The sequence below is a fragment of the Hydra vulgaris genome, chromosome 11 (assembly GCF_038396675.1).
Source record: "Hydra vulgaris chromosome 11, alternate assembly HydraT2T_AEP".
In the NCBI taxonomy this organism is placed as follows: domain Eukaryota; kingdom Metazoa; phylum Cnidaria; class Hydrozoa; order Anthoathecata; family Hydridae; genus Hydra; species Hydra vulgaris.
Window position 1 is genome coordinate 28,605,014 of NC_088930.1, and position 144,179 is coordinate 28,749,192.

A 144,179-nucleotide genomic window follows, 5' to 3' on the forward strand; every position below is an offset into this window, starting at 1 on the left:
TAAAGATCTCGGTCGCCTACAAAATTCCCTAGGCATTGCTTCTCTTAATGAACACAAATTTGCTGATATTATGCTAATAGTGTTAGATGATTGCTTACATTGAAATTCATCTTTAATCCATAAACATAATTCTGCGAACCACACCAAGGCAAACTAGGTGCATATAATCTAAAGGGAAATGAGAAACCATGCCAATATTAAGTTCAGTAAGCGGAGATACCATATTTGGAGTATGATGTTCTTCATCTTTTTGCGCAAGAATATCTTCATCAGTTCTTAAAGGTGCATTTAATTTTGGGAAAGTCATTTTATTTGAACAATACACACCTTCTTGTGTGCATTGCTCAAAGGCATTATAACCGCAATGCCCTTTAATGCATTTTATAAAGGCTCTTGCGGGTGCATCACAAACAACAGCATTTATAGTTACTGTATAGTGTTTATCTATGAAATGTATACCTTCAACACCCAGTTGTTTCATTTCTGTAACAAAATCATTTTAAATAATCAAACAGTGAAGATGGCTTTGTTATACCTGAATAGAGCCCAATAATAAAAACATCATTCAAAGATACTTCAATTATAGAACCTAAAATAGGCTATAGCTGCACATTTGAGCTACGAAAAATTGGTAGACTATCAATATTGATATTTAGTCTTAGATTAAATCAGCAGGCAACCTCTTTGTTTGTAGGAGCCTTCTAATAGCATTTTCAACTCCAACATGATGATACACACCGCCTGCAACTTTTTTTTTTACAACACTAGATGGTGTTTTTAATAAAGTTCTAGCATCTTTTGGAACATGAACGCCCACATGTTGAAATATTTTTAACAAAGCATTAACAGCCTTTGTGAAACATTGAATTCTGTTATCCATTGTTGAAGTTCTTCTTGTATATTGTAGTCATCACTGCTCAATGAACTTGAAATTGACTCATCAGAATCATTGCTAAATTCTGATAATTCATTGTAAACAAAATCATTATTTAAAGTTGAACAAGTTCCATATGATGGAATTTCTGTACATGCATTTTGTGGCAATTCGATTTCCATTCCAAACAATGACACATCACAAAGTAAATTTATCATTATGATAAACTTACTAAGATAATCTTAATAAAGCAACTTCTTAAATGATCGTTATTAATACTAAAACTGCATTGAGGCATTATACCTTAAAGAAATTGTTATGTTTTAAATAAAATACAACAAAATAAAAATAACCTAACATTATCAATAACATCATTTTATGATTCATAACCTCTAAATTCACAAGGCGATTAGCCATTTTTAATTTTTCTACTTAACCTTTTTTATATCTGCCTCTATATCAATTATTTTTAAACTGTTTAAACATAGATAAGCCCATGTTAAAACTAGATGGCTCCAGTAAAGTTGTATTATCTTGCTTTTTAACATATTTTTTGTTGTATTTGCCTACATTGGTCCCATAAATAAACCAACTATCAAACACACTTATGACCTATATGAGTCAGCCCGTAATAGGCCCTTTGTGGACTTGCCCACTTCTAAATTTATATATGGGAAGCCCATATCAAAACCAGACGGGTCCGTAAAGCTGTGCTCACTATTTGTTAATTGTGTTTGTCCATATTGGTCCCGCAAAAAAACCAAACATCAGACGCACTTAGGACCAAAGTAAGGTTGCCCAGAATCGGCTCTAAGTGGGCTTGCTTACAGGGCACCTTTAGAGTATTTCTATTAAAAATCTTGTGATATTTATGGCCAAATAGGAAGTGTTTGTCAATTAAATCCAAAAAGAGTTTACTAATTTTGGTAGAAACATTTTTAATATACAATGGGGTTAAATATACAATGGGGTTTAATATACAATGGGGTTTAATATACAATGGGGTTTAATATACAATAGAATTAAATATACAATGCGGTTTAATATACAATGGGGTTAAACATACAATGGGGTTAAATATACAATGGGGTTTAATATACAATGGGGTTAAACCAGATTATATTGCGCCTACGGTTTTTGATAGGGGTTGGCTAAATTTCAGAATGTAATTAAGTTTAAATTTGTAACCAGACTTATTTAAGGCACACAAATGGGCAGAGTTTCGAAAAATAGTTTCATTAGATGAACTAGTAGACAGCCTCGAGTCTATATAACAAGGTAGTTGCATTAAAATGCTAGGAAGGTGATTGGAATATGTATATAACTTGGTTCATTATTTGGTTTATGAAACGGTCTAAAAGATTGATTATTGAGGTTAAGTGTCACGTTAAGGAAGTTCACAATTTTCATGTTACATTGTAAAAGATAGAAAGATTGTTATTTTTAAAAATTTGATTAAAAATTTGATTTTTTTTTTTTTTTTTGTATCCATGATAAATTAGCTTGAGACAAAGTTGATATTATATTAATAACTGAAACAAAACTAGATGATTCTTTCCCATCAACCCAGTTTCAAATTGAAGGTTACTGCCAACCCTACAAATTAGATCGAACAAAAAATGGTGGAGGTTTAATGCTGTATATAAGAATGGATATTCCATCACAAAAGTTGGTTTAATAAAGTGATAACCATGAATGTTTCTTTGTTATAATAAATCTTAGAAAAAAAATGGTTAGTTGCATGTTGCTATAACCTAAAAACTCCTTAATAAATAAATTTCTAAATAATATTGGAAAAAATTTAGACTTCTTTTCAAGAAAATATGAACATTTTATTATAATGGGAGACAACGCCAAAATAAGCAACAAGTTTATGGAAGAGTTTTGTTGTATTTACAAGTTAAAATCACTCATAAAGGAACCCACTTGTTTTAAAAACCTAGTCAATCCAAGTTAAAATCACTCATAAAGGAACTTTTGCGTGAGCCTATTAAGAAAAAACCAAAAAGTTATTTTACGAAAGTCTTTCAACAAAAAGTCACTAGGGCTTACTGTTTTCGAAAATAATTAACTATCACTGATAATAGATTATTTTGGAAAACAGTAAAGCCCTGCCTTAAGGAAGTTTTTTCATCAAATGAAAAAATTATATTAGTTGAAAGTGACACCATCATATCGGACACGCTGGTAAATTTGAGTTAAAAATCTCCCACATCATAGTCCAAAAGAACGTATATATCGTACTTTTTTATATAAACAATAACAAGGCTTTTTTTTTTATTATTATTTTAAAATATAATTTTTAGAATAATAAAAATATAAAAAATGTGCTTATGTTTAGCAATATATCTTTTAAGCATATTTTTATTTATTTATACTTATTTAATGAGGCAGATGAGGGATGGAGGGCGTGAGTGTCTTTAAAGATTTAAATATTTTAGTCTTTCTTAAAATTGAAATGATCCCCCCAAGAATTGGCAAAAATCTTATTATAATGTTAATTGAAACATAATTATATTATAATTATGTTACAATTAACATTATAATAAAAATTATAACTGCATATGTCTTTTCTAAAAATCTTTCACGTATTTTTCTTATAGTGATAGTTAAACCCTAAAACCTTTTAAACTTATCCCTCAAATCTCTTTAAGTTCAACTATCCAAAGAAGAAAAGAACAGATTTTAATACTTAAAACTATAAATTATATATCTTTCTTATATTATTGGGTTTGTCATTAAATATATAAACTTTTTTTTTCAGAGTAGTTTTATAAATCAATGTTAACAAAGTTTCAACTTTTCTTAATTTAAACTAGATTATTTAATAACTAAAAGTTTAGTATTTTTAAAATCAATTTTGGAGAATAGCTCAAGCATCAAATCAACAAACGACTAGTGCAAAGTATTATGTTCGATAATGATTTTTTTTTAATAGGTTGTGTATAAAGAAAAAGAACTGCTCTAAATTAAACATGCATTCTGGGTCATGTGATAAACATCGACCTCATTCATGTTTTTGGAAAACCTCCTCTGCTCAAAGCTTTCATCAGGAAAAAGTGTTGATGTTGAAAAAATCTCTAAATAAACACGGTATTTATGAAAGTAAGGCAATAAACTTTTATTTGTAATATATTATGGCATATATAGATTATTTTATTTATATAGATTGTTTTATAATGAATATATATATATATACATATATATATAGATATATATATATATATATATATATATATATATATATATATATATATATATATATATATATAATATATATATATATATATATATATATATATATATATATATATATTATATAGATTATTTTATTTATATAGATTGTTTTATAATGAATATATATATATATATACATATATATATATAGATATATATATATATATATATATATATATATATATATATATATATATATATATATATATATATATATATATATATATATATATATATATATATATATATATATATATATATATATATATATATATATATATATATATATATATATGTATATATATATATATATATATATATATATATAAACGCACACTCTATAAACAATATATCTATTTTAAAAACTAACCTAGGAAAAGAATTAAAAGACAATCGGCATATGTAGATCATATAGTACAGACGGCAAACTTGGACTTGTTGTACTGTCGGCAAATGTGAAAAGCAAGGACCTTTTCTTTTTTTTTTTTGAAAAAAAAAATATTTATGGCATTTTTGCTACACTCTAAAAACAATCCGTTAGAAAAAGCAACGGATTGCTTTTTTCCGTTAAATTAACAAAATAATTCGTAACCAAAAATCTCAAAATTAACGTAGTAAAATTAACTATTAACGGGTTCTTCGAAATTTCGTTAATTCAACGGATTAAATATTCAAATCCGTTGAAAAACAACTGAAATTTTATTAAAAAGAGGGTTTCCATAAGAAATTATCAAGTGCTTCCTCTGCAGATTATATTTTTAAATTTTGTTTGTTTGATTTAGATTTGTCAATATATTATGGTTCTTTATTTATAAATGATAAAGTTTTAAAATGCGTTTTTCTTAAACCATATTTCAATCAATCAATATATTCTGAATTACATGATTTTACAATTCAAGGATGTTTACAAATAGTATAATTACTAATGATGCGTAAACACCTAATAATAATGAATAATAACATAAGAATAAAATAATAACAACTCTAAAAATCATAACGTTAACAATAATAATAACATTAATAATAACTATAATAATAAAAATGGTATTAATAACAATAAAAATAATGGTATTAATAAAAATAATGATATTAATAAAAATAAAGGTAATAATAATAATAACAATGGTTTATATAAATATATGTATACTTATCTACATACGCACATACATAAATATACATACACATTCACACACATATTAACACACAACACACATACATACACATATACACACATTTGCACACATACATATACGCACACACGCATACATATACCCACACAAGCATACGCACATACACATTCAATCATTGTACAAGGACGACAAAAAAGCTGTAAAGATTCTTAAAAAAAAAATAAGATAAAATAAATAAAATATACAAGAGAAAGTATTTTTAATAAGACTATTAACAGTGATATATTGCTTTTATTGATGTTGTTATTCTAGTAGCTATCCAAATAGTGTTTTTTTAACTTATTGAGAAAACTATATCGAGAAATAAAGTTTTCAGTTTTAAAAGAATGAGGGAGATTTGTTCCAAGCATTGGTGCACTGATGTTTAATTGATTCGCTGCCAAATTTTATTGTCTTAGTATGTTCTACAAAGATATTGTTGCATGAAAAGGATCTAAGAAAGTGAGAATGTTTGTTACATATTTGAAGGAAAAAGTTCTTGAAGGAAATTGGAAGTTTATCATGAAGATAATCCCATACAAATAAACAATTTAAATAAGTAATATTGTCGTTAAGCCAAAGAATTTTAGACAATTTATACCGTAGAGAAACATTGTCAAATAGGAAATTTTGAAAGTGAATAATTTTAAGGGCTTTGTTTTGAAGTGAAACTAGCTGGTTTAACGGACCTTTTTTTTTACCCCAAATCTGACACGCATATCTAAGGTGCGATCCAAATATGGCATGATAAATACTCATAAGTGTTTCAAAATTTACAAAATGTCTGATCTTGGCTAACATTCCAACTGATCGGCTTAGCTTAGTCTGTAAGTAAGTTTGATGGTACTTAAAAGAAAGACTCTCATCCAGCCAGACTCAGAGGTACTTCACAGTTTTTGACGAAGTTAATATTTTTCCATTAATGTTAAAAGTGCATTGTTCCTTGTTTTTTTGGTTTTTGGTTTTAAAGACAACTATTTTAGTTTTTGTAGCGTTTAGTGAAATTTTATTTGCTCTGAGCCACTTAATAACAGAAAAAATGGCCTCATTAGTTTTTAACTGCATTTTTTCAAGCGAATCTTCAACAATTAACAGGTTAGTGTCATCGGCGAAATAGTATGTTAAAACATTATTAATGCAGGTGTTTAGTTCGTTGATGTATACAAGGAAAAGCAGAGGCCCCAATATTGACCCTCGTGGGACTCCCGAAATTATAGTTTTGGTTATTGAAGATGTTTCCTTAACTGTAACGCATTGAAGTCTGTTATTTAAGTAGGATTTAAACCATTTAAGTGGAATTCCACGTACACCATAGTATTGTAATTTGGCAAGAAGAACATCGTGATTTACTGTGTCGAATGCTTTTTGCAGGTCAAGGAAAACACCACAAACAAACTTATTTTTATCAAGGGCGTTTCTTAAAGTTTCTGTAAAATCAATTAGCGCATGTGTAGTAGAATGATTACGTCTAAATCCGTATTGTAATTTATGGAAGCAATTAAAGATATCAAAAAAGTTGGACAGTCTTTCGTGCATAGTTTTTTCAAATATTTTCCGATGTTGGATAACAAAGAAACAGGTCTGTAATTAGATGGTTCAAGCTTTGACCCATTTTTGGGAATTGGAATAATGTTAGCAACCTTAAAAACGTCAGGAAAAATTATAATTTTTCAAAAATATAATTTTTGAAGATAGATTAAGAATTGAAGTGGGAAGAATATTAGGCCGAAGCTTTTCCTATCATTTATCACGGAAATAATTGCTTCAATTTCTTCTTTTGTAACAGGTGAAAGGAAAAATGAGTTAAAATTTGGGATTTTAAGAAAATCGTTAAATTTATTAATTGAAGGTTCAATTTTTTCAGAAATATTCACTGATATATTTAAAAAATAATCATTAAATGAATTAGCAATAGTTTTATTATCGATAATTAAGTTGTTGTTGATCATAAGATTAATAGACTGTTTTTTTGTAAAACTGTTGTTAATATTAATTATTTCTCTAATTCCTTTCCATGTATTTTTCATATTGTGTAAATTGTTTTGAAAGAAATTTGAATAAAAGTTTTTTTTACTTATTTTTAATAAATTACTGATTTTATTTCTGAATGCTTTAAATAAATTAAATGTTCTTTCTTTTATTATAGTTGACGAATGATTGAGAAATTTTGTGTACAGTTTATCTTTTATTTTAATTGACTTCAAAATGCCTTGAGTTATCCACGGCTTAGATTTAATTTGTCTTTTTGTAAGAGGTTTTAATGGCGCATGTGTATTAAGAATATTTTCAAAATTTTGCATGAATAATTTAACAGATTGATTAGGGTTGTCTTCTTCTTTTATTAATTGGGACCAAGGAATACTCTTAACATCATCTAGAAAAGCATCATTATTGAACCTTCGAAAACACCTTCTGTATATCTTTTCTGTTGTATATTTGGAGTCAAAACTTAGGATTTGAACAAATTGTGCTAAATGATCTGAGATGGAAACTGTTAGGTTACCTGATATAATGTTGTTAGAGTGAAAACTAATGAAAATATTATCAATAAGAGTTTTTGAATTTACATTGACTCTCGTAGGCAATGAAATGTAAGGAAAAAAAGCATTAGAACACATATTATTACTGAAAAATGATATTCCAGGCGAGTTTTCATAATTAAGAAGAATAATGTTGAAGTCACCCATAAGCATAACATTTTTATTTTCTTTTGTAAGTTTTTCCAATAAATTAAGTATTCCAATAAGTATTAAAAAACTAAAGTTAATGTTATAATAAATGTTTATAATAATTTAATAAAGTTATATACTTAGCGATAATTTATTAATAATAAATAATAAAATACTAAGTATAATAACAAATAGGTAAATAACATATAACAACATTCAACTAACTAACATAGATTATATTTATATATATACATATAACAACGATTAAATAATGTAGTAGTTAATAATATAAAAGAAGATAATCTTTCAATGAATAAATAATAATTTATATTGTTTAATTAGAAAGACAGAATGATAAAATAATAATATTTAAACTAAAGTAATATAAATCAGAATTAAATAATATTTATAACGATATTATCCTAAAAAATCTATACAGTAACAAATTAAATTATATAATAATAATAAAAAATGTATAAAATAATAAATATGTAGTATTAATTATAAAAATATATAGTAATAAATATTTAATAATAATAACAAAAAATATATTATTAGTAATAAATTTTAAATAAAGTGAATACAATTAGCTATGAATAAATAAGATAATGAGAAAAATAAATAGTAATAAAATTAGTATGAATTAAAATATACAGACAATCAGGTGATTGCAATTTAAATCGTAAAAAAAAAAAAAAATTATAAAAACAACCGATCTAGCTGTTCTTTTACTTTTTCTTCTTTTATTTCTTCTTAACTTGCTATTTTTTTTTTTCCTTTCAAGTCTTTCTTATTTATTTACTTTATTATTTTGTTTACTCTTTCTTTTTCTTTTTCCCTTTTTTAAGTGTTCTTTTTTTTTTAAATTCGAATTTTTTTTTTGTTTTTTTTTTTAATTCTTTCTCGTTAACATTTTTCTTACACTTCTTTCTTTATTTCTCTCTTTTTTTTTTTTTTTTTTTTTGTTTGTTTTTTAAATTAGTTTATTTATGTATATAAAATAAATAATTGTTTACTTGTTATCATAATTTTATCTTTAATATTTTTTTTTTCTTTTTCTCTTTTACCGTTAAAAAACGCGACCGCCATTTGCATACTTAACACTGTTTATTTAAATCGTAGATAAAAGGTTTTTTGCAGTAAGTTTAATTTGCGATTTTTTAAATAGCTTCACATTTCGACTAAATGTGAAACTATTTAAAAAAAGCGTAATTTAAATTTTCTATGTAAACCATTGAATATATTTTTAATTTTTTTATATGGTAAACTAAAGGGTTAGTGGAACAATTATTTCTATTAGAGATGGGAAACGAACCGAACCCGAACCGAACGAACCGAACTAGAACCTTATCTACGACAGAACCGAACCGAACCCGAACTTTAGTTGTTACTAAACCGAACCGAACCCGAACTTTAAAACTGTTGTGAACGAACCGAATCAAACCAACTGTTCTTGCCCTAACCAAGCTAAAGAGAGGCTTGAAAAAGTGAAAATTTTGCAATTCGCACATCACTACAATACATAACATGCTACATTACCTAATGTGTAACATACATAACATAATTCATTACCTAATGTATAACATACCACGAGTTTAGAATTATTTTGTTCTATCTCTCATATTAAGTGTTGGAAGAAAATGAGTTAGTAATTTTAGTAATTAATAATTTCTTTTAAAATATATTTTAATTTTTAAATTTCTTCTAAATAATTTGTTTAAATCAAAATTATTTAAAGCATAAGTTATTATTTCTTTAAAAACTAGCTAAAATTTTAAGTAATTTTTACTTTTAGAAAAAAAAGAAAAATTTTCTCCCAACGTTTAAAATGGGAAATAGAACAAAATAATTCTAACCTCGCGATAAGTCTACAATTCATAACATTACCAACCAAAATGGAAATGTTGTTTCTAAACATTTGCAATATTGAGGTGTTGTTAATGTTCTGAGTTTTTATTCATATCTTAGTAATTAATGATTGCAATAATTACATAATATTGTAGTAATAATGAGTAACAGCAAATTACCTCGTAAATGGACTAAAAAAGTGTTGGAGAAATTGATAACAGACGGAGCGGCTCGCTTAGTACCTGCATCATGGACAAAGAGTGAATGCTGGACACGCTTCCGTTGCGTTGAAGTTGGGGATGAGGTTTGTAGCTATACTTACTGCATATAAAATTATTTAGTTTTATAAATATTTCATTAAATCAATAATCACCTGCATCTCTCAGGCATTGCATATTGCACACAATGCCAAACTGAGCAGCATTCAGGTTTGATAATTAATTGAATATCAAATGCTAAACAGAGTCAATTGACCTTAGTTATAATACACTTTATTTGATTTTTGTATAACTGTGAGTAATCATGTTATGATCAACAGGTTGTCAAGGAGTTTGCCGTTTGTAAGCAGTGTGGATTATGGTTGTCAGTGCCAATTGGTCATACTACAACTTTACAAAGACATAATACATCACACATCAATTAGATCAGTTTAGAACCTGGACAATTAAAAATGACAAGCTTTTTACCTAAAAAGACAGAGGTTAATTAATATAGTTTGCGGATCTTGCTTTTTCCTATTTACTGTTTTAACTTTTCACTTGCTACCATTGATAGCAAAATATATTTGTTACAAGTTATGAGCAATATTTTAGAAATACAATGTTTTTTGTAGTACAAAAAAAAAAAGGCCATTATGTATTGCTATGTGTTTAATGTCTATTGTTTATTGCTTTATACTTTACAGGTTCCTAAACACATTTGTGAATATGCTCAACGTGCAGCTCTTTACATGATTGCAAAAGACATTCAGCCATTCTCGTGTGTTCAGGATGATGGGTTCCGTCACTTTGCTCAAACAATGATTGATATTGGATCAAAGTATGGATCAGTGAAACTTGAGGATATTATGTGTGATCAAACAACGCTGTCTAAGACACTACTACCAAAGTTCTACAACGAATGTGTTCGAAAGCTGAAAGACGAACTTGCTGGGGTTACTCATATCGCAATAACAACTGATCACTGGACCGATGACATTCTAAAATACTCTTATCAAACTTTTACAGCACATTACATTAACAGCAGTTATTGCCTTATAAGTAAGTGTGTTGGATTGTTTGAGTTTAGTGAGTCTAAGACTGGCATTGCCTTAAAAGCAAAGACAACTGAAATACTTAAAAAACTTTTCCCTCAGACTATAAAAAGTGACAATTTGGTATTTGTGACTGATAATGGGAGTAATATGAAGTCGGCTTATCGCAACGATGTTAGACTTAGTTGTGCAGGTCATAATCTTAATTTAGCTGTTGAAAAAGCTTTAAAATCCCCTGGTGCTAATTTAGTTCATGAAATGATCAAGACTTCAAAGGAAATGGTGGGCTACTTTAAACATAGTGGGAAAAACCAGGAACTAAATCACACTCTCAAACAGGATGTTGCGACTCGTTGGAACAGTCAATTTTTTCTTTTGCAATCACTGTCATGCCAGTTAGATCATGTCAAGTCAATTCTTGCTGATTCAAAGCAGTTTGACAAACTTGAGCAACTGAACAACGTTAATGAAAAATTGTTGCATGACGTCGTAGAATTTTTGCATCTCTTTCACAAGGCTACCGTACAATTGTCACATGACAATGTGCCGACGTCCCCTGATGTATGGCCAATGCTTTTTGATCTTACAGATCTTACAGATCTTAAGATCAATGCTCATTGATCTTACAGACTGATCTTCGATCAGTCTGTAAGATCAATGGTTCAGACAGCGACAGTATGCGTGATTTGAAGGCAGTTTTTCTGTCCAGTTTGAATGAAAAGTATGTTATTCATCCTTTGCACAAGCTATCAACACTTATTGTTCCTTCTTACAAATACTTGTCTTTTGTCAACACAGACGATCGCAATTTTGTTTATTCAGAAATGCGTAGTACGATGGACAAAATTATTTCTTCTTCACCAAATCAGGTGATACGAAAGGACTCAGGCAAGACAGCTTTAGTGAATGCAGTCATTCAGATCAGCTGCCTCCTGCAAAGAAGAATAAAGCTGATCTTGAATCGTATGATTTGCTGGCAGACTTAAAAACAGTTGCCACTCCATTGTCTAACGCCGACAGTAATGACACAAGACATGAACTTGAAAAATACTTGGCACTGCCCGTGACAGCGTGTGATGCATTGCAATTCTGGAAAGACAATGACCGTGAACATAAGCTTCCGACGATGGCATTGATTGGTAGAAAGTTGTTGGCTATTCCTGCTACAAGTACTGCCAGTGAAAGAGTGTTTTCAGTGTGTGGGGTGACGATGAGTGAGCGCAGGGCTCGCCTAAACCCAGAAACATTGGAAATGCTGATATTTCTCAAATACAACATGCAGCCCTGATTACTAGACTGACAGTAGGCTACTTAAGCTACCGTTATCTGTGTTCAGAAAGTTACTGCTTTAATGTTTTGTGCACTTTAACTGCAGCTATTAGCAACTGCATTGTTTTTTGAACTTTTGAAGTTGCAGTATAAAAGCATTGCAAATTATTATTATTCAAGTTATTTGCAATGCTTTAACTACTTAATATTACTTTAATTTATTTGTGTTTTATCATTGTGGATGTAACTAATAAAAAAACAGTTGTGTTGATACCGAACCGAACCCGAACTGTGCTTAAGACCGAACTGAACCGAACTCGAACATTAGATATAACCGAACCGAACCGGACCCGAACTTTAAAAAAAGGGTTCGATTCCCATCTCTAATTTCTATAATATAGACTATATGACTTGTATATATTCTTGTATATTTTGTATTTTAGACGTGACATGTACTAACTTATGATATAAATTTAAATCAGTTGTAAAATTTAAAATGTTAACATTTCTTTTGAAGGGTATCATTGTTTAGGTTAGTTGCAGTTATGTTTACATTGAACTAGTTTATATGCTTTTTATAATTTGCAATTTTAGACACGTGGCATGCATTATTACACTGTAAGTTTCATCAGTTGTAAAATAAATCTGTTGTAAAATGTTTATTTGCATTTTTTTTCATGGGTATTTACTGAGGCTAGTTACAGCAAAGTTTTTATATGGATTGTTTTAATTTTAATATTTAAGTTTGTATATTTTTTTATGATTTGCTATTTTAGGCACGTGTCATTCAATATCACACTGTAAGTTTAAATTAGTTGTAAAGCTATTTTTTTATTTTTTACTTGCAATTTTTTAATGTTAGTTGCAACTAAGTTTAAATATATTGCTAAGCAATATATATTGCTTGTTTATATTTGTATAGAACTTGCTACTTTAGACATGTGGCATTCAGGCATGAGGTATCAAATTTAAATTCTAGTATTAATACTTTTAACATGTTTATTTTTATTAGATAAAAAGGTGAGAGACTTTTTTTTCTTTTATTCTTGATGTATGTAAAAATTTTACAACTAATGATGTGTGTAAAAATTTTAGAACTTTTCACTTAGCAGGTAAGGTTATCTTTTGTAGCGCATTTAATTTTTGTTTAATACATTGAAATGTAGAACTATTAAATTAACATAATATTTATTTGCAATTTAGAAATAAAGAGTTAGCAACAAATGTTTCTTACATGATTATTAGTAAAAAGGTTTTTCCAAATTTATTTGTATTATGGTATATCATTTATATTAAATATTTTCTTTATTGTGTTTTAAGGTTTTTTTATCTTTAAATAATCGACAACAGGTTGCTGGAATTGAAATGTGCACACACATGAGTTTACAACAGTATTAAAAATTGAAACCTAGTATAGTAACAATTTGTAATTTTTATTCTAATTGAAAGTTTCTATATTGAATTAAATTTTTATAAATATTTAATTAGTTTTCAATTTAAAAGTTAAAGCGTTTTTAAAGCTTGCTAAAAAATCTCTCCCGATCAAGTTAGTTTGTATAAGTAGTACTGCTTGTATCAGATGTTGAATATCATAATAAAATAATCTATATATCAAAAATAAGGACTATTTCGTAATGAAATCTCAGTTCTATCTGGCTTAATTCCTTTCTAATTTTAATAAAGAGAATAATAAATTATTCAATACGATGGCGTAGTAAACTCTTTATTTTACCAAAACAGCAAAAGCCGCCTAGTGTAATAATTCCTTTATTTTAACGAATTGTTTGTTGCACGAACGGAATAAATCCGTAATTTCAACGGACTAATATCGACGAACTTCAATCCGTTAAAATTTTAATCCGTTAACATAACGGAAAACCCGTTGGAGCAATAGCGACAGATGCAGTTCGTTGTATATAACGGATTTTTTCTTAAAGTGTACAGTCAACTAACCGCGATAGTGAACGGACGTATTTTTTTATTCCAAATGTCGAACTAACAGATAACATAAAGTTTAATGACAAAAACAATGATGTGAAAGACAAGCTTGCCGAACTTGAAGATCGAAGTCGTAGGAATAATCTTAGGTTTAATGGAGTCGAAGAACGCGAGAACGAATCATGGGAAGCCAGCGAGAGAAAAATTCAAGAAGTCTTAAAATTAAAGTTTGGTTTTACTAATGATTTAGAAATTGAAAGGGCGCATCGAATAGGAAGAAATGAAAAAGGAGTTAAAAAAAAACAGAACTATAATAGTCAAATTTCTTAATTACAAAGAAAGAAACGCAGTTTTTGAAAAATTTATCAAACTAAAACTTTGGAATGAAAAACTATATGTTAATGAAAATTTTAGCGAAAGAACAACGGAAATTAGGAAAAAGTTGTTTAAAGAAGCAAAGGAATTAAGAGCCAAAGGTAAAATTGCTAAAGTTATTTACAACAAACTTATTACGCGCGATTTTTAAATGAATTCTTTTATTTCTAGTTATTTAAATTTTAAAAATGGATTCTAATTATCAAAACAATTTTGAATCGCTATCATTTAACTTTTTTCAATTTAACGACTTGGTGCTTGACTCTAATTCAGATCCGGATCTAAACTATTTTAGTGATGTAGGAGCTTTGCGAAACAATTGTTCCTACTTCTATAACAATGAAATAAAAGAATTTCTTTCTCGGGATCATTTAAATGTTATTCATTTTAACATTAGAAGTCTTAAAAAAAACTTTGAAAATTTGTGTAGTTTAATTGAGGAAACTTCAAATACATTTAGTATAATTTGCTTAACTGAAACGTGGTGTGAATTTGATGATGCTAAATCTAATTTAAATCTCCATATTCGAGGTTTTAATATGATCCCACTAGCGCGTAAAGCAAATAAACGCGGAGGTGGTGTACTTTTTTATATAACGGAAAATTTGAGGTTTTTTATTAGGCCTGAGATGAGTATTTCTGATGACACTAAAGAAATTTTAACAATTGAACTTTTAACCAATAGTTCTAAAAACATACTTATAAGCCCACCATCTGGCCATATTGAAAGTTTTAATGCATTTTTGTGTAATGATATTTAAAAAAATAGTTTTAAGAAAAAGAAACTAAATTATATAATTGGTGACGTAAATTTAAATTGTTTTGAATATCACGTTAATAACAACATTAAAAAATTTTACTATGACTTATTCGAACATGGAGCAATTCCACTAATTAACAAACCTGCTAGAGTAACCTCAACTTCAGCTGCCTTAATTGACAACACTATAACAACCGATATCTTTAATGAAACTCTTAAAAAAGGTATAATAAAAAGTGACGTTTCTGACCACTTCCCTATTTTTTTCTCTATTAATATTGACAACAAATTAATACAACAACATAAAAAAGTCATTATCAAACGTTTTTTCACCGATGCAAATCTAGCATCGTTTAATGATCAATTATCTTTAATAAATTGGAACCATATTAACAGTTCATTTGAAGCTAATGAAGTATACGATACATTCTTTCAAACTTTCTATGAAATATATGATGCAAATTTTCCAAAACGTGAATTTATTATAACCAATAAAAGTTTAAAGTCACCATGGGTCAATAAAGATCTTAGGAAATCTTCAAAAATAAAGTAAAAACTGTATATAAAGTACTTAAAAAAACCAACGCCAGAAAATAATGTTATTTATAAAAATTACGCTAAAATGTTTGAAAGTCAAAGAAAAAAATTTAAAAAAAGATATTACTATGATTTACTAGAAAAATATAAACATAATTCAAAATGCACATGGCAAATTATAAGTCAAATTACTGGAAATAGTAAATTAAAATTATGCTCTGTGCCTAACACTATAAAAGTTGATGGCATATTTTTATATGAACCCAAACAAATAGCAAGAGAATTAAATAAATATTTCGTGTCTGTTGGCCCTAATTTAGCCAAAAATATTCCAAATATGATTAATCCAATAAATGATTACGTTTTTCCATTAATCTCTAGTTTAGATAAATTTGAAGTATCTTCAGAATTTGAAAGTGCTTTTAAAATGCTTAAAACTAATAAAGCAGTTGGTCCTGATGATATTAATTGTAATATAGTCATAGATTCACGCGATACCATAAAACGTATTCTTTTTAAAGTTTTTAAATGTTCTATAAATCAAGGAACTTTTCCCGATCAATTGAAAATAGCCAAAAAAATAAAGCCTATATATTTAAAGGAGGTGAACCATCAAATGTCAGTAATTACCGACCAATATCTATCCTCTCTGTTTTTTCAAAAATTTTAGAAAGAATTCTGTTCAACCAAATATCTAATCATCTTGCTGTTAATAATATACTTTACAAAAATCAATACGGTTTTAAAAGAAGTAACTCTACTGAACATGTAATAATTCATCTTACTCGTAGTATAACTGATTCATTCGAAAAGTCAGAGTTTACTTTAGGCGTCTTTATAGACCTATCTAAGGCTTTCGACACAATTGACCATGAAATACTGTTTAAAAAACTTGAACATTATGGTATCACCGGTAATGCTTTAAAACTACTAAAAAGCTATTTAAAATATCGCAAACAATTTGTCTATGTCGACGGATCTTCTTCACAAGATCATCTTAATATAATCTGTGGTGTTCCACAGGGATCTATATTAGGGCCCTTATTATTTCTGATTTATGTTAACGATCATCAAGTCTCAAAATTAACAACTATAATGTTTGCTGATGATACAAACCTATTCCTATCTAATAATAACATCAATAAACTTTTTTATGATATGAACATTGAACTATCAAAAATATCAGAGTGGTTCAAGTCAAATAAACTTTCACTCAACATTGATAAAACTAAATGGATTTTCTTTCATCCATAATTTAAAAAACATTTACTTCCAAGTAATATGCCTCTTCTTCATATTGATAATATTCAAATAAAAAGAGTAATTTTCACAAATTTCTTAGGTATCATTGTAGATGAAAATCTATCATGGAAGAATCACATCGGACATTTATGCAACAAAATTGCAAAAAGCATTGGAGTTTTATATAAAGCAAGAAGTGTTTTAAACAAACATTCATTAACTCTTTTATACACTGTCATATTAATTGTGCTAATATTGCATGGGGTAGTACCCATAAAAGTAAATTAAAGCCACTTTATTGTCAGCAGAAGCATATTGCACGTCTTATAAATTTCAAAAATCGTTTTACTCACTCAAGGCCACTCTTATTTAACATGAATGTTTTTAATATATATCAAGTAAATGTTTATAATGTTCTTTGTTTTATGTTTAAATGTAAAACCAACTCATCTCCAGCTTCCTTTTTTGATTTATATTCTTTAAAAGAAAAAAATAAATATTCTTTAAGAAATGGTAATTTTATTAAACAACCAAAATTTCAAACAAACTTTGGTAAACTTTGCATTTCTTTTCGTGGAGCTTTTTTATGGAACCAAATAATTTTAAAAAATTTTGATTTTTCTCATGAATGGAATTATTATATGTTCAAAAGAAAACTAAAAAAAGTAATTTTCTCAAATGAAAATATTTTTATATACTTTTAATTGTACCCAGTTTTGTCATCACTCATTTATATTTTACTTTTATAGAATATTGATATAAAGTTTATGTGAGAAACTATATTTAAACACCATTATTTGAACTTTGTTGAAAGTTGCACTGACATTATTTGTATAGTAGTCATTTATTATTTACTTGTTTACTTTAATTTTTATTTTAATTCGTAATATTTGTAAATAATTTTTATCACGAACGGAAAAGTTTAAAATTGGTATTTATTTATTTTATTTATATTTACTAAGTTCAAAGTTCTTCAACAGCGGTTCTCGGTGACAAGACCTGTATGGTCTTCTTTGAGTATCCGCGTTCTTTATCTTTATTCTTTATTTTTATTTATTTTTAACGATTTCTTTGCATGTAATTTTTTTTATTGATATGTTTGTAAATATTGTGTTAAATATTGTAATAAAGAACAAAAAAAAAAAAAAAAAAAGTCAATAAAAATCCTGGATCCGCCCCTGATCATAATAAAACTATTATCCAAAACATTATGTATAATCTCAATAAATTAATGTTAAAATTGCGTTTGGCGACTCTATTTTTAAAATCTTTTCAATATAAAAAGAAAGATTTCACACTTCATTCGGATACTACATACAGTAGAAAAACAATAACACTAAACGAAAATCGTTTCACGTAGCGGTCTGCAGACTTTTAATGTAGCCCTGAAAAAAGACACTCATATATTAATCGAAATATAGAAATCAACCAGTTACGAGATACTAAAATAAACATAATAAACTAACCTTTTCAGTCTTTAAAGACATTTTGAAGGGCTTATATCAAATAGCGAGTTGATAGCAAGTAACTCCACGACATGAGTGTATCTACATTCAACAAAATGTAAATAAAACCAATATAATTTTAACGTTAATACCTAGTTTTAAAAAAAAAAGAAGCATAGTAATGCAAAAGTAAAGTAATACACATATTACTTGACATTTTTTAAAGTAAAACACCAGATCGTCATCTCTAACTAACTGTAATATCAAACATGTTATTTTTTCAAAAATGAAACTGTTATTCCCCATAATAAGACCCTCAAAATGACGGTTTAATTTACCTTAAAAAAACAGTTAAATTAGGATGGCTTAAATTACCTTAAAAAAAGACTTCCTGGCATACTGGTTCTCTTTTTTCCAATATGGTCGAGGATTTAAAATAAGATCAAGTTTTTTTTTTAATGTAAAACTACTAGACCTATTTTCAAAATAAAATCTGCTATCATATAATGAAAAGATAAATAGTATTTGAAAAAGTTACTTTAGTACCTGGTTGTGATCCAAGCAGTTTTTTAACCATGGTGAACATAACCCTTGAGGTGGCATAAGCATTTTTTTTTTTTTTTTTTTTAATTTTTATTTTAGGTGCCCCAAGAAGTCCTAACAGTCTTGTCACAGAGCACCACGGATGTGCATTTAACCAGGAAGTTCACGCCTCCTTCCTTACCGTGACGCGAAAATTTGTTCAGAGCACGTTTCGAACCTGGATCTCCTGCTTATAAAGCAAGCGCTCTAACCACTACGCCACGGCAGCTTAAATAATAAGTGCACATCAGAATTAGAAAAAATGCAAACCTGAAAAAAGATAATAGTAATCAGAAGCATAATATTAAATCACAAACATACTTCCACATACTGAGTTTTTATGAGAAGGTTTACGAAAATAGTCTATAAAAGAAAAAAAGACCAACTTGTAGCTGAATTTCCTTAGATTTCCTTTCATCTGCTTTAGAAGTTGAGCACCAAACCATACCTTTCTATTTCAAAAATTTAAGCAAATTTTAAATGGCTGATTTGATCAAACAGTAGACTAACTTTCCAGAACTTGAATTATGCTGTATTTTTTAATCATTACTACTAATACAAAACTGATTCATACATACAAACATACATACATAAAATGCCTACAGACCTTGTAAAAAAGAAAAATGAATGAAAAAATAAATTATGGCTTCCTAAACTATCAATATCTATTACAAAGTCAATAACTATAACAAAACTTTAGAATAAAGTGCTTGAGACAACAACAACAACAAACTCAACAACAAAACTTCAAAACACTGAAACGTCTCATTCACCATATACTCAACATTCTGATCAATAACCTAATATTTATTAAACTAAATACTTTTATACAATAAGTTGCAGGAAAAAATAAGATTTTCTTTGAATAAATACTTTGTCTGTATTTTAAAACTAAAAAAAAATTATTATATTTTACTATAAAAATTAGATATTTCAATGTTTATTCTTTTTTTTTTTTTGTTTCTCTATTTATTTAACCATAAAATTGCAAAAATTACAGACTTACTTATAATTTTACAAAATTAGGCTCGGTGTCACTCGTATAGTTAAAAACTAGTCATGGGAGTGACACTTTAATAAAATAAACAAATAAAGGAAAAAAAACAAACAAACAACAAAAACTATTAATATATATAGTACCAAAAAAATAATGAAAATAAAAAGAAGAACAATAACAATTAAAAAAGTCAGAAAAATAACACAAAAAAAGGAAAAAATGAATAAGGTGACATCAGAGATAATGAATGATTGAGATAACACAACGTTAAACAATCTGAAAAATGATAGAAAAAAAAAAGAAAAAGAAAAAGAAAGATATATTTAAATATTATGAGACAATGAATATGAAATCACTCGTATAGTAGCAACAAATGCAAAACGCAATAAAAATAATTAGCAATAATACCACAAAGAAAAATGCATGACAATATAAAAAATACACATGTGAACAGGTAAATATATACGATACACAAAATTACAAGATAGGATAAACAAAACATAGAAATACATGACAACATAAAAAATATTTTAAAAATACACAACAATATACAGAATGCAAACAACATAAATTAATAAAACTTAAAAGCTTTTTGATTTCTTTTAATAACGTATTTAAGTTTTTCATTTTCGAATATATACCGAACATTTTTACTTTTAACTTTGTTTTTAGTTGTTCTGTTTATTTAATATTTTCCTTCAATTTTTTTTTCCAATATATTCATTGTTTTCACATAATTAGCTTTTTTTTTAATACTTTGCTTCTAAATAATTATATTTGTTTTTCTTTTCCTCTTTAATCTATTTTTCAGCTTTTCGCCGTTAAAAAGTACTTCCTCCATTTGCAATATCACTGCAAAGTGATAATTACAACGTCATTGTAAAGAAGATCTTTTGAACTAAATAAAATTTCTTGATTTAATATACACTTAATGTAGACAGCAGTTTCCTATTTTTCTTTTTGCTGTTGTTGTACTTTTCTTTACCAATTAGTACTGCAGGATATTTTTAAAAAGCTACTAAGAATCAAAGCTAAATACAAACATCAGATTATATGAATCGGATGAACCAAAATAACAACTCAAACAAATATCAAGCTCGTAAAGAAAAAAATGAATCAACAAAACAGTTGCAAAGAATAGTTGTTAACTACTCAGCTCGAAAAAAATGTATCTTCTAAGTAAAAAGATCATATATTTGTTAAAAATTATAAATCCTACCAATATGCCAAATTAAAGAATTACGGCCTGAGTAAGATATTGTTTGAAACTTTTCATAATTTAGTTTAAAACCATTACTTTTTACATAGGGGCAAGATATACACGCTCTCAGTATATTAATTCTGTGATGAAAACATTGCCTAATTTATTTGTAAGATCCGCATGAGCTATTTTCTTGAGTTGTTTTGACTTTATTAAACAAAACAACTACAATAAATTACTTGCTATTATTTTATTGTAGTTGTTTTAGTACTACTATACTATTTAAATATATTTGGATATAATAATATTATAATATCAAAATATATTTAAAAATAGTTACACCCTGCCTTTTTTTATTGAAATCAACTATATATGTAAAAGAAACATTCTTTTAAAAAAGTAAAAAATCTCTAAGATGTTTATGTAAATTCTATTTATTTTGTACATTTATATAGAGACATTTTATATACTGTATTAGCCCCTATAACATTTTAAAGTTACGTTACGTCTTAATCGGTTACAATTGGTAACAAGGTTACATTCTCTAACTTTTAATTAAGTATTAAGTAAATAAACTTGATAATGCAGTAAATGTTTGTTTAACGTTACCGTATTCCTAAATACTATCTTAGATTTTCAATACGCAACGTTACGTCTCAAATGTTTTTTTTTTAACTTCATAACATGTAATAAATTGAGACTTAACATAACGTAACTAAATCTAGATTTGAGACATAACTAAAATATGTCTCAAAAATAGATTTTTGCAACGTTATGTTACGTCATAGTTTGTTACACTTTAAAAAAAAAATGACGTTATGTAACGTAAAAAAATTTGGCCGTTGCTACTTAAAGCGCAATGCGCTCTATGCAGCCATATGCTGCTCGGAGCGCAATACTTTTTACGCATGCGCTAAATCTTGTTGATGTTTTGTTCAATTTTGACGTGATTTGCTTTTATTTTGCGATAATTTTTTCGTATTCTTTTCGTTCAAAATAATGTCGCTAAAGGTTAATGATACTTTCTTATCCTGGGATGAATTTTTTCGAGCAGTTGAAATACACTGTAATGAAACATTCCAACCCATGGTTAAACATGGTTGCAAGCTATCGGTAACAGCTAATGCTAAGATTAAACTCGACCAAAAACCTTATCCTGAAATGTTTAAATACGTGTACTATAATTTAATTTGCACACATGGAGGATTCAATTCAAGCAAAGGAATAGGGAAAAGAAATTCAGGGTACATTTCATTTACATGCTTGCAGTCTTAACTATAACATACGTATATTGTAAATATATTTCATCAATGAACTTTACAATGTTCTTGTAAAAACAACTGGTCATAGAAATCTTGGAAATATCATTGAATTTTATTTGGTCATGGAACTCCTAAATTTCCATTGAAAGTCATGGAACTTTTTATAAATTATCTTTATTTTTTTCTACTTGTGATATTTTTAGGATATTTGCAAGGAAAAGTACTAGTATGTCTAGTCTAAGTCTATTTTGAAAAAGATAATTTTGCAATTTAAGTTATAGATTATTATTGTATTACAATCAGTCAGGTCACCCTTTTTAGAAGAAAATTAGTTTAAATTTTAGTATTTATCAAAATATCATTTTAATAAATAAAAACACACTTTTAAATTTTGTTTGATTTTGTATCAATGAATCATTTATTGTCAGGTGTCCTGCTACTGGTAACATGTAATCCAGTACAACTTGTTTCATAGGATCAACGCATAGTCTAGTATAGTTTCAGTTTAAGCAACATGGGAATTGGAGCAGTAATAAGTCATGAGTTGGGCAAGAAACATCTGAGAAAGGCAGAAGAAACTCAAACTATTCACTTAGATCATGTACTGGTTTAAGTGAGTTATTTAAAGTTATGTTTATGGATAGCGAAATCGACCAAGTGGCAAATGCTAAGTGCATGGCAAGTCCTGAATATTATACTCTAGTTTTTTTTTAAAAAAGTCCATGAAGAGTCATGGAAAAGTAATAAAAAAGTCATGGAAAAATCATGGAATTTCATTTTCAAATTTAAAGTGATCAAAGTGGCCACCCTGTAAAGCCTCAATATATTCTTTATGTACTTTTGTGTGTATGAAAGTAACTAATATAAACAATTTTTTTGCATTTTAAAAACAAATACTAATGTATATTTATAAGTGTGCACAAACTCTTAAATGTTTCATATATATATATATATATATATATATATATATATATATATATATATATATATATATATATATATATATATATATATATATATATATATATATATAAATATATATATATATATATATATGAAACATTTAAGAGTTTGTGCACACTTATAAATATACATTAATATTTGTTTTTAAAATGCAAAAAAATTGTTTATATTAGTTACTTTCATAAATATTTAACTGTTCTTATAGATCAAAAACGTATAAAACTAGAAGATTCAAGAGCATTTCAGCATTTTTGAATAAACTTTTTTTTTGTTGTCATTTTAGATCAGCCAAAAATAACTGTCCAGCCAAAATTTATGCTGCTTTAACAAAAGATAGAACAAAGATAATTGTTAAACAAATGATAGAAACACACAATCATGTTATTGGTGAAAATATTTATCTTTAAAATTTGTTTTATTATACATGAATGATATTTTATCATTTTTTGTATATTTAATTTTGTAAATCTGTCTTTAAAGTTCTGCTTTTCACTGTGTATAGTTTAATATACAAAAAACTTTAATTTAACGTTTTTTAAAATTTAAATTGTTTAAATAAGATGAATAAATAAAATGCTACAATAATGTTGTGCAATGAAAAACAAAAAAGTACAGAGTGAATAGCTTTTTTTTAAAACCCTAAAGTTACATATTTAAATTAATTATGAAAAAAGTAATTTTTAGCATCATACAACCTGATTAAATAAACTATTTTACTTTTCAGATCAAGATCTTTACAAGCACTATGTCCAAAATAGAAAGCTATCAAATGAAGAGAAGGCTAAAGTTAAAGAACTGAGTCGTCTTGGTGTTACTACTAAAGTAATTGCTGATGAAATGAGAAAAAGTACAGGGAAATCCATTATAAATAAGGACATTTGGAACATCAAGGATAAAATTCGTCAAGAAGTAAAAGGATAATTATTTTATTACATAATTTGTTATTTTTATAATTACATATATGTATACATATATATATATATATATATATATATATATATATATATATATATATATATATATATATATATATATATATATATATATATATATATATATATATATATAAAATTTATATAAAATTCTTTTCCAATAAAGTAAATGTCTTTCATTGTAGGAAAAAATATGCCCATCTTCAAAAAATGTTTTAAATGCTGCAGAACTGCTAGTGAAAGTAGTAGATAAAAGAAGAGAGAGTGATCCTGGACTGGTATCACAATATGGTATGTCAGATGATAATACTCTTCAGTTTTTATTTGTTCAAACTAGTGTAATGAGATCCACATTTAGTAAGTTTCCTGAGCACATTTGTATTGACGCCACCTACTGTCTCAACAACAGTGATATGCCACTGGTATCATTTTTATGCGTGGATGGGAATGGATTTTCCCATATAATTGCTTTTGCTTTAATTGCCAATGAGTCAGAAGTGATGCTTGGTCAAATTTTTAAAACCTTTAAAGCTTATAATACTTCTTGGAATTCCATTAAAACATTTATGATAGACAAAGATATGAGTGAATTAACAACACTGGAGCAAAATTTTCCTAATAGTTTTTGTGAAATTTGTTTGTTTCATGTTAAAAAAGCTTTCAAGAAAAAGATTGCAGACTTATCATGTACCACTGATGTTAAAAGAAAAATTTCTGTATACCTGGATACACTTTGTCATTCAAGAGATCAGTCAATATTTGAAAAACAGAAACAGTTGCTTTTGTCTCTTGATGAGTGCTTTGCAGAATACTTTTTAAATAATTGGGATCATATGCGTGATCGTTGGGTTTTTTATAAACGAGCAACACATTTAAACTTTGGCGACACCACTAATAATAGAATAGAATCTTATCATCAGAAATTGAAAAGTGTAATAACTCACCCAATAGATTTACATCAGTGTCTTGATAAAATATTTTTTTTAAATGACATGTTTTTAGAGGAGTGGAAATTTAAGCAATTTAAAAGTTTAACCAAAAAATACTTTTCTGAGTTGTCCTACCTTCACAACATAATTACACCATATGCTATAAAACATGTATCGCTTGAGCTTGTAAAAAGTACACAATATGATTTAATTTTGCAATCTAACAATACTCACAACGTGATTATTGGTGAAAACACTTATATAGTGAGTGAAAAGTCGTGTAATTGTAAATTTTTTATGAATATGTGTTTGCCCTGTCGTCATCTTATTGCTGTTTCCCAATATTTGGGTAATGAAAAGTTGAGTTTAGATTGGTTTATTCCAAGATGGCATGTTGCGAATAATAATTTTGAAGGCTCACCTATTCCATATGAAAATACTAAAGTAGAGAATTCTAATTCGAGAACTCCAGCACTAGACAAAATTCAGAAATATAAACTTATCAAGGTTTGCTCTGATAAGCTAGTAAACAAAATGGTGGAATTTGGTACAGAAACGTTTCAGTATTATCTAAAGCAGTTAGATAAATTTGAAGAGATGATTAGTTATGGCAAAAGATTTGAAATTTTCATTGAAGATCAACAAGTATCAGATAATAAGACAACTTCTATCTCATCCGAAAGTTTTGTAGTGGCTCCTGGAAGTTCCAGTAGTTCAGTAAACAATGATCCTATGGAATCTTCTAATAAAAATAAAATTATGAATGAATATCAAGATATTGAATTCTTTGTCAAAAATAATGAAGATCCATTCATTGATGACCATGTAAAAGATGAAGTCACTGGATTAGAGGATAATCATATTGATTTTACGACTGAAAGTATATATCAACAAGAACAGATAAATGAGTCTTTAGATGTCCAAAGGTTAAAACTTATTAAACCACCACTTAAAGTTGCTAAGAGAGGCAGGCCTAGGGGTTCTGGCCAAACAGCGTTAGGGTTAATTAAAAAAACAGTAAAAAGGAAATGCTGCTTTTGCAAAAAGTGTCATCCAGATAAGAATTTACGGAAGGGATTAAAAACAAAATGGATGAAATGCACCAAATGTGTCAGATATTTTCATGATGTGTGCTTAGGAGATAAGCCTCTACATGATTTACATCTATGTTTATTTTGCATTAGTTAAATAGAGAATAGTTAATAATAAAAATACTTTTTCTTTGTGTTTTTTATATAATAATTTCAATAAAGTTTTATTATAGTTTTGAAGGAAAATAAAGTTTCATTATAGTTTAGAAGGAAAACCCTCATATAAAATTCTCATTTTCAAGTGAAGAGTTTATTTTGAAGATTTGGTATGAGTAAAAAGTAACAACTAATAATAACAAGTAACTTTAAATACAAACAACTTAAAAAAAAAAATCAATTATTATAAATTTGCTTAAAAACAAATAAATTACATAAAAATTATTTTTTAAAGTAAACAATATTTAAAGTGGTACATTAAAACAAAGTTGTTCATATCACATTTTGAAAATAAACTCTTTATATAATCAAGGATAGTTTGAACTCCAAAAACTTTCGATTGTAAATGTTTAGCTTAAATTTTCCATTATTTAAGAAATTATTCAATGTAGTACCATCTAAGCTACACAATTGTGGAGCTGTAAACATTAAATTAAAAAATTTCACTTATTTTATTTTAGATATTGATAACAACATTTGGTTACGATATAATTTGATTATAATATTTAAGATTAGTACTGACAAACCATTATGGTATGCCAGCATTGATTTAAAATATTTATGAACAGGACTTTGGCATTTCAAACAGATTTTGCAATCTACATAAATGTAAGCAAATATCTTTCATTAATTTACTTAAAAATTTTTTATTTTATGTATATTCCCTTATTTTTGTTAGTAAAATATAGAAATATATGTGTGTGTCAATTTTATTTTGAGGCTGTCAATTTGATCCAAATATAACATTATCTTTGATCTAAATATAATAAATATTATGCATTTTAAAGTCAAGCATGTACAATTAAAAAATACTGTAATATACAAATTTAGTTAATAATACAAATTTAGTTGGTAAAAAAAGAGTTAATTGTTAAACACAAGCGACTTTTATTAAAATTTTATTTAAAATTTTTCATAGCATACATAAATGACTTGCCAGAAAAAATCAAAAATATGGTGAAAATATATGCAGACGACACTAAAATCTTATCAGCTGTATATTCAATTGAGGACGCCAAATTAGTTCAAAGAGATTTAAATATTATAGAAGATTGGTCAGAAAAATGGTTAATCAAACTGAATGAAAGTAAATGTGTAGTTATGCAATATGGAAAAAACAACATAAATTTTAATTACACAGTAAATGGGTCAAAAATTAATAATTCTACGCATGAACGTGATCTTGGTGTAAATTTTGATACATCACTGAAATGGAAGAAACACATAGTAGCGTGTTCATCAAAAGCTAATGCAATAATGGGAATGATAAAAAACACTTTTGTCCATTTGGATCAGCATTTCTCAAGCAACTATATACTACTTTTGTTAGACCTCTGATTGAATTTGCAGCGCCAGTTTGGTCACCAAACTGCAAAGGTGACATTGAAATATTAGAAAGGGTGCAACACAGAGTGACAAGGATGATAAAGAACTTAAGAAGCTTGCTGTATGAAGACCGTTTACAGATACTTGGTTTAACAACATTGTCAGAAAGAAGGAAGAGAGGAGATCTTATTCAAATATTTAAGATTTTTAATGAGATTGAAGCAGTAGACCTTTTAAACAAACCAGTATTTTCAAAATCATGCAGAGGTCACAGCAGAAAATACAGCAGAGAGCAAACCAAGTTTGTGCCAAGATATGAATTTATCATAAATAGAACTGTGAATTTGTGGAACAAATTGCCATTGGAAGTGGTCATGTCGGGAAATGTAAACATTTTCAAAAACAGTTTGGACAAATTTTTGGCATTAAAAAAATAACTTAGAACTAACTATATATATATATTTTTTTTAATTTGTTCATTATTATCTTTAGTAAATTTTTGTATATTTTTAGATTGCCAAAAGCTGTCAAAGTGAGTTTTTAACTCACTCGCTGTTAACACAGCTACAGTTTTAAATACTACTACTACTACTACTACTACTACTACTACTACTACTACTACTACTACTACTACTACTACTACTACATACATATCTATTAAGTTTTTTTTTTTTAGGAATTTTCCTACTTAGATTTTGTTAGTTTTTACAGATGTGCCCAAGTTTCTAGAGTATGGAGTTAAAATACAAAGTTTTGTGTGATATTGTTTTTCTATTATCGATATTTATAGTTTAATGTAAATGAATATATCAAGTTTCTGTGAAAAAGGTTGTAACAATTCAAAAGCTGGAGTTAATATTGTTTTTATCAGTAATGTCATTTCAATCAAATTTTAATAATTAAGATTTTAATGATTCTTTACTATAATTTTTAAAGTTCCTGCGGTATAAATTATGACTGTGTGGTCATAATTTATACTGCAAATAATTTGTCTAACTCGCAAAGTCAGAGTTAGACTGTATCAGATCCATGGTAAAATCACCAAGTAAAAAGGATCCACCACCAGAAGATTCAGTTGGTGTGTGCTCAAAATTATAATTTTGAATAACTATTTGATGTGTGGAAGGAGATTTTTTTTTTTAACCTTGATACTGTAATTTCAATAATGCTATATTCAAAACTAAATAATGATATGTTCAGATCAAGTGCCTTCATAAAGAGGATATGTTTAAATGGAAAAAGGACAGAGTTTATGATGTCAAAGTTACAAGAACAAAATTTATTGATGTTGTTATATTAGCAATCTACATCAAAATATTCAATTATTAGTATTGTTGCAATTTATACCAATAAAATTTTTATTAAAGTTAATAATATACTTTTTATTTACATTATTATAAGAAACTTAAAAAATATATATTAAATATGTATTATTGCTATTATTATTACTAATAACTGTATTAAATGTAATATTTTCTGAAATTGTGTCATTGACAATCAAATTTGCTATGTCAGTCACTACATGGCTCATTATCTTGTGTTTTCTTGGGAAAATCATATTGTTATTATTATTTAAAAAAATAGTGAATTTATGTTTATTTCAAAACAAAAATTAAATATACAACAATATATTTTTAATACACAAGTTTCTCTCCTATATATTAAATACAGATATTTTATAGTAATAAATAGTAAATACCCTAGATTAACTACTTTACCTTAATAAAAACCAGAACACATATAAAATTACATGTAGACATCCACGATGTCTATATATAAAATTACGTGTAGATATCTATGTCTACATGTAAATATCTATGATATCTACATGTATATGATGTCTACATGTAGATATTTATGTCTACATGTAGATATCTATGATGTCTACATGTAGATATCTATGATGTCTACATGTAGATATCTATGATGTCTACATGTAGATATCTATGATATTTACATGTAGATATCTATGATGTCTACATGTAGATATCTATGATGTCTACATGTAGATATCTATGATGTCTACATGTAGATATTTATGTCTACATGTAATTTAGAGACAACTATAAACTAAAAAAGTTACCTTAGTTTACTTATGCACATGAAGTAGAATGTTTTTTTCAATAAATTGCTGAAAAAAGTAATGAATTCATGATTATTTTAGATAGATGCTGGCAAGCCATAATGGATTGCTTAGAACTTATCTAAAACAATTCAATCAAATAAACACTGCATTGAACTGATGAAATTATTGACTCTCCAAATAAATGTTGCTGTTGTATTTTGATGGCAATAGAATGTTCTAATCTAAAATATTTACTTTATAAATTGCACTAAATGTTTCATAAGCAAATAATTATCGACTTTGATTTAACTGCATATCCGACCAGCTTTATCGTGAAATAAATTACGCAGATGGTATAATAAATTAATTGCGCCTGCGTGTAAAATATTGCGCTCTGAGTAGCTAATTGCTGTGTCGAGCGCATTGCGCTCTAGGAAGACACTTCGAAAAAAATTTTATTTGTGACGTATTCTAATTTTGTTAATGTAATTAAAATACGGCAATTAGATACATTTAACAATTAAAACGTTTTAATTCTTAAATGCTTTACGTTATGCTACTTCCGATAAGTTATACTTTTAAGGGTAATAAGTACCTTCCCCTATAACATTTTCAGGTTACATTACGTATTGTAACGTAAACAAGATTCGTTACGTTACGTGCAAAATGTCCGTTATTTTTACGTAACCGAGACGAAAGATTTTACGTAACGATACGTAAAATTGTAACGTAACAATACGTGCAAAATGTCCGTTATTTTTACGTAACCGAGACGTAAGATTTTACATAATGATACGTAACATTGTAACGTAACGTTACGTGCAAAAATATAATTTTTACGTATCCGAGATGTAACGAATAGCGTATTAATACGTAACATTTTGACCTAATAAAACGGGATCATGATCACCAGCGGCGACTTTCATATAAGCGATATGTAATTGTTATCTTGTATGCGAATAAAACACTAATTATCGGCCTGCATTATTGCTGAAATTTACTCTTATAGCCTATATAATATAGGCTATTAAGAACGTACCATCGTCTAGAGAGTAAGGCGTAGACTAATACCAATCACACAATGTATATCACTTTAAAACATATAACATAAACTAAGTAACTAAATATATATCCTCGTATAAATTGATAGTAACATAAACCTTACCATAGTAAAATTTAAGTATCAGAATCTGAATTAAAAATTGTCAAAATCGACATTATATACACGTTTTTGCTTGTGGGGTAATAAAAAAAAAAGAAGTGTTACGCTGATTAAATAAAAAAAATTTAAAAACATTTTATTTATATTAAAAGTTTTAACGTAATTAGATTTACAATATTGTAATTAACATTAATAATAAGTCGTTTATGTGTTGTGTATATATATACATATATATATATATATATATATATATATATATATATATATATATATATATATATATATATATATATATATATATATATATATATATATATATATATATATATATATATATATATATATATATATATACGGACCCGTAACGTGAAAATTTTTAAAAAAAGGCAGATTATAATAGTAAATATAAATTTTTCTTAATTTTACATTTAAAAGTTGTTTGAAATAAAGAGAATATGCAAATAAAGGGGGATTGATCGCACCTGATTACCCTCCTCCCTCCTCTTCATATATATTTCAAATTTCATATAAAATTTATTGATGGCGATCAGAAAAAAGCATTTAATTCAGAAGTTTATTATAACGAAAAAAATTAATAACATAGTAATAATATAATCTGTGTACATTTTGCCTCTAACTACTGTCTTTGGTAAACGAACTATCATCGTTGCAAATATCATCAAAGGCGTTACTGTCAGAATTATCATTACCAATAGATTCAGGTGCAATACTAGCCTTCTTTGGTGCCCGACTAGGTATGCCTATTAGTCTGGCTTCTGCCTTGATTACTGCGCGTTTTGCATGCATTGGCATTCGTTTTAATTGATCCCCGAGCGCCTCTGCCACCTTATGAGCGTTAATGCGTTTTTCCGATCTTAGCGGCAGAGAATCTTTAAAATATAAAAATAAAATCTACATCTTTAAAGGATTAGAATCGGTAAAAAAAAAAAAAAAACATTTATCCAATTATATAATTATTGAAATCACATTAGCACAACAGTAAAACTTTTTTTGACAAAATAAATAAATTTAGCGGCAAAACACCTCGAAAAATGCCCCAAATTATTTGACTTTGAGCGCAAGGTAAATCTCAATATTTGTAAAAAAAAAATGCTAATGTGATTATAATGGTCCAATTTCTTTTATAGATTATTGTGTTTTCTGGTTTCTTCGTATTTGTTGTTTAAAATAAAATAAAGTTTCGCAAAATTTAGTCAAAAAAATAAAACTTTATTGCGTATTTGCCCATAGTTTTTTTTTTCCTAAATCTTTTTTTTTAACTTAAACAACATTTATGAAAAAACCGGAATACATAACAATCTAAAAAAAATTTGGGTCATTATCACATAAAAAATTTTGTTTTCAGAAAATATTTAGCGCATTTTCTGGGGTTTTTTGCTGCTTGAGCACAAGGTAAATGTCAATATTTTTAGAATTTTTTTTTTTGTAATCGTATTTTTTTCATATTTGCTCCATATAACGTGAAAATTTTCAGAAAAAAGGCAGATTATAATAGTAAATATAAATTTTTCTTAATTTTGCATTTAAAAGTTGTTTGAAATAAAGAGAATATGCAAATAAAGGGGGATCGATCGCACCTGATTACCCTCCTCCCTCCTCTTCATATATATTTCAAATTTCATATAAAAATTATTGATGACGATTAGAAAAAAGCATTTAATTCAGAAGTTTATTATAACGAAAAAAATAATTAACATAGTAATAATATAATCTGTGTACATTTTGCCTTTAACTACTTTCTTTGGTAATCGAACTATCATCGTTGCAAATATCATCAAAGGCGTTACTGTCAGAATTATCATTACCAATAGATTCAGGTGCAATACTAGCCTTTTTTTGGTGCCCGACTAGGTATGCCTATTATTGCGCGTTTTGCATGCATTGATTACAGCGCGTTTTGCATGCATTGGCATTCGTTTTAATTGATCCCCGAGCGCCTCTGCCACCTTATGGAGATTAATGCGTTTTTGCAATCTTAGCTGCAGAGAATCTTTAAAACATAAAAATAAAATCTACATCTTTAAAGGAATAGAATCGATAAAAAAACAAACAAAAAAAAAACATTTATCCAATTACATAATTATTGAAATCACATTAGCACAACAGTAAAACTTTTTTTTAAAAAATAAATAAATTTAGCGGCAAAACACCTCGAATAATGCCCCAAATTGTCCCCAAATTATTTGACTTTGAGCGCAAGGTAAATCTCAATATTTTGTAAAAAACAAAAATAATGCTAATGTGATTATAATGGTCCAATTTCTTTTTTAGATTATTGTGTATTCTGGTTTTTTCGTATTTGTTGTTTAAAATAAAATAAAGTTTCGCAAAATTTAGTCAAAAAAATAAAACTTTATTGCGTATTTGCCCATAATTATTTTTTTCCTAAATCTTTTTTTTTAACTTAAACAACATTTATGAAAAAACCGGAACACATAACAATCTAAAAAAAATTTGGGTCATTATCACATAAAAAATTTTGTTTTCAGAAAATATTTAGCGCATTTTCCGGGGTTTTTTGCTGCTTGAGCACAAGGAACTTTTTTTTTTGTAATCGTATTTTTTTCATATTTGCTCCATATTGGGTTTCTTGTGATTTTCGTTTTGTAATAAAAAATTTTTGAACACCCCTTATGTCTAGTTTAAAAGCCGAAAAATGCAAGCATAATTTTAACTATCATTGGTAATTGTTTATGTATAAATGTATTTCTAATTAGGAGTCGTTCATTAAGTACGTACGCTTTTATTTCAATCCTTCTTCCCCTTCCCCTTTTTAGTACCCTCCACCTCAATAAAAGAACCTGCGCTTTTAACGTACCTACCTTTTTTTTAGTTTAGTTTCTTCTTTTTTTTATAATTGACCCCTGATTCCCCCCTCCCCCAAATCGTGTTTACGCCATTTACAGATATAAATATAATGTACAGACGCAATAAAGTGTTCATACATCAACTGTGTATTGTTTCATGTACCTCAAAATAATACTTTTCTACCGCATTGAAATCTAAGTTTTAATCAAAAAAGTTGCAAAAAAAACTTGAGTATTAAAATTGTTTTAATATGCCGTCTTCGGATTTATTAACGATTTACGCCGTTTATAAGACTTTAAATAAGTTTTATTTTAAATCAAACCCACTAGCAATCTGATTTTGTTATTTTATAAGAAACAGAAATTATTTGAGATTTTTTTTATGCAAAAAAGAATTAATTATATATATAATAATTAACCACGCACACCCCCACACATATTAATGTTTTTGCTTTCTCTATGCTATCTTTTTAACACGATTACTTCCATCTTTTGCTCTAAGATAACTTCGTTCTTCCAAAACTCACTTTACTCTCGGCCGTGAAGCGGTAATGACGCTCCTTCTTGGGGGGCTGAACATGTCTTTGCGTGCCTTGGTATGATGGTCTCTGTATGGCAACTAGCCTGAGTAGAATAAACCACAATACCTATATATAATAATTACATTGGATTGCTTGTGGGTTTTATTTAACAAAGATTATTTTCTAAACTTATAAATTTAAAAGCTTTTGATCAAATAAAACGTGATGTAACTTTATATAATCTAAATGTGAGACGCATTTAAAATACCTATAAATTTTTTTGACGTTATGTTGCGTCTTAGTTTACACTTATTATATAAGTGTCATGGTTTTTTTTTAATTAATATTTATAAGTTAAAAAAAACCATACTGGTATTTTTTTAAACTTTTAACAATATACAAAAAATTAGTTCTAATTTTTTTTTTAACAAAATTGTCACGAAAACAACGTTTCGATTCGCGAAGTTGCAACTTTGCGATTTGAATTTTTTAACATAAAAATATTTTTCTAAAACTTTTTTTAGTTACTATTGTCTTAACAAATGTATCGTTGAATACCATAACTCATAAATGAATTACAGTATTTAACAAATTTGTTGAATTAACAATATTGTTAATGCCCTTAATGCATTTGTCCAGACCATTGTATTAAAAAAAGTATTTAAAAAAAAACTAACCCACAAGCAATCTAATTCCTTATATATATTTGTTTTAATGTAACCATGCAGCGATCTTACGTATTAATTAAAAATTCATTCGCGAATTTAACGCGTCACAAATTTAATTTATTTTACGTTACCTTACGTCTATCTTGATACTTGTTAGAGTGTAACCAATTAAGACATAATGTCATAATGACATAAAAATATGTCATAATGACATAAAGTAAAATAATATCAGAAAATAAGCATAAAATATCAACACATGTCACAAGGCATTTCACAAATTATACACACGAAGAAATAGTCTAGCTGACTAAAACGCTATTAAGAGAAACACTTTTGTTACAAATATGTTAGGAAAATTTGTAACAGAACTACTTGAAACAGAATTTAGACCTTTAAGAAAAGTATCTTTATACATTTCTTAAGTGTTCTTTGAAACCAAAGAAGTCTCTTGTTTACATTTAACATGTATTTTGAAATTATGACTTGCTTAGCGAATATGAAATTTTGACCAGTATAATGTTTTATTCTTAAAATTTGATCAATATCCAAAATCATTTGAAATAGGTGGATTAAAAAGTTCTTTTGACAATACTGTTCATTCAACTTGATTAAAGATAAAGTTTGTTTGACTTCCATATTCAAAACTTTTATGCTTTACTTTATTGAAATTGAGTGTTATCATCTCATTATACTTTCCTATATTATTTTATAAAAAACCACTGAAAACTTTCTACACCAAAATCAAACAAAGAACTACGTTGTTTTAAACAAAGAATGACCATATTAAGTTTGTCTTGTTAGGTTGACACTTATTTATTGATACTTTTGTTTTTATTATTTTGCTGAGATTTGTTTATTGTATCGTTTTTAATTGTAATATGCATTAAGTGTGCTGTTTTGGAATCAGACGGAAGAAGAAAGCAGTGGTACAGAATCTCGTGTATATACACTACAAGCCACTGTACATCCAAGGCTGGCGCGAATGGTGTGTGATATTTCATTATGTCTGCAAATTTAGCTCTTTTAGACCAGCAAATCAGCATATGTAGATCATATAGTACAGTGGGTAAACTGGGACCTTTAGTACTTTCAGCAAATATGAAAAGCGAGGACCTTTTTTTTTTTTTTTGACAAAAAAATATTTATGGCATTTTTGCTACAGTCAAGGAAAATCCTAGATCCACCCTTGGTCACATTAACAACATAATATCTAATTGATATTTTCAGAAAAAATATTACAAAAATTGGACACTCCAATTATAATTATACTCCTGAATAAAAATTAAAACTAAAAAACTATATATAAAATAATTTTTTAAACTTAAAATTTTGTAAAACCCCATCATTAAACATCTCCAAAAATAATTTAAAGAAATTATGAATATAAGCATCCAATTCGTAAATAAAATAAAAGGAAAATTCTTCTCAGAAAATGCTGCTATGAAAAATATTTCAAATTGGCTTGTAATTGAAGGTTCTTTTAATTTCGCTGCAGAAAGGTAAGTTGTCAAATACAACCAGTCAATACCTTAAAACAATATTATTAAATTACTAATGTCCTATCAATTTATCATACATGTTCTATTTTCATTCAATTTGTAAATTCTGTTTCATAAATCTATACACACTGTATTTGCATAGCTTGTTAAACAGCCTAGCTTTAGATATGTTATGGATTAAATAGTTAACCTTAACTTAATCTTAAACCAATAGAATAATTTAATCTTAAACCAATATCATAACTTAACCTTAAATCAAAAAGAAATACTATATACATCTACATGGTTAATTTATTCAAAAAAAAAAGCATAACATAATAGAATAGGTGTCATCTTATTGATATTTTATAACAGGTAATATTTATCAAAACTAACAGAAATAAATTATTTTCATATTTCAAATATGCTGTATTTTTTATGAAGGTTATATGAAAATATCTTGAAAAAAAAATTAATAAAATCTAATTCTAAAAAAGTATATTAATCAATTTAAATAACTATAATTTCTGAAATCGAGTTAAAATCAAAATGCAAAAGGATTTTCAGAAATAAAATGAAACCAAAAAATTTGTTGCTTGTACATTCTTGTTTCTTGTTGATATTTGCCAGCACAAATTTGTTAATACAAAGCCATAAAACTGAGCAGCCTTGCAAGTCAATACATCTGTGATACCTATTTTGAACTTCACAATACTTACTTGGGTCATAGCTTTACTAAGATAACTTTAACCCAAACATCAAGATTTATAACAATCTGATACTTTGTATCAGATTGTTATAACCTGAAACAAGGTATATCTGATACCGAGTATTAGATTTTTATCAACTTTGATTTATTCAAAAGTTTATCAACTTAATTTATTCAAAAAAAAAGTAAAAATATTAGTTAACATATAAATTAACTAAAATTTTCACTTTTATATTTTTGTTTTGGGTTTTTTTCAATGTTGTATTTTGTATTCATGCATTTAAAGTTATCTATTCATATATACATATATATATATATATATATATATATATATATATATATATATATATATATATATATATATATATATATATATATATATATATATATATATATATATATATATATATAAATTAACTAAAATTTTCACTTTTATATTTTTGTTTTGGGTTTTTTTCTATGTTGTATTTTGTATTCATGCATTTAAAGTTATCTATTCATATATATATATATATATATATATATATATATATATATATATATATATATATATATATATATATATATATATATATATGTGTGTGTGTGTGTGTGTGTGTGTGTGTGTGTGTGTGTGTGTGTGTGTGTGTGTGTGTGTGTGTGTGTGTGTGTGTGTGTGTGTGTGTATATGTATATATATATATGTGTATATATATATATATATATATATATATATATATATACATGTATATATATATATATGTGTGTGTATATATATATATATATTTATATATATATATATATATATATATATTTATATATATATCTATATATATATCTATATATATATATATATATATATATATATATATATATATATATATATATATATATATATATATATATATATATATATATATATATATATATATATGTATATATACACACATATATACATATGATGAAGATCTAATAATAAAAAGATTAACCTTCGAACTTCAAAAATTTTTAAGCAGCTTTTTTTCCTACATGGCCTGTTTATCTCAGCCAAATAAAATGAAAAGTAATATTTAGTGTGTTTAAATATCCTAATAACACGATAAAGAATAAACAAAAACTTACTTTATAAAATGATCTAATTGTATTTCTCAATTTCTCAATTAAACATGAACAGCACTGGTGTGTAGCCAGTTACACGTTGTAAGTTAAGATATGTGTAAATATTTTTTCTTACTATTATATATATATATATATATATATATATATATATATATATATATATATATATATATATATATATATATACATACATATATATATATATATATATATATATATATATATACTATTTATATCAACTAATAAATGTTATTTTTACATATTTTATCAACTATAAAATCTTTTTAAAAAATTTTAAAATGTCAAGTGACAAATAAATAAAAGTTAAAAAAAAATGTCTGCCAATTTTCTAAAAATTAGTCTAAAAGTCACATTGAACTATTAGAAATAAACTTATAAACTTACTTAAAAAATACTTATCTTTTATTGCATTTGTAAAAAAATTCTAGAAATGGGCCTTAGTGTGTTAGGTCCATATTTAGTTAGATATTTTAAAGGTAATTCAATATTCTAGGTTTAAAGTCTTTTTGAAAATCAAAAATGTCAATTTTTACAAGAAAAAATACGATATTTGAAATATATATATATTATCTTTCAAAATCTCAAGCTAAAAAGAAAGATAATAATGCAAGTATCAATTTTAAATGTAAAACTATGTGTATAGAAGAGATAACACAGTGGTTTATTGAGCATCTTTTTGTCGACTTATTTATCATGATTTAAATAATACGAAGTATGTGTAAAAATACATATATTCTTCCATGAACAAAAAATATAATTAATATTTCAACATATTAACTCATGACAACATTCAACTTTTGACCAATTAAGCCATGAACCTTGGTTACTTAACTGCATATTTTAGTGTAGACTTAACCAAACGTAAAAATATTCCAGTCTAAACAACATTTAGTTTTATTAGTCGCGCGAACAATTTGTGTTTAAAAATTTTGGGCCAAAAAATAACGCCTTCAAAGTCTCAATAAGGATTTGTATATCAAAAAAGCTGCCTTACAGACCTCAATCCCATAACATTTAATGGAAGCAGTATACCATAGACACCTTGTTGAAATAAATTTTAATAACTTTGCCAAAGCACTCAACTCAGTGTCACACAACAAGTTCATCATAAGATTTATGCCTATGGCATTTAAGGCCAGCAATTAAACTGGATCACTGGTTGGCTAGCTTATATACAACAATGAGTAATAATTGGAGCATAAACGTCCGAGTGGAAAAGGGTGATAAGTGGTGTCCCTCAAGGATCAGTTCTTGCATAGCATTTCTTTTTTTTTTTGCTTGTTTGTTCTTTATTACAATATTTAAGACCAAATACAAATATATAAAAAATAAATTATAGACAAAGATCTTGTTAAAAAAAAGAAGATGAAAACTAAATGAAGACTCAATGAAGACTATCAGGTAGAAGGTTGTTTAAAACCAAGTTATAAAACGATGGTGCGTTTACGCTTTCTTAGCAAACTCATGACCAGTTTAAAACCCCAACTAATCAAAGGTTATCCAGAATGTAACCCTTTTTTAAAAACCGTGTTGGAAATCATTGGAATAAATTAGAGCAGGATATAATTGATGCATCTATAGTAACCTCTTTTAAAAGTATTTTTATGATGCTTTTTTGGCTGCAGCAAAGTCAATCGTAAGCATATGAAAGTCTGGTATTGCTTTCCTTTTAATTTTTTTATTTAGCTTTCATGTTTTGCTGTATAATAATATAAATACAATTAATATTTCAATATAAATACAGATGCCCGTGGCAATAAGAACACATAATTTTTCTTATCGCTAAGTCCCTAAAAGATAAATAATTACGTAAGTCATATATAATTGTAACCAATATACATAAAATAAGACTTTTTTTTGGAAAGATAAAACAAAAATTACAAGGGAATTAAAGAAAAATAAAAATAAAAAAAAAATAAAAAAAAAGTTTAGACTAAAATATTAAAAATTTTAAACAGTTTTGTTTAATAATTAAATAAAAGTGCTTAATATTTTTGATTAAATTTGAAATGATCCATTCTTAAATATAGCAAACAATACTTATTAAATTTGATTTAAAATAATCAAATAATTTATAAAAAAAAGTGAAAAACAAATTTGAAGGAAAACTAGTAATAAATCCATAAATATATTTGTTTAACATAAATTTGCAATAAAATTTAAACGTAAAAAATTTTCTTTTGAAAAAGTTACAATATAGAAAAAAAAGTCGATACATTAAAAAAAAAAAAATACTATTCAAAATTATAAGTCAAAAGCTAAATCGATATTCAAAAGCTATATCGATAAGGGCCTGAATACCTCCATATAATATATATATATATATATATATATATATATATATATATATATATATATATATACATATATATATATATATATATATATATATATATATACATATATATAAATATATATATATATATATTTATATATATATATATATATTTATATATATATAATATGTATATATATATATATATATATAAATATATATATATATATATATATTTATATATATATATATATATTTATATATATATATATATAATATATATATATATATATATATATATATATATATATATATATATATATATATATATATATATAAATTAGTAAAAACACATCTAATTTTTTCTTCTTTCACCATCAGTAGACTCATCAAAAAGTATATATATATAAATTTATATATATATGTATATATGTATATATATATATATATATATATATATATATATATATATATATATATATTTATATATATAATATGTATATATATATATATATATATTATATATATATATATATATTTATATATATATATATATATATTTATATATATATATATATATATATATATATATATATATATAAATTAGTAAAAACACATCTAATTTTTTCTTCTTTCACCATCAGTAGACTCATCAAAAAGTATATATATATAAATTTATATATATATGTATATATGTATATATATATATATATATATATATATATATATATATATATATTTATATATATTTATATATATATATCATTATAAAATGAAAATTTAGGATGTAAAAACTATTTCCAAAACTATCTATTACCACTTCAAATATTCAAGATTTGAATAATTAAATTATTTGTTTTAAGTTAACTCTGCTATTTTACGAATTCATAATTCATAATCATGTTTTAAAGTCAAAAAATTGACAATTGGAATAAAAATTTTCAAGTCAAGTCAAGTTATATTATTCAAAAATATATAATGGAAGAAAATCTTTACCGTTACGACTCAAAGACTGATTTCTTTTTAAATATCTATTAAAAAAAAACTTTATATAAATTTTGACCAAGTTATTATAAAAAAAAAATTGTTTGTTTTTAGCTTCTAAGTATTTTCTCGAAATAGTTACGTTACAAAATGATTTAAATTGTAGGGTAATCATTTTGTGATAAGTGATAACTTTTCAATAATTTATCACTCGAATAAAAATACGAAAAACTTAATAGAAAAATTATACCTTAAAATCGCCTAAGTTCGGTCACCATGTAACTTTTTATATTTTTCTTAAATGACCGAAGTCATTTAAGAAAAAATATAAAAAAAGCATGCAAACTCAAATTTTACAAACTTTTTCTCGAATAATATTTGTTATTACTTCGTAAATATGCATAAAAATAAATAAAGTTTGTTTGCAACCTGCTGCAATAATTCTCTTGCAAAACAATTCAAAAAAAGGCATACTATAAAAATCTAAAACAAGCGATTATTAAAAAGCAAGTATTAAAATAAATGATCAAATTTAATCTTAGCAGTATTAAAAACCAAATTAATTTCAAAAATAAATTATGAATTTTTGTATATTACGTACTTTTTTTTGAAAATTAGTGGAATTTTGAAATACTCTAACTTCGGTCATCATGGGTAAACAACGAAGGAGACAAATAGCGAGAATGTTTTGAAACGTTGATATATTAAAAATGCGACTTTGTGAATATGAACTTGTGTTGCGATTGCGTAAATTTACAAGTAACTTTACCTGTAAATTTACCAGTAAATTTTGACATTTTGACAACGAATACTCACCACGGTATTTTATTTAAATAAAGAATTTGTTTATGATTTTAAAATTAACCTGTTTTAAAATAAAATTTACCGGTCCATTTGTACGTAAATTTTAATTACAAAATTTATTGGTAAATTTAAATCACTGAATATGAACTAATTACAAAACAATAATATATATTGAAACTCACTAAAATAGTTCTTTTTCAAGTTAACATATCTATGTCATCTATGGATTTACGTAAGAAAGCACGGATGGCTCGTGGTTTGAAAGTTGTGGAGAAAGGTATGAGTAAAAGGAAACCAGCTATAGTGTGATAAAAAAAAGATTGCGATTAATAATATCTGAACTTTTATATTTGCATCATTTTGGAAAACTTACCAATTACTTACTAAATATTTCGTTTAATCCTGATAAATACTTATTAAGTACTCGATGTGAGAATATTACTAAAGAGGGATGGTGATGAAAATCAAGAAAGTTTGCAACAACGTTGTTTGGATCTAGGAAACTTTTACAGTACGATGTCAGTGGAGCAGAATTATTTACTGAAATCGCAGACTGTCAGATGCTACTTAAATCTCGTGGGGGCCCAATAACAACAACTCCGCTGGATTTACTTTCATTTATTTTGTCATACGGAGATGACGTTTTTCCAAACTTACGCATTGCATTACAAATCGTGCTCACAAATGCAGTGTCAATAGTCAGTTGCGAACGTTCCTTCAGCAAGTTGAAGCTTAATCTTTCATACCTATGAGCTTCAATGGGGCAACAATGTCTTGTTAATTTGGAAATCCTTAGTGTCGAAAGAGAAACTCTAGAATCAACAGACTTTGACAACAAAATGGATAAATTTGCTGCAATTAAAGCTAGAAAGATCAATATATTTATAATTTATAAATAGTTATTGATTATTGGATCTGATTGACCATCTGCCACTTTCAATGACTAATTCACATGAACCGTAATGGATACGTAATTGGAAACATGAGTTAGGGTCATGGCAGCCCTTACCGTGAAGAAGCACCTACCGTGGCTTTTAAAAAAATCAGTAAATTTTTTATGTTTTTTTCAAACTAATTTTTTTTTTTTTTTAAACTAATTTTTTTAATATTGTTTTATACAAAACTAACTTCCCAGTCGGCATATCTAGTATTGTAAATACTCGGAGTATTGACACGTTTAACATATTGATCACTTTGATACCAGAAAAATACGAAGTTTTAAGTTTCGAATTCGAGTTCAATACCACTTATTTATCAAAAATATGTATGATATAATATTTGATCAAAATCGGATACGATATCGTACCCGATTTTGATCAAATATTAACATATAATGGAAAAACATTTAATGGAAAACATATAATGGAAAATCTTCGTTTGAAAGCGCATGCTAAAACTGAAATTGCGAAAGCAAAGTTTAAATTAAAAAGATTTCTCTTAAGAAATTTAGTAAAAAGTTTGTCTGGAATGAAAAGGAACCGTCAGGAATACATGAAAAGTTATATGAAGAGATATCGTTTTGCTAAAACAGTATCACATATCTCCAATACTTACAGTACTTTTTTGCACTAAAAGAGTTACTAAAACTTCATAATAAAAATGTTTATTACTACTTTTAAATTTATTTATTTAGTTTTATGAAGTCCTAAATTAATATAATTCAAATATACGTTAAATCCTATCATTTCATACCTTGCTTATTTTATTATGTTGATTATTATTTTATTGACATTTATGTTATGCTATTACCTTTTTTTTTGTTCTGTTTTAGAAAATTTAAAAAAATAAATTAAAATTTCGAGCCAACACTGACATTTTATTGTTGCTAAACGTTAAATTTTGTTATAAGGATTGCAGTTCTTCTATCTGTTTTTTGTTCTTTATTCAATAAGTATTTGATTTAAATTAAATATGACTATAATTTGATATTTTATTACGAGATATATGTCTTTATATACAGAGGCACACAGTGAGTCAAAATCCATAAAAAACAGCAAAAAACCCCCCATAAAAAAAGTATTGCTGGAAATTAATTAATTTAATTATAATGTTACTAAATACCACTAAAAGTCAATAATTAACTTTTTTGTGAACAATTTTCAAGATTTCACCAATTTATACGCCTTTTTCCGAGACTTATTTATTTTATTTTATTTATCGGAAAACTCGTTCAAAAAAATCTAGCTTTTGTGTCACTCTTTTAAGATTGACATGGGTAAAAACAGTTCAAAATTTAATTTGAAGTCATATTTTTAAGATGTTTGGCAATTACTAACAACATTTTTGACAATAAATTTTGTTTTTAGTTTTTCATTACTGAGATCTCAAAAATGTGTCATAAATTGATTTTTTTAAATTAGTTTATTTATGAGTTTAGTTTAAAAACTAAACGATTCCACTAGATTCCATGGTAGTTTTAATATTTTTCCATTAATAGGTATATATAAAAGCAGAAAAAATAAAAATTATTTGCCCAAACTTGCCCCAATTAAAATAAGACCTTTCAAATACTTCGGTTTTTTTGTGTGTTTTTTTTCGTTTTCAATTAAAACTTGCCGTATAAAGTAGCGAATATTAGTTCATTGCTTTCATTCATTACACAAATTATACATTTAGTTCCTATTAGTAAAAAAACTCATGCTCATGCAGATGGTGCTAATTATCAAACCTCAAAAACCAATATATGCAACGTTTGATGGCATAGTGGTGTTTTAAAATTAAAACTTGTGTATAAAATAACTTAAAATAGTTCATTGCTTACATTCAACATGAAAAGAATACATTTAGTTCCTATAATTCAAGAGTTAGGAATTAATCATGATAACTTACTCGAGGCTCTTCTACGTGAGTTTTGTAGACTGGAGGGTCTATGCTATAAAAGTATTGAAAAACCTGAAATCATAAATCTAAAGAAAACTCTAATAATATTTAAATGTAAATTCCGATCAAAGTTGCGGAAGTATGCAAGAACCTTCTCTAGACTTTTAGAACACGAGCGAACTTGGTTGAACAAAGGTATTACTGTTAACAAAAAAAATGTTGCATCAGGTTCAGGTAGAAAGTGCAAGAACTGGGAAGATTTAGGTGATAGAAGCAGAAGATCTAAGGTATTAATAAATAAATTAAATTCAACCCAGTTAAAAAAATAGTTTACAAGCTTAAATATTAAATATTATCTTGTTTAAGGTTGCCAAATTGGCTGAACATCCTGCTGAAGCATTGGCATTAGCTTTAATAAAAAAATCCACTAGAGATCCTAGCAAAAAAGACTTCGTTGATCTTGTGAAAAGTGCTACAAACTCTGAAAAAGATAAAATCAAAAAGATAAATTTTCCGATAAAAATGAAAACCGAAGATGCCTTGAGCTTAAAAACTCAGTGTGACCTTTCTGATGAACAGTATCAAATTATTAGAAATTCATCGATAATACATAATGCAGATATTTATCCTTCACTTCATGAAATTAAGAATGAGAGACACAAATGTTATCCTGAGAGTTTAATTGTGACAGAAACATCTGCTTCAACTTCTCTACAGGGTATTTTTAATCATACTCTGACAAGGATATTAACTTTTACGGAATGCCAAGACTCTATGAGAATGTTTACTGAAATTGGGGGGAGGTTTAAAGGTCTACTTCATTTTAAAGGTGGTTTTGATGGTGCCTCCAGTCAAAGTGTCTATAAACAAAAATACACTGATACAAATATTGGTGAAGCCCAATTTAATGAACAAAGTCTTTTCCAGACAGCTGTTGTTCCACTTAAATTAACCATCATGAACAAAAAATTAAAGGCCCTCCAGTACACATTACTGTAGACCCCTCCATCTCCAATATCAAAAAGAAACGGAAGAATTGATAATAAATGAATATGAACTTTTAAAAGCAGAAATAAATAGACTAGTCAAGTTTGAAGTAAAGTTAGAAGTAGAGGAAGGCAAACCGGATACGACTATCACATTTAAGTTCAAACTAGATTTAACCAAGTTTGATGGTAAAGTGATTAATGCCCTCACTAACACTCTGTCCTCGCAATCATGTAATGTTTGCGGAGCTAAGCCCAGTGAACTTAATAACCCAGCATTGATCAGATCTAAACCAATCAATGAAAAAGCTTTATCTTTGGGTCTTTCTACTCTGCATTGCTGGCTCAGATGTTTTGAATATATTTTACATTTAGGATATAAATTAGACATTAAAAAATACTTTGCCAAATCCCCTGCTGAAAAAGCATTAGTAAAAAGTAAAAAAACGAACATTCAACTGAGGTTTAGAGAAGAGCTAAGTCTTATAGTTGATATGCCCAAACAGAGTTTTGGCAACACTAACGATGGAAACACTGCCAGAAGAGCATTTGAAAATGCTGAAACTTTCGCTGATATAACGGGAGTGGCAGTAGATGTAATTATTAGATTGAGGACAATCCTAATAGCTGTAATGAGTTGAACTCTGAAAGTTTTGGCCAGTATTGCTATGAAACTACAGCTCTTATACTCAAAAACTATTGCTGGTATGTAATTCCCCCAACTGTTCATAAACTCTTGGAACATGGTGTGCAGATATCTGAGGCATTAGAACTGCCAATTGGTTACTTCTCTGAAGAGTCACAAGAGGCTCTAAATAAAGAAATTCGCAAAGCTAGATTAAACCATACAGCCAAGATATCTAGAAAGAATGTTATGAAAAACCAGTACCAATACTTGTTGATTAGAAGTGATACTGTAATATTAAACACTTGTTTAAAAAAATACAAGGTTGAAAATGGAAAAACATTTACCCCTGAAGTTTTATCTTTGTTAATGCTGTAATAATGAAATAAAGCCTTTTTATTAGTATTAGGTTTTCTTTTTTTGTTTTCTTGAAAGAAAAATTAGATAAGATAAATATTTATTTTGTTTTTAATATATTCTAATATTATATAATATTAAAATATTTTTCGAACCAGTTTTTTCTTTTAATTAATAAATGTTTTGGTTTGAGGAATTTAATTTTTTTAAATTAAGTCAGTCATTGTGCGCGTAAAAGTCTCTAACGCGTATACGCGTAAGTAGTACGAGCCTTAGGCACAAGAAATATTTAGATTAAAAAATATGTGATATTCTTTTATATTGTATTTTGGATCAAGGAATTCGATTTTTTTATTTAGGTTATATTTTACGCGCGTAAAAGACAGTTACACGCGTATGCGCGCGCCTTACGCGTCATTGATACGCGTAAAAATTATTTTTAATGGAAAATTAAAATTTTTTGAACCAAAATACGATAATATTGATGTATCACATAATTATATATGATAGTTATATAATTTTTGCCGTTTTTTCACCTTTCTGACTCACTGTGCGGCGTAGCGAAAGTCCGCAGTGCTAAGTAATAAGACCGTAAGGACTTCGTGGAGCAATTGAAAAAAAAAAATAAAAAATAAAAAGTTGACTAATTATAATAAAAATTATTATATTATATTATTATAAAAACTATTTATACTTAAAAAGGTCTTTTTTTAATGTGCTCCTTGTTGTTTTTTTGGCGCCCCGAAAGACTTTTATTTAGAGCCCAGGACGATGCTTGATATTATATCATCATTAAATTAAAAAAAGAACAACGTTTAAAAAATAGTTTTCATTATTTGTGACGTGAAGCGATATTAGGATTTATATAGCGACCGAACTTTCAATTGAATTAAATCAAAGAAAAAAAAAGAATTTATTTGAAATAAATATTGAGTGCTAGTTTTTGTTTAATTTTCTTAATTTTACTATATCAATTACCAATGTAATTGTCTGCATGTTTCAGGAAAAAAATTAAAATTTTTAATTTATGCGTGTAAATGAATGTTTAAAGCTTGTGACCAAACTTAGGCGATTTTACGGTATATATAAAAAAAATATATATTTATGTTTTTTTTTTTAACCGAAGCATACAGTACAATATTTATTTTTAGATACCTACAATATTTATATTTAGATACCTTTAGAATTCTACATAAATCCCACTTCATTGATATATAAAAAAAAACAATAAGCAACGTGGAATAACTGCTTCATGTTATACAGGGGCTTTTAACATATTTGAACGAAAAAATATTTTTTAATTTAAAACACGAGCCAGGATATATACAATAACAAAAACCAAAACAAAAAAATCATAAATGAAAATATTTACACTTGACATATCTTATTTAGTTTTTCGCTTTTTCAGCTTTTAAATCTTTTATTTCTTGAAGAAGTTTATAGTTTTCTTCTTTTAAATTATCACTGTTTTTGTTTTCCCTTTCGAATTTTTCAATCCGCGCTTCTAATTCAAAAACATATTTTATAAGATCTTCTTTAGAATAAGAATTCAAAGTATCAATATGTACCCGCTCGTAAAATTCGTCAAAGTCTTTTACAAAATATTCATCGCTCGATGAAGAACTACAAGAATCTTCGGATAAATCAGTAGTAGGGTGTAAAGTCGTATTCTGATTTTGAAAATTTTCTTCGCCAGGGTTATGTTCTTCCATTAAAAACTGCGTAGTGTTGTAAGGCGCAATCGGACGTCCTTTTTGTAAGACCAATTCTTCTCTCCGTCTTAGTGCTTTCACAGTGTCTCTTTCATCTAACTGTCGCTTTTCATCCCAAGTCAATTTGTTGAAAGGTTTATATCTTGATCGTGGTTTTCTTGGCTTATTTTTACGAGATCCTCTGCGATGTCGTCTTTTTGCGAATCCATTTTTTTCTTCGTTTTCCGTTATAAGTCTTGACTCGTCTTCTCTTTTTGCGTTAACAAAATAAACATTTTCGTTAGTGCCCAAACCTCCATCGAGAAACGCGCCATCATTGTTTTGTTGTTCTTTAAATTCTCCTGGAGTATTTTCAAGAGTATTATTCAAACCCCATGGAATTTCTAATACAACTTTTAAGTCAATACACTCTTGAGTCATAATTGTAAAATATTTTATTATATTATACAAAATTAAGCATATAATTGCAAAATACAAGCTAATTAAAAGTCAGCTACACCACTTCTGATACGAACGTAATCAAAACTTTTGTATTTGTCTTTGCCTTTACCATTCAAGAATACACGTGACTTAAATTTTATTTTTTTATTGGCCTAAAGATTTGCAAGGACCCTCATTAGCCACTTAGCTTCAAAATAATAATAGTGCGAGCGAACGATTTATGCAGAAGGATATATATATATATATATATATATATATATATATATATATATATATATATATATATATATATATATATATATATATATAATATACATATATATGTGTGTATATATATGTTATATATATATATATTATATATACATATATATGTGTGTGTATATATATATATATATATATATATATATATATATATATATATATATATATATATATATATATATATATATATATATATGCATGTATGCATTTTGTTTTAGCTCTTCAGTCTGAAAAGGCATTGTTGTTTTTCTAGTGTTTTTGTTCTCTCATAAGTGTAGTAAAAGAACATTTTTATAAAAACATCAAAGTGTAGTAAAAGAACATTTTTATAAAAATATCAAAAAAAGTCAAACTGTTAACACTTAACACTAGAGAATATAGTAGTTTATTTCAAAAAACAGTTTTAAAAAATACAATAAAGAATTTTCTGTTTCCTTATGATATTCAATGTCAGAAAAAAGGAAATAAAAGAGTCCAATAAATACTTTTATGTTTGCTTTAAAATATAAAAAGTTTAAATTTTTATACACAGAGACTGGGCTGAGTCATATAATCAGACAATTTAATAAATACAGAAGTTTTTTGTACCCTCTTTAACTTGTTTTTAGAATATACTTTGCTTTTTGCATCAGGTTAAAGAAAGTCAAGCCAATGGTTATTAAGTTGAATCGTAAGGAGAAGGGGAGTAGACATGAATTTACATAAATATCAATGCTCTCCATTGATTGAGCCTTGAGTCTACAAAAATATTAATGCTCTCCATTGATTGGTGGGATTAGTTTGACAATAACTCAAAACATATTTTTGGACTATATTTTTTAAGTTTACATCAAAAAGTACAGAAACGCAACTAAATATATATATAAATATATATATATATATATATGTATATATATATATATATATATATATATATATATATATATATATATATATATATATATATACACAGTGGTGTACACTGGATTTTTAGATGTTTGAGTTTTGACACTTACAGGCATTGTGCACACTCCAAACTTTAGTATGTTCATGCTTATATCAAAAAAGAATGTTTTGCAAAAAATTTTGCACAAAATTGGGAGCGTGGGAACATATATATATAAATAGTAAAAAAATAATTTATATATATATACATGTATATATATATATATATATGTATATATATATATATATATATATATATATATATATATATATTTATTAAATTTATATATATATATATATATGAAGAACTCAGTGGAAAATCCGGCGTTGTCACATTTAAAAAGTATTGAGAAAGTATTTGTTGATCATAAATAAATGTCTTTATTTAAAGCAAAGAAAAAAAATTTTTTGTATAAAAAATTACAAAATGTTTTGTTTTGAATAAATTTTAAATAGAATAATTATAATATAAATTTTTTTAAATTGCTTAGTTTCATTTGCTTTAAATAAAGACTTTTATTAATGATCAATAAATACTTTCTCAATACTTTTTAAATGTGACAACGCCGGTTTTTCCACTGAGGTCTTCATATATATATATATATATATATATATATATATATATATATATATATATATATATATATATATATATATATATATATATATATATATATATATATATATATATATATACATACATATATATATATATATACATATATATATATATATATTTATTTATTAAATTTATATATATATATATATATATATATATATAGTATATGTAGTATATATATATATATATATATATATATATATATATATATATATATATATATATATATATATATATATATATATATATATATATATATATATATATATATAATAAATATATATATATATATATATACATATATATATATATATATATATATATTTATATATATATATATATACTTATATATATATATACTATATATATATATATATAAATTTAATAAATAAATATATATATATATATGTATATATATATGTATGTAATATATATATATATATATATATATATATATATATATATATATATATATATATATATATATATATATATATATATATATATATATATATATATATATATATATATATATATATATACAACAAATATATACAACAACAATATATATAAATATATATATACAACAAAAATAAACATATACAAAAAAATTTTTTTGCATTCATTAAGTTTTGCAGAAAACAGTAAAAACCAAAAGTGAAACAAAAATAAAATTGGCATTAAAAAGTTGTAAGAGAAGGAATAGTTATTGAAAAATAAATGCTAAACAAAATGATTTGATGTTTCAAAATAAAATAACAAAAATGATAGTATTTTTTAGTCTCATAAAAAAATATCAAGTTCGATGTTAATCCTCCTTTGTTCCAAAAGCCTCTGTTGCTATTTCATCAAATTGCAATATATTTTATGAAAGGAAAAAAAGGAAAGTATAAGTAATACTATGTCTGTTGAAAAGTATAAGTAATATTATGTAAGATTTACTTAAAAAGTAAATCTTACATAGTAGTACTTATACTTTTTATTTATACATATTATGCTTATACTGTCAAAGGTTTTATTTTAAGTCTTATTATGCAATTTGATTCTTAAATAGAATGTAAAGAATAAATTCCCCATTCTAATATATATATATATATATATATATATATATATATATATATATATATATATATGTATATATATATATATATATATATATATATATATATATATATATATATATATATATATATACATATATATATATATATATATATATATATATATATATATATATATATATATATATATATATATATATATATATATATATATATATATATTTATTTATTTAATGTATATATTTGTGTACTAGCAGTATATTACCTATATATATATATATATTATTGTATTTTGACAGTTTTTGTATTATACTAAATTCAAGAAGTATGATAAAACAAGGAGCTGAAGCTAAAGTATATAGGTGTGAGTTTTTTGGTCAAGAGGTTGTTGTCAAGCAACGATTTAAAAAATCATATCGTCATCCTATTCTTGATGATAAATTAACTAGGAAAAGAACTTCACAGGAGGTTCGCTCAATGTTAAGATGTCACAAAGCAGGAATTAAAATTCCTATAATATTATTTGTTAACCATGTTGCCAATGAAATATATATGGAAGAAATTAAGGATAGTACGACTCTTAAGGAAGAAATAGAAAAAAAATCCTCTTGTTATTTAAAGCAAAACAAACTTGAAGATGTAATGAAAAATATTGGTGTTATTATTTCTAAAATGCATTCAGCAGAAATCATTCATGGTGATCTTACAACATCTAATATTCTGATAAAGGAAGAGAAAAATATTTATTTTATTGACTTCGGGTTAAGTGTAATTTCAAATTTATCAGAAGATATGGCTGTTGATTTGTATGTACTGGAAAGAGCTTTTTTGAGTACACATCCTTGCTCTTCACTTTTATTCTCCATCATTCTTGATAGCTATATTGAAAGTTTTAATGACCACAAAAAAGTTCAAGAAGTTATAAGTAAACTTAATGATGTTAGAAGTAGAGGCAGGAAAAGAGTGATGATTGGCTGAATTAAAATGAACATTTTTACTAATGACAGCTTTACGATTGATATGATTACGTTGTAAAAAATTGAAAATAAATTTATTTACAAAAAATAGTTTTTAGTTTTATGTTTTTAATGGTTTGATTAGAAGTGCTTGACTGCACATGAAAGTATTATATTAACAAATAACTAAATTAACAAATATATATATATATATATATATATATATATATATATATATATATATATATATATATATATATATATATAATAAATACATAATTTTAGTTTGCACTGTCCTAGTATATTTGAATGCCTGAAATTTTAAATTAGAATTTTTTTTTAAAGAAAAAAAAAACATTAAAAAAAAAATATTTTGTATTAAATGTCCATCTTATCTAGATAAGATATGATATATATATATATATATATATATATATATATATATATATATATATATATATATATATATATATATATATATATATATATATATATATATATATATATATATATAAAGGGGTTGTCCCAGAACTACCTAGCCTAACAAAGAAAACACAAAAATTTTGAAAAAAAAAACCATGGCTGAAAGCTTTAACCTTTGAAAATTTTCATTGCTTATCTTCAAAAAGTAAAAACCATCAACGGCGCATTTTATGCCAACTTATTCCAGTGTTTGAGTGAAAAAATTAAGGAAAAATGTCAGCATTTATACGAAGAAGAAAGTGTTGTTACATCAAGACAATGCACCGGTTCACACATCTGTTATTGCCATGGCTTAATTTAATGAATTAAAGTTGGAATTGCTTCCTCACGCTCCCTATTCACTAGATTTAGCCCCCTCAGATTATTTTCTATTTTCAAGCTTGAAAAAATTGCTTGGTGGGAGAAGATTTTTTATAAATGAAGAGGTAGAGTCTGGCGTTGATGGCTATTTTTCAGAGTTTGATAGTTTTTACTATAAACAAGGTATTGAAGCAATTGAACATCGCTGAGAAAAGTGTATCGAGCTAAAAGGGGATTATGTTGAGAAATAAAAAAAAAAAATTCAAAAATTTTTTCTTTGTTAGGCTAGGTAGTTCTGGGACAACCCTCATATTTGTGTGTATGTGCAAAAATATTTGTATGTGTTACAAGATATTATTTTCTCAATTACTTTTGATTTTTATTTAGTTAAATTAGATTAGATTGGGTTTTTTTTTCTTTGGCCTGAAAACAATTCATTCAAAAACAAAGTATTTTTTAAGATAAACATCCTTACTTATGAAGGTGAAAACCTTGTAGTTCTTTATGGTTATGGTTAAGTAAAGTTATAGTACGTAAGTTTGTAATTTTAATCTAATTGTTCTTGTAAATTTGATTATTTGTTAATTAAAAAAAGTTTACTATTTTGTTATTTGTTTTTTAAGTGGAATTTTATTTTTTAAAGCTTTTATTTGAGTTTTTTTTATTTAATATTCTTTTACAAAACAAACCATTTAAATTACTGCTTGTTTTATACTCTCAGGTATTTCATGGCTAGCCGTGGAGAGAAAAGGTGTGCGATCGCACTTCAATCTTGATCAGGCATGTAGCTGTTTTTTTTTTGAAAGCTTGACCAGATAAAGCTTTTTAATTAATTAAAAATGCGCTGAAAAAAATGGACAAAGGAAAAGTTTATAAACAGGCTAAACTATTTAAAAAAGAAAGAAATCTTGAAGAAAGAGAAATTAAAAAAAAAAGTCTATAGCTCTAAAAAAAGATAAATCTGAAAAACTAAAACTCTAATGTTGTGCAATTACATTTGAATCTCCTCGCGCTGGTTGAACTGATTTTTTTTTATATTAGGAGAATAGCAATTATATATTTTTTTCTTTTTTTTTTTTGTCTAAATAAAAATAATTATATGATTAATTTTTATTTATTTATGTAATTTTATATATCAATCAAAAAAAAAGGATACATAAACAAATAAAAAAATAATAATATAAATAATTTTAATTAAACATTACAGAAGAATAAAAAGACTTTTTAAATTCTCCTAATACAGTATTAACTGTAATAACCTTTTCAAACCAACGGGATGAACTATATAACTTTTTTTTTTTAAGTTATTATAATGTTAGGCAAACTCTTTTAATTAAAAAAAAACTTACATCTTATTATCCTTTAATAAAAAACTAACTTTATTTAAATTATCAAAAAGTATTTTAAAAAAAAGTTTATTGAAACATTCATAAATCGTCATTGTTTATAAAATTAAGAATATGCATAGTTTAAAAAAAATTACATTCATTATTAAAAAATACTTTTGAAATAAATAAAATAATTTTTTAATATTCTATGATAATTTATTTAATGGCGTTTCAAAACTTTATTTAAAGCGTTTAGCTTAGCATAAACAAATTTTATTAGAGAGTTTACATAGCACAACAAAAAAAAATGGCTGTGTTATGTTTTCCACTATTAAATTTATGAATTCATCAAAAAATTTATTAAAAAAATGGTTTTCGTTGTTGTTTATGAAATTAATTATACAAATTGTTTTAAAAATATTTACATTCATCTTAAAAAAATACACTTTTTAACAATATAATATCTTTCGATAATTTAAATAAATGAAGAGCAATCATGCAAATAGTGTTTTGTCACAAAAATAAAAATAATAATCTATGGTACAAATAGTTTCGCTTTTATAAATTTCATAATATAATGCAGAGATTTTCATTTGTAACATGTTTTCTTCAATATATCTTAATAAAATTAGTAATAAATAATAAAATAATTAGTAAGGTACAAGGTAGTAATAAGTTTTTTCTATTTTACCACACATTTGATCTGGTGGGCAATTTACTTTTTAAATGTTTGTTCCTCAAATATCTTTTATAGTATACAATCTTTAGTAGCAATTTCTCGCTTTATTACCTTATAACTTTATTTAGCGCATTTTTCAAACGTTTTCAAAATTTTAGAAAGCCATGGTTAAGTTGTCGCAAAAAAATAATAAATGCGTAGTCTGGAATAGAGGGTGATCGCATGCCTTTCCTGTCCATGACTGGTATATTAGAATTCATGATTTATCAATCAATTTATGTTTACTGTAAACATGCATCCCAATTTTTTTTATATAATTTTTTTTTTTCTTGTTTTGTCTTGTTATCTTATTTCTACATTGAAAAGTCAATGGTTTTGTATGAATAAATGTTTTCATGAATTGATAACTTATACAAATATTATTAACCATAATTTTATTATGAAAGTTTGACCATGACTATTAACCAGGAGGCTGAATAAGTGTAAATTGCATAAGTGCAAACTAGCATAAGTTTGAAGCAGTTGCAAAAACTGGGGTATGTGAAAATTGGTATAATTGTGCTGAATAAATTTGCAAACATTGGCATAAGAGCAAGTTGGAATAAGTGCAAACCAGCATAAGTGAAAAGCAGTTACAAAAATTGGCATAAGTGTGAATCAGCCAGTTCGCATTTAAGCTGATTCACACTTATGCCAGTTTTTGCAACTGCTTCGCACTTATGCCAATGATGGCAAATTCTTTTAGCGCACTTATGCCAGTTTGCGCTAAAACCTGTTCATATTTAAGCCAGATTTTGCAGCTGATTCGCACTTATGCCATTTGCATAAGGGCGTTTGTTATTTTCCACTACCAAAATTGATACAAGTCAAGAAAAAAAGCAGATAAGAATATAACATAAATTTTTTTTTTTTAACATGTTTTTTATGTAAAAAAATAAAAAAGTCATTAATACTAATAAATTAAATATAAAATATTTGGTTGTTCTTAATATACCTATTGAAATAGTCTGCACTTTTGTAGGATTTAAACCCGACAGTTTATTTCCTGATGAACTATTATTGTTGGCGATGCTCCATAAGCTTGTGGGCCTAGTGCATTGTTACTTTGCTGAATTTTTTAACGAAATGTTTAGAAGCCTATTTAAAACTTTTTTTTAAGTTTTTAAATATAATTTTTTAAACAGAGCAATCGTTATGTTCATATCTCTATTAATTCGTATTAACATTGGAAATTCGGCATTATAAAAAAAAACAATTTCATACATGCATCAAATGCGGTAAATACTAGGGTTGTTCGCTGTAAACAAAAACTTACAAAAATTTCGTATATTTTATCTTCCGTAGTTCAAGTTGCTATTGCGGAAGTTGCACTTGCGCAAATTCACCTTTTGTAACGCATTATACGAAAAAAATAAATAATAATTCTGTAATAACCATTTACGAAAAGAAACTTGCGAAACAAATCATTTCAAAAGAATACTTGCGAAATAGTTCCTTACGGAAGGAGCGTTTCGGAATGTGTTTTTAAGGAATAAGCTCGAAAGATTACACAAAAAAGTCTTATTACTTATTATTTAAATAAAATGTTGTTTAATGATTCTTCAATACTTTATATATACAGTATTGGACAAAACATTTGCAACCAACATCGAACAATGCTAAAATGTGTTCCTAATTTTACATGTCTTAAAAACGAAACAAACTATACTACCACAGCAAACAGTTCAGGAGTCTGGAGTCATAGAATGCCATGATATGAGCAATCAGCTGACAGGTGACAGCACACAGATGACAGATGACAGGTGACAGCACACAGATCAGATGACAGGTGACAGCACACAGGCAGAATTTCGTTGACAAGTGCCATTTTGCAGCAGACAAAACAAGTGCAACTTTTTTGGTTTGGCCCGTGTCAACGTCACAGAAGTTTTTTAATAATTAAAGGAAGTATCCAGAAGTTTCCAGAAGCATGCAGAAGCTTCCAGAAGTTTCCAGAAGAAGCATCCGGAAGCATCCAGTAGCATCCAGAAGCTTCCAGAAGCTTCCAGAAGCATCGAAAAGAAGCATCTAGAATCTTCCAGAACAGGTTCACACAGGTTCATTTTACTATATAAGAGACATGTAAAGAAGGATCCCTGGATATCATCAGTCGAGATACAAAAGCAATTAGAGCTGCCTGTATCGGACCGCACAATCAGATGACATGCTGTTGAAGCCGGATTGTTTTCTCGACGCCCCTGCAAAGAAACCGCTGATTTCACTAAAAAACCAGAAAAAAAGACTCCTGTTTGCTACATCTCATATTGACTGGAATGTGCAGAAAGGGCGAACTGTCCTGTTCAGTGATGAATCGAATTTCAACATTATTGGGAGCGATGGCATTTGCCGTGTACGTCGACCGGCTGGAAAACGCCTCGATTTACGTTACTGCCATAAGACCGTGAAGCATGGTGGAGGCAATGTAATGGTCTGAGGGTGTTTTTCTGCTAACAGTCTAGGTCCAATACATCGAAACGATGGAATAATGAACCGTTTCATGTATAAAAATATCCTGAAAGATGTTATGTTACCTCATGCTGAATGGAATATGCCAAAAAAATGAGTTTTTCAGCAAGACAACGATCCGAAACACACTGCAAAAGTAGTCAAGCAGTGGTTTCAAGACAACCACCTATCGGTGATGGATTGGCCGCCTCAATCTCCGGATCTCAGCCCTATTGAGAACCTGTGGGAGATCGTCAACCGCAGAATTAATCGTGAAGGTGTTCGTAATAAGGATCATCTGTTTGAACAAATCCAAAAGGCCTGGTCAGCGATTCCACAAAGTTTTATTGATCACCTGATCGAATCTATGCCTCGAAGATGCAAGGCTGTGATCGACAACAAAGAATTTGCCACGAAATATTGATAGTGAAATACAGCTTGGTCAACATTTTGTCGAGTTGCACTTGTTTTGTCCAGAAGGAAATCAACTTTTTTTAATACTTTTGATTAATTTATTAATTTTCGTGTACAAATAATGAACTTTGTGATGAATAAAACTTGAAAAACTTTGTCTCTAAACAGTTACATAGTTATTTCTCTAAATTGAAATAATGCAGCACTTTTATATAAAGAAACTAAGTTAGCATTATTTGGTTGCACTCATTTTGTCCGATACTGTATATATATATATATATATATATATATATATATAATATATATATATATATATATATATATATATATATATATATATATATATATATATATATATATATATATATAGTTATATTATATATATAGTTATATTATATATATATATATTAAATATATATATATATATTTATTATAATTTTATATATATATATTTATACATATTTATATATATATATATATTTATATATATATATATATATATATATATATATATATATATATATACATATATATATATATATAGTTATATTATATATATATATATTAAATATATATATATATTTATTTTAAATATATATATTTATATTTATACATATTTATATATATATATATATATTTATATATATATATATATATACATATATATATATATATATATATATATATATATATATATATATATATATATTTAATATATATATATATAATATATAGTTATATTATATATATATATTAAATATATATATATATTTATTATAAATATATATATATATATATATATATTTATACATATTTATATATATATATATATATATATATTATATATATATATATATATATATATATATATATACATATATATATATAGTTATATTATATATATATATATTAAATATATATATATATTTATTTTAAATATATTCATATATTTATACATATTTATATATATATATATATATTTATATATATATATATATATATATATATATATATATATATATATATATATATATATATATATATATATATATATATATATATATATATATATATATATAGTTATATTATATATATATATATTAAATATATATATATATTTATTATAAATATATATATATATATATATATATTTATACATATTTATATATATATATATATATATATATATATATATATATATATATATATATATATTATATATATATATATATATATATATATATATATATATATATATACAGTGACCTAGAAAGGTTAAGAAAGTTAGGATGCAGGAGGGGGGGGGGGGGCTGAAACAGAAATTAAGGGGGCCTTACGCAGCTAAAATTTAAATGGAAAAAACTGAAACTTTGAGTTAGTTTTAAGGGAAAGGGCAATGCTTCCTCTGCAACATGTCTCTATGCCAGTGTTTATATATATTTTTATTTATCAAGTACCGATTTTGGTTAACTTCTGACTCGGTTGTTTACTGCCTTTAGCTAAGCAGAAATGGAGGTTTACTATTTATATTCTCATATATAAAAACTTAGTAAAATATTTGGTTCCATTACAAATTTTAATTGAACTTTAAGTGTTGTTTTGCTGTTGTCAGTTCTTACTGAATCTTGCAATTAATGTATCACTACCTCTCAGACTAGCTACAGCTCTGAATCTTTCAGCGTTTGTATAGTCCTAGTGAGCTTCTGTGTTAAAATTTTTTCCAGTGGAGAAGACCCAGGGAAAGGTTGTATTGTACATACCTTTTTTTTTGCTACAAAATCTAAACAGCTAAAAATCTAAAACAGCTAGAGCTTAAAAACTTTCAGCAGTTGTATAGTCCCAATAATGTTGGGATGTTGAAAATCAAAGCATTTTCTGGGGCCAACAACACAAGGGGCAACAAATACCCTTCCTACCTTTCCACCCTACCACCCTAACTTTTTTATTTATTTATTAAGGAAACTATTTAAGAAAAAATTATTGATGTGTTTAATCAAGGATGTGTTTAATTTTTTTGAGTTGATAAAAGCAAAAGCTCATATAACAGAGCACCTCAAAAATAAAAAAATTGAAACTGACTAAACATAAAACTATACTGTTTGAAAACAAATAAGAGCTATTTTTAGGCATTTTATTATAAAATTAAGTTTTAGGATTCATCACTTAAATTAGGTCTTTTTTTGATTTCAATAAAGAAATTGTTTCCCGATTTTGCAATTGCATTCGTATATTAACGTTATTCAAGTTATCTTTATTATTTAATTCTTACTTATTAAATGACATTCTAAAAAGTATATTTTATGAAAGTCTTGATTCTTTTATAGAAATTTAAAACTGAAACTTATCAATATCATATAAAAAAATTAGCATTTTAATTACTTAGTTAATTATACATATTTGATTCATAAAACGTAATTAAGTTATTTATTATGTTGCGTTTCGTAAGTATTTTTCCCATAAGAACTGTTTCGCAATTTACGATGCGAAGAGTTTTGTTTCGAAAGAAATTTGGTTTTTATCATTATCTTAAAAAATAAAACCTTAAAATGTTCATATGTTGCAATACTTAAAATAAAATTTTATTATAAACATTTTGGTATATAAAAATTTTATTTTTCACAATTATATCCGTTTGACCAACAAAATTGTTTTATAGACTTCGAAACATCGTTTAGCGAAAGAGCTTGTTTCACAAGTGCGACTTCCGTAAGCGCTACTTTCGTATGTAGCAAAATAGTTTTATTTCGTAATTCAACTTGCAAAAGGCTACATTTCGTAAGTAGCATTTGCGAAATGAACATCAACGGTTGTTTTTGTTTCATAAAATTCAGTACGAAAAAAAAAAATTCTTGATTTTCAATATCCTTTCGAAAGATTTTTATTTTTCCGGAACGAAATATTCCAGTTAACAACTCAAGAAAATACATTTATTAAAGAAACCATATTATTCTTTTATTTAACTTATTCGGTCACTACAAAAATTGTTAATCAAATTATATATTTTACAAATAAATAACAATTTATTTTCTTATTTTTCTATTATTGTCATATATTGTCATGTATTGAGAAAAAAATGTCAAATATAGCAAAAACATTTTTAAAAGCGAAAAGACGTACAAAACGAATAAACATAAGAATAAAAATAACAAAATTTCTCATAGTTCTAGCGTACATAACAAACTAATTATATGGACTGATAAAAATTGTGAATAAATTGCATATCAAAACTTTTAGTTGTTGTTAAATCGTTATAAAAGATGTTTTTTTCAACAATGACTCTAAAAAAAGAATACAGAAGTTGTATAAAAATTTTATTAAAATTTTTTTTTTAATTTACTTTTTTTAATTATTAAATTTTCTAGTTTATTTAATTATTCTTGATATTTCGTTAAGATTTTATTTCCTTTTTTTAAGATTTTTTTTTTTTTCTTAGTAGATAAGTTTAGCTTTTTGCCGCAAGTTTTTGAAACGCTTTAAGGCCTTTTTCCACAAAATATTCACACAAAGCGAATTTTATCGTCGATAAGCATGCGCAGATAAAACATTTCTGGCCATTATGCTGATACAGCGTTTTGCTGCAGTAAAAAAAAAGTCGGATTCATTTCAACTTTTTGCGAATTGCCATAAGCGAAAACCAATCAAATTTTGAATATTATATCACGTAATGTCAACAGTAATTTTTCTATGAACTCACTCTGAACATTGATAAGCATTAGTAAATTCATCAAATAAGGAGCAAGACTTAAATCGAGAATTTACAAATGTAAATTTGCACACTGTCAATTTTGAAAGTTACACTCCATAAAAACCTTTTAGGGAAAAACCCTACATGGAGTTAAACCTGCTGTTCATTCTTGCAGTAACAGTTTTTTAACAGAAGTGTTCATATCAGAGTTAAGCATTTATTTTCTTATACTTTTTTATAAAAAAATCTAATATTAAATTATCATCTTATATTAAATTATCATCTTATATTAAATTATTACAAAATGATTTACATCTTACATTTTTTGTTTTTTTTGTTTTTTTATTAATTCACCTTTCCAAGGCCCAGAAGGCCACTACAAACGAGGAGACTACTTAATTGTGGTTATAACCCTCTCTCAACTCTATAACTCCGAAACACGAAACTTGACGAACAAGGCGCTGCGCGGAGAAACAAGTTGAACATTCAAAGACGGAAATGTTAAAATTAAAAAAGTTAAAATTAAAAAAGTTAAAATGCACGGAAAGAAATTTTGACATGTTCCAAAGTAGAAAGTATTCTTAAAAAGTAGTAATTGCTTTTATTTAAACATACAGCGTAAACTTATTGCTGCCATTTTTATTGTTGATAAGGAAAAAAAAGTAGCGCAAAAGAAAGTAAATGGAATCAAAGTGGCATTTCGTCTTACCGAAAAAATTCGCTTTGCGCCATGGCGATCTATACTGCAGGCCTAGCCAACGTGCAAACTGCGTATCTGACTGGGGGCCTATTTTAAATTTCGCTTAGCTTTAGTCGCCATTTTAGTGATATTAAAATATGGGCAAAAACTGTTGTATCTATGGCTGCACTACAAATTATCTATCTACAAAAAAGAAATCTGATAATTTAAAGCTTTCAATATATCGATTTCCTAAAAATAATGAAGAAAAGCAAATGTGGAATAAAGTAATTCCGAATGCAAACTTAAAAGTAACTAATAACACTGTAGTTTGTGAGTTGGCCGATAAATTTTGAAAAACAAATAGTTAGAGGAAAATATCATCCTAAATTTCCACCATCTATTTAGCCTGGCATACCGTCTTGTCAAATTCCTACCCATCTTCCTCCACTACGTGCAACAACTCGTGCTTCTTCTTGTTTTCGAAATTTTGCTCAAGATGAACTATCCACTTTTTTAGAAAAAGATAGAGTAACTTTTGCTGAAATAAAAAAAATTCTTGTAATAATAAAAGAGATTTAAGTGTTTCATTAGTATGCTTTATGATTAATAACACTATTCATTTACAATCACAAGTTTATTCAAATGGAGTTCCATATTTTTTAATCAAAATTAGTGAGAATTTGCATTTTGAAACTTATCATTATGGTGCCAAAAATAAAGTTCTTACAATTTCTAAAAACAGAATTTCAAAAATCAATATGGTCTATATTAGAAGAAGTTTTGTGTTATTTGAAAAATTTAATTCCAGGCAGATAAGAAATAGTAATTCAGGAACATTTAGCTTCTATGGGTACACAGTGTGTTGGTAGTAAGATTTATTCTAAGGTTATTATTAGATTTTTTCAGTATTTTTCTACATCCAGAAGTTTGTATAACCAACTGCGAACAGATTACCAATTGCCTTCTATAAGAACTTTGACAAGAATAACTTTAAAAGTTTCTAAATTAAATGAGAAACATTTTTTGACTACTATTTTTCAATCTGTTGAAGAAAAACAGAAAATTTGTTTTTTATTGCATGATGAGGTTTATGTTAAAAAAATGTTATTATACCATTGTGGAACATTATTCGGAAAAGCAATCAATGACTCAACTTCTCTTGCAAAAACTATATTGGGTCTAATGGTTAATTGCTTATTTGGTGGACCATTGTTCATTTCCAAAATGATACCTATAAGTAAATTAGACTCTCAATTTCAATTGGCATTACTATCCAATCTATAAAGGAATCTTCGGGTCAAGTTTAAGCTATAATATGCGATGGAAATAGAATTAATCAGGCATATTTTTAAATATTTGAAAGATCAGCTCCAGATAAACCCTGGTTGACTAATGATGGTATTTTCTTAATCTTTGATTATGTCCATTTGCTTAAAAACATTAGAAACAATTGGCTTACTGAAAAAACTTGTCAACTTATTTTTTATGATAAAGGAGTATGTAAAGTAGCACAATGGGATCATCTTAAAAAACTTTATGAACTTGAATCTAAAAATTTAGTTTAACTATCCAATTTAAATGAAAGTTCAATATTTCCGAAGCCAATTGAGAGGCAGTCAGTTTCTACCTGTTTAAGGGTATTTTGTGACAAAACTTACCATGCTTTAATCAGGGGCGTGGTGGCTCTAAAAAGCCCATGCGGGATTTTTATTAAAAGGCCAATATATGCGGGATTTTGCCATATATGCTTTATGTAAAGGCCCATACGAAAAACAAATATATTTATTTGTTTTTCGTAACTGACCTTATTCTAATAAATCATTAATACAAACCAACAAGTTGAGATAATACTATTTGTAATTAATAATATTGTTTGTAATACTTCAAAATAAAAAATGGTAAAAACACGATGCAGCGATTACGTTTTTGTTTTGATTTTCTCAAAACACAACTTTACTGCAAGCAAATACGATTAGTACTTTATTGTTTGAAGAACATAGTCCAACGCAAAATTAAAAATCAAAGATTTTAATTTTTTTATTACTATATAATGTTGTATATTTTATTGTACAACAATATAAATTTTTTTAAATTATATATAATTATTTTTCTAAAATAAATCTTGAAAATCTCGAAAATTTAGAAATTCTTTTTATTTTATGAGAAAATTCTTTTTAGTTTATGCTTTTGTTTCATTCGGTGTTTTAACTTTTATTAACATTTTAGGATAAACTTGCAACAGCTAAAATGCCGCTCTAAAAATGGTGCGGTTATTGACATAATTTAAACATAAAAGTTTTTATAATGTAGTTTCATTTAGCAGTTCATCATCTTTTTTTAAATCTGTCTGAGGACAGGATATAACGGAGTGATTTCTTTATTTACATACAATAATATAAACTGTATAAAATTAAAAAACTTTATTTATTAATAAAGAAGTTTATATCTGTTTCGAAAGGTTACAAAAATGCAAAACATGAGTTTGATCCTTATTTATATAAAACCTAATTTAAAATTTAACACCAAAATATTTTTCTTAAATGAATTAAAACGCAATACAATTACTATATAGTAATTGTATTGCGATTTAATTCATTTAAGAAAAATGTTTTGGTGTTAACTTTAAAATTAAGTTAATTTAAGTCCAACAATAATAATAGCTATTATTAATGTTGGGTCTGCGGACTTTCTTAAACTTTTGTCAACATTACGATCGTTAAAAACCGTTTATGGGTTCATTATTTTTCTCATGAAAAAAATATCATAATACGTTTTAAAACATCTACTTTGTTTTCAGAGCAATATTATTATTATGCAAAATACTAATATAATTGCGCTCAAATTTGAAATCAAGTTTAAAATCAAGTGATTAATAAAATTTTAATTTGTGCTAACATAAATATTTAAATGATTGTGGAATTTCTTTAAAATGTAGAAAAAATTAAAGTTTGCCAAAAGGCCTATATTTAGATGAAAAATTGAAAAGCCCATGCGGGAATCCCGCTTAGCCTCTGGGGCCACCATGCCTCTGGCTTTAATTAATCATTCAGGACTGCAGCATATAAAAAAAAGACAAGATATATCAGATTTTATTAACATTGTTGTGTCATGGTGGAAAGTTCTCAATGTAAAGGGAACAGGTGCTGATATTAGATTCAATGATGAACTTCAAGCAGTAATTAAAGATCCTAATGATAATAGATTAGAAAATATTTTGAATTTTGGAAATATGGCTTTAAAGATGGCTGGAAAGCAAGGTAAATAGGAGAAACAACCTACTTGCGATACTGCACAGTCAATTTATCACACATGTAATAGTATTGTTGAACTATCTAAATCATTATTGGATAGCTCACATCAATATTTCATTCTTAGTGAGTTTTTTACTGATCCATTGGAAAAAGAATTTAGCAAATTGCGCCAATGTTCAGGAGGTACATAACAGTACAACAAGTGATTGAAAAGTTGAATATTTCAAGAGCTGAGCTTTTGCTATTACTTGATAACCCAGCTTTTGAGATAAGTCTTGATACAACCCATCCTTGTCCAAATTGTAGTTTTTTATTGGATGAGACCTCTGCTAAGATATTTGACAATCTACCAGAGCTCGAATCTTTTATTTCTCTCGATACAAATATGGCTCTTATATATATATCAGGGTATTTAACTTGTAAAGATAAAGAACTATCAGAAAATGAATTGCTAGATAAACCACTTTTTACCACCAAAAGTATGGACAATACATAGACTCAATTGACTGTGGTGGGCTTACTATTCCCACAGATAATACCTGTCAATGGGTAATATTTTCTTTTATAGTTTTTAATGTAATTAAGGATAGAGAATGCAGAGTATCATTAAGCAATATTCTAATAATGATTTCAGAGTTTTACAATTTTGAGATGCAGCGACACCATGGAAATATTCTTTCAAATATTTTTTTGAACAAAAAACAAAAAAATATATATTTATTTTATTTAATTAAAGTTTACTGAGTTTTTAAATTTTTTATTTAAAGTTTTTTTGTCGGTTATATATATATGTGTGTGTATGTATATATATTTATATTTATATATATATATATATACACATATATATATATATATATATATATATATATATATATATATATATATATATATATATATATATATATATATATATATATATATATATATATATATATATATATATATATATATATATATGTATATATATACACACACTGGCGAGCAAAAAAAAGTGAACAGTACAATTTTTCAGTAAATTATGTATTATTAATCAATTAAAAATATAATACATAAAATATAACATATCGCTTATGTTAAATACATATACATACACATATATACGACTCATTTTGAAAAAAAAATTAATATTTTGTGTGGCCACCACCATTTTTCATCACTTCATTTAATCGACGCGGCATCGACTCAATTAAATTTGCTATCAAACGGTCAGGTATCGTAACCCAAACTTGTTTTATGGCTGCCCAAAGATCATCTAAAGATGAAATATTATTTTTATGGACCTCTTTATCCATATAGTCCCACAAATTTTCAATGGGATTAAGGTCTGGACTTTGGGCAGGCCAATTTTAAAAAAGGAAGATATTGTTATCCTTGAGCCATTTTTTAACTTGTTTAGACGTATGGCAAGGAGCATTGTCATGTTGAAATTTAATTTCATCCTCTTCTAATTCTTCCAGTGTGGGCAGCAAAGATTTTTGTAGAATACTAATGTATTCTTTGGAATTTATTCGTAATCCATCTTCGACTCTATGCAATCTGCCCACACCTTTGGCAGAAAAACAACCCCAAACCATAATTCCAAGATTACCCTTTACCGTTTGGTGAATACAATCTGGATTTAATTGTTCGTTCTTACGTCTAATGCACATCTGTGGACGATCTGAATGCAAACAAAATCGTGATTCATCTGACCATAATATTTTTGTCCAGTCTGTGTTTTATTATATTTTACCCAAGCTAACCTTGCCTTTTTTATGGTGTGCTGTAAGAAGAGGTACTTTTTTACATGGGTGTATTTTGAACTCCTGATCTTTAAGACGCCTTGAAATTGTCCATCGGCTAACCTTTTTATCATCAGAACACATAAAAGTTTCTGCGATATGCGTCATAGTGGTTTTTTGATTTTTTAAAACATTCAATTTTAACTTGTGACAATCTCTTTCCGTCATTTTTCTTGGTCTGCCAGAACCTTTTTTTCTAGCTGTTGTTTTATTGTTTTTCTGACGTGAAAGTATCTTGTGAACTCCACCAACACTAATGTTTACACCTTAAGCTTTCATAATTTGAATAATTTGGCGTATCGATTTACCGGACGCACTCATTCCAACAATGATTCCTTTTTGTTCCATTGTTAAATGAGGTCCTCTGTGAAAGAAAAATGATAATATTTTTAGAGTAATATATGAAGAAAATATTTATTTAATGATAAACTATGTATTTTAAATGAATATTTTCTTTTTCATAAGAATCCAATAACATCAAAATTAAAGGGAATTTTTCATTTTAAATAAGTTAGAGGCATAAATAATAACCAAAATAAAAATAAAAAAAAATTACCTTTTATTTGGAGACATTTTTTTCCTTTTATTTTTTATAATAATAATATAGCGATAATACGTCCTATTTCACCCACGCTCTAATATCAACTACAGATTTTGCTGACAACGTTCACTGTATTCATATCTAATGTTTAGAAGTTTATTTATGTTTTCTTTAAAAGATAAACGTAAATTCTTTGATAGTAGGAACAAAAATAAACAAGCTTGTATGAGTTTCTGTCCAGAGCTCTTTCATTTTATGCGTAAGCAGTCGCTGTTCACTTTTTTTTTCTCGCCAGTGTATATATATATATATATATATATATATATATATATATATATATATATATATATATAGAGAGAGAGAGAGAGAGAGAGAGAGAGAGTTATTTAAAGTTTACTGACTTTTTTTAAGTTTTTTTGTCGATTATATATATATATATATGTGTGTGTGTGTGTGTGTGTGTGTGTGTGTGTGTGTGTGTGTGTGTGTGTGTGTGTGTGTGTGTGTGTGTGTGTGTGTGTGTGTGTGTGTGTGTGTGTGTGTATGTGTGTATATATATATTTATTTATTTGAAGTTTGCTGATTTTTTTTATTTAAAGTTTATTTGTCGATTATATATATATTTATATAATTTATTATTTGTCAATTATATATATATTTATATAATTATATATCCTAGTTGCACAATTATAGGCTCTATTTTAAAGATGCTTATTGTAGATTTCAGTCAGATCAGGTTATCCTGCTACTGGTAACATGTAACCCAGTACAATCTGCTTCATGTCCTGCTGCCTTGTAGGATACGCCTTTTTAGGCAAAGGCTAGGAGATGCCAACTCCGATTTAAAACACCCCCTGCTCTGGGGCTCTTGGTTGAGTAAAGGCTAGAGATGATGTCTTGATAAAAATACTCATCTTGGGCAGATGTTAAATGCACCCGGCTACTGTCTTGTAGAAGGCCTCCTAGGCAAAGACTTAAGGGGTAAACAGATTTTATCTTTTGACCAGCTTCGCACCCCTTCTTCATCTATTAGACTGGCACAGATGTATTTTTAATACATTGTTTCCAGTTTAGGATGTTGAATGCTGGATCTTCTTGACTCAATGCATGGGTTTTGCTTGTGTCTCTGTTTTTATGACTAGGCAACTCATTCTATTATCTCCTAATGAGGGTACAGCTCTAAAACTCAGTTTTATGGTTCTGAGGCCGGCTGGTAGTCAGGTTTTCCGAACTCTGTGGTAGCACTCAGAGAGGCTGATTCCATCAACAGCTGAAAAATATCAAAGTATTAACAGTGCCATGTTGCGCATGGATGGTGTCCCTGTTTGTACTTTTGGTGTGCATTGCGGAGGCCACATTTGGAGCCCTTTGTTACGGCTTAGGGTTTATTAGTAGTAATGAGACAATTGCTTGGGCAATTAAACGGTGTTCTGAGTACTATCTATGCTTTGAGTAAAGTTCTTCAATCTAATTTAAAAATGAATAAAGTACCAAAAACTATAAAACACAAAAAACCATCATCATCACCAAGTTCTCTAAACCTATCATTCACTAATATTCGTGGTCTTCAAAGTAACTTTTCTTCTGTTGAGTCTTATCTCTTGCAAAGTTCACCAGACCTACTTGCTCTTTGTGAGACTAATTTGAGTTCAGCTGTCTCATCTTGTGATCTTAGTGTTGATGGTTATCTTCCTCTAATTCGTAAAGACTCCAATAGTCACATGCTTGGCCTAGGCATTTTCATTCGTAAGAATTCACCCATTTGTTGTGAAACTAGGTTTGAATCCACAGACTATTCTTTCATGTGCTTTCGTTTAGCACCACTTCACTCTATTGCATTTCTCTTTGTTCTATATCGCTCTCCTTCATCTCAAGACTGCACTCTTTTTGACATTATTTCTGATCATATTGACCAAGTCTTCTCTCTTTATCCATCAGCTAATATAGTTGTTGTTGGTGACTTTAATGCTCACCACTCTGAATGGCTTGGCTCTAGTGTCAGTGATTCGGCAGGCATTAAAGCCCACAACTTTTGCCTTTCTCAATCCCTAACTCAGATAGTCAACTTTCCAACTCGCTTTCCAGACAACTCGAATCATTTAGCTTCACTACTCGACTTATGTCTTGTTTCTGATCCTAGTCAGGGCTCAGTTTCTCCACATTCACCCTTAGGTGCTTCTGATCACAGTTTGATCTCTCTAAAACTAATATCTGATTCTTCTTCATCACCTGAATCCCCCTATTATCGAACCTCTTACAACTACAGTAAAGCTGACTGGGATTCTTTCCGTTATTTTCTTCGTGATGGCCCTTGGGTAGAAATCTTTCGTCATCCTGTCGACAAATGTGCTTCTTACATAACTTCGTTGATTCAGGCTGGCATGGAATCTTTTATTCCCTCTCGACGATTCCAGGTCAAGCCTCACTCTCCTCCATGGTTTTCTTCATACTGTGCTGCTGCGATTGCCAATCGAAACCGTTACTTCCATATTTATCAGCAAAACAATTCTCCAGAAAACAGACGTCTGTTTATTACTGCTAGAAACAATTGTAAAAAGGTTTTGTCTAACGCCAAAACCCGATATTCTCAGGTCATGAAATCTCGTATGTCATCTCAATTAGGCTCTCGTGACTTCTGGAGAATCTTTAATAATATCAATAATAAGGACAAATCTATAATTCCACCTCTCTTGTATGGTTCAGACTTTGTCACCTCACCTAAAGACAAAGCTGAATTGTTTGCTAAAAACTTTTCATCAATATCATCTCTTGATTCCACTAGTTGCTTTCTACCTGATATGCCAACAAACAGGTTGATCCATTGCTTGACATTCATATCACTCCAGCATCTGTATCTAAAGTGATTTCCTGCCTAGACTCTTCAACAGCTTATGGCCCGGAAAACATACCTGTTATTGTCTTGCAGAAGTGTTCTCCGGAGCTGTCGTCTATACTCTCAAAACTATTCAACAAGTGCTTATCAGTCTTGCTTTCCAGCCTGCTGGAAAGCGGCATCTGTTATCCCTATCTTCAAAAATTGTGGAGAGCGATCAGATTCGTCTAACTACCGTCCCATAAGTCTTCTTCGTATCATAAGCAAGGTTTTTGAATCTTTAATTAACAAACACTTAGTTTCTCATCTTGAATATAATCACTTACTTTCCGACCATCAATACGGATTTCGATCTTCTCGTTCTACAGCTGATTTGCTAACAGTAATAACTGACAGGTTTTATCGTGCATTAGATAAAGGTGGAGAGGTTAAGGCCATCGCTCTCGACATTTCAAAAGCTTTTGATAAAGTTTGGCATGCTGGTCTTCTCCATAAGCTTTCTTCTTATGGTGTATCCGGCAACATCTTTAGGATTATTGAATCCTTCCTTTCCAATCGTAGTATAAAAGTTGTCCTTGATGGACAGCACTCTTCTTCTTATTCTGTAACTTCAGGGGTACCTCAAGGTTCTATCCTTGGCCCTATACTCTTATTAATTTACATTAACGATCTTCCAGATATTCTCTCATCTAAGGTGGCATTGTTTGCTGATGACACAACCATTTATTCTTATCGTGATAAAAAACCAACACCCTCTGATTGCTTGGAGGGGGCATTTAAGCTTGAAAAGGATCTCACTTCTGCTACAGCATGGGGCTCACAGTGGCTGGTGAACTTTAATTCAGATAAAACTCAATTTTTTTCAGCCAATCGTTATCGCAATAATTTAGATCTTCCTATATTTATGAACGGTGATGTACTCGATGAGTCACCTACTCTTCATCTTCTAGGATTAACTCTTACTTCCAATCTTTCTTGGAAACCACATATCAAATCGGTTGCAAAATTAACATATGCTAAGGTTGCATCTCTTTATCAAGCTCGTCACTTTCTAACTTCGGATTCTATTCTCTATCTCTATAAATCTCAAATCTGGCCTTGTATGGAATATTGTTGCCATATCTTGGGCGGATCCTCTAATGATGCCCTTTCTCTTTTAGACAAGGTGCAAAAACACATTGTAAACATAGTTGGACCTGCTCTTGCAGCCAACCTCCAACCATTATTACATTGTCGTAATGTTGCTTCTCTTTCTCTTTTCTACAAATACTATAATGGGCACTGCTCTAAAGAGCTAGCGTCTCTTGTGCCATCTACTAAAATACATTCTCGTGTTACTCATCATTCAATTAAGTGTCATCCTTTTTCTATAACTGTTCCTAAGTGCTCCAAAAACGCTTATTCGTCTAGTTTTTTTCCTCGAACATCAGCTCTTTGGAATTCGCTTCCTTCATCTTGCTTTCCTGACTCATATAATTTGCAATCTTTTAAGTCGTCTGTCAATCGTTATCTTGCTCTGCAATCTTCATCTTTTCTTTTTCAGTAACTTCTAACTTTAATTAAAGACTGCTTGCAGCCTTGTTGGAAGCGAAGATGTTTAAAAAAAAAAAATATATATATATATGTATATTATATATATATATATATTTGTTTTAATTTCAGTTTTTAAGTATAAAGTAAATCTTTTTGGGAGAAAAAAGTTTATTAAGTTAAAATAAAATTTCTAAACCGATTTTTTTAGTTTTTGCTGTTTATGAAATAGGCCCCCAGTTAGATACGCTGTTTGCACGTTGGCAAGGCCCGCAGTATAGATCGCCGTGCTTTGCGCAAATATTTTGTCTTGTGGAAAACGGACTTTATAAGTTAAAAGATGCGAACTGCCGTGGTCAGTTTGTTTAAAAAAAGTTACTTTAAATGTGGACAAACAAGGCATCCCAGTGAAAAAGCGCACATGGGATACGTGTGGATTTTTTCCACATGTAACCCATGTGGGGATTATTATTTTGTCCCATGTGGGTTTCATATGGTAAATCCCACATGGATTCCATATGGTAAATCCCATATGGGATACGCGTGGGTTTTTACCATATGTAACCCATATGGGGATTATTATTTTGTCCCATGTAGGTTTCATATGGCAAATCCCACATGGGTTTTATGTGGTAAATCCTACATGGGATATTGGTGGAAAATACTACATGTTATAGATCTTAAATGCCACATATTTTAATCCAAATGGTATAAAAGTAGTCAATACTAGACAAATGAAAGTCCAAATGCTTCTATGATAATTTTTAAAATTCTTTTAATTTAAAAATTACTTAAATAGTAATTTAAAATTAATCATTGAAGCTTTCAGAGAGGCTTAACTTAATCTGGTATTTGGTACTTTATCCCATTTGGTATTCAAAATGTGTAGCATTTTTGATCTTATACATGTGATGTTTTCCACCTATAACCTATGTGGGATTTACCTTAAACTATTATGACGAAATTTTATAAAATTAAAAAAGGTGTTGCAAAATGAATTTATTTTAAAATAAATGCTATTAATGAATACATCCAAAATGAATATTAAAAATATATAATTTTTTTTTGCGATTTACACGCCGTTTTTTGTTGATTGAATTAATTAAATCGCTACGGCTTGCATAATACCAAGGTTTTTAGTATCTTCTAACTTTCTTCAAACATTTTCTAAAAAAAAAAAATATAAATACAAATATATACAAATATATATGTGTATATATATATATATATATACATATATATATATATATATATATATATATATATATATATATATATATATATATATATATATATATATATATATATATATATATATATATATTTATATATATAAAGAGAGAGAGAGAGCAATTTTAATAAGGAACCTTATTAGTCGAGCAATTTTAATTATTAGCCAGGTTGAAGCCATTAATGACTACAATATTTCACAAATAATTGATTCCTAATTTATTACTTACAATGACTAACGTATTATGGGTAATTGAACACATATTATGCTTAATGACCTTGAACCCATGAGGAGAATCCTGAAAAAAAGTGATCAATTAGGATAAGTAGTTAAACAAAAATGTAAAAACCTACTTTTTCAATGATGTAGACGTTGGGTGCAATAGCCACTGGATGCAAAAGTATCTTTACTTTTTCGTCACACACACACGGCCTTCTATAATAACAGGCCTTGACATCGCGCAAAATGCTGTAAAAACTGAAGGCCGATTAAACTTTCACTTTTACTTATATTGATATATTTTTATATTAGGTAGGGTTTAATGGCAGTCTATGTTTTCTAATAATAATCTCTAGTAAAGACGGAAATATAAAAAGAAAACCACAAAATTGTTAAAAGATAATCATATTTTTCGTATTTCAAATTTCATTAAGAATATTTATGTAATATTAAATAGTATCAATAACAAGCAGAACCATATCAAAGTATATATCTATATATTAGAAAGATAACTGTATTTTTAATTTTTTTTGCTAAAAATGGTAACAATAAAAATCACCAACAATAAAAAACAACAACATAAGTTGATTCAAGCAAAAAAAAAGTTTTATCAATATATCTCAACAGGGTAAATATTTACAAATCCAAACATATTGAGAGACATATAGGCTAATGAGAAAATAAAAAACATTACAAGTAAATAGCATAATAAATTACAAAACTAATTTTCACATAAATTATGATAGCTTTAGTATTTTGGGAGTGGTAATTAGTGAGTAATTCTTTAGCAGAATATTAGAATATACTCTGCATTGTTTTTTTGTGATTTTAAATTTATATTTAGCAGCAATGAACTGAAACTGAGTAACACAAAATGTTCTGCATAAAGGGTCAGTAGCACCTTGAAAAAAAAAAAGCAAAATATTGACCATTAGAAAAGAGTATCAGAAGGAATTTCAAGTCTGCCTCTGTTTAAACTATACAAATAACTTCCATATTTATAATAATAATTGGTAGAATTATCATAAATTTTTATTTCGCTTTTTTGCACATAGCCAGCTATGTAAACTATACCCACTAATGTAGATTTATTAACTGAGCTTTCAAGATCATGTATATTATCCAGAAGTTCTTTTTCATCAATAGAAATATCTCTAAAACATATGTCTATCTAGCTTAAGCTGTTTTACACGCTTACATGTAGGTTTCATAAAATTTGACAGTTCAGCAATATCTCGTTGCAGTTGTAACTGTTGATCACCAACTGAGTAAATTTCTCCGCATAATTTATTTCTAAACCGAATGCCAGCACCAGGTGCTTTGACATTAACAACATTCGAAAGAAATTATTTTTTCAATAAATACAGCAGTACCTTCAAATGCTTTATTTTCAATCTGGATGCGTTCTTAATGCAGCTACTGTTTCTTCGCAAAAAACAGACAAACAAAACTTTACAGATTGTCTCTCTATTGGTTTTGGATAAACTGATATAGTTTTAAGTTTAGAGAGTTTAAAAAGACTATTGCACTCAGTTTTATATAAAGTTTCTAAATCACTCCACTTAGCCAAAGCCAGTTCTTTATTGTTCAAAAATTGAAGTTCGCCAGTCTTTTTTGTCAACCAATTGTTTCGTATAGATTTTAAGAGATTCACATAATCATATAATAAATATATACCTGATGTTGATAACCATGGTTTACTATCAACTGTTTTAAACATTCCAAAAAATCTTTGATTTACACGGTTACCATCAGTAATAATTACCAGTGTCTTACTATTTTCAATATTATTTATCGTATTAACAATTTGTTGACATTGAGCAAACTGAAATTCAAAGGAAAAACTTGAAACAGGTTGAGCTCTACATATAAATTCTGGACCTCCAAAAAGACATTTAATCATAAATGATAAAAATGTTTTAGCTAACTTTTCAGGGTAGTTTACTGCTTGACCAAACAAAGCACCTCTTTGGTAAAGTAATGAAGCTTTGACATAGACCTAATCAATTAGTAGTATGGAAGTTCTTTTCAATGGATTTAAATTCATAAAAATACTATTTATGAAACTTAGGTCCTCCATTGAGCTTATTTTTGAAGTCAATCGTGTTAAAATCCTTATACTTGGTAACTTGTAGTCAATACACAAACAATCATATAAACTTCGTCGCATAGCAAAATACTCATATGCTCTACATATAATATCTGAAGTATATAAAACTTCACCAACATTAACTTTTCTCATAGCATTAAGGTGTTCGAATAGAATATTTGACTGAATCGAACTTTCTTTATTTTTTAAAAATCTAACTGCTTCAAATAAAGCTGATTTTGTTTTTATTAACTTTAATTTGTTTACAGCTAAAGATGAAATATTGCAAGTTGTGCCATTATGGTTAGCTACAAATGAATAATCATTGAAAATTACTAAAATAAATAAATGGAACACCAAGTTTGTACAAATGTACAAACTTGGTGTTCCATTTATTGTATGTGTAAACTTTTGTTTATGTGTTTTATTAATTGTATGTGTAAACTTTTTTTATTAAGCTGGAAAACAATAACATCATTATTATCACTTAACAAAGATTGAATATCGTCAAATATAAGTTCATCCTCTTTTAGAAAATCATTTAACTTATCTGGTAAAATGCTTCGAAAACCGCCTGAAGTTACAGTTTTTCTAACTTTACTTGCTGGTGTGGCTAAACAACTAGGTGGAATATTTTTAAAAACAGATGGTGGGTTTAAAGGTCGTTGCTTCCCATATTTGCTTTCAAAAGGTGCTTCATTTGGCCAATGCAGTTGACATACTGCTGTATAGTAACAATAAAACCAGTTCTTGGGATAGCTTCACTACATCTTTTTCTCTCCTCTAGATTCTTCGGGAAATTATAAATTGATATATTGTAGTTGTAGTTGTATAAATTGATATTTTTGTTGTAGTTTAAATAGTTCGACTTGCAAAGAGATACACAGCATTTTAAAGGCATTTTTGTTGTAGTTGAGTATTGATATTTTTGTTGTAGTTGCAATTGATATTGTAGTTGTAGTTGTATAAATTGATATTTTTGTTGTAGTTGAAATAGTTCGACTTGCAAAGAGATACACAGCATTTTAAAGGCATTTTTAAGGCATTTTAATTATTAAAAAAACTTATTGTTAGTTTGACAATATTATTACCTTACAATGTTAACGCCTTGAACCTTACAACGTTATCGTCTTGAAGTTGCGCTATCTAATTTATAAACCAATCAAATTTTAAAGATTTATTAAAAAAGCGTGAACACAAACTTTCGTCTAATGTTAAAAGATGAAAATGTAAACACAGTATTAGGAATTGGCCTTCAGTTTAACAACTTTGTTGTGCGATGTCAAGGCCTGTTATTATAGAAGGCCGCAGTCACACATAATATAATATTCTGAAACTAATAAACAAACATCTAAATTTCTATAAGTAAATTTATTCTTTGATCATTACCTTCATATCCTATCTTATTTTCATATCATAATCTATTATGGTATTATTTATATAACATATCACAACAATATTATTAAATTTGTGATGTTCAAATATCATATGAACATTCTATAACATGTTCATATGATATTTGAATTTAGTTCTTGAGTATATTATCTGCAAACAATTGACTGATGCAAGTTCAAATGTTGTCAAAAACCAAGCATGCATGCATGGGACGCTGCAGTGTCCCACAAAGAAATGCTGGTTTGAAAGTCAAATTTTCTTTATTAAAAAAAAAATAATAAAATAGGGGGGAGGTAGGGAGGTTTCTGTAACTTTTTTTAGGCTCCAAAACTTTTAACTTTATATATAATAAGGTTCATAAAACTTAAGGGACTTACGAACTACATTGAGCAACAAAAACAGGATATTTACATAAACTTTTCACTATTTAATCTGGAGTACCACAGTGTAATTGGGAAAAAAGTCTCTGAGTCCAGTATTAAAAGTAATACGATCTAAAGTAATATATAAATTAAATAAAATGCTTTAAAATGCATGCAGTTATACATATAACTCCTGATAGTTAACTATAAGTATAACTAGTTATGCATAAAATTTATTTCAAGTTCAAGTTCTTATTTGTTCATTGTTTTTTCACTATTTTATATTTATTTGTTCAAATTTGTTAACTAGTACTAATTCTTACTACAGTAAGAATATTTATCATTGTTGAACGTGATTTTATTAGTAACTTAATTTTACTTTCAACATATTTTGACAACACCCTTTATATTTTAAATGACGACAGCTTTACTTTTCTATTGATGTTAAATTTATTACGTTTCAATAACTCAGATTGAATTTTAACTGAATTATTGTAAGCTTTGTAAGGGTTTGTTGTATATTAAATGGTGTTGTAAATAAAGTAAAAATGTATGAGCTATGAGCAGGTTTTAGAGGTATTTACACCAACAATGTGGTCTAAAAACTTCTTGCTTTTGTTGCTTAAAACTGTAGAGGATCATAGGAAAAACAATTCAGAAATTAGCTTGCTTATCTGAAAGAACAATTTATGTTTTCTTTTTTTTACTTTTAGTACTGTTGAGAATAAATGTATAATTGAACCAGAAAAAAATTGATGGTATATGCATTTTTTATATTATATTAACAATTCAGATATACCATCATAATATGATAACAAAAACCGACATCATTTTTAATGGGAGATGGCAAAAAAATTGACTGAGTTTGATAAAGGGTGAAGGTGTTCAATAAACCTGGTCATCATCTGACATCTTTATGAATAGATGACCCTATGATTTAGGTAAAATAAGTAATCAATTTGCCATATTTCTCTTTAAAAAGTGTAAGAAAAAATTGTTATGCTGAGAACCTACCTATTGAGCAAGCTTTGACCACCTATTTTATAAATTTGAGAGACAGAAGTGGAAGTGCGAATCACAAAAGAACTAATAACAATCCTCTAAATTGATTTTAACTTTGTAGACTAACATTAATATAGTATTTAGAAATTATAAATGAAGTTTACATGATTTTAATAATTTGTATTTATTTCCATTAATTATCAGTTGTCAGTCTCTATTTTATAAAATGAATTAAAAAACTATTTATTTATAGTATGATAATAATACATAAATACTAGTTTCCTAATGCTATTATCATCACAATGTTAATGGTATTCGTTTTAAAGTGAAATTTTGTATCAATTTTATTGTTTTAATGTTATATATATATATATATATATATATATATATATATATTATATATATATATATATATATATACATATATATATTATATATATATATATATCTATATATATATATTATTTTTACTTTATTTACAACACCATTTGATATACAACAAAACCTTACAAAGCTTACAATAATTCAGTTAAGATTCAATCTGAGTTATTGAAACGTAATAAATTTAACATCAATAGAAAAGTAAAGCTGTCATCATTTAAAATATAAAGGGTGTTGTCAAAATATGTTGAAAATTAAATTAAGTTACTAATAAAATCACGTTCAACAATGATAAACATTCTTACTGTAGTAAAAAATAGTACTAACTGATAAATTTGAACAAATAAATATAAAATTAACAAAAAACAAAATGAATAAATAAGAACTTTAACTTGAACTTGAACTAAATCTTGAATTTGAATTAATTGGTACTAATTTGTTCAAGCATAACCTTAAAAAATAAGTTTTTATAACAAATTATATGTATAACTAGTTACACATATAGTTAACTATCAGGAGTTATATGTATAACTATATGCATTTTAAAGCATATTATTTTATTTAAACATTACTTTAGATCAAATTACTTTGAAAACTGGACCCTGAGGCTTCATTCTCAATAACACTGTGGTACTCCAGATTAAAAATTGAACAGTTTCTGTAAATATCTTGTTTTTGTTCCTCAATGTAGTTCGTAAGTCCCTTAAGTCTTAAGGACCTTATTATATCTAAAGTTAAAAGTTTTGGAGCATAAAAAAAGTTACAGAAACCCATCTCCATCCTATTTTTTTCTTTTTTTAATAAAGAAAATTGGGAATTCTTCGACTTTCAAACCTGCATTTCTTTGTGGGACACTGCAGTGTCCCATGCATGCAAGATTGGTTTTTGACAACATTTCAACTTGCATCAGTTGTTTGCAAATAATTTACTCAAGATCTATATTCAAATAACTATTATATTATCCTAATACAAAGTCTATTTGCACAAATCTTAATCTTATTTCTATAAAGAAAGATAAACATTATTCGTGGTACTTGCATACTTGCTTGCCATTCTCTATATTAATATAAAATATTTTCACACAATATAAACGTAATGCAATGTCGATTTAAAAAATTTTTTTTTAGTTTCCAGCTTTCAAATTAATTCCTATGCAAATCCCACAGGAAACCCACGTGGGATTTCCCATGTGTGTAAATACCATATGGTTCCCACATGTAACCCATGTGGGATTACCCACATGGGTTTAAGGTGACAAATTTCCATACGGATACCACATGGGAAAAACCGTTCCACGTAAATCCCATCAATCCCACACGGAACCCACACATAACCCATGTGGGACGCGGTTTTATTTTTCACTGGGATGTGACCGCACTCGCTTTCCGGGAAGGCTTGATTAGAGTTGTACATCTCGTTTTAATTTATCCTTATTAGTGCAGTCAAAGATTATCTAATTTTATAATTTGTTTCTGATTTACAAGTAGCAGTACACAAAATCTTTTTCATTTGATGAAAATTAAATTCCAATGAAAAATATTTTTTTTAAGCTATGGATAGTTTGTTTATAGCAACAAGCCTGTGCATGTTTTCTATTTTAATGTCACAAAATATAGATCAAAAGGAAAAAATATTTATTGTGATTTAAGTGAATGTGATTCAAAGCATTTTCATCCTGTTTAAATATTGCTTATTGTTAAACTATCTTGCAATTGCTTGTATTTTTATGGGTTTTGAGTTTCTAAGAAACATTCAGAATTTGCTAAAATTTCAGTTGCAGATATTTTTTTATTAAAAACACTAGTGATTAACCTTTATATCATTTGATTTAATTATTTCCTAAATAAATTTTACTTTTATTTTATTTGTTTTTAATTAAAAATCAAATCAAAAAAGCTAATAGTTGCCTGGTTTTACTATATTTATCCTTCCCGAAAGGCTAAGAAAAAATATTTTTAATCACCAGTTAATGACTTTTTATGACATTTAATGACTTTTTTATGAAGATACCATAATAATTTAATATTTTTGTAAAATTATTACCATGTAAAAATTAATGATTGTAAGGCTTTGAAAAACTTTCAAATTTCTGTTGCCTAAGCTAATCTTAACTATTGCAAAAGTGATTTGAAAAAAAATTGTGAAATTGTTTATAAGTACAAGTCCCTGCAAATTTAAAAGAAAGTTTGAAACTTAAATTAAAATTGAAGTTGTAAAATTTTTTGGAGGACATATGCACTATCTATGATTAAGTCAAACTATAAGATAACTTGAAAACATCGCTAAAGTACTTAAAAGTACATTAAAAAACCATCACAACCTAATTATTTCAATATAATTTTTTTGTTTGTGTTCTTTGAAGTAAAATTTTATCCATTGAATATTACCACTTGCAAAGTTCACCAGGCCTACTTGATCTTTGTTAGACTAATTTCCATTCAACTGTTTCATCTTTGGATCTCAGTATTGATGGCTATTATTCTTTGATTTTTAAAGACTCCATTTATCACATTCTTGGCCTGGGCAAATCAGGTTTGAATCCTCATTCTCTTGTGTGCTTTTGTTTAGCACCTCTTTACTCAGTCAACTTCTGTTCTTTTTTTTTCTTTATCATTCTCTTGCTTCTCTAATTATTGTGTTACCTATTCTCTTCATCTATTTGCCTATATTGTTGCAATTAGTGCCTATATTGTTGCAATTGGTGGCTATATTGTTGCAATTGGTGGCTATATTGTTGCAATTGGTGGCTATATTGTTGCAATTAGTGCCTATATTGTTGCAATTGGTGGCTATATTGTTGCAATTGGTGGCTATATTGTTGCAATTGGTGGCTATATTGTTGCAATTGGTGGCTTGAATGCTTATCACACTGAATGGTTTGGCTCTAGTACCACTGATTCTGCTGACACTAAAGCTTAATTTTTTTTTTTTTTTGATCTCTTACTCAGATAATATATTGTGATGACTTTTTTTTAAACAACCATAATCATTTACATTCACTACTCAATGTATATCTTGTCTCTGACCTTAGCTTGTGCTTGTGCTCTTTTTGTTCTTTGTGGTTTGGACAATGCTATGATCTCTCTTAAACTTTTCATACTGCTTCAAACTCACCTTATCTTTGCACTTCTTACTACTGCTTTAAGCTGATTGGGATTCTTTTGTGATTTACTTTCTGACTCAAAAAACATTAGTCCTTGGGCTAATATTTTTTGTCTCTTTGCTGATGTTTGCACCTCCTATGTAATCTCTTTGAATCAAACGTAATCGTCATTCAAGTTGACTACTACTGAATCGACTCAGCTGCACAAGAAGATAAAAACCCTAGAGTAGAATGAAACTTGATTCAGATAACCCAGAGTATAAAAACCATTCTACCCAATGGTTTTTATACTCTCTTGTAGCTGCTATCATAATCAAAATTATTTTTCATCTTTTTTGCAAGAAATCACTGCAATAAAAGGATATTTGTAAATAATAATAAAATTTTGTTTTTGATGTTCTCTGATGCTTCAATTTAAGGCTTGGCAACGGGTAGAAACCGCAACCGGTTAACCCATTTTTTGTTTAGTTTCCTTGAAACTAAAAACAGTTAATTATATATTACTAAGTTGTTAATTATACATTACTAAGTTGTTAATTATACACTACTAAGTTGTTAAATATACATTACTAAGTTGTTAATTATACATTACTAAGTTATTAATTATACATTACTAAGTTGTTAATTATACATTACTAAGTTGTTAATTATACATTACTAAGTTGTTAATTATACATTACTAAGTTGTTAATTATACATTACTAAATAGATAAATAGTTTGAAAATTTCTTGTTTTGACAAGGTAACAAGTAACATAAAAAGCACACATATTGTGAAAACATATATAGATTTAAAAAGCACTTTGATATTGCATTTAGTTTTACTTAACTCAATATTTTTTTTACCAATTATTATTAGATAACATACTGACAGTATCTTTCAACAGTATTTAACCTTTTCAAATACTTATAATAATCAATGCAATTCAGAAAATGCTAACTTGAAGTATTTTGTCAACTTTTTGATATTTTCGTTTTTTATTTCATATCGTTTGTTGTTTAAATTTTTTTTTTGTTGTTTAATTATTTTAATTTGAGATTGTTCAATCACAATCTCAAAATCGTACACCCCATCTTATTATGTGTTTACTTTATATTATTATGTATCAGGCTTGGTCGGGAATTAGGAGCGATCGCTCTCGAATACTTACCAAATAATATTTAGGTGTAAAAACTGGCCAGGTTTTTTAGTCGTTTTGAAAACATTTAAGTTTATTTATGTCCGCAAAACAAAAAAATTTTGTTTTACGGACATACATGCAAACATGCATAAACTTGAATGTTCTCAAACATCCATTTACAAACAAACCAATTCTATTGGTTCAAAAAATACGCCTACTAAGCGAAATAAAGTTCTCGAGTATTCTGTTTAAATGTTTTAAAAAATAAATTATTTTAAGAATATATTATCAAACGAACTATTATTTTAATAATATGGCTCATTCTAGGAGCCACATCTGCAAAGCCGTAAATCTTTTAAACTATTATTATTTGTTTACAAAAATAAATGTTTTATAATATATATTATTTAAATTGTCAAAATTTTGAAAGTTTCTTATAAGTTTTAGATTTTATTAGCATATTCTTATTTTTTATTTAAAAATTATGTATTTTTTATGTAAATTTAATTTTGTGTATCTGTTTTTATTCTAATGTAATCTTTTAAAGCAGCCTTTACGATTTATTTTGTAAACATAAAGACTTTCAACAAAAGTTGTGTTTTCAATGAAATTATTATTAATCATCAAAGTTAATAAAACTAATTATGAAATAAACATACAAGAAGTTTCTTGTTACTAAACACAAACATGCATACAAAGTAACTCGAGGATGAACAAGCACTGCGCCTGAGGTAACGACAGGACCCAAATATATATATTTATATGTATATATATATTTATATATATATATATTTTTATATATATATATATATATATATATTTATATATATATATATATATTTATATATATATATATATATATATATATATATATATATATATATATATATATATATATATATATATATATATATATATATATATATATATATACACTGCAGGCCAAAAGTTTCCGGACACTTGGATTTTGTTTAATTTTTTAATTAAAACTCCCATAATTATTTCAAAAAAATTCTTATATCATATTTATTTTATAAAAGATACATATAGTTACTATTTAAGAAAAAAAAAAAGAAAAAAAATAAAAGAAAAAAAATACTAACAACACTATTATTATTAAACTGTCTTTTCGTCAAAAAATAACCCACGAGTTTTTATCACTTTTTTTGCGATCCGTGGCATCCTATTTATTAATTTATCTATTATTTCGGGTGTAATTGATAACCAGGATTCTTCTAATATCTGCCACAGGTGCTCTTTGGATGTTGGGCATTTTTGTCTGACCTTTCTGTCCAATTCTTCCCACAGTAACTCTATTGGGTTCAAATCTGATGATTGGGCCGGCCAGGTCATGTTTTTGAGGACACCATTATCCTCTTGTTCCTTTATGTAGTTCTTACATAATTTTGAGGTGTGTTTAGGGTCATTGTCCTGCATAAAAACAAAACTACGACCAATAGTTCAGAAGGTATAGCATTGTTTTCTACAATTGTTTTATATTGTTCTTTTTTCATAATACCCTCAATTTTAACTAGGTCACCAACACCAGCTGAAGAAAAACATCCCCATACCATAACTGACCCACCACCATGCTTGATTGTCGGCACTAAACACTCTGGGATCATTTTTTCTTTTGTTGTTCTTCTGACATAAATTCTACGTCTTTGCCCAAACAGTACAAATTTGGACTCGTCGGTCCATAGTACTTTTCCCCAGTCTCCTTCTGTCCAATTTTGGTGGTCTATAGCCCATTGTAACCTTTTCTTTTTATTTCCAATCCGTAGCAACGGTTTCCTGACCGCTATACGGCCAGAAAGTCCTGCTTGTCTAAGACGTCGTTTCGTAGTGGTTAATGAAATAGATTTTGAATGACTCCTATTAAAGCCTGAAGTTATTTCCGGGGCCGTAAGTCTTCGATTCCTTTTACTCATCAATATTATACTATTATCTTCTGCTTTTGTTGTTTTCCGTGGTCTACCAGATCTTTTTTTGTCTTCAAAAATGCCTGTTTCCTTCCATCGTTTGATGGTATCTTGTACAGTACTTCTGGCAACTTTTAATTTTTTGCAAATTTTACGAACTGAATAACTTTCTTTATGTAATGTAATTATTTCAGAACGTTTTGCAACCGTTAAAGAAAGTTTATTACCCATATTTTTAGTTAAATAGTCGAATTATAAAATTTTAAAATTTTTTTCAAGATTTTTTAATGTAACCATCATTAATACCAAATGAAAACTAAACAAAACTAAATATTCTTAATCATTTTAGTCGGCTATCATTATATTATAAATATTTACTTCATGTTTTAACAAATAAATCACTTTAACAAGACCAAACTCTTAAGAGTAATGTAACGCTATATATCAAGTTAAAATAAACAATTAAAAAAAAAAACTTACTTATTTAAGTTTGAGGTCAGTAATACCCAATTACTGACCACAAACTTACATAAACACTTAAAAATAGTAAGTTTAAGTATTATAAATTAATTTTAATGGTTAATTTAATGATACAGGATAGATTTTAGCTTTTTATATAAAAATATCAAGTGTCCGGAAACTTTTGGCCTGCAGTGTATATATATATGAAGTGGGTGGGGCGGATGTTTATAAATTAATTTTTAGAAAATTTTCTCATCCACCCTAAGCTCACTAAGCCTCCCCCTCCTTCTCTTCCCCACCCCCCACCCCCTGACATTGCTAGTATTAGCTGAATCAAGGCAATAAACTCTTCGCTTAATTAAGCAGATATCCACAGCGCGACTCAAAATATCTTCTTGTTCTTGGTAAGTGAAATTGTCAGTTGAATTGAAGTGGTCATTCCCTGCTATGCTTAATAGAGTCTTCCATTGTTGAGTGGTTCATCTTTAAACGTCGATCAGTCAGTATTACAGTCAAAATGCTGAAAATGCGTTCGACAGTGGAATTAGAGCCAGAAATACACATCATAAGTTCAACTAGAAGACAAAAGTTTGGAAACTTGATTCTATGATAAAGAAAAAATTTCTGCCGCATTTCCAGTGGTGTGAGAGCAATGGTGTACTGAGTATTTATTACTAAATTTGCAATTTATTACTAGCTTTCCATTCCGGAAGAACCATTTTAAAATCTATTCCTGCAGCCTCTAGAGGGTAAAACAGTTCCTTTAGTAATAAAGAGATGCTGGCATCACCATACATGCTGTCCATAATTGTGGTTAAGATTAGTTGTACCATCTTTTTCATTGATTCTAAACTTTAGTAAATATGAATCGATAATATCATTGATACATTCATTGCTTAATTTGTCTAAGCTAGCCTTAGTTACATCTACTGCTGGTTTTAATTCATTCACCATTAAAATTTTCTTTTCGAAAACCAACGATAATGGAGATAATTTTTCTAAAATATCCAAATAACTACAAACTATACATAATAGTCTGTATTCATGCAACTATTTGGATATCCCAGAATTCTTAGCACGCATATCTGCTTTGGTGTCGCGATCCGCAAGAGCGTTTTCGAAACCCACAATAAGCGAAGGCCAGTTAAGTAATAGTCTTGTAAAGCTGCGTCTCCTGTAACTTATAAAGCGCTTTACCGATATTATAGGCAAGGTGTAGTATGTAATATTCAAAGCCTCAGCAGCTTTTTTAACTGCGCTTTTTAATTTGCCAGAATTGCAAAATAAACTAAAAATGGAAATAAAAAAGCGTTCACACTCTTTAAACTGCGGTGTATCTTTTCCAGCACCTTTTATAGCTAATTCTAAACGATGGTTTACGCAGTGAATTTTAATCAGCCACATTCTATAGTTTTTTAATTGTGTTAACACTCCATTATAAATTCCAAAATTAACGCTTGCTCCGTCGGCCATCGCGCTGACAAGTTTGGATTTGTAAGCTGCCGCAGTTAAAGAAATATTACCTGATTCATTAAAAATGCTGTCAGTAGCATTTTTAATGACATTAGCACCCATACCACCCAAATTGTTTATATCAAATAAATATACTACAAAGTAAGCAGGGGTCTTCTCGCGTTTAACGATCACAAGAATCAACTCTTTCTCATCCTTCGTTTTTCTAGCCTGTGAGTCATCGTAGAGAATGGAAAAAAAACTTATATCATTGATGATTTCAGCAACTTTTACAGCACTGGCAATGCAGGAGATACATTTACGTGCTAAAAAAAAGAAATTTGCATAAAAAATATATTTAAAAAACTTTTTAAAAACAACATTTTAAAAATGGACTAAAAGTAAAAAATAAACTATTTCACGGGACCCAAGGACTTTGTGTACATACACAACCTGAAATATCCATTAAAGTCAATGACTGAAAATATTGGGCGCCAATAGAATCGAGTTGTACTTAGTTGCCCATTTTTATTCATTGACTTTAATGGATATTTCAGGTTGTTTATGTACACAATGTCCTTAGGTCCCGTGAAATAGTTTATTTTTTACTTTTTTGTCCATTTTTAAAATGTTGTTTTTATATATATTTTTTACTTTTTAGTCCATTTTTAAAATGTTTTTTATATATTTTTTTTATTTCTCAACTGCGATTCTATTTGTTTACGCTAAACTAAAGCTCTAAAAGTTTGTTGTTTATTTTAATTACTTTTCATAACGATTTCTTTTATTTACTCTAAGGGATCGTCCATAAATTACTAACGCGAAATTTAACTTACAGACAAAAGACAAAGGATTAAAATTTCTTCCTCGCAGTGTCATTAATTAAATTAAGTACATAAACAACCTTTTAAGTCCCGCAAAAATTGCCGCGCCAATGAGCAAAATGATCTCCTACTTATATTTTTAAAATAATTTTTGTGTTTCTTAATTTATGGACTAAAAAAATAATAAACTAATGCCTTTTTAGCTTTTTACCTAAACTATGGCCTTTTTAGCGTTGCTTGTTTTAGTTACTTTTTTAAACGAACTCTTTTATCTCCATTATGCTGAACTTGTGTTTGTTTTGCACAGACACCAAAAAAAAAAAAAAAAATAAACAAACCGACAAGAAAGCAAGTTTTTGGTAACGCATCGCGGCCGTTAATTACGGTAAATACAATTCTGTACTTTAAAAACTGATTAGTAAAAATCCGTTTATTGTAAAAGCAAATTGCAAATGCCATGTGTTGCACAATGCTGTTAAATATGCATGTAAAATAATATTCTTTGATATCGAAACTTAGTGAACAAAATATATTCTGAATTTTCATCTAGTACAAAGTGTAGAAGAGAATTGCAATCTTGTTTCGATTTCTTCGAAACATGGGTTTCGCACAAATGATACGAAATGTTCCCACAAGATGGTTTAGTTTATCTAAAGCTGTCGAAAGAATACTGTCGTCTTGGTCTGCCATAAAAAAATATTTTAATCAAGGTGAGGATGAATGTGATAAGTTTATCTGGAATTTTGTAAAAACGCAAGAAGATGAAATGGAGGATGATATGACCAATCCCACACTGCTTGAATTATATTTCGTCTCACATTTTCTAAATTTTATGTGCGAATCAATATTAATTTTGGAGAAAATTGATGTAACTTCAACCGAGTTACACAACATAATGTTAGATATTAAATTGAAGCTCACATGCCGACTAAATGACATTTTTTTTGGCAGTAAGGTTTCTTCTTCATTAAAAAATTTAAGCAAAAGAGAGCAAAGTTCATTTACTAATGAAGCTAGAGAAGTTTACACGCGCGCATTAACTTATATAGAAAAATATTACGATTATGAGAACAGCTTTTTCAAATATTTGAATGCATTAAATATAATAAAAAAAGATCTAGAATATGATGATGCATTAAAAATTGCATCTTTATTAAACATTAAAATCAAAGAAGATCGATGGTATGAGGAAATAAATGTAATAAGACAATATGTTTCTGAATTACGGAACGATTTTAACTGCTCAAGTACCGAAAAAATCTGAGTTGCTATTTTTAATGCAGTCAATAATCTAAACGAAATAAGAAAAATAGTCTCCAAAACAATGTCCATTCCAATTAGTAATGCATTTGTGGAACCTTTTTTTTCTATTATGGAATCTGTTTGGAGAGGTGATAGGAACAGAATGCGATTGAATCTTGTAAAAGCCGAACTTGCCATTAGAATTAATTTCGACATAACCTGCGAAGAATTTTTCTTATATTTAAAAGCTCCAGAGCAAGTCTTTGGTGCAAAGTGCACAAAGTGATAAAAAGTACAGTTTTAGAAAATAATATACAACGTGTTCATCGTTCTTCCTAATTTAGTTAGATATCTACTTATTTAATTTGTTTACTTATGTTAATTTTTCTTTAAATCTATGTGATTCTTTTTTATGTTACGATTGTTCAAGCGCACAAAATTTTGAATTAATAAATTTAATTTTTCACATCAATTTTTTGTGTTATTATCAGTTCTTAAAGCAAAATGGTGGACAGTGTGCAACTCCAATACAACTCTTTGGTTATATACGACCCGCTATATGACTATTATATTGCTATATGACTGTGGTTTAAACATAGAGTTGCATATAGTGCGCTATTTTACTTTCAGAACTGATGATACTAGCACAATTTTATATTAAATTATTAAATTATATTAAATTATATATATATTTTATATATATGTATATATATATAAAATATATATATATATATATATAAAATATATATATATATATATATATAATATATATATATATATATATATATATATATATATATATATATAATATATATATATATATATATATATATAAATAAATATATATATATATATATCCATTTCATTAGTTTGATATTTAATTCCTTTTATTAATTTGACATTTTTGTTTCATTTAATTCATTTAAATCTAATATGTTGTTTTTATTTGTTTCTTATAATTTTATTTATTGAAAGTTTTAACCTGCATAATATTTATATTTAAAATTAATTAAGAATAAATTAAGAAACGTTCTTTTAGAACGTACCAAACCTATAACTAAACCGGGAAGCAAAAGATAAAATTCAAATGAGTAGTAGAGATTGTCTAAACTTTGATATAAACCTACTATGGAGGTATTCAAAAAACGATTAATATTAGAGATAATTAGATGATGATTACTGTTGTGATTACTTTATTATTATGTATAAAAAAAATAAATCGCCATAAAAAAAATATTTACAAAATTAAACTTGAATAAAATGTATAAAGTACATATATACCGTAAAACGGGGTGAATAGAAACAATTTTCAACTTTGGTTTAAAATTTTGCATATTTGTAGTTGTTTTAGGTACACCATTTTTTCCCCAAATACAGGTCTCTGTTAGACCTATTTTTTTATGGTATTTCCATTTTTTTATCTTATTTCATTTTAATGAAAACAAATAAAAACATGGTGTTTCTATTCACCCCGCAGATGGGGGTGAATAGAAACAGTACTTCAATTTCATGTGTTTCTCTATTGAAACAAATTTAGGGTGAATTGAAACAGACAACTATGGATTTTTGGTCAATAAATGAATACAAATAAATTTATTTCTCAACATAGTGATTTATTTGAGTACATAAACAAAAGAAGTTACATAAAATGTGCCCTACAAATAACAAATTGGAATAGTTCTCTTCATCTTCTGATGATATCTCCACACGCTTTCGGCTTTTCTTTGGCTGAACCTGTTTAGTACCTGAGGTACCTGGGTTTTGGCCAGTAGAACGTGAAGTTTGGGGAACCTCATCGTCCACGACGAAGTCCTCAACACCAATACTTTTGCCAGGTTTCACATTTACTTTGGTCCTTTTTTGCCTTATCTTAGAAGTCTGATCATGACGCAGACTCTGAAGGAGCTCTTGGAAACTCCTGTCAACAGCTTCAGTGTTCTTTTGAATGTTTTCTGGATTCTGATTTTCCTCATCAATGATTTTTGGAAGCATAGACAGCACTTTGTTCCTGTTTAGAGGCGCTATACCGCACTTCTTAAAACCGCTGATCCAATTTTCTTCCTTCAATGAATCACACAACTTTTTCAATAACGCGGGAAATTTGTCCTTAGGATCAGTTGCTTCTGCTCTTCCTGGGCCCTTTTTCCACTCTTCGAGAATCTGCCGCCATGTTGATTTCAATGGACGAAAAAAGGCTACGTCTAGAGGTTGTGTGAGATGGGTGGAGTTAGCTGGGAGAAAAATAAAACTGATATTGTCTTTACACAACTTCACAGATTCCATTGATAAGTGGGAAAACAAATTGTCCCCAATCAGAATTTTTCGACCCGTTTTGTTTTTCAGGTACGGAAGAGCAACTGTCAGTACCCAATCTTCAAAGCAAAAGGAATCGAACCAGCCAGACTTTGTTCGATTGTACCTGGCGTTTTTTTGGCCCACCTTCTGTCCAGCTTTGGTACAAGTGCATAGCCTTATACACAACGTAAGGTGGTAAAATAGTGCCATCAGCAGCGGCTGCAAACATCACAGACGTAGATGACTTTGATGAGTTTATGACTCTTTCTGGATATTTTGTCCCTCTACGTATAATGACCTTTCGCTTACCAGGGTCATCACTTAGATTCGTCTCATCGTAGTTTACGATATTAGATAAAGGCACATCCTTTAATTCATTTGTCAGTTTATCAAAATAGTTGTTAATTGTTTCTGGTGTTACACCAGCCCTCGAGCGTTTAATATTCTGACACATTCTCACGGCCAGTTGTTCCTTATGACGTTTTATAAATGATTCCACAAAGTCACGGCCAGGGAGGTTATCTTTAAACCTCTTAACTTCTTTCCCTCTCCGGTCTAAAAAGTCTTTTACAAGGAGTCGTAGAGTTGTAGTGTCAATGGGATAACCCCATTCGCCACATATCTTAAGCCTATCAACAAACAGCTGTTCTTCTTCAAGAGATAATGCTGTCTGACCACCATGTTTCTTCAAATTTGGACCTCTTTTCAAGTGTCGATAAAGAACACTATAATGCAAAGCATGTTTTTCAGCAGACTTTCGAAGGCTCAATCCATTCTGTATGTCAGAAATTGCTTTTTCGATTGTTTTTGGATCGTGCTTTTTGTAGCCACCTCCAACCACGTGTTTGTACTTCCTTGGCATTTTACAGGGTTCTGAAATAAAACAGCTGTGTCAGTTAAGTATATAAGTATATAACACATAATATGTATTTTATATTGTATAAGTGTGATTTAGTATTAAATTTTTTTTGTGGGGTGAATAGAAACACTAAAAAATATGTGTTTCTATTCACCCCACGAATTCTAAAAATCTAACGTAATCAATATGATTAATTTCTGAAATAATATTGTTAAAGTTAAAGCTTAAAGTAAGCCTTAATCTTGTATATGGATAGTTAATCTATGTTTTGAACAACTATTTACTTCTATGAACAGTACACATTCTGACTTACCTGGAAAGTTCAAAGTAGATGAAAAAACAGCATGAATCACGTACAACATTCAAGAAGGCAAACAAATAGGAACCAGTGCTGCCACCCAAACAAACCATTATTTCCCTTTTAGCCTAAAGTGTACCAACTTAAAAAAAAAATAGTTGCCACTATTTGACCATAGTTATGTAGGAAATAAATTACTATATATATAAAAATGAAGTTTTGTTTCTATTCACCCCACTGTTTCTATTCACCCCATTTTACGGTATATGAAAGTATAAAAATACTTTTTATATATATAATTTTTTTTTTTTTTTTCAAATTTTATTTATTAAGATTTCAAACTTAAAAATAAATAAAAATGCGATAAAACATGAACATCAAAGAAAGGTAAAGAACCAGATTAAAATCAAAAATAAAGTAAAGAACAAGTAAAAAACAGGTGATTACTCCTATTTAAAAGTTTCAGAAGAAGTTCATTGTCAATTATTAAAAGTTTATTTTTTATTTTATTTTTTAATTGATAAAGGGAAGAAATTTTTTTTAACTCATCCAATAGCGTGTTCCTTAATTTAGGTCCTCTGATTGCAATCGAGAACTTAGTCGCAGAATAATACGTTTTGGGTTGAATTTTATTATTATTTGAAAATCATGTTGGGTACAAATGATTTATTTTTTCAACAAATGAGTTGAATAAAATGGGTGCCATTTTATTATCTACTTTGAACATAAATATGAGAATATGATATAGATTAAGTTAAAATACGTTGAGTATTTTGAATTTATTTTAAAAAATATTAATTAATTTTAGTGTGCGAGAAGCAATTCACATTTCCAACAATTCTTAGAGCGTGTTTTTGTTTAATTAGAAGATTTTATTTTTAGATACATTAGTGCTGCACCAAGCAACGTTGGCGTAATTTAGATAGCAATGAATAATTTACTTAAACGAAAAGTAAATGAATTTCAAACAATTTTGTATAAAAGGCCAATATTTTTTGAGATTTTATTTTGGATTAAATGTATGTGCTCCTTTCACGTTACAATTTCATCTAAAACTACACTTAGAAACAACAAAGAACACTTTCTTTTGACATAAGAGTTATTAAAAAAAAGCTTAGGAAGTTTTGAGGGAATGTTATCTTTATCATGAAGACGATGGAAGAAAGTATATTTTGTTTTTTTAATGGACAATTCGATATAAACCATTCGCTTAGTTTCACAAGTTCTTTTTTTGCTGTTGCAAATAAAATATTAATATCTTTATCAGAATGAAATACGTTAGTATCGTCGGCAAATAAAATTGAATTTAACAGATTGGAAAATTTACTCAAGTCATTTATATAAATGAGAAATAAAAACGATTCTAGATTTGATCCTTGGGGGATCCGTAGTTAATTGTCATTAAATCTGTTTTTTCGCCATCATATAAAATGCATTGTTTCCTAATCTTTTTTTTATAACTTTTTTATAACTCTTAAATAAATACTCTTTTAAACCAATTTAAGTTGGAATTTATGATACCATAAATTTTAAGTTTATATAAGAGAATATTATGATTTACGGTATCAAACGCTTTGCTTAGATCAATAAAGACACCTAAAGTAATTTTTTTTTCATCAAAAGCTTTGAATATTTCATGTACAAGATTAATTATTGCGTGATCGGTTGAATGACCGGATTTAAACCCAAATTGTATATTGTAAAGAATATTATTTGCATTTAAGAAAGAATAAAGTCTATTATACATTACACGCTCCAAAATCTTGGAAAAACGATAAAGAACTGAGATGGTCTGTAATTGGGATCACCTGTTTAAAAATTTGGTGTAACCTATGCACTTTTTAGTTTTTCAGGAAGAACTCCATGTTTTGATGAATTGATGAATTAAAAGATGAATTAAAAACATGTAAAAGTGATATTGTTATATATTTTAGAGATTTAATAATGATGACTTATTGATAGTTTGAATAGTTAATAAGAACTTATCCAGTCTACTTTTAAGAAAGTAATTTATTTCGATTATAGCTTTCCAAGGTTACAAAATATATTTAAAAATTTACTCTTTTCAACGCAAAAACGCCATTTTGGCTTGCTGCTGGAATAATTATACTACTAAGACTGTACCAGCAGGGGTGACATCTTTATGCGTGAGGGTCTCTGAAGGTCTTCTGAGCTTACACTTAGACCCGCACGACCACATAGCAAAAACGGAAGACGTTCGCATTCTTTTTAAAGATCCACACGACCACAAAGTAGGTCTAGAGGCGCAATGAAAAAATTTGGGCGTACGGTAGTTCTCCCCACATTTATTGAACAAAATAAAGCGAAACCTTTAACGAGAAGCTTGTTATACTGGAAAATGTACTATAAATTTTAAATAATTTTATAAGAGAAAAAAATAATAATTTCTTATAAAAAAATAAAATAAATTTTTTCTAAAAACTTATATACTAAAACAACTTTTTTGGTTGGCATGCTATAACCAAAATTGGTAGGTATTGTTAGAAAAATACTAAATTTTCATTTATAGGCTTTAAAACTTGTGTGACAGACGCAACGTTAACTCAAACCAGGGGTCACCAACATTTTGAGCACTAGGTGCAGTTAAGGCGATTTATGAGTTATTCAAATTCTTTTATTTGGAATTAGCATGATTTTGTCAGCGTATTATGTCCAAATAAGAGCTATAGATGCTATAATTTTTATTGCATCAAGTTTTTATAATGTTTAAAGAAACTTTTCTCTTTTTTATATAATCTTAAAAACTTTTTCATTACCCCCTCCTCCCCCATCTCGTATACGCCATTTACAAACCCCCTCTTCCTCTCCGAGCGTACGTACTTTATGGACGATCATTAATTACAAATCTAAAGAACACCATTTTTGAGTTTTTAGATCAATTCCGCTTAACAGCGTTAACTTAATTTTAGTTGAAAGTTTTTGAAAAAGTGCCTTAATTTTCTATAGATTCTAGCTCTAATCGGTTCTAGCATATATAATTTAATATAACTGTCAAAACACAACATTTCTATCAATTTTCACAAAAAATGTTAGAATTTCGACCAAGAATTATAATTATAGTTAATTATATTAATTATAATTAACAAAAATTGCCAATAAACGATCAGTAAAGATCATATTATTAAACTATGATATTCATTTTATCTAAAAGGCATATTTATTTAAAATCTTATTCAAATTTCGTGATTTTATTAATTTTTTTTTTTTTTTTAAAAAAAAAAGAAGAATTTTCGGTCAGGTTTTTTTCGCTACAAACATTTTTATTTTATGTTTCGGCAAAATTTATCGTTTTAATTTTATTCGTCTTATCATGATTCACAGACCTGATCAATTAACGGAAATATGTTGTAGTCAGCAAAATATTATACAGACACTATGATTATTAAAAATCAGTTCATTTAAGGTTTTTTTTTTTTTTTTAAAAAAAAACATTTTCATATTTTTAAAACTTTTTCAACCAGACCCACGATTTAAAAATAGTAAAAAAATTATTTTAGAGTTTGCTGCAACGTTATTAATCAACATTATTTATTAATTTTATTAAAATTCAAATAGGAGATTTGTTAAAAAATAACTCTTTATTGATGATTATTATATATAATCATATATTATAACGATTTATTAAAAAATAACTTTATATTATTAATAAAATATGAAATGGGTATAATAAATGGCAATAACCGAATAAATAAAATGTATATATTTTATTCATTCTAAGTTAGGAAATTTAAAGTGATTTCAGGATATAATTTTATTTTTTTGAAAAAATAATTTTTTCATCTTGCGCAAGTAGACGATACTTTTTATAAATTTTGAAATTTTTACAGATTGCCAAATATATAGAGACCTGAGTGTAATATACACATATATATAACATATTTTATATTCGATTATATATAGATATTGTGCAGAAAAAGTTAAGCTCCTAGCTCTCTTGCTTCATATTGCGCCAAACTACTTTTTTAAAGTTACGCGAGAAAACAGAGGTCAATCAATTAATCACCAAAACCATACAGATTTTGGCGCAACATGATACAACAGTCATAACAACCTAAAATTTTGTGTGCAAGTTCCTTAAGGATATAGATGTCCTATTTGAAATATACATTTCTGTATCTTGTGGCAAATATCCTCCCCTCCCTCCCCAAGGGGCGCCGGGTCCCTCCACTCAATAATTATTCTCAATAGTAGTAATAACGTACTTACTGGAATTTAGTAATGAAATCTTAAATGCTTATGAAAATTCACAAACTTTTAGGTGTTGAAAGGAGAGGGGGCTGTAGACTTTTTTATTTATCCATAAATGGATTCATTTTTATTTATCCATAAAGGGATCCATTTTTATTTATCCATAAAGGGATCCATTTTTTTTATCCCTAAAGGGGGAGAGATTTTATAATCCTATTTTGTCCTTCCATGCACTTTCAGCATAAATATGAAAATAAACTTAAAAATATATATATATTCAATGAAAAAAACATATTAGGTTTCAGCATTGTTTAGGGCCTCATTCTCTGTCCACAGAGCCTCCAGAACATCATTCTCTTCTACAATATCAATACTGCTGTCAAGTTCACTGTTGCAGGAAAAGAAAACTTCAACAAGTTTTTGAAAAAAGTTTGGAAAGCAAAAAAGTCGGGGTCAACATTCCATGCAGCAGAAGGGAACAAGAGCAATTTGACTTGCTGTTCATTAGGATATCAAAAACTAGCCAAGACTCAGGACTTACATAATCAGTAAGAATAGGTGGCTCACTAAACTAAACAAACTCCTCCTTTTTTGATAAATCCAAAATTATTCCTTCTATCAAAGTAATAGGCCTTGGGTCCAAGGCCGTAGACAACTTTTTTTGATGTTTGAGCTAAGCATCTTTGAAACATAATGAAAACACCATATTTAAGTATGTTCATATACAGTATTGGACAAAACATTTGCAACCAACATCGAACAATGCTAAAAAGTGTTCCTAATTTTACATGTCTTAAAAACGAAACGAACTATACTACCACAGCAAACAGTTCAGGAGTCTGGAGTCATAGCATGCCATGACACGAGCAATCAGCTGACAGGTGACAGCACATAGGCAGAATTTCGTTGACAAGTGCCATTTTGCAGCGGACAAAACAAGTGCAACTTTTTTGGTTTGTTTCATTTTCTTAAGTCTGGTCCATGTCAACGTCACGGAAGTTTTTTAATAATTAAAGGAAGTATCTAGAAGTTTCCAGAAGCACGCAGAAGCTTCCAGAAGTTTCCAGAAGAAGCATCTGGAAGCATCCAGAAATATCCAGAAACATTCAGAAGCATCCAGACGCATCCAGAAACCTTCAGAAGCATCGAAAAGAAGCATCTAGAATCTTCCAGAACGGGTTCACACAGGTTCATTTTACTATATAAGAGACATGTAAATCGACATGTAATTCAGTCAGTATACGGAAGTCAATCAGTCAGTATTATCAAGAAAGTTTATCGAAGTGAGTTTTATCAAAGTGTTTTATCGAAGAACATCAATACAAGAAGTGAAATACAACAAGTGTTTCATTACATCAATTCAGTCCACATCTAACCAAGACGTTGTGTTCTACAGAGCATTATTGTATCATCACAAGGTAAATGTAACACGGTAAGCCTTGAGAAGCGTGATTATTTATTTTTATTATTTTTATGACTACAAGTGCAAAATTGGCTCCCGACAGTCTTGAATTGGAACTAAGAAAGAAAATTATTGGCGATTACGTAAGTGGAATGTCACAAAAAAGTATTTGTGATAAATATCGCGTGAAAAAATGGACCGTATCAAGACTATGTTCCAAATATCCTTCTACGGGGAATTTGGCAGCAGATAACAAAGATGGAAGACCGTGTTCCACCACTTCTAGAGAGGATGCTATGATCGTCAGATCCGTCAAGAAGGATCCCTGGATATCATCAGTTGAGATACAAAAGCAATTAGAGCTGGCTGTTGAGTTACACTTATTTTGTCCAGAAAGTTTTGTCGAGTTACACTTATTTTGTCCAGAAAGAAATCAACTTTTTTTAATACTTTTGATTAATTTATTAATTTTCGTGTGCAAATAATGAACTTTGTGATGAATAAAACTTGAAGAACTTTTTCTTTAAACAGTTACATAGTTAATTCTCTAAATTGAAAAAATGCATCACTTTTATATAAAGAAACTAAATTAGCATTATTTGGTTGCACTCGTTTTGTCCGATATATGAGGAATGCTCAAAAACCCCAAAACGTAAGCCCTCCCCCCCAGCCCCAAATAGGAGGGCAATTAGTCAAATTTGTTTTGTTTTTTTTCAATCTTAAACCTAATTTATATTTATCAAATTTCAAATTCGTCGATGAATAACAGGTAAATATATAATAACATGAAAAACACTAACAGGTGTAAATTCATTCTTTGAGTCAGACTCAGAACTTGATTCTGAAGAAAATTCTGAAGATAATTGTTTTGCAACTCTTAAGGTACTAGGAATAAGCTCATCTTCTGTAGATCCAATAACAGTAACTTATTTCTTCGCACGCTCCATTCTCCTCAATTGGATCTCTTTTTTTCGCTTGTCAATAGGTGCTAGAGTCATTTTCCTTTCTCCCATCTGATCCTTCAGAAAAATTATATCCTCATACTTGTCAGATGGAAGCCTATCCTTGTCTGCTTTTATCGGACTTTTCTTTGTATTAATCAACCAGAATCGTCCTAACCATAAAAAATCATTTTAAAACTTACCAATAATATTAAATCTTGATTTTTAAAATATTCAAACATTTTCAGAAAACAATAATTTGTAATAAATAAAAAGATATTATTTTTAAAAAGATTGATAAATAACCTCTCACTGATCTCACAAACTGCACACGTCGTTGAGCATACCCTTTCTGACTCTTATGCTGGCTCTTCTTAAGGCTCAAGTATTTTTCAATATATTTTGATGTATTCCTTCGAAGGGTAACAGGTCCAATTATGGGAAAACCTGATCTTAGCCATAAAAACCATAGTGAGCCTAGATTACATTCCTTACTGCAAGGAAAATCCACAGAAGTACACTGCACACTAAAGCAAAAAAAATTTTGCCTTATAAATATTTCCTCAGTTGCATACCAAAAATAAAATAAAATTGCCTTTACAATTTTTAAATGAATAATATTTAAGGTAATAATTTGCAATATTTGCTTACTACAAAAAAAAAGTTGAAAAAGTATATTAAATAGGTTCTTTATAAAAAGTTTTACCTGAAGCTGTTACTTAAAGGACAGGAAACAAGTCGCTTTGTCTGCGAAATTAGACCATTTTTCTCCTTTTGGTAGAGGAAGTGCTTGATAACGTCAGCCCTGGTTGGCAGCCTAACTGAGGATATCTTGACTGGTTTACCAACTAAGAAGTATTCTTTTGTACGACCACTTTCTCTTTATTTCTTTGTATGTTTTGGAATTTTCACATTTTCATTTTCCAAAAGAATTTCGCCTTTTTTTCGGGTTTTCATTTCTAAAAATAATTTTGAAATTTTAATTTATTAAACAAATTGGGTTTATAAATTAAGATAAATGCATGAAATAATTCAGATATAAAAAAAAGATTAAACAAATCAAAACTGATTGATTAGATAAAACGTGTTAATATTGGAAAGTTGAGTACAAATGTTCATTACACCCGATATGTTGAGGTTATTGTGTACACTTTATTTATAGATAAATTATTTAGATTATTGCCAGAAAGAGTGAATCCTCAACTCGATCCTGTTCAACTAGGCTAAAATATCAAAACATTAGTATTCTACAATACATAAATTATTGGATAGGCATGGGGGAGGGGGAGAGAGGTGTTTAGAGAATGTGTAATCTCCCCCCCCCCCCTCCCAAGATTGTAATTTTAACAAAATAGTATACATTTTAATTAGGCAGTGGCTACGGTACGCATATTTTGAAACCCTATACAGGCTCAGAATAGGCAGAGATATGCGTAATCTGATTCGCTGATTTTGAAAGAGAGACTGTTGCCCATATGTTTAAATCAAAACAAATTTCAAAAAACGTATCGAATAATAAAATTGAAATTGAGTAACTGAATAAAAAGCCAAATAATGATAACAAAAAAAAGTATGATTTTTCTATCCAATTTTGTACAACATAGTATTAATATTTTTCCAAAACTTCACAACTCAAAATATCCGTGATTTTCATAATATTTTCTAAAAAATAAAGATTTAAAAAAGTTAGTATGTTTTCCTAATGGTTTTTATTACTCTAAGGTATATAAAAGACAACCATTGTAACAAACTATAAACCAGGTAGTAAAACTTAACTGCTGTGACTCGATTTTTATACGATAGATTTTTCAAAATAGTTTTAAAATTTACCTAGTAATATCAATAGACTATTATTAACTTGGTATAATTTTTTTCAAATTAAGTTCCCATTGATTCTTAAATATTATACATCACTAAAACGTTTAAGTTGTTATAGCTAGCCCAAATAATTTGCAACACTCGCAAATTAAAAGCAGTTGTAAGCAAGAGCTAATTTAAATTTCCTTTGGTAATGTATAGTAATAAAAGATTACAAAGCATTGTACCATAATAAGCTATAAGAAAAAATCTACAACCTGATGTCCACAAGTGTGTTTTGATATATTAAACTGATTACAAAAAGGAATAGCTCTCGACTTACCACACCTTTATGAAAAACTAAGTGTAAAAAGGTAGAACCAAGAAAAATTGCAAAGTTCATGTTGTTGTTTATTCCAATTTCAAAAATCAATACATGTAAAGCACATGTTTGTTGATATATTGCTTTTAACCTGAATAAAATATTGGTTATTGTATTCTATAATAGGTATAAAATGTTTACCCTATAATAGCAACTGATGGTAAAAAATATTAAAAAAAGCAACAAACTTTGATAAATTTTATACTTATTATGCTAATAATATATTTTACATTATATACTCCTAAAGAAGAAAAAAAAATTCTGCTCTAGAAAATGAAAACCCATAAAATCAAGTGTGTCTGTGAAATTTTCTTGTATAATAATATAAAAATAGTGCCATGTCATGTTTTATTTTGAAGTAATATTAATCTTTTTTTTTTTTGAAAACTTGCTTTTTTAAATGTAAAAGCTTGTTTTGATGAAGTTTTTTTCATTACAATAATATTGCCATTTACAACAATTGCCACCTTCACTTGGTTAAATTTTTTGACTTCAATACTCTTTGATAGCTTTTAATATCAATGATTATATGTAACTGTACAAAAGAATTGTTCAGTAGAAAAACAAATATCACTTTTTTTTGTTAAATTTGCCAATAGATTATTAATATCCGATCATATTTATATATAAGTTAAAATAACCTGACAAACTTTTTTTAGTTTTTCACGTGTTTGAAGATGTAAGGATTGTTTTATTAAAGTTAAGTAAAGAAAAATATTGATGTACAAGGAGTACATCAGGCTTATTTAGATTAAACAGCAACTTCTTCAGAGCTTGCAGGTTTACATGGAACACGCAAGCTAGTTTGGTAAAACATTTGTAAAAATTTTCTTATTGCAAAAACTTAAATGTTTAACTCTTTATAATTAACAAATTGGTATAAAGATGCAGTAACAAGCTTAGAACAACCTCAGTTTAAAATTTACACTTTGCATACTTTAAGTACTTTACCAGTAGTATGATGAAACTGCCTATAAACTTTGTATCGAGCATGCTTTATAGAACATGGACATTACATTTGACAAGAAACACATTTAGAAATCTTGCAAAATTGCACATATGCAAATTCAAGTTAAATATTTCAAGAGTTTTTACATACAAGGCATATTATAGTATAACAAAAATACTCATAGCATGACAACTGATTTTGTTCTTTTTATTTTTGTGATAATTGTCTTTTCTTCATTACTCTTTTTTCATTAAAACATTTAATTTTAACCACTTAGTTTGGTTTTTAAAATCTTTTTTTTTTTCAATTATTACAACTAAAAAAATGCCACAATCGTTTGCATTTTTTTGATGTTATTATCCACTTTTATTTGATTAACTTATTTGATTCAATACTTTTTCTTGCTTATAATGTCAGTGTTTATATGTAATTGTACAAAAAAGATATGTTTATTAGACAAACATAAATTTCACTTCTTATGTTAAATTTTCAAATAAATTACTAATATGTAATTGTCATCTTTTATATATAAGTTAATGCAGCCTGCCAAACTTATTTAAATTTCTAATAAGTGTTTGATGGTTTAACTTAAACCATTAAACATCGTCTTAAACTTTAAGACGATGTAATAAAAAAAAAATTCAGTCACCTCAAAACTATGGCTGAAGCAAAACATAAATACAAAATTTCCTCAGAGCTCATTATTGAAATGGAACATGTAGTAGCATGTAGCTAGTTTTGCAATCAGTACAAATTTAAAAAAAAAAAAACTAATGTTCAACTCTTTATAATTAACATATAAATCAACTTATAAATAAAGTTCTTCTCAGTAGTCTCTTAAAACTGCATATAAACTTTTTATGCAAAAGTACTTCACTAGTAGTTTCGTACAACTGTATATAAACTTATTATTTGAGTATGCTTCAAGGCCAAGGACATAATTTACGAGAAACAAATTTGTAGATCTTTTCGAATTTACTTCAACACATACATTTTTTTCCATTTCTTTAAATTAACAACAGATAAAATCTTCATCACCAAGATAAACTTTATCGAAATTTTGAGAGGTAAATCTGCAGTTAAAATAAATATATTATTTTGTAAAAAAAAATAAGTAAAATTTTGTAAAGTAAAATAAATATATTATTTTGCTTTTTGCGCTCTCGTTCGCGGAGACTAAAAAACAAAAGAAATTAAAAGTGAACTTTAATCTTTGACTTTTAGATTGTTTAAAAGAATCATGCATTTTTTTATTGAAAGGAAATATAATAAACTATATTTTTAAACGCCAATTTTCATCACAACCTGTTCAGAAAGTATTTCATCAACTCCAACAATAGTCGAAGGGGCACTTGGACGTCCGCGACCAACTCGTTGCATAGCCATCTAATTAAACATGTAAATATTTAAATACGCTAAACAAGTAATATTAATTTAATAATATCTATTTACAAAGTTAAAAAAAATTTTAATTAACGATAAAACTTTAATAAAAGCTTACCTGGAATAATATAAATACAAAAACTTTGAAACTTCAACTTCAACTTCAACTTTAAAAACTGCCAAAATAACTCCAAAACAAAATTTAAAAGTCAAATGAAACCTAATAATTGCATCGAAATTTATTTTTAATAAATATTCAATAGAATTACATTCTATTGCGTAACGCAACTATATGCTCACCATCGTTGATTTTTTAAGTAAAAAATATAATATTATTTAACGCCGCTTAACTGCAGATTTATCTTTTGAGATTTTTACAAGTGAAAATTATCTTGTACGATAGATTTTGTTACCCTTTAAATATTCTGAAGAATACTAAAATAAAATCAATTTCCTGTGTTTATAGTGTTACTATCTAACACTAAACTTTATTTCAAAAAAATCTAGTCGTTTTGATTTTAATTTTACATTTTTCACTTGCCTCTCTTTCAAAATCAGCGAATCAGATTGCTTATATTTCTGCCTATTCTGAGCCTGTATAGGGTTTCAAAATATGCCTACGGTACCGGTGTTAAATAAGTAGATCGTTAAATTAGACAAAATGATATTCTGCGCATGCGTTAGTTCACGGATACTTACTTAAGGTATCAAGTCACGTTAAATAAGTAGACAAATTGAACAGTCGAGGCATTTTTTGTTAACCCAGACAAACAAAATTAAAAAAACTTACCTTAAACGAATTTAAGCACGGCGATCTATACTGCAGGCCTTGCCAACGCGCAAACGGCATATCTGACTGGGGGCCTATTTTATAAACAGCAAAAACTAATAAAAATCGGTTTATAAATTTTATTTTAACTCTATAAACTTTTTTCTCTCAAAAAGATTTACTTTATAATTAAAAAATGAAATTATAACAAAACATTCAAATTACATATATATATATATATATATATATATATATATATATATATATATATATATATATATATATATATATATATATATATATATATATATATATATATATATATATATAGATTTGTATATATAATCAATAAAAAAACTTTAAATAAAAACATTAAAAATTCAGTAAACTATAATTAAATAAAATATATTTATTTTTTTGTTTTTAAATTTGTCAAAGAATTCACGACAATTTCAATATTTTTTGAGATGGTTCTTTATTTGAATGTGGAGTCAGTTTACATAAATTGTTCAAAAAAGTATTTGAAAGAATATTTCCATGGTGTCGCTGCATCTCAAAATTGTAAAACTCTAAAATCATCAATAGAATATTGCTTAATGATACTCTGCATACTCTATCCTTAAGTATCACAAGTAAGTTGTTTCTCCCTTTTACCTTGCTTTCCAGCCATATTTCCGAAATTCAATATATTTTCTTATCTATATATATAATTTATATGTTTTGTTTTAATTTCATTAGGATCTCTAATTACTACTTGAAGTTCATCATTGAATCTAATATCAGCACCTGTTCCCTTAACATTGAGAACTTTCCACCATGACACAACAATGTTAATAAAATCTGATATATCTTGTCTTTTTTTTATATGCTGCAGTCCTGAATGATTAATTAAAGCATGGTAAGTTTTGTAACAAAATACCCTTAAATAGGTAGAAACTGATTGCCTCTCGATTGGCTTTGGAAATATTGAAGTTTCAGTTAAGTTGGATAGTTGAACTAAATTTTTAGATTCAAGTTCATTAAGTTTTTTAAGACAATGTGCTACTTTACATACTTTTTTTTTATCATAAAAATAAGTTTTTTCAGTAAGCCAATTATTTCTAATGTTTTTAAGCAAATGGACATAATCAAAGATTAAGAAAATACCATCATTAGTCAACCAGGGTTTATCTTGAGCTGATCTTTCAAAGATTTTTAAAAATGCCTGATTAATTCTGTTTCCATTGCACATTATAGCTTTAACTTGACCCAAAGACTCCTTTATTGATTGGATAATACTAATTAGTAATACTAATTTGTTCAAAAAGAAATTGAGAGCTTAATTTACTTAGAAGTATCATTTTGGAAATGAATGATGGTCCACCAAATAAGCAATTTATTATTAAACTCATTATAGTTTTTGCAAGAGAAGTTAAATCGTCGATTGCTTTTCCGAATAATGTACCACCATGGTATAACAACATTCTTTTAAATATAAACCTCATCATGCAATAAATAACAAAGTTTCTGTTTTTCTTCAACAGATTAAAAAATACTAGTCAAAAAATGTTTCTCATACAATTTAGAAACTTTTGAAGTTTTTCTTGTCAAAGTTCTTACAGAAGGCAACTGGTAATCTGTTCGCAATTGGTTATACAAACTTCTGGACGTAGCAAAATACTGAAAAGATCTCATAATAACCTCCTTAGAATAAATCATACTACCAACACACCGTGTACCAATAGAAGCTGAATATTCCTGAATTACAATTTCTTTTCAGCCTGGAATTAAATTTTTCGAATAATGCAAAACTTCTTCTAATATAAGACCATGTGTTGATTTTTGAAATTCTGTTTTTAGAAATTGCAGGAACTTTATTTTCGGCACCATAATGATAAGTTTCAAAATGCAAATTCTCACTAATTTTGATTAAAAAATATGGAACTTCATATGAATAAACTTGTGATTCTAAATGAATAGTGTTATTAATCATAAAGCATTCTAATGGAACACCTAGATCTCTTTCATTATTTAAAATAATTTTTTTCATTTCACCAAAAAGTACTCTATCTTTTTCTAAAAAAGTGGATAGTTTATCTTGAGCGAAATTTCGAAAACACGAAGAAGCACGAGTTGTTGCACGTAATGGAGGAAGATGGGTAGAAGTTTGACAAGACGGTATGCCAGGCCAAATAGATGGTGGAAATTTAGGACCATATTTTCCTCTAACTATTTGTTTTTCAAAATTTATCGGTTAATACAACTCACGAACAACTGGGTTATTAGTTACTTATAAGTTTGCATTTGGAATTACTTTAATCCACATTTGCTTTTCTTCTTCATTTTTAGGAAATCGATATACTGAAAGCTTTAAATTATCAGATTTTTTTTTGCAGATAAATAATTTGTAGTGCAGCCATAAGTGCAACATTTTTTGCCTATATTTCAACTTTAGTCGCCATATTAGTATCACAAAAATGGCGACTAAATTTAAGCGAAATTTAAAGTCGGCCCCCAGTCAGATACGCGGTTTGTACATAGTCATAAAAAGAATAGTCTGGAAACGCAGGCCGTTTCTAACAGTTTTTCCATGCTTTATTCCATGCTTTATATAAGGTTACTTTCTATATATATATATGTTTGTGTGCCACAAAATTTGAAATCAATTTTTGAAAGCTTTTTTCTCAACCAATTTTGCTCAAATTTTGCACACTTAATCATTTTCGATGACAATACAAGGAAATGGAAAAATTTGACCAAAAAAAGTTAATTAAGTTAACAAAAATTTAATTTGTATTTCCCCATACATTTTATTTATTTGATATGAATTGCGTATTACGTCACAAAAATCATTGATTTGCAAATTATTTGCAGTTTCGAAGACATTAAAGCGCAGCGATTCAAAACCTATTGTTTTTTAAGTCTTAAGTTATTTTAATAACGCATGGAAGCATGGAAGCAAAAGTAATAAACGCAAAAATAACGCAATAAAGCATGGAAGAAAAAGTAGCGCGTTTTAAATTTTTGTTTTTTAACTTAAAATTTAAAAAAAAAAAATTTAAAACGCGCTACTTTTTCTTCCATGCTTTATATAAGGTTACTTTCTATATATATATATGTTTGTGTGCCACAAAATTTGAAATCAATTTTTGAAAGCTTTTTTCTCAACCAATTTTGCTCAAATTTTGCACACTTAATCATTTTCGATGACAATACAAGGAAATGGAAAAATTTGACCAAAAAAAGTTAATTAAGTTAACAAAAATTTAATTTGCATTTCCCCATAAGAACACTGAATTAATAAAAAAAAAAATTTAAAAACGTAACAGTAATTTTTCCTTCTACAAAAGATAACAAAAAAAGAATTTCTAGGCCCAATAGAATTCTGCTTGCATAAAGCATGGATTTGAAAAAAGAATTTTTTTTTGATTTACTAGTTATTGTTCAAGTTGAAAATCGGGTGGTCCGCAGGAATAAGGTGCAAAATAAACTTAATGATGGCCGAAAGTTCAGAAGATTTAATTCATATCGAGCACATTGTCGAGTTAAATCAAGATGAGCTTGATGCTATCTTTGCAGTTATTGATCAGGATTTGTTACGTGATGTTGTTGAAAAACAACATGATTCGCATACACCACCAACATTTTTGTGTCAATTTTGTAATAAAATATGTTTGAGAACTAGGGGTCTCACTCTAATAGCAAACATTCAGATGCTTTATTAGCTCATTCAGAAAATTTAAAAGATACAGAAAAATTTAAAATACCAGAAGAAATACTTGATCTCAAAAATTTTGAAATATATTTAAAAAGAAGTGTTGCAAAGCTTTCATCGGATAACTGCTATGAATCTATACAAAATCTTTTTAAAAACTATACGATTAATTTCGATATAGCTAACACAGCATATCAGTTCATTAAACCAGTTTTATCTTTATTTCGAGGAAATGCTAAAAATTTTTATCCAGATTTCTACAAATGTATCTTTGACAACATTGATTCTATTTTTATAGGATTAAATACACAGTGTTCTCTATTACTTGGATTTGAAGTATGTAACCATGTATTGTCGCATCTTTCTGGTCAATCAGTTCTAAGTGATGCAATTTTATCTGAAAAAGCTTGTGTACTTTCAAATAGAGATCAATCTGTTATTGCCTATCTAAGTGGGTATGTTTTTAGCACATTATATCGTCGCATCAGGTTTTCAGGTATTTATAAGGAAGAATACTACCAACAGTATATGTCTATTTTACTTGCTGCCCAATATCAAGGAAGTGATGATTTGCCTGAGCATAAACTTGTGAACACACGTAACAGATCAGGCTTATGGAAAATGAAAATTGAGGCAAGTATGCATTTTTATTACTGCTGAAAAAATACGGTTAGTAAGTGCCTTTAAAAATATGGTTAGTAAGTCTATCAATAAAATTGACATTAAAGAAATTGTACTATCACTTGTCAAAGACATAAAAATTTTATCAAATTTTTCAAAGATCAAAAGTGAAACTGATGTTGTTGCTAACAAAGATGTTTGTTCAAATGTTGTTGAGGACATCTTGAATTTGTATGTGAGAGCAAGAACATTTTCATACGTCAAGGATAATCTACAAGCTTATAAAGTTAAAGTCAAACAACTTAAGTCCAAGTCACTATGAACTTCACTAAAGAAGAAGAGTAGTCAAGTATAGGTTATATATAAGATTAATAGCACATTTGACAATTAGATACACTTATCTGATCTTATTATCTCAATTTTTTAAACAGCTATTTTCATAGCTACAAATAGCTAAAAACATTTTATGGCATCAGAAAATTAATAATAGTTTTTCAATAGAATATTTATTGTTTTTATGTCTTTCTAGTCCTAAAAAAACTTTTCAAAAGATAGCTGTTGCAAAAGTATCTGGAGATCCATAGTTAAGAAGGACTTTACTTACAGTAGTGCTTAGAACTTGTGCTGCCAATTTGACATTTATAACAGAATAAGAAGACAATTTAATATGGTCATATGATAATTTTGGGAGTAGATGTAAACCACATGTTTGATCTTCTTTAAAAATATCTGAGATGTGACTCCATAGAATGTATAAACCATCATTCCACATGTATCTAGTACATTTACCAGATCCAGTGCTGTAAATACAGTTTCTTGTTGTTTTAAGATGTGGAGGGTCAGCTATAAAGTAAATAAATCTTTTAGGACAATATAAATGTATAGTTTTGTGACAAATGCATCCTTTTTTACATTTGAATTAGATAAACGTGAATGCATTTTAAAAAATTTTCTGTTCGGAAAAGCACCATCACACGTTGTTGCAATAACTTTTAACTTGCATTCCAGTTCACATATACCGACAGCTTTCCAAAATAATGGAAAAATTTGAGCTGATGATATTCCAAGTGTTGCAAAATTAGCTAGTGTAAACTTAAAAGGGTTAACTATACTGCGAATCATAAACACAAGAACATGAGAGGCTACTGCGTCAGTTTTTTGTAAAGTTGCGTAGTTTAAATCAATATCGCTAAGGTCAACGAATCCTATAATTTCTCCTGTGTGTTTATCCCATACAAGATTTTCTTGAATTTTTATTTCATCAAACAATGATACAATATACTTTTCTATATCACTAAAATCATTTACTTTTGATTTTAACTCTTTAATAATATCTGCATTGAAACCACGCTGAGGATGAATATAATTCTTGTAGTCACGAAGACGACAACGGCTTGGTAATACCAGAAAACCAGTACCAGACTTTTTATCAAAGCGAATATCCTCGTATGCACTAGGAGACTTTGCACAAAGGCTAAGGCAATATCGTATAATCATTGGATGATATCGCACAGATGTTGGATTTGACAGTAGGTATTTTTGTTGCTCAGTCCAAAAATATTTCATAAATGGTGAAACATTATATAGATCAAAAGCATTTGACATTAGGTTTTTTATATCGTTATCAAAATCAGATGTTACTCGTAATGAACTTTTTTGAATCTCATCTTGCATATTTTTCATTTCTTGTTTCAAAATGGCATTTTCAGATCGATAGTTTTGCAAAGTAAGTTTAATTCTATCAGGTGAAGTTATTGAGATAGGGGCATTAACATGAGCAGGTTTTGTCAGCGTTTCAGCTTTACGTTTTGCAGCCTTTTGTAGTTTAGTATTTTGTGACAATTCCAAAGTTTTACATTCATTACAAATATCACCAGATTTTATGTTATTTTATATTAGAAATATCACCAGAAAAACACAAAGTTGACCTATTAAATTCACTCTCAAATGTAGTGATTGATGGAACACTTGGATTGTACAATTTTGTAAGAATATGTTTTTTAAAACAGTTCGAACCAGATGCAACACCTTGACACAATGAGTTGATAAAAGAGCAATAATACTTGATAAAGTTTTTAACTGATTGTTTGTAATTCAAATATATATCATGTGTATTGGTAAGTTCCAAGCAAAAGATCGTATTGTAAATATAAGGCTAGGTTGAACATATACTTCATATTTGGGTAGTAGGTGAATATTGTCTACTTTAAAAACTTTGACTAAATCTTTCGATATAACAAGTTCCCATGATTCTAATTTAAGTATGCTGAATTTGCTCCAGGCATTGTATTTTTACTTGAAAAATTTTTGTTTGTTTTGCACCTTAAAGTAGGCTGGGCACTAACGCGGATAAGAACCTAACATCAATGGCAAAACCTATTGTTCACAGGCCGTGTTTCCAGACTATTCTTTTTATGACTATGGTCAAGCGAATTGTTACTTCACGGCATTTTATAGTAATAATTTACTACTTCTAATAATTTTTAACTCACGAAGTATATTCTAGTCGAAATTCAAATCTTTTTAGTATAGAAAGGCAAGAAACATATTTTTAAGAAAAGCTTTTTTCTCTTTTCTTAGGTCACTTACTGGATAAGTATACTAAAATAAAAGACTTACTTTAATGATCAAATAAAATAGTTATAAAATAGTCATCTCACGAGCAAATTTACTGTAATTAGTAAATAATTTAACTGCGCATTTTAGCAAAATGTTTCAAATTAAATTATTTATCTAACAACTGTATTTATTTCAAATTTAATATTTAATTAAAGAAAAGTTCTCACTAACAATTAAGCTTTTCGATTAAAAGTAATTGTTACTTGATCGCACGCACATAAATAGTAAGAAAAGTATTGATATTTTCACAGCAAGAACAAAAGGAGAGGATTTATTAACTAGTGTCTAGTTTTTTTTTGTGTGTAAATTTACCTTCCCAAGGCCGAGAATGCCACTACAGTCGAGGAGGCTATTTTAGTTGAGGTTACAACTCTCTCTCAACTTTATTACACCGAAACACAAACCATGACGGACAAGGCTGTTTCGCGAAGAAACAAGTTGAGCGCGGTACTACTAGGAGCGTGGTGGTGATCAAACTCGGAACTTCTCAATTATGAGGCGAGCGTTCTACCACTACACCACTATTGCACTACTGTTGAATAACAACCAAGACGGTTGTTATTCGACGATTTTAGCGGTGTTAAGTATATAGCACAATAATTTACTATTTCTTACTATGTGATGTTTTAAATTAAAAAGACATTAAAGAAACGAAACACTTCATGCTAAACTAAAACTTTATTTTGAAAATAAGATCAAAAAATCCTTACACAATATAAATAACAAAATAAAATAACATGGTTTCTATGTCCTTTTGAAAAAATTTAACTTGGTTGAAACTTGGGGATTTTCGGAAGAAATTCGAATTTTCCACATGGAATTACAAGCCTTTATAATATAGAAATATAGTATAACATAAATAGTATAATAAGAATGCAGTGAAAAAAAACCAAATAATAAATACCTGCATTTGTGCCAGAAAAGTACTTAACAACTGCATTGATATGTTATTGATATGTTAATGAATTGATTGTTATGTTAATGAATTGATTGATGTGTTAATGAATTTATTTACAAAATGAACTTTAAATTTGTGCCAGAAAAATTTGAATCTTTGAAATGTATGAATGTTAAAAATCCTAAAACAGTCACGCCATTTACAAGCCAGAATAGTCTAAACTATTACAATATTCTATAATAAATTGATCAAATATCTCATTAAAGTTACTCTTGTCGTAGTAGAAGTACTTATAGTTAACTGCTACAAAAACAAACGCTTGTAAGTAAAGAACTGAGTTTAATAACAGTAGCCATTAACTATATATCGATAATCCTAATTGATATAATACATAATTGATAAGAATAAAAAATAAACTACAAAGTAAGCAAAACAAATCATCTTGCCAATAACGAAATAAAGAAGCAATAGTTGACCTAAATTAACCAATTACATAACTTTAAACAACTATAAGACATATATTAACATAAAATAAATAACTAACTTATTAACTAAAATATTAAATAACTAAAATAAACTAAATTATTAACTAAAACATAAGATACATAAACAAACCGACGATAGAAAACAAATAAACTTTTTTATGAGTATTATGTCATAAAAACTAAAAAAACTGCAGAAACAACAGGATACATAAACATTAATGATGTAACAGGAATTATAAATCCATATCCAGAAAAACTTGAATGACAATCAATTATTATTATTTGTCTGCACTTACAAAAATGATTGCAATCAATAGAAAAGGCAAGCCTTTTATGACCGTCTAACACAGTAACGAAGGAAAACATTTCTAATACACCATTCTTAATACATTTCAGGTAATGTTGCCTCATATTATTATGTTTTCATATAACTAAACTTGGATCGATACCATTACACAAAGCTGTTGCATTAGCTATTGCAAAAAGACCACAATCATTTCCATTTGGTTGCGTTTAACAATCCATTACATCGACATTTAAAGAACTGCTTGTTTGACAATTCAAGGATGAACGCGCAACTCTGTGCACTATCAATGGTATATCATCTTTATTTGAACTAATAAAAAGTGAACTGTAGAATTGTAGAAACAACATCAGAGAACACATTACTTAAAAGCACCCAATGTGATTTTCTAACATTAATTATCTGCATAAAACTGTAATTTTCTGAAAAACCACCTGAATAAAAACAACTAAAAATATCATGCTCCATATGGTTACCTTTGTGACCTATCTTTTTGTAATTTTTTACTAAAACCTTGTCACCTATTTTAAAATGACTTGAAATCTTTTAAATGTTTTTTATCATGGTACTTTTGCATTTTTTTTTTTGTGCAATTCAAATATTATTATTCACTATGACATGAACTGCAATACGGAAATCCATTATTTGTTGAATCTGTGATTCAGTTGCATTACTTTCTGCAATGTCAACATTATTATCATTAAAATCAGGATCATTATCATTGAGAGCTAAAGATGAAAAAAGTCGTGCCTCCCTACCAAACATTAAAGAAAATGGAGTGAACTTAGTTGAAGATTGTACGCATGTATGGAGACCAAATAATACTAGTTCTAATAAAGTATCCCAATCATCTTGGGACTCATTAGCTACTTTTGAAAGAGCTTGCTTGATAATCTGATTTGTTCTCTCATCCTGTCCATTTGTTTGTGGATGATAAGCAGATGTTATTAAATGCTTAATATTAAAAGTAGAAAATGAAAATTCATTCAAACTATTTACAAACTCTCTACCTTGGTCTAATAGTACTTTTTTTGGAGGGCCAAATCGATAAAACAAAGTAACAAGACACTTAGAAACAACAAAAACAGATTTTTCTGGTATTAAAAAAGCATCAATATATTTACTCCTAAAAATATCTAGACCTAAAAACTCCTATAATCCATTGACCTTTAAGTTCCAGAGCACAAGTTTTAATCTTCTCCATGCGCTGGCACTTGTCGCATTCTTTCACCCATTTTGTAATATCACTAACCATAACTCGATAACATTATGCAAACAATATGATAAGCTTTTGTACTTGAAAAATTTACTATTATAATTACTATTACATTAAGTTAAAAAATGAACCATGTTTAAAATCATTTTTAATGCAAAGAAGTCAATTATTATTTAAGAAAATTTGATAAAAAATATATTCAGTTGAAATATTTAACCCTGTTACCTAGCTAATAAAAAGCACTTTTTAGCTTAATTCTTGCCTTATTAAGACCAACATGAGCTCCATGATTAGAGTTGTGCACATCTAAAAGCATGCTTTTTTATTTATCTGTTAAAAGAACTTGCAGCTTATTAGAAGCAGTTACATATTACAGCCGTCCATCTAAGAGGAAAAAATAAAGAACAAGTGTTTCCACACTTTCGTCAAACTATTTCAAAATGAATGTTCATTTGAAGACTAGTTTGCAGAATTTTATTTGCAATGTTTACATTTGTATGTTTAAATTTGCACTTTTGCCAACGTTTTTTCCAGTCTTCGAAGCATGCCGAAAAGTCCTCGGTAGGGATAGCCTTCAATGCGCGTGCCGATTCACGTTGGATCTCTTCAATGGACTCAAAACGATTTCCCCGGAGTGGTCTCTTGAGCTTTGGGAACAGCCAGAAGTCACACGGTGCTAAGTCGGGCAAATACGGTGGTTGTGGAGCAACATGGGTAGAGTTTTTGGCGAAAACCTCACGAAGAACCAGTGCTATGTGCGAAGGCGCATTATCATGGTGCAAAATCTTAGAGTTATTGGCCCATAATTCCGGTCTCTTTTTGCGAATAGCTTCACGCAAACGTCGCATAACGCTTAAATAATATTCCTTGTTGACAGTTTGGCCAGTTGGAAGGAATTCGTAGCGCACGACACCACAATAATCAAAGAAAACAGTCAACATGACCTTGATTTTTGAAAGCATTGCTTCACACGTTTTAACGCGACGCTCTTTTTCAAAGAAATTGAGAAATTTCGGCACCAAACGTGATTTGAGTCTTCTGAGACCCAAATGATCCTTCAAAATCGCTTGCACCGACCCAAATGATATTCCAACCATGTCAACAAGGTCTCGAATGGTTAACCGACGATTTGAAAGCACCAATTCTTTGATTTTGTTGATGTGGCGATCATCAATCGAAGTCGATGGTCGTCCGGAGCGTTCCAAGTCATCAACACGTTCTCGGCCTTCTTTGAAGTCTTTGTACCACTTGTAAACATTTTTTTGAGACATAGTCTCTTCACTTAGTCCTTTTGCAACATTCGATACGTTTCAGCAGCAAAAATATCATTCCGCAAACAAAATTTAATAGCACTTCTTTGCTCAACAAAGTTAGACATCGTGAAAATCGCCGAACGCACTTTTGGTACTTCAGAAACAAGCGTAAACAAAAAAAAAATAATTGAGTTTGACATGTAATTTGGCGCAAATGTTAATGACATTCCTACCAACTTAAAAATAAAAAAGATTCGAATAAGGCCGGAAGTTTAAATTAAAAATTCACCTTACTTTTTGATCACAGTAGTATACTAAGTTTATCAATACAAGTCATGTGTTACTATCAACACAGGAAATTCATTTTATTTTAGTACTCTTCAGAGTATTTGAAATGTATCAAAATCTATTTGTACAAGAGAATTTTCACTCGTAAAAATTTCAATAAAGTTTATCTTGGTGATGAAGATTTTATCTATTGTATAATTTTAGGAAACGAAAAAAAAAAATGTGTTGAAGTAAATTTGAAAAAATCTACAAATGTGTTTCTCTTAAAATATGCTCTTGGCCTTAAAGCATTCTCAAATACATAGTTTATATAAGTATGTTGTACGAGACTAATAGTGAAGCACTTTTGCATACAAAGTTTATATGCAGTTTTATGTGACTACTGGTGAAGAACCTTATTTATAAACTGATTTACATGTTTATTATAAAGAGTTGAAAATTAGAGTTTTTTAAAAAAGAAAATTTATACTAATTGCAAAACTAGTTTACATGTTCTATGTCAATATATGAGCTCTGAGGAGATTTTGTTTTCATGCTTTGTTTCAACCATAGTTTGGAGGAGGCTGATATACTTTTTTATTAAGTAACTTTAATAAAACATCGTGTTAAACCATTTACCAATTTATAAAAATTTTGGCAGGCTGCATTAAGTTATAAAATATTTGAAAATTTAACAAAAGAAGTGATATTTATGTTTGTCTACAGAACAGTAATTTTTGTACAGTTACATATAAACACTGACATTAAAAGCAAGAAAAAGTATTGAAGTCAAATAAGTTAACCAAATAAAAGTGAATTATAGCATAAATAAAAGTGGATTATGGCAAATGATTGTGGCATTTTTTGTATTGCAGTAATTGAAAAAAAAAAAAGATTTAAAAAACAAAACTAAGTGGTTAAAATCAATCGTTTTAATGAAAAAAGAGTAATAAAAAAAAGAAAAGAAAATTATCAAAAAAAGAACAAAATAAGTTGTCATGCTATGAATATTTTTGCTATTATAAAATGTGTTTTGTATGTAAAACTCTTAAATTTTTCACTTGAATTTGCATGTGTGCAATTTTGCAAGATTTCTAAATGTGTTTCTTATCACATATAATGTCCTTGTTCTATAAAGCATGCTCGATACAAAGTTTATATGCAATTGCATCAGACTACAGGTAAAGTACTTAAAATATGCAAAGTATAAATTATAAGCTGAGGTAGAGGTTGTTCAAGGCTTGTTACTGCATCTTTATACCAACTTGTTAATTATAAACAGTTTAACATTTAAAATTTTGGAAAAAGAAAATTTTTACAGATGTTTTGCCAAACTAGCTTACATGCTCCATATAAATCTACGAACCCTGAAGAAGTTACTGTTCAACCTAAATTTTAAGAAGGCTGATAAGGCGTACATCAATATTTTTCTTTATATATTATATAGGATGAAAATTGGATATTAATCTAATGGAAATAATTTGAATAATAAATTGGATAATCTATTGGAAAATTAAACAAAAAAAGTGATATTTGTTTTTTCACTGAACATTAAAACTTTACTGAGTATTAAATTCAAAAAATTTAACCAAATAAAGGTGAGTTATGGCAATTTTTGTAATAAAAATAACTTCATCAAAATTAGCTTTTACATTTGAAGAAGCAAGTTTTCAAAAAAATTGTTAATATTACATCAAAATAAAACATAACACATCTCTGTTTTTATATTAATAAACAAGAGATATTCACTGAAATTTGAAAAAAGAACACTTGTTTTTATTGGTTATATTAAAAGTTATATAATAAAAATATAAATAAAATTTGTAAATATGGAGTACATTTTATTTAAGATTTTTTTTCTAATTTTTTTAGAGCAGACATATTTTCTTTTTCTTCTAGAGTATATAATGTAAAATAAATAATTAGCATTATAAATATGTAAAATTTATCAAAGTTTGCTGCTTTATTTAATATTATTTACCATCATTTGCTATTAAAGGATACACATTTTATATTAATTATAGAATACAATAATGAGTATTTTGTTCAGGTTAAAAGCTATATATCAACAAAAATGTATTGAGTTTTGAAATTGAAATAAACAACAACTTGAACTTGCATGTTTGCAATCTTTCTTGTTTCTACCTTTTTACACTTAGTTTTTCATAAAGGTGTGGTAAGTTGAGAGTTATTGATTTTCGGTAATCAGTTTCCTATATCAAAACACACTTGTGGACATCAGGCTGGGCCGGATTAGGACATTTTTAGGCCTGGGGCTGTAAGTATAGGAGGGCCTAATGTGGCGGTAAGGTAAAAATGCCGAGCGTTAGCAAGGCTAAACCCGGGGGTCAGTGGGCCATAGGCCCCCAGCCGGGGGGTTTGGGGGGCCCCAGACCCCCCCAAGTAGGAGGGTCAGGGGGCAGCTGCCCCCCAGAATTTTTTTTTCAGTCTTGCTAATAAAAGGACACAATCTAGGTATGTTTTAGAGCATTTTTTTTATAATTTTTTACCAACTGGTTAGGTACAGCTACACCCCTTTGGCCCAGACACCCATATATATGTAAACTGACAAAAGGTCTTGAACCATGACTTAAGAAAGCAACTGCTGAGCTGTAGGTATATTTACTATTGAGACAGTGGAGTACGTGTATCAAATTGATAATGTGTTCACTTCCAATAAAGGAAGAAAATACCAATAATATTGGTATTTAAATGAAAAAATTAAAAAAATAAAAATAAACAATATTTCAATTACACAAAAATTCATTCTTTAACTCAATGTTTATTACTGTGCACTGACAAATTCTTAAGGTATTGTATTGTTGTTTTATCATGTAAATATTTTTTTATATGTTTTCCAGGATATAGATCATTGGGCGATGATAATTTGGCAAAGGTCAAACAGAGAAGTGAAGTACATGTATGCCCTTAGTACAGTCTAACATTACAAAAGCACCAATAACAATATTTAAGTTATATTGGAATAGGATAGCATTTAGCAATATAAGCAAACATATATCATTTTTAGTATTGTTTTATTATTATTTTATATTTTTCATTGTGAATTACCTGGAACTGGTGCTGACATAAATGAGTTTGAACTCGCTGAACTATCTGGAACTGGTGCTGACATAAATGAGTTTGAACTCGCTGTAGCTGAGTCTGCAGGGACACTATTAGCACTACCTGGAACTGGTGCTGACATTATTGACATAGTTAGTGAATTTGAACTCGCTCTCGCTGTAGCTGATACCGAGACACTACTTGCAGTATTACAAAACTCAGTCATTTTTTTATTTTTGTTCAATAATTCATTTAATTGAATCTCATTCTTCTTCTTTTTTTGCATTTTGTCCCAACCGCTCAGGCCGCTCCTTTTCATTTTTTATTTTAATTTTGTAAACGAATGAGTAATGCTGTAATTTTCTGCGGTAACGGATGTGATCATAAAATAAAATAAAATAAAAAAAATTTTGATGTTTTAATGTTTTAGAACATTCAAGTTTATTTATGTTTCCATCTATGTCCGCACAACTATTAGTTTTTTAAATACACGCTAAAAAATTAACTTCGTGACATATAAATTTTCTAATCAAATAGGTTTTATAAGAGAGTGCTTTAAAATCATTCACTAATATAATTGTTTTTCCTTTAAAAAGTTTTTACATCAATGAATGTTTTAAAAGCATTCTCTTATAAAACCTATTTAATTAAAAAATTTATGTCACGAAGTTAATTTTTTTAGCGTGTTTTTTAAAAACTGATAGTTGTGCGGACATAGATGGAAACATAAATAACTTGAATGTTCTAAAAACATGCGGAAAGATAATTTAAAAAATATTTGCGAATACCAAAATTCCGCCAAATATACGAAGATAGAGATATAGTATATCTCTATTCATTTATTTATTCACAACGCCTCCGCAGCTCCCAATAAATTGATTTAAAAAAACTGAGAAACATAGGAATATTTATCTGGTTCCCTAAAAAAAAAAAAAAAAAGTCACGGGCCTTAGGGCCTATTTTTTTTATAAGGGCCTGGGGCTGCAGCCCCATCCGCCCCCGCCTTAATACGGCCATGACATCAGGTTATAGATTTTTTCTAATAGCTTACAATGCTTTGTGATCTTTTATTACTATACATTACCAAAAGATCTAAGTTTGCTCTTGCTTACAATTGCTTTTAATTTAAGAGTGTTGCAAATCATCTGGGCTAGCTATAACAACCAATAAGCAATATTCTCAAATTTTTTTAGTGTTGTATATAATTTATATATGGGAGTAATAATTGTAAAGTTCTAAAAGAAATTAGGCTATTGTTTCAAAATACTTTTCTTGCTAAATGATTGGATAAATGGGAACTTAGTTTGAAAAAAATTATACCAAGTTAATTATAGTCTATTGATATTAGTAGATAAATTTTAAAACTGTTTTAAAAAATCTATTGTATGAGAGTCACAGCATAGTCAAGTTTCACAATCTGGTTTATAGTTTGTTACAATGGTTGTCTTTTTTATATCTTAGAATTATAAAAACAATTAGAAAAACAAACTTATTTTTTGAAATCTTTATTTTTAAGAAAAAATTCTGAAAATTACGGATGTTTTGAGTTGTGAGGGTTTGTATAACTATTTGTACTATATTGCACAAAATTGGATAGAAAAATTATAATTTTTTTTGCTATTATTATTTGGTTTTTTATGAAATTACTCAAATTCACTTTTATTATTCAATATGTTTTTTGACATTTGTTTTGATTTAAACATACGCGCAAAATGCCTCTCTTTCAAAATCAGCGAATCAGATTGCGCATATCTCTGCCTATTCTGAGTCTGTATAGGGTTTCAAAATATGCCACCGGCTGCTGGATTTCTAGCGCTAGCTTCTAGAGTACCGGCTAGTCTGGGTTCTAGCTAAGTACGTGACTATTTGTTATTTTTCCATACGTCCGCAATTGAAAATTGTTAGTGCTATAAATATTTTTTATAACACACCTTATTTGTATCAAGAATGGATGTTGGTATTTAATAGTTTCAACGAGCTTAATTGATTTAGCAAGCAAAAAAAGATTAAAGCGCTATATTATAGGGATGCGTGAATTTCAATTTTATGTCAGCCGAAATTTGCTTAAAAAAGTGTTTCCGAATTTTTCGTGAAGCGTCAAGGTCATCCTCTGCCTTAATAATATTACTAAACTTGTTGATGGTTTAAGAATAGGTATAGTTGTTTTTTATAATCTTCATATTTCAATTAATAATTTCAGTATAAAATACATTTAAGTATTTACAAATAAATGACATTTAAGACAAGCTGAAAAAGTTGATCAAAGTTATCATCGAAGTAAGAGTTTGTTCTCGACAATTTTTAAGACTTTAAAAAAAAAGAGTATTTTTGTTTTAATTCTGAAAATTTAAGGAAATTTTATAGATTAGAATATATGCTAAAATCGCTGGCAATTTTGATTAACCTTTTCTGAAAAAAGTAGTAGTAATTATGCAGTAAATATGCCGTGAAATGATTTTGACTCTGATGTCACGTGACAATTGAATTATTTTTTAATTGGACTTTTCTAAACCTGTATTAGTTTAGCAAAATAAACATTATTTATAATTAATATATTTTAAAGCATTGCTGTTCATATGAATTCAAAAAAAAGTTTTCCTGTTACATTTTCTAAAACTGGGCTTGCAAAGCAGTATTTAATAGACAATTTTACATTTGCCCCAGATAATAATGAAAACAAATGCTACAATGCCATTGTAGCATTTGTCAATGGACATGTTTTGTTATTGTATATACAAAAATCCAAGTCGACTTTAAAAACTGCCAAAAGCATTTATAAAAATTTTGATTTTTATCTCATAGCCAGATATATAATTTGGTCAAGAAATACAAAAAAGTGTACAACCTTAAGTCATCTAACAAAAGAAAACTTGAAGAGTGGTGCAAAATCGTTTTTAAAAGTAATGAGCCATCAACACTGGCAAAAAGTAGTTTATGTGAATCATCTAATTTACTTTCAGCACCTATTCAAACAAAACTGCGTGAACCTTCTACTTCTGTTGTGTATCAAAAACCAATTAAAGAACTGGATTGTAACATTACTTCTAGAAATCAATTGTTAAAAAAGAAATTGTTCTTTATGTATAAATATAATTTAAAAATGACATCCGATCATAAAGATAAACTAACTAACCTAAAAACAAGAATTAAAGCAGATCCTTATGTAATTAAAAGATTAAATCAAACTATTAAAAGGAAAAACTTAACTATTTCAATTTTAAACTATTAAAAGGAAAAACTTAACTATTTCAATTTTAAGGCAAAAATTAGCTGAAGTTTCAGCAAAAAGTTTGATACTAAAAGAAAATAAATGTTTAAAAAAACATAAAGATAATAAAGCTTAAAAAGAAAGTAAAACAAAATGACTGGAGTTATACCAATTTGATTAAAGATAACCGGATAAAGGATCTAGAACATGAAAATATGAACTTGCTATACAAATTGGATAAGTTAAAGGATTCTGCTAATGAACATTTGCCATTTAAAAAAGATAAAAAAACATTTACATGGCAGCTACGATTAATGATATATGATGCCATTGTTAACCAGGTACCAACAAAAAGTTGAAAATTTACCACATCGTAGCACAGTTGAAGAGATGGTTCGTGAATTAGGTATAATCAGAGACCTTCATGTTGCAGAAATTGCGATTTCTACAGCCAATCTTACCCTTGGGTTTGATGCAACAACCCAAGAAGGAGTACATATAAACTCTACTCATTTTATAACCAAAACACAGTGTCATGTTATAGCAATAGATCAGTTGTCAGGTGGTACTGCACATGATTATCAAACTCATGTTGTTATCTTCAATAGATCAACTTGCCTTTTTGTATTCTGATTTCCATAATTGTGACTATCAAAAGAGCCTTGGTTAAAGATGTTTTAAAAAATCTTTATCATGTAAAAGACAATCCTATATTGTTATTTAGCACAAAAGATTTGTTCGGAAATATAATTGAAAATGATAAGATCTTTGAAGAAATAGCTTTGGTGTGCCCAAAAGACAAAGAAGTTGAACAAATGATTGTATCCTGTTTATCAACTATTATTGCTGTTTTAGAAAGACAGTATAAAAGATATTTTAATTTAGAGGTATCAGAACAACTTATAAAAGAGACGCAGACAGCTAGGCTTCATAATATTGATACAGAAGAAGTCATGGGTATGTTCAGTGCTGCTAAACATTGTGCTCCTAACTCTACTTTATGTTTTTTGTCATCAAAATTAAGAGCAATAAAAAATAATGTAAGTGATTACATTGACCAAGTAGATAAAGATGAGAAAATGAAAATTGTCTATTGGGCAATAAACAAAGCCAGAAAAAAGAGAGAGTTAAATAAAAAAAATATTTATGAAGTAAAGCTTGAAATGATTGGTTGTAACATGTTGAAGAAGCAAAAAAAAGAGAATAAAAGCAGAAAAACATTGGCTCTTCAAATTCAAAACCTTAGTTTGTCAGATATTTCAGCAAAATTTCAAGAACTAGAGTCTAAGCAATTATCAGACCTCTCCGATATGCTACCAGATACAGTAGTTGGTAGATACATTTGCCATTTATGGTTTAATTCAGAAATGCAAGAAGAAGTTCTTTATTTTGGTAAACTTGAAAAAATGAAGGTAAAAAATAGTAAGCAAGTTTATGTTGTAACATACTGGAAAGATAATGAATCCTATGATAATGGTGCAGTGGATTATGGCATTTCAAAATACGAACTTGCTGCTGATATAATCTATGGAGACCTTATGTTATCCTGAAAACTAAGCATTGGTTAATATTTAAAAAAGGCTTTTTTCATAGCCACATATCTTTTAAAAATATTATGCGACTTTGAAGTTTTTGTTGTTTTAACTTTTATGAAATAAATGAATATAACTATTAGTTTGTGTTGACCCCTTTTTTTTTCTTTTACTGCATTTCTTTTACTACATATTTTGTTTTACCTAAAAACATAAACTTTTGAAAAAAATTATTTACTTACACCACAAACCATAACTACCTACCACACACCAACCCCCCTACCACCTATGTACACCCCTAAATATATCCATTAATCTTTGCTACCCAAAAACAAATGATTTTTTCTTTAACTTTCTATTGATCACTAATTTATCAACAAATAAATTTTGAAACTCATTGACTTATGCTGTTAATTACAAAAAACTCATCCCCTTTTGGGTGGGTGTCAAAAGGTACTATCCCTCCCCTGCCCCCGATCATTTGTATTTACTCCAACTACTTACAAAATGTTTCTTATTTTTTGCAGCTTTCGATTGATACCAAATTTATGTAAATTGGATCATTTTTACGGAAGTTATGATTAATTTAAGTTGATAATACAAATCATGTAATTGATAAGGTAAAAAACTCTTTAGTATTTGATCGTAAAGGCTTTTTTTAATATATACTGGTATTTTAATATGTAAATGTGAGTTTAAAAATCAAATAATTATTTGATATTGTAATTATTTCAGAATATGTCCCAAGAAACTAATTGATTACATCCTTCTCTGCTTCAGACAAATTTTTTTAAATGCATAAATAAGGATAATTTAAAACTTTTGAAATCTTTTTTTCTATTTTATAGAAATTATATTATTTGAAATCTTTTTTTCTATGCCATATTTTTATGACAAAAAATTTTTTTTACGAAACAAAAATCATTATAATTAAAAATAACGAAGTGCTTAGTAACAAAAATGTAAAAAAAAAAATGAAAACATAAAATAAAGGCAATAGACATTTTAAAAGTGTTAACATTTGATGATTTGAAGAAATATTTAATTCATATACTTAATATAGAACCAATAAAAGTTTTTCAAAACTATTCATTTGATTTATTATTACCAAATTTATATTGATATCTTTTAAAAGTATTAATCAAGTAACTCATTATTTAAACTTAAATAATTAAGATTTTGATAATATAAAAAATTTCTTGGAAGAAATTTTCAAATTATATTTATTTTTTTCTCAATATTGGTTTATATTTTATTTTAGTATAGTTTTTATTTTATTAGTTTATCTGCAAATAATAATTTTTAAATTATTTATTTAATTTTCATTGATGTAGAGTCTTTACTGGCAGTCTTTCAAAACTGTGATGGTTTGTTTTTGTACTTGTTTTTTTGTTGTTGTTTTTAATTTACTGAGTTTTAAATAACTGAGAATTTTAAATAACTGAGTTTGACTTGACTGGTCCGTTAAAGAGTATTCACCTCTTTTTATATTGTACAACACTTACTAAAACAAACACTTTAAATTGTTCATATAAATTTTATTCAATATTACCCACGTTTAACTATATTACATATTTCTTAGCAGAACTAACAAAACCTTATTATTATTCATTATTGTTCTTAGTTTAAATTTAATATTTTATTTGTATTTTAATTTATATTGCTTTTTCCAAGTGTGTGTTTATTTTGTAACTGGTGCATATGTAGATATAAAATATGACAATAGTGGTACTATCCAGACAATATTTTTCCAGGATGCAGAAATGATGAGAATTTTTCATTGTATCCTGAATTAATTTTGATAGATGCAACATATAAGTTGACTAAAAAGACAAGAGCTTTAAGTGACTTGTCGGACAAACGCGATTTTTGTGCAAAAATTTGTGCAAACTGAAAAAACACGCTCAACGTCAGTTGATGTTGGTTTAATACTTAAAAGTGCATTGAATAATTTTTGAAGGTTTTCTGTACGTTGTCCAGTGTTCTTATAAAGAGTGAATTCCAATTTTAACCATTTGAAATCTGATCCAGTTGTTGTTGTTGTATGTTCTTTACGAAGAAGCAAGTTTAATTCGTCGTTTAGTGATAGACTAACATTTTCAGATTCGGATTGTATCGACTCATCTATTTCAGTTTCTTCATCAAATCCAAACAATCGAGAAGCAAGACGACCGGCAAATATCAATGTTGCTTTTGTTAAGGTGTTTAAAGGATCTTTTAAACTCTTTAAAAGATTCATAACATCCTTGTTCAATCTTTCATCAGTACGGATTTTCAAGTTATTGTACAATTCTTCACTGATTTTGCTGTTGATCATTGAAAATTTTTTAAACATAAACTCCAAAATTATTTCAGCACTTGCTAATGTTGCATCTTCCTGACTTAAACGTTGAACTGCAAGTTTTATCGGTTCCATAGCATCATAAAGATTACGAAGAGCAATAAAATCAATTGAATCCAAAATGTGTGTCGCATTGAACTCAAATAAAGTCTCTCGAATTGCCATTTCAGTCTTAATAATCGAGTCCAACATGGTTGGATTTGAATTCCAGCGAGTTTTTACATCAAGATGTAGTTCAATTTCACGTCCTGTTAAAGCTTTCACTTTACTCAAAAAAATGTTGTTGCGAACTGTTGAATTTGTTATGAATTTGACAAGCTTTCGAGAATTTTTAAGCAAATCGTGATAACTAATTTCAGATTGTTCAATGTCGTCATCATTTAGCAAATCAAGGCAATCATCAAAGCAATCACTTTCATCAGATTCATCGCTATCAAAATAGTGTTCCTCAATTTCATTCTCTTTCTTATATAAAGTATCGCAGACACCCAAATGTAGAGCATGGTTTAGGCAAAACTGGCCAATTATATCCACAAGTCTAATGAATTTTTTATTCACTGCTGCTCCATCCTGAGTTAAGCCAACAATATCTTTGTTCATGTCAGTTCCAAATTCAGTTAAATGTTGTTTCATAGCGACAACCATGTCTTCAGCAGAACAAGATCCAACAATGCAAACAAGACCAGTTTTAATAGTGACTTTATCATCGCTGCTGTGTATATTGATTCCAAAGAATCGTCTTCCTTTTATTGTTGTATATTCGTCTACGCACATACTGAATTTTGCTCCATTAGCAAGTTTTTCCTTAATTATTTCAACAACTTTTGCTTACTTCTCGTTAAAATCTTCAATAATTAATTTCATGACATCACGTTCATTAGCTGGAAGTTTTTAACCATCTCGATTGACGAATATAATTGTTTCTAATTATTGCTCTAATTGAAATACCATCAGTTGCCATATCTGTAACTATTTCTTTGAGGGATTTTCGATTGAAAAATTCAAAAATTGATTTTGTTCTTTTCTCTGCTGTTGGTTCTTCGTTGGATGTGCCAGCTGCTGACCTTTCAAAATCAATTCCATGTGTCTTAAGATGTGCTTTCAATGTAGTTATAGAATTTCCAGAACAGACAATGATTTTGTTGCATCGCGAGCATTGTCCTTCGAGAGATTTTGTTTTTGGATTTTTTCGTTTTGTAGCAAAATCCTATACTGACGACATTGCTGAAATATATAAGCATTGTTATTGTATTCTTAAATCAAATTAAAATGATTTAATACGTACTGTTAAATGTGTTACTTTTAAAAACACCCAAGATTTTACTTTCTTCTCTTTGAAAAACACAAGGAAAAACACGAACTTATCACAAATACGTAATATTTTTTAAACATGAAAAAGTCGTTAAAAACAGTAAAAATAGTTCTGAAAAAACAGCTGTTTACTGTTTTTCATTTTTGACCAAAAAACAACTGTTTTACTGTTACTGTTAAACAGTAATGAAAAACCCTAGCTATGAGTAGAGAAGTGTGTTAAAAATGGGCATTTCAGAGAGTCAGAGGTTGTATTCATTGAGAGCACTTCAAAAATTGGCATATGCATCTTTTGAAATAGCATTTAAGGAGTTAAGACATGAATTTAATGAAAAAATGCCATGCAGTGTGGTTCGTTACTTTGAAACAAACTGGAATAATTGCAAAAATGAGTGGGTGTATTGTTGGCAACGGCAGAACTTGACTTTCGGACAGCGAACAACAAACAGATTAGAGTCTGTAAACCGAAGAATAAAATCTGTATAAAACTTATTACACTCTCTTCCACTGTTTTTTAAAGATCTTTTTTCTGTTATTGATGTCGTGTGAAAGGAGCGAAATCATATCTTTGTTATTGCTGCAGAATGTATCTCTGTTCATGCTGTTCTCGATAATGATATTCTAGAGGAGTTTTCTACACCTTATGCATTAGGTCTTTTGTTTTTTTTTAACATCTTTGCCTCCAACAAGGCTGCCAGCAATTAAACTAATTAAAGTTGGAAGTTACTGAAAGAGAAAAGATGAAGATTGTAGAGCAAGATAAGGATTGACGGACAACTTAAAGGATTGCAAATTGTATGAATCAGGAAAGCAAGATGAAGGAAGCAAATTCCAAAGAGCTGATGTTCGATGAAAAAAACTAGACGAATAAGTGTTTTTGGAGCACTTAGGACGCACTTAGGCGAGTAACAAGAGAATGAATTTTAGCAGATGGCACAAGAGATGCTAGCTCTTTAGAGCAGTGCCCATTATAGTATTTGTAGAAAAGAGAAAGAGAAGCAACATTACGACGATGTGATAATGGTTAGAGGTTGTCTGCAAGAGCAGGTCCAACTATGTTTACAATGCGTTTTTGCACCTTGTCTAAAAGAGAAAGGGCATCATTAGAAGATCCGCTTCAGATATGGCAACAATATTCCAAACAAGGCCGGATTAGAGATTTATAGAGATAGAGAATAGAATCCGAAGTAAGAAAGTGACGAGCTAGATAACGAGATGCAACCTTAGCAGATACTAATTTTGCAACTGATTTGATATGTGGTTTCCAAGAAAGATTGGAAGTAAGAGTTAATCCTAGAAGATGAAGAGTAGATGACTCATCTAGTACAATACCGCTCATAAACATAAGATCTAAATTATTGCGATAACGATTGGCTGAAAAAAATTGAGTTTTATCTGTATTGAAGTTCACCAGCCACTGTGAGCCCCATTCTGTAGCAGAAGTGAGATCCTTTTCAAGCTCAAATACCCCCTCCAAGCAATCAGAGAGTGTTGGTTTCTTATCACGACAAGAATAAATGGTAGTATCATCAGCAAACAATGCCACCTTAGATGTGAGAATTTCTGGAAGATCATTGATGTAAATTAAAAAGAGTATAGGGCCATGGATAGAACTTTGAGGAACCCCTGAAGTTACAGAATAAGAAGAAGAGTGCTGTCTATCGAGGTCAATTTCTATACTACGATTGGATAGAAAGGATTCAATAATCTTAAAGATGCTGCCAGATACACCATAAGAAGAAAGCTTATGGAGAAGACCAGCATGCCAAACTTTATCAAAAGCTTTAAAAATTTTTGTTAGAAGTCAGTTACATGAAGCACTGGAGGTATACCCTGGAGGTGATAATGGTCATCCAACCTGTGAAACTTTGGGAAGTGAAGTGGTAATATGTGAGCTTAACTGCCATTGTATTTTTTTTAAATCCATGAGCTTACCCTGCAAACATATGTTTGTTGCAAGGCAAATGCGGTAGTGGTGTTGTGGTAAAGCGCTCGCTTCATAAGCGAGAGGTTCGGAGTTCGATCCCCACCCCGTCCCTGGTAGTACCGCGATCAATTTGTTTCTCCGCGCAGCGGCCTTGTTCGTCGAGGTTCGTGTTTCGGAGTTATAGAGTTGAGAGAGGGTTATAACCACTATTAAGTAGCCTCCTCATCTGTAGTGGTCTTCTTGGCCTTGAGGAGGTGAATAACAAAAAAAAAAAAATAATAAAGCAATTGCCAATATTTTAATTTGATGGCATTTCTATAAGGTGGCTCAAGTCTCATGCTACTGAAAACAATTGCCTTTTCCAGCACCACAGTGAGAACTGCAATCATTTAGAAATAGTTGTAAATAAAGAAAGACCTTTAAGACAAGCTGAAAAGTTTAAAAAAGCAAATTGCCTTTATCAGCGATTAACACTGCTTGTTTCTGAAAGTGGACATAGTGAGTTTGAAAGCCGAATAAACATTCTCCAAAATTTAGTTAAAATTTGGGAAGATTATTAACATGCAGAAGCTACTGTTTTGGAGTCATCAATTGATTTAATAACTAACACTACCTCAGAATGTGCCATGAGTTCTTAACAATGATGTATTGTGTGACAAAAAAAGGATTTATATTCCACCAACAAGTAACATTGATTTTGTTTTAAGATGTAATGAAACATTTTATCAGACAAATATGCACGCATTAGAGGTTTCAAAATCTGATAATTTAGAAAAGTTATCAGATTTTGAGAAACCATTACATTTAGAGCAATCACAACTAGATATAGAACAAGATAATTTTAATAAAAGTGCAGAAATGTTTAGTCAGCATCATAATAAAATTATTTATGTTTCTAATCAAACTTCCATTCCAATAGTTATTAAAAATCCTATAGAAGATAGTGAAGAAAGGGTAGGAAATTTTTGTTTTGTTTTATTTTGATTGTTTGTTTCTCTTTTAACAGATTTGGTATTACTATTTATTGTTGATTGATGCTTACACTCTGTTACAATGTTTATTTTTTTTAAAATAAAAGTTTCTTTTTTTGAAACTTTCATAAAATTCCAAAACTTGTGCTAAATTTTTGGAACAGTAAACTTTAAATTATAAAATAAAAGTTTGACAAGTCTGATAATATATATACAAAAAAATAGTTAAGTTAATAAAGTTTAAAAAAAAAATAAATAATAATCTGTATATATAACTTAGGAAGAAAAAAAAAATGAAAAAATGAAAATGAAAAATGCCAAAAAAATAAAACAAATTCAGTTAAGGAGTTTAATATTTAAAAAAACATTTTAATTATGTATTTATTTTCATTACTTTCAACACTCAGTGCTATTTATATTATAAACTTAAAAAATAAATTTTATCAATTTTTTTGTATTCTTAAATTCAGTAATTGTGTATTCACAATAAAAAATTTAATACTTTTATTTCTGTCAATCAATGTTGGTACAAGTCGAGTGCACATTTTAATAATATCTCTTGCTTTGATGATGTTTTCCAATGTAATTACTGTAGTTGCTGTTTAGCATGTTGTTAATATTGATATTTTGAATTTTGATATATATTTTATTATAAGACTATATTTAAAAAAGTATATATACACTAACTGCGCACATACAGTTGGACGCACATACAGTTGGATGCCCTTCCAATCATTAACCTATTTTACCTTTAAATAATCTCTAAAGAAAGTTATTAAAATTCAACTACTAGATGGAATTAATATCTATTTGCAGCTCCTATCTTTTAAAAAGTTTATGAAGTTCTTTGTGTAAATTAATTCAAATGCTTTACAACCATAATAGCACTTAAAAAAGTGTGTTTGTTGTTCCATGTTGAAGTTTCCTTTTAAAATTTAGGCAAAGAAAAAGTTATCTATTTTTAATTCATATAATTACTATAGTTTTTTCTGTAGACTTTAAAATCAAAATCTTGGTTCTAGTTCGACTCAAAACCTGTGAAACATGCGCTACATGCACCTAGTGCATATCATAGTGACTATGTTATGTTATACAGCATAACATAGTGTTATGCTATATAGCAGTCAAAGATGGAGAATATAGGTTAATGCAGTCCAGCTAGGGATGGCAAAAATCCCGGAAGTTCTCAATCCCGGGATTTCGGGATTACAAATTTGTCCCCAGGAAATCCCGGGAAATCCCGGGATTGAATGAAAAACTTACAATCATAGAAGATAAAGCCTGCGAAGAACTTTTAATTATCAAACACTATTATATGATTAATTTAACTGATGAAGTAAAGTAATTTAAACTATAAATAACACCTTTAAACGATAACACAAAATAACAATGTTTAAAAATAATATAAGTATACATTAATATATAAGAGTTATAATTCGTTTTGAAATTACCTTAAAAAACTCAAAGCGTCCATCATTTCATCGTTTAATCGTGTTCGATTTTTAGAGCATAAAAACCCAGCGGCTGAGAATGCTCGTTCAGACTCTACACTTGTTGGTCGTATAGATAGAATATAGTTATACACTTTTTGAAGGTGATCACCTCTTGTGCCACCACTTTCAAATAAAAACATTTCTTTTTGAATCTTAGAAGTTATACTTTCTACCCTTATAGGTGTTGTTCTTATAGCTATCAATCCTTTTTCCATAACTTCGTTTAATTGTTCACTAATTGTTTTGACTTTCTTATCACCTTCGTCGCTTCTTAAAACCTGGTTTAGCTGAACATCACAACTGCTGTCTGCTGCTGATGCTATATCTGCGGTATGAAAACGCTTTATCATGCTTACTATAATCTTTTTATTTTGATTACTTGTATTTGGTACAAAAACATCTGTGATTTTCGTTGATGTAACCTGGCCATTATGAAGATAAAAAACTAAGCTACTTAATGGTGTTCTCCTCTCTTTAATTCGGTGACTCAAAGCAGCATACAGTTTATTCCCGATTTCAGATTTTTGTTGTTTTATTTTGGTCAACATAAACTTTAATGCAATGTCAGCTGTAATTAAAGTTGCGTCTCGTCGACAAAGTGCTTTCACAGTGGCTTTAACAGGAGTCAAAAGTGCTACTAAATCAGATACAATTTTATATTCATTTTCGTCCATCTTAATTGAATCGTCAATTTTGGAATCCAATTCTAAATCTAGAAATGCCTTTTTAACACAATATTTTAATTTGTCAAATCTTTCAAGCATAAGCAATAAGCTGCTCCATCGGGTTTTACAATCCATAATCAAATGGATGACCTTTCCAAACTCAATTTTTACGTACTTTTGTAAATAATTTTCATTTTTGGTTGGGGACCTTTTAAAGATTTTTACAATTTTCCTGACCTTTGTTATAACAGGTCCAAAAACTTGGTGTTTAATAGTAACCTCAGAGGTTTCATTAAACAAAAATGAATTATTTGAATCTTGAACACAATCTTCCTCTTCAGAAGCATAGTCATTAATACAATCATTATCTTTTTCTTCATCACTGTGGTTCTCTAAACTTGCAAAGGTAGTGTGCTCATCATCTAAAATTTCATCGATTTCCAAGTAATTGGGGTCATTTTCATAAAGAACTGATATTACTGCCAGCTGTAGAGCGTGGGCAAAGCATAGTTGTTGATCACTTTCTATAATTTTTTCAAGTTTCTTCATGACGCTTGCACCATCCGTGGTAATACCAATGATATCGTCCTCAAGTTTTATTTTAAAACTGTTGAGTCTTTCGTTTAGAAGTGAAACGCACTTTTCTGCTGGCATAGATCCTAAAATGCGAATCAAACCTAAATTCCAATAACTTTTCAACTCGTGTACGTTCACATTCATGTATCTGCAGTTTCCAAAAGAAGTCCACTCATCAAGCGTTAAGGAAAACTTGAAGCCTCTTGATATTTGATCAGTTATTTCCTTTATAACTAGTTTTTTAACCTGTTCATAGTAGTCTAACACCATTTTTCGAATAGTGTTTCGTGATTTTGGGACATTTTTAAAGCCTCGTGCAACTAACCCAGCTCGTATATCAGAAGAGTTGCAAATTGTATTAAATGATATACCATCTTTTGCTGCCATACGGGCAAATACTTCAGGTAGGCATTCATCTTTTTTCGATGTTTTTGGAAAATAACTTGAGATTTTCGGTTTTTTATTTTTCGGTTCTAATAATTCTTTTGAAGTTGAAGGTGTCGTGGATAAACTTGATTCCTGCGATGTTAATTTAATTTTATGTATGGAAAGTAAATGGGTATGAAGACCTTTTTTTTTTTTTTTTTTTTTTTTTTGTTTTTATTTAACCGCCCCAAGGCCCAGAAGGCCACTACAGATGAGGAGGCTACTTAATTGTGGTTATAACCCTCTCTCAACTCTATAACTCCGAAACACGAACCTTGACGAACAAGGCCGCAGCGCGGAGAAACAAGTTGAGCGCGGTACTACCAGGGACGTGGTGGGGATCGAACTCGGAACCTCTCGCTTATGAAGCGAGCGCACTACCACTACACACTACCGCATTTTGTTGAACCACCAGCAATTTTAATATTTTTTTGCATGTAATTACTTTGCATAAGGCTGTTTCATCTGCTCCTTTTAAAAAATGTTTCCATATAAGATTTGTGCTGTTGAATTCAGCGTAGTTAGTCATGATATTAAGCTAATTTCTATCTTATTGAAAAAAAAAAGTTATATTTTAAGCTATTTATTGACTAATTATCTTTATTTATAATTCAAAATGAACTTATGTGAAAACAATTATACTTCGAATTAATAAATAAAGTTTATTTAATATACCTTCCGTATTTGATAACTTTTAATGTTAAAGAACTTGTGACAATCACGCCAACGTTAAGAATTTAAAAAATAAAAGGAAAACATTGCATGGAGAATAAGCAGCTCAACAAATTTTATAGCGAAAATTTAGACATTTTAAATAAATAAATTAAGTTTAATCAATTTTTGTTTTTATTCATTGTTTATTACAATCCCGAAATCCCGGGAAATTTTAGAGACTAATCCCGGGATTTCGGGATTATGAATTTGTCTGTAATCCCGTGATTTCAAGATCCCGGGATCCCGGGATTTCGGGATCCCGGGATTGCCATCCCTAAGTCCAGCATCTAAAGGACTAACTTAGTTAAGGCATGTTAAGTGATGATGCAGATGATTGGATATCAGCATGATGAGTGAAGATGCAGATGATTGGATATCAACATGTAGAGAGGTAGAAGTAGGAAAATTTGGACAGATTGCGTTACAGATAACTTGGAAAGAATGTGTTACATGAAAAAGCTTTATGAGAGATGTCAAACCCATGCAAAAAAGAGGTTAAAGCTATGAGATTTGTATACACTTTTATAAATGAAAATCATATTATATAAATAATAATATGATTTTCATTTGAAAACAGTATATCTGTAGGATGAATCAACTTATTTTTTGTTTATAAACATGGTCCCAGCTATTTTTTATTAAATTGGACCCCATTTAAATATCACAGTCACTTACTACCTGTCACTATCTCTTTATATAAAAGTTTGGTAACTGATCTATTATATGTCTTAATTTAGGTCTTACTAACAACAAGTTGTTTTCATTTGAAGTCGGTCAACTTGCTACATTTATTATTATGTAGATATACCATGATACTTTGAAAATTTTTGTTTTTCATGGCATGTCTTTATGATATGTCATGATAGATAAATTTTCATTAATTCATGAGACATTAACAAATTTATGCTAATTAGAACTGATTGCTATGATTGTTCCTTAGAATATTCAATGGAATTTTAATGCTTTCATACATGTAATAAATTATTATTATAGTTAAAAAAAAAAATTTTCTTCCTCCAAACACTTTATAGAAAATAAGTCTAGTATTAAGTTTAGAAAAGTTTTTTTTTTGATTGTATCAAGGTCTATTTGCTTGTTAGCCACAATGGTAATTTCAGTGAATATATAAAATACCTTTTTAACAATCCAGTGAAATATTTATACTAAAGAATATATAAATAATGTTAAATAGAATAGGTAAACAAATTACTTCTTTGAGTGTGGTGATCCATGATTGTGGCATTTAAAGCGATCTTCAAAACTGCGACCTTTAGAGTCAAAATACAAAAAAAAGGTACTTCAGGTATTCAGTTTTCAACATGTAATACTATAATATGAATAGTTTATAAAGTTTATACTTTAATGAGAAATAAATCAAAAGCTCCTTCTCAATTTTTGTTTATGTTGGTGACTGAAATAATTATTTTCTATTCTATAACAAGTAACAATTATTAAACGGGGAAGAGAGGAGGGGGGAGTGACCTAATAAGCTTAGGGTGGGTGGGAAAACTTTCCAAAAATTAATAAACGCCCTTCCCCTCTATTCAGGACTCAAGAGCATGAGCAAAGCAACTCGGCATTAAGCAAATAAGCAAGCATTAAAATTGATCATTAACATTTTATTTGAAAAGAAATCCTAATATATCAATTGCAAAAAAGAGTGCAAATTTGAACTTAGGTCCAATGCATCAGTACCAATCAAATTGGCATCAGCACCGGCTAAAAGTAGGCATACTTAAGTATGCACCCCTAATATTCAAAATTAAGTAAATAATAAAATAATGGAACCAAAGAGTAACCATAGAAGACAATTTTTTAATGTTACAATTAAACAAAATTATTCTTATCATGTTGGTATTCAAATTACTTTTTCTTTCATAAACTGCTGGCTGATTTTAACTAAGGAGGAGGAAGGGGAAGGTAATCTCAAGATAAACCTTATACAGCAGCCATTTTAACTAAGGAGGAGGAAGGGGAAGGTAATCTCAAGATAAACTTTATACAGCAATTAAAACAGGCAAGTTGTATTAACTTACTTGTTTGCCATTTGGATTAACAAATGCAGTTGCTTTTTTTAAAAATCAATAAATTTATAATCGAAAACTCTTTAAAACAGACTATGCATAAATTAGATAATATTACGGTAGCTGGCATGACTCAAACTGAACACACAACTTCACACAACTTCAATTTAAAGAATCTATACAAAGCAGCTGAGGAAAACAAGCTTTCGTTTAACATAGTAAATGCATAATTTCTGTCAACTCTATAAATCTAATAGGTTACGTTCAATCTCATAATAGTATGAAGCCGGATCCAGATAGATTACAGCGTCTACTTAATTTACCTTTTCCATTAAACAGTAAATCATTAAAAGAGTTGTAGGACTCTACAGCCAGAACAATTAAGGAAAAATTTAAAAAGGACAAAATTGTGCGGTGGCATACTGATCTCGGTTGCTACAGCTACAACATACAATATTGACCAAGTAAGTAAAACCAAGCAGCTGATTGTTTAACACATCACTCATGCTCCGCCCTATTAAATCAAAAATTACCTAACAATAAAAACACAAATTTGACATGTTCCTATATACAGTACTGGAATTATTATTATGGATTTTTAAGTTTTTAAATAATAATCAAGTTTTTTACTTCAAAAATGATCATCACAGAAAAATATAGTCACAGATTATATGTTCCAGGTATATTAAAGTTTTTAATACTTAGTTTGACTACCTTAAGCAGCTTTCAATGCTTTCACTCTCTTGGGCATGCCCATGATTAAATCACGGCATAATTTGGTAATTGCCTCATTAAGGAACCAGACATGGATTAACCTCTCTACGAGCTGCAATTTTGTAGTTATAGGAACTTTATGTATTTCGTCCTTCAAAATATCCCATAAATTCTCAATTGGGTTCATATCTGGTGAATTCCCAGGCCATTTGAGCACAGAAAATTCATTCTCTAGGAGCCATGCCTTTGACAACTTGCTTGTATGGCATGGAGCACTATCCTGTTGAAAGATATATTCCTTATCAGTAAATCATCAGTAAACCATCATGGATTTGAGGAAACAGACATTTCTCTAACACTTCTATATACTTTCTCTGGTTCATCATTCCCTCCACGATATGTAGACGGCTTGTTCCAAAGATAGATATCGCTCCCCATACCATGATCTTTGTAGGGAACTTCAATGTTTTAAGACACTCAGCCTTGAACTCCTCTCCAGGCCTTCTTCTGACTGTCTGTACCCTATCATCCTACATTGAAATTGTTGACTCATCTAAGAATACAACCTGAAATAAAAAAATGCCTGATAAGTATCTCAGAAATCATAGTAAAAAAAATTCATTTATAGTCATGATTAACACCTACTGATATTAGTCAGAAAACATGATGAGACTGAATAAAATCATATAATAGAAAAATATAAACTGAATAAAATCTTATAATAGGTCTAATAGAAAGCTAAATTAATGATTACCTTGGACCAATCTTCTTCTGTCCAACTTTCATGCTCAACAGCCCTATTATGCCTGACATGCTTCATTTTGTCCGTGAGTCTTGGCTTTTTCCTTGGTCTGTATGCCTTCATTCCCTTCTCCAACAAGCGATTATTCACTATTTTACGGCTTACATTAATGCCCTGACTTACTAATTCCATAGATATCTTTTTGCAAGAACTTCTTCTAATACTGAGGGTCATTACTTTGATTTTTCTCTCAAGTCTAGGAGTAGTTATTCTTTTATGATCACATTTTCCGACTCTTCCAGCTTCAACTTTTTTACCTTCATCCAGCTTTCTTTTCATAGCACTAACTGTTTGTGTTGAAATCTTTAATTTCTTAGCTATCTCTTTTTGTTTTAGGCTACAGTTCTCTAACAAAACACAGATTTGTCCTTTTTTCTAGGGCTTAGGCCCTTACTTTTCCCCATCACTTCAAAATTGGTCAAAAATGTCAAATATTTTGCTAAAAAGTTTTTATTTATTTGTTCAGAACTGAAACCTAATATTAGTAGAGTCCAAGTGCATACCAGGTACACCATACACCACAGAGAGTAAAAAGAAAGCGACGTGAACTCAAATTAATATATTTCAGAATTTACAGGTATATTTTAGCAACAGTGCACTATTATGACCCTAAAATGAAAAAAAAACAGATCAAAATGGATTTCATTTAAAAAAAAATAGTCCCTTTACTTTACATATGTATATAGTTATAAGAAAATGTATAATCAACCACTGAACACCTTTTTGGATGCCTTTATTAATGGAATTTAGTGAAAATTTCAAAAATCCATAATAATAATTCCAGTACTGTATGTAATTACAAATTAAAGTTAGCAGAGCTCCATAATTTTCTGTGTCATCCAAGCATAACAAAAATGAACCATTATGTCCGCAGTCGGAATTTACCATACTCCATAAAAGTAATCAAACATGTCGTAAACCAGTGCATCAACTGCGGTGAACTTAAACCTCGATTTCACAAACCACCTAATGCTCACCTCATAAAAGCAACCTAAACATTTGAACGACTTAATGTATATTTTAATGGGCCACTTCCAACGTCAACTAAATATCGTTATATCTTACAATTATTGACGGATACTTGCAATTTCTATGTGCTTTTCCTTGACTTCTTCGAAATTAAAGTGTTTCAAAAACTTGTTCTCGTTGTTTGGCACCTCTGCTTATGTTACTTCTGACAGAGGCAGTTCTCTAATAACAGAGGAATTTCGTAATTTTCTATATACTCGAGGTGTTGCAACTAGCAGAACAACGCCTTATAATCCTAGAGGAAATGGACAGGTAGAGCGCTTGAACGGGATAATATGGAGAACTGCAACACTAGGTCTCAAATCGAGAAATCTATCAGTCGAAAACTGGGAAACTGTGCTACAAGATGCATTACACTCGCAACCACATATGATCATTACTGTTCTTTGCAAAAAATGCAACGCCCCATGAGAAGTTCTTTAATTTTCCGTCGAGATCTTCAAATGGACAATCTATCCCAACCTGGCTGCTAGAACATGGGAAAGTGTTTGTGACGAAACATCTTTGATCTAGCAAATACGATCCCCTAGTTAAAGAAGTTCAACTAATAGAAGCCGAGCCTCAGTATGCGCACATCAAATTTCCATGCCGAAGAGAATCTACAGTATCTATAAAAAATATAGCGCCAATAGGAGATAGTGAACCTCCCCGTTCGGATAATGAGAACACTGATACAAATAGTACCAACCACTCAGAGTATACTTCGCAACTCAACAAATTTCTAGTTACAGACAAATAGACCTTACTTGATCCGGAATCAGACATTGTAACGCAATTGCATATGCAACCTAGCCACCTTCCAAAACGATCGTAGCGAAACTGGAGAGCGCCCCAAAGGTATTCTTCCAATCATTAAGTTTGTTCATCCTTTGCGGATGAACAAACTTAATGATTGGAAGAATGTCATAAATATTTACTTATAATCTCCCTCAGGGAGTTGTGTTGTTTACAACTTGTGTATATAATTACTACTTTATATGTATATGTCCCTTAGGGAATTACGATTAATTAATATTAACATTTTCTATTGTATAATTTACATATGATAGATAAAACCTTAGATATTAAGAGGTGTTATTATTTCAGGATCAAATATTTCAACTAAGGAGACAGGTACCATTTATTTTTATTTTTGGTTCTGCTGTAATGGGATTTTCGTGAGCATCCGTTTGGTGTACAATATTTTCAGGTATCATGTTGGGAAGATTTTTATGTATGCCTCACATGTTTCGTGGAGCAGGAACATGTTCTTGCAACTTTTTAACAATATGTTCAACTCGTTTTTTATTTTACAACTGATTTCGTTTGAACTTGCCCTCCAATAAAAACATCCTGTTTTTCTTTATCACCAATTTTGCTAAAAGTCTCTTTTTCAAAACATTTTGCCTTGCTTTTTTCCTTAAACCCAATGTAAGTCTTTCCTTCAGCTTTTTCTTTTTTTTTTTGCAATGTTTTTTTTCCAAACAAGAGTTTTTGATGCGTTTTTTAAATTGTTTTTAAATTCACTTTCAGAAGTAATTTCTTCTAGGTTACAAACCCTATCATTAAAGACAGAAATGATATTTACATTAGGTCTACTGTTTTCGAGGACAAAATCAGTAATATCTGAATCCTTTAATAACTGTCACATTCATGGAAAACCATTTTTTACTTATATAAGTTCTATATACAATACTTGAAAATAATAATAACACTATACTAGAACACAGTATATGACAGGAAGAAACATTAAAAACATCTTGCATCTCTTTCAAAAGATATAAAGTTAATATTTAAACACATGCAACCAAACACTACTCAATGAGACATAAACACAAAATATATCCAGTGCAAAAAGGAGGTAACTCCAGAGATACCTCGTTTTTGCACCAAATATATGTGAGGAATACGTATTTTTCTACCAATCATGTGTTGAATGACACAAGAAGTTCTTTATTCTATTGTCAGCCAAGAACCAAGAGGCCGCATGTCCACATTTTATATTTTTTTTGATTATTATCAATAAATATTCAACAATCAATGAAGTATGTATCCAATAAATCGACTCTTAAGAATGGTACCACTTTTAAAAATATTTAAAAAGTTAGTCGGACATTCTGGCAGAAAGCCTTTACAAATTAAATTTTAAAACTTGATTCCCTCGGAAACACAAAAAAGGACATACTGCCTCTTAGTTCTCAGCAGATGCTATGTCATTTTTATACCTGATAGAACTTCTTTTTTATACCAACAATTCATTAAAACCTGAAAATCAATAAAAAGTGGAGTTACATTATTTTTGCACCCATGTCTTTAATTCCTTAGGGTGTCAGGAAAGTTTTTGCAAGCCCTAAAAAAATATTAAAAAATAAATGTGTTTTTTAATTTTATTAAATGTTCAAATACTTGCCATTATTATTTATGCATAGTTGCATCCTTTACAACCACTTCTCAAATATTTTTCTATATTCTTCAATAGGTATGCCTAAAAGTATCTTCTTAATTTGTCTTTTTTGACTTTCAACGTCTGTATGATTTTCAAGATAAGTTTTGATGCGGTCAAATAGCCAAAAATCTGATGGAAAAGTCTGGCAAGTAAGGTGGGTGACGAACTATATTGAATCCGGCTTGATCTAGGAAAGTTTTCATTGCTTTTGTGACTTGATGTCTGGCATTGTCACGAAGAAATTTCATGTTTTTTGTACCTGAGGTCTTTGCTTGTTTATTTCTTCTATAATTGGCAATTTTCAATGTAACAATTAGATGTTATAGTCTTACCTTTTTTCAAATAATCAATATGAACAACGCCTGTTGTCTTAAAGAAGATGTTTTTTGTTTCAAAACGGGCTTGCCGTACTACTGTTCTAGGAGATTCACCTTGGGCTGCCCAGCTGGCATTAGATGACTTTTGTCCAATCTGTCTCAAGGTAAACCACGATTCATCACCAGAAATAACATCACACAATCGCCATTTACCTTCTTTAAATTTCGCTAAATTTATACGACAAGCTTAAACCCTCTCTCGGAATTCCAAGCAGAGCACGAGCTTTAATATATGCTCTATATTCAAATTTATTTATTTTATAAAGTTCTTTTTTAAGTGCTCTTACTAAAATGGAAATAATTTTTTTATTATATAAGCAATATATAATAAAAATGTAACCAAAATGTAAAGAAATAAATGCTCTTTAAGATAATATATAATAATGACGTAAAATTTGTTTAAATACATAAGTTTTTTAATAAGTTGCACGAACTTTCTTGACACCCTATGTATATATGAATATTAACTATTCTTGTTATTTTATATAACAGACTAATGACACTTTTTCATTTTCAGTGAAAATTAAAAATGAAAATTTCTTTTTGTTTTCCAGTTTCAATGACACAGCCATGGTTATGATACAATTAAATATCATAGACATATAATAAACAACATCATATTGTTTGTTAATTGTTTCAAGACCATTGATAAGAGAAATTTTTTGAATAGATAATCTTAATGGCTTTAATCTAAAAAAAGTAAATAATAATAACGATTATTTTTTAGTTTGTCACCATAACTGGCACGCATATTTCAAATGACAACCAAGCATAGCGTGACAAATGCTAGAAACAAGTTCCAATTGTTCCAAGTTCCAACTTTTGCTAACACACAAACTGATGGATCTAATTTTTTTATAACTATGATTGATGCAATTTAAAGGAAAAATTTTTATCCAACAATTCACTAAACCTTACTGATTTTAGAAGAGTTAGTATTTTATTTAAAATAAAATTTGCTAAGCCTGCAATTAATAAAATATTTTTTTGTACTACTAATTATTATATTATTTGTAAATAAAATATCTCATAAAGATTTTTTTAAATATAAAGTACTATTTATCAGTTTGTTGGAAAGGATTATTGCAACCAAACCCTCAGTCGATGTAGAGGCACTCCTATGTGGTAGCAGGCTATAGGAAAGTGGATGCATGTACTGAAACCAATAAATATTCTATTATGTTTAAAAAGTTTCCACTGATAAGAGTGCAATAAGCAAAAAATATATAACTATTGCAGATTTACCTAAAATTTAATTGTCTCAAAAAATAAGTAGACACATATAAATGTATGTGTTTAATTTATTATTGTATGCCACAAAAAGCAAAGACTAGAGCAATTTCAACTAGAGGTTATGGAGTGATTAATATAAAACTTTGATTGTATTTTAGAAGCAAATTAAAAAAGCGACTTTCATTATATGACTTTCAATATATTTAATGTTTATTTTGAAGAAAAAAACTTTTTTATTTAAACTTGATCTTGTTTTAAAAAAAAAAAAAATTCAGGAAAATATATATTTTTTTTTATAACAGTATAAACTAAATTTTATAATAGTATATTTTGGGATAAGTTTAAGAATAAATGTAGGTAAACTGTTATGTATGACCAAAAATTATGACCATATAAAGTTTAAACCCCCCTCAATTTGGGGTTTTAAATTTTAGGGGAACATGAGGCAAGATGGCGAACGTTTTAAAAAGCCTGAGTTATAGT

The 144,179-nt window shown here is 28.2% G+C and overlaps 4 protein-coding genes and 2 long non-coding RNA genes across 8 annotated transcripts in view; 3 read left to right on the forward strand and 3 right to left on the reverse strand.

Annotated features, from left to right (window-relative positions):
- LOC136087564 (uncharacterized) overlaps nucleotides 1-4,918 on the reverse strand; it is an 8,689-nt gene extending 3,771 nt beyond the window's left edge. The window contains exon 1 of one of the 2 annotated variants that reach the window (XR_010641876.1): nucleotides 4,482-4,918. The gene's annotated coding sequence lies outside the window, so the exon portion shown is untranslated. The remainder of the gene's footprint in view (nucleotides 1-4,481) is intronic. The other variant, XM_065810688.1, reaches the window with a different exon arrangement.
- A 17,400-nt stretch (nucleotides 4,919-22,318) lies between these two features.
- Nucleotides 22,319-26,695, forward strand: LOC136087565 (uncharacterized). The gene is made up of 4 exons (XM_065810689.1): nucleotides 22,319-22,639; nucleotides 23,904-24,007; nucleotides 24,345-24,529; nucleotides 24,738-26,695. Exons 1-4 carry the CDS (start codon nucleotides 22,395-22,397, stop codon nucleotides 26,667-26,669), a joined length of 2,466 nt encoding a protein of 821 aa, XP_065666761.1. The 5' UTR covers nucleotides 22,319-22,394; the 3' UTR covers nucleotides 26,670-26,695.
- Nucleotides 26,696-34,473: 7,778 nt separating this feature from the next.
- On the reverse strand, nucleotides 34,474-42,621 carry LOC136087230 (uncharacterized). Of its 2 annotated transcripts, XR_010641649.1 has the most exons (3): nucleotides 42,465-42,603; nucleotides 38,587-38,697; nucleotides 36,505-36,826 (listed from the first exon to the last, which is right to left on the reverse strand). It is a non-coding gene; the product is annotated as an uncharacterized LOC136087230 (long non-coding RNA). The 2 variants fall into 2 exon arrangements; XR_010641648.1 differs by lacking the exons at nucleotides 36,505-36,826; nucleotides 38,587-38,697 and adding an exon at nucleotides 34,474-34,756 and having other exon boundaries at nucleotides 42,465-42,621.
- A 6,111-nt stretch (nucleotides 42,622-48,732) lies between these two features.
- LOC100207540 (protein HEXIM1) lies at nucleotides 48,733-49,703 on the reverse strand. Its single transcript, XM_065810690.1, has one exon. The coding sequence runs from the start codon at nucleotides 49,585-49,587 to the stop codon at nucleotides 48,844-48,846; it is 744 nt and encodes a 247-aa protein (XP_065666762.1). The 5' UTR covers nucleotides 49,588-49,703; the 3' UTR covers nucleotides 48,733-48,843.
- Nucleotides 49,704-52,756: 3,053 nt separating this feature from the next.
- On the forward strand, nucleotides 52,757-53,540 carry LOC124813971 (EKC/KEOPS complex subunit TP53RK). Its single transcript, XM_065810691.1, has one exon. It carries the CDS (start codon nucleotides 52,801-52,803, stop codon nucleotides 53,449-53,451), a length of 651 nt encoding a protein of 216 aa, XP_065666763.1. The 5' UTR covers nucleotides 52,757-52,800; the 3' UTR covers nucleotides 53,452-53,540.
- Nucleotides 53,541-54,054: 514 nt separating this feature from the next.
- On the forward strand, nucleotides 54,055-95,637 carry LOC136087566 (uncharacterized). The gene is made up of 3 exons (XR_010641877.1): nucleotides 54,055-54,741; nucleotides 54,934-54,992; nucleotides 94,559-95,637. It is a non-coding gene; the product is annotated as an uncharacterized LOC136087566 (long non-coding RNA).
- The last annotated feature ends 48,542 nt before the right edge of the window (nucleotides 95,638-144,179 follow it).

Coding starts and splice junctions, on each gene's coding strand:
- LOC124813971 (XM_065810691.1), top strand. CDS start 52,801: ATGATAAAACAAGGAGCTGAAGCTAAAGTATATAGGTGTGAGTTTTTT.
- LOC100207540 (XM_065810690.1), bottom strand. CDS start 49,587: ATGACTCAAGAGTGTATTGACTTAAAAGTTGTATTAGAAATTCCATGG.
- LOC136087565 (XM_065810689.1), top strand. CDS start 22,395: ATGTCGCTAAAGGTTAATGATACTTTCTTATCCTGGGATGAATTTTTT. Junction 22,640..23,903: donor ATAGGGAAAAGAAATTCAGG/GTACATTTCATT, acceptor TTGTCATTTTAG/ATCAGCCAAAAATAACTGTC. Junction 24,008..24,344: donor AACACACAATCATGTTATTG/GTGAAAATATTT, acceptor TTTACTTTTCAG/ATCAAGATCTTTACAAGCAC.